Source organism: Anoplopoma fimbria, chromosome 3 (genome assembly GCF_027596085.1).
Source record: "Anoplopoma fimbria isolate UVic2021 breed Golden Eagle Sablefish chromosome 3, Afim_UVic_2022, whole genome shotgun sequence".
Taxonomy (NCBI): Eukaryota; Metazoa; Chordata; class Actinopteri; order Perciformes; family Anoplopomatidae; genus Anoplopoma; species Anoplopoma fimbria.
Genome location: NC_072451.1, coordinates 6,817,836 through 6,962,014, shown reverse-complemented (window position 1 = coordinate 6,962,014; position 144,179 = coordinate 6,817,836). Strand labels below are relative to the sequence as shown.

General features: G+C 39.0%; 9 protein-coding genes and 1 long non-coding RNA gene across 13 annotated transcripts; 6 read left to right on the top strand and 4 right to left on the bottom strand.

Moving 5' to 3' along the window:
* Positions 1 to 12,088: 12,088 nt before the first annotated feature.
* Positions 12,089 to 44,050, top strand: pth1r (parathyroid hormone 1 receptor). The gene is made up of 14 exons (XM_054595995.1): positions 12,089 to 12,108; positions 18,068 to 18,125; positions 19,812 to 19,908; positions 26,503 to 26,613; positions 26,855 to 26,976; positions 35,310 to 35,404; positions 37,498 to 37,684; positions 40,800 to 40,953; positions 41,347 to 41,407; positions 42,326 to 42,392; positions 42,545 to 42,639; positions 43,046 to 43,187; positions 43,560 to 43,601; positions 43,688 to 44,050. The coding sequence occupies exons 1-14, from the start codon at positions 12,089 to 12,091 to the stop codon at positions 44,048 to 44,050; spliced, it is 1,614 nt and encodes a 537-aa protein (XP_054451970.1).
* Positions 44,051 to 47,281: 3,231 nt separating this feature from the next.
* On the bottom strand, positions 47,282 to 57,583 carry tmie (transmembrane inner ear). Its single transcript, XM_054595994.1, has 4 exons — positions 57,473 to 57,583; positions 54,636 to 54,753; positions 53,698 to 53,847; positions 47,282 to 47,577 (listed from the first exon to the last, which is right to left on the bottom strand). The coding sequence occupies exons 1-4, from the start codon at positions 57,581 to 57,583 to the stop codon at positions 47,282 to 47,284; spliced, it is 675 nt and encodes a 224-aa protein (XP_054451969.1).
* Positions 57,584 to 64,840: 7,257 nt separating this feature from the next.
* ccdc13 (coiled-coil domain containing 13) lies at positions 64,841 to 71,752 on the bottom strand. The gene is made up of 14 exons (XM_054596507.1): positions 71,665 to 71,752; positions 70,390 to 70,574; positions 70,025 to 70,179; positions 69,799 to 69,941; positions 69,599 to 69,682; positions 69,387 to 69,503; positions 69,199 to 69,303; positions 68,885 to 69,055; positions 68,614 to 68,790; positions 67,794 to 68,003; positions 67,543 to 67,643; positions 67,243 to 67,305; positions 67,010 to 67,141; positions 64,841 to 65,919 (listed from the first exon to the last, which is right to left on the bottom strand). Exons 2-14 carry the CDS (start codon positions 70,569 to 70,571, stop codon positions 65,808 to 65,810), a joined length of 1,752 nt encoding a protein of 583 aa, XP_054452482.1. The 5' UTR covers positions 70,572 to 70,574; positions 71,665 to 71,752; the 3' UTR covers positions 64,841 to 65,807.
* A 67-nt stretch (positions 71,753 to 71,819) lies between these two features.
* LOC129088819 (uncharacterized) lies at positions 71,820 to 73,697 on the top strand. The gene is made up of 3 exons (XR_008531115.1): positions 71,820 to 71,877; positions 72,505 to 72,592; positions 72,859 to 73,697. It is a non-coding gene; the product is annotated as an uncharacterized LOC129088819 (long non-coding RNA).
* Positions 73,698 to 74,325: 628 nt separating this feature from the next.
* higd1a (HIG1 hypoxia inducible domain family, member 1A) lies at positions 74,326 to 76,363 on the bottom strand. Its single transcript, XM_054596052.1, has 4 exons — positions 75,985 to 76,363; positions 75,566 to 75,640; positions 74,968 to 75,102; positions 74,326 to 74,793 (listed from the first exon to the last, which is right to left on the bottom strand). The coding sequence occupies exons 2-4, from the start codon at positions 75,633 to 75,635 to the stop codon at positions 74,720 to 74,722; spliced, it is 279 nt and encodes a 92-aa protein (XP_054452027.1). The 5' UTR covers positions 75,636 to 75,640; positions 75,985 to 76,363; the 3' UTR covers positions 74,326 to 74,719.
* A 4,609-nt stretch (positions 76,364 to 80,972) lies between these two features.
* Positions 80,973 to 83,261, top strand: LOC129114977 (5-beta-cholestane-3-alpha,7-alpha-diol 12-alpha-hydroxylase-like). The gene has a single exon (XM_054626803.1). It carries the CDS (start codon positions 80,984 to 80,986, stop codon positions 82,517 to 82,519), a length of 1,536 nt encoding a protein of 511 aa, XP_054482778.1. The 5' UTR covers positions 80,973 to 80,983; the 3' UTR covers positions 82,520 to 83,261.
* A 4,665-nt stretch (positions 83,262 to 87,926) lies between these two features.
* gjc2 (gap junction protein gamma 2) lies at positions 87,927 to 98,865 on the top strand. Of its 2 annotated transcripts, none has more exons than XM_054596081.1 (2): positions 87,927 to 88,005; positions 96,557 to 98,865. In XM_054596081.1, the coding sequence occupies exon 2, from the start codon at positions 96,586 to 96,588 to the stop codon at positions 97,837 to 97,839; it is 1,254 nt and encodes a 417-aa protein (XP_054452056.1). In that variant the 5' UTR covers positions 87,927 to 88,005; positions 96,557 to 96,585; the 3' UTR covers positions 97,840 to 98,865. The 2 variants fall into 2 exon arrangements, with proteins under 2 accessions (XP_054452056.1, XP_054452057.1); XM_054596082.1 differs by lacking the exon at positions 87,927 to 88,005 and adding an exon at positions 94,216 to 94,289.
* Positions 98,866 to 101,156: 2,291 nt separating this feature from the next.
* iba57 (iron-sulfur cluster assembly factor IBA57) lies at positions 101,157 to 104,499 on the top strand. The gene is made up of 3 exons (XM_054596083.1): positions 101,157 to 101,590; positions 103,302 to 103,651; positions 103,814 to 104,499. Exons 1-3 carry the CDS (start codon positions 101,268 to 101,270, stop codon positions 104,203 to 104,205), a joined length of 1,065 nt encoding a protein of 354 aa, XP_054452058.1. The 5' UTR covers positions 101,157 to 101,267; the 3' UTR covers positions 104,206 to 104,499.
* Positions 104,500 to 104,552: 53 nt separating this feature from the next.
* On the bottom strand, positions 104,553 to 106,745 carry jmjd4 (jumonji domain containing 4). The gene is made up of 6 exons (XM_054596531.1): positions 106,378 to 106,745; positions 106,067 to 106,232; positions 105,848 to 105,973; positions 105,437 to 105,704; positions 105,156 to 105,302; positions 104,553 to 105,049 (listed from the first exon to the last, which is right to left on the bottom strand). Exons 1-6 carry the CDS (start codon positions 106,628 to 106,630, stop codon positions 104,714 to 104,716), a joined length of 1,296 nt encoding a protein of 431 aa, XP_054452506.1. The 5' UTR covers positions 106,631 to 106,745; the 3' UTR covers positions 104,553 to 104,713.
* Positions 106,746 to 106,859: 114 nt separating this feature from the next.
* Positions 106,860 to 113,647, top strand: snap47 (synaptosome associated protein 47). 3 transcript variants are annotated; one of them, XM_054596154.1, is made up of 5 exons: positions 106,860 to 107,089; positions 107,216 to 107,737; positions 108,405 to 108,913; positions 109,219 to 109,343; positions 111,793 to 113,647. In XM_054596154.1, the coding sequence occupies exons 2-5, from the start codon at positions 107,241 to 107,243 to the stop codon at positions 111,937 to 111,939; spliced, it is 1,278 nt and encodes a 425-aa protein (XP_054452129.1). In that variant the 5' UTR covers positions 106,860 to 107,089; positions 107,216 to 107,240; the 3' UTR covers positions 111,940 to 113,647. The 3 variants fall into 3 exon arrangements, with proteins under 3 accessions (XP_054452129.1, XP_054452130.1, XP_054452131.1); XM_054596155.1 differs by having other exon boundaries at positions 109,215 to 109,343; positions 111,793 to 111,880; XM_054596156.1 differs by lacking the exon at positions 111,793 to 113,647 and adding an exon at positions 109,522 to 109,606 and having other exon boundaries at positions 109,215 to 109,343.
* The last annotated feature ends 30,532 nt before the right edge of the window (positions 113,648 to 144,179 follow it).

The window sequence follows — 144,179 nt, the reverse complement described above, 5'->3', positions numbered from 1 at the left end:
AAAAAAACATAGAATTTAATTTAATTGAGTCCGTATCTTATATCTGTATCATTGCATCCATGCAAATATTCACCAGCAAGTTAAGCTGGTTGGATCCATATGTGTAACCCAACATTTCTATCTGAAGGATACAAGAACAAATACAGAATCTCTCCATTGTGCTGCAGGGACAACCCACAGACAAAGCACTATCTCACAGAGCCTCCTCTCAGTGTGACTTGCTGCCTCACTTACTCAGTTATTACATTTATTAAGCGGAAGTGCTGCTTTCAGGGACCTTTGTGAGCATTTAATTTCTACCTCATGACTTTGTTTTCCTACGTGATGACTTGCATGTGTCTGGATCCTCACTGGATGGACTAGAGCTGTATCTGTATCTGCCCAATATCCAAGCATTATGTCTGCACTGTAAACCCTTTGATGTTTTGTAGTGCACAAGGCAGGTTTGTCTAGTTTTACTAGATGGGGAAAATATTTTCTTGTTGACGACGTTATCCAAGAACTTTTATTTTTTTTTTGTGCAAAAAAACAGAGGCTTGGTTCCTCAGTGTGCCTGAAATTTCTAGATTAAGTAGTTTTAATTCTATTGTGTTTGACCTGAATACTCGAAAACACAAAATGACGATAGTATTCTACAGTTTCATCGAAATGCAACGGGAGAACTGTGCCATAAAATGCAAGAAGGTATATATTTTTAAATAACTCACTTTTACCAAGTTTATCATTTAAAAGCCTTTACAGTTGATGGTCTCAAATAAACACATACTGCCTCTTGGAATAAAGTTTCAGAGTAGTGCTATCCATCTCAAATTACCTTCAAGGGAATTTCATAACAGAGATTAGAGTTCAGGATGATCTCAGGTCAGTCTGTCTCTGGTAATTAGGGGCAGCAGATTACTTCTCACTAATACATGTGAACTGCTGGTGCATTTGTGAAACAGTCTTTAGTATTGAAATTTATTTTTGCATGCCCTGTTAACTGATCTCTAGTATGACTTATGATAGTGTTCTCCACTTTTGTCTGAGTTTATATATGTGTGTCCAAAGGACCATGAAATTAGGCATCTCCTTATTCTCTTTTAATTAGATGTACGCTTTTTCCCCCATAAATGTTCCCTAATAAGAGATGATGCAGTCGACCCTACCCTGTAAGGCCGAGTGATACTTAATTATATTCAGTATTATTCATTATTTTCTCTCTATGTTAACGTTTTGTGGAAAAATGCTCATATTAACTTAATACAGTTCATAGACTCAAATACTTGACAAGATTTTTTTCATTTTTACGATTTTATTGGAAATTAAATTTACTTAATGCTACTAGTGAAGTGAATAATTCTTTGTATGAATAGATTTTTTTCTACGGCTGTTTTAATCTCATGCAGGGTTTTAAAAGGAAATGCTTAATGCTTCGATTTTTTCGATTGCAAAAAGCCTGTCTGACAGCAGCTAATTGACCATTTACCTTTCATGTTTTCATTCATTGACTCAGGGACTTCAAACTTGCTTGTGGCCTTGATTTTGATTACCTCTCTGATCCGACCCCATTAAGACAGAGAGGGACAACAAAGCCCTGCCAGGATCAATTGGCTCACCTGAAAGTGCATTTTCTGTCAAATTGGTGTAATTTATTCCCCCAGCACCAGATAGAACTCCACAAGTGGTCTTTCTGCATTCTAAGGGTTCATTTTGATGATTATTTTTTTGGTTTTTAATTTTTGATGCATGGCCGAGCTTTATATGTTGACCTTTACTGTTCCTAAGTGGGAGAAGAGAAGCAGTAGGAAGTGCGTCAGCAGTGATTTCATATCAAAGTGTGAGATTTACCAGGATGTGTTACGTGCCTTTAAACCCCTTCAAAAGCGTAACGTGCAAATCACAATTTTTGTGGTATTTTCTTTTCTTCCACACAATGAACAGTTCAGGCTTCAACTAAGGAGTCTTTTAAAGAAATCAATTTGTGCTGGGCTTTTATGCTCGGCTTAATCAATCTCCGCTGATCTGTGAGCATCAAAAATACTTTTACCGTATTGACCTTTGTCCCTTCTGCAGTAAGTTGCCCGTTAATTGACCAACCAGAGCCCCCTGCCCCACTGCTCACTAAGACAACGAAACAACTGTTAGTCTTAACACTGTATCATTTCTTATTTTATCCAGTTAGTTCAAGTTGAGCAGCAGAGGATCCATGGAGCGGAATGCTAATTGGTGCTTAGCTCGAGCAAATTTGAGCCATCACATGGCAAGAAGCTACAGTCCAGGCCAAGAAAGGACGAGCCATCTGGTCATGTGAATCCACCAAAATCCACACCAGATAAAACAAACAAACAGACATACAAAATACCCATGACAATCTAGCATGTGGGCTCACAATCAGCATATGAATGCTTTTTAAAGCTATCAATGCTATATTTTAGGAAGGTTAGTGTATCTGTGTCCAGAGGGGATTAAGTACATTCATCTTTATGAACTGGATTTGTTTTGTGACCTTCCCGTACCTTGGGTATTTGTACATTTATTTTATATTGTGATCCGCTTTGCCTCATTGCTTTCTACTGGAATTATTTCCTGATGCTTAACATTACTTTGGTTTGATAGCTGTCACACTGGTCGGCGTCACAGACAAAACAGGCAGTGAGCTTGAAACTAGCCCCAAGATATTTGTGCCATTCGACTCTGATACAAATCTCTCAGGCGGGAACAGGATGAAGCATTTTTCATTATAGCTTTAATTAGGCGTAGAGGTAATGATTTTAAACTCCCACTGTCTTTCCCAAGTGCAGAGCCCAGATACTGACACTGCTAGTATCTGGTTGTTTGATGATTTGGTGGGTTTATTGTGTACGCTTCTGCGCTCTCTTCAAAATGTCTCATAGTTATTACTTTGGCAAAATGAAGGTTAAATAGAATAAAAATTGGATTAAATTAAGGGGCTGGTGGAGGAAGCTAGATATCAGATATCTCTTTGCATGTAGCCCTTTCAATTGTGCTGGATCTCTCTCTATATCCCCATATTAGACTGTTCTTCGTCACAAAATTACCAGACTGCAAAAAACAACTGCATTTGGAGAAAGGATAAAGAGGTTTGATTGGCATCACTGATGCCTGCCTTTACCGATCACTTATGGTATCTCTCACACTGTATTCAACTGTGCAACAAGTGTGTTTGTTGCATGGACCCCGGCCATGAAATCACCCAACATGAGTCACCCTGTGTGCTCGCACCTCCCTGATTTCCAAAAGCAGAGCCTGAGGGGCTATGATCCATCAGTTTGCTATTTCACAGAATAATGTTTGTTTTGACACTACAGTCAACTATGAAGTTACTACATTTAGCTGGCGGCTGTACAGCAATGTGATATAATATAGCATGCTAGTCGAGCTTGGGAATAATTCCATTTAACTGGTTATCGCTCTAGACATTCTGCAAATGTCTGTTGTTTACAAAGAGTTTTCAAAGTGTGAGAGCAGTGAGACTGAACATGACATTTTGCCTGCCAGTTGGTTGTGCTAATCCCAGTTTAGACAGTGGGTTCACATTATTGCGCTGCTGAACTGGATAATTATTGTATTATGTCACTCCTGCCAGTTGCCATCTTTTGGGCCTAGTTCTTACTGTTCTCATTGTTATATCAAGTAGTGGAGTTCTGATTGCAGAATTTTACCATTCCTCCATCTATTTACTATCCTATTAATATTTATTGGAGTAGCCAGTTTAGGAGGGGATTGCAGACATCCCTTTCCCCAGCAACGCTTTCCAGCTCTTTAAGGGGAACCCAGAGGTGTCCCCAGGGCAGACGTGATAGATCCCTCCAGGGTGTTCTGGGTCTACCCCGGGGCCTCTTACCAGTTGGAGATCCCTGGAAAACAGGAGGCATCCAGGAGGCATCCTGATTAGATGCCCGAACCACCTCAGCTGGCCCCTTACTATGCGAAGGAGCAGCGGCTCTGCTCCTTCCCTCCGGATATCTGAGCTTCTGACCCTATCTCTGAGGCTGAGCCCAGTCATCCATACGATGGAAGCTCTTTTTCGATCTCCTTGTTTCGGTCACTTCCCAAAGCTCATGAATATAGGTGAGAGTGGGAACGTAGACGAAATGGAAAATCAACAGCTTTGCCTTGCGGCTTATTTGGCTCTTCCCCACCTTACAATCAGTTCAAAAAATAAATTGCTAGAAAGAAACAACAATTGCACATCATGACATTACTTCCCGTAGGCCACCGCATGTTTTTAAACTCCTAGAACGTGTTACTTGTGATGACATGGTTTATACTACTGGTCTTGGGTTTGTGGTCTTTGTATGATTAAATGTTTTTTCTGTCATACTCGGTGTGGAAAATTACCCGCAAACAATATACATTTATCACGTCCATAGGCTGGATGGGAGTTAACAGTTACATGTATGTATAAGGGGTGACAGCAGGTCAGGAAAGCTTTTAAAGTTGTGTTTGAAGTATAATTATGGATAGTGCTTTAAACCACTTTCAGCTCTGGCGAGACACTTGCACTTACGTTTCGAGTGAAATGTCACATCATCGAGTCACCAAAACACACCAAAAATAACATGTTTACACACTCAGCTTTGGGAGTATCATGTCTTTAATGGACTGTGGAGAAAATAGAAATCAGCAGAAGTATATTAAGCTGGAGGATTGGAGAGGGAGTATTCTGGTGCACAGATGGTATTTATACCCATCTTGGTTAAAATGTAATTTCTCCATCCAAATGAGATTATGTGGTTGGCAGATCTGAGACTGCCTTGTTTGCAATTTAGTTTAACAGCACGTATACTGTGGATTTAAGCAGCACAGGGTTGTAAACTCTGCTTCAACTGCTGTACATCGCTTGTCGCTGTAGATTGTGAGTCACTCGCTGTCGTCACTGGTCAGTTAACATGTTTGCCTAAATTTTCCTGGGATCACCATGGGATTCAGCTCACAGAGGCAACTTGTAGTGGGGAAAATACCCTTCACACACACATATCATTATGCACTGTGTTTCACTGCAGAGCTTTACAGTAGCTGAGAGGATTCCTGAGATAACTGCAGAATAGTCTAATATCTTTTAGAAACGCACACATCTTGTGCCACAGTTATCTCCTTCTTTCTTTATTGACTGACACATTGCTCAGCTTTTAGAGGGCCTGTGAGTCAGACTCATAGCGTGTGTGTTAATAGGAGAGTCTTCAGTTTCACCAGCATGGTAAGGCTATACCATGGCTGTGTTTGACTCAGGAAAGGGCTTGTTTTCTTGACTTACCGTGACCTTTGCTTTTCTTTTTTTTCTTAGCTTTTCCACTTGAAAAACGGTAGAGTATTTGTAACTCAATGCCACTTTCACACCTCACTGAAAAAGTTACACTTCTAACAGATATCATAATAACGTGCCTCTGCCTTATGAACCTCAGCATTTTATAAAGATCTGCTGTTCAGTTTTTCTTAACCTTAACGACTTAAGTCCTATTTGCACGGGACTAGTATTACCAGGAATCTTAATGGATTTAGAAATTGCCGTCCCCCCCCCACGCCTGTGTTTTGTGCATTTGCGTGGGGATAAGTGAAGTCTGCATTGTACGCCTATTTACTGACATTATTGATGTAAAGGCTCTGTGTAACATCAGCTTATAAAAATATTATACTATATGTTATTTATTTTATAGATATTATAATATGATATACGCTTATTTAAGTGTATATAATGAAGTGAATGGGTCTCCATGCTGTGTAGCAAAATGAGCCTGCTGAATTTTCACCCAAAATGCTGTCAGAACTTTCCTTTGTTATTTCCAACGCAGCCTACATAATTCTCCACCAGGATAGAGTCTGAAAAACAGAAGACAACAACAACAACAAACAAAGATGCCGATTTGCCACAAGACCTCTGTGTATGGCGATTTCAATTATTTGACAAATTACGGACATGGCAGTTTCCTAGGTATTAAAATCACAGACGCAATTATCAATTAATAGAAATCACTAGAGGTCCCGAGGTAATACAAGTCCTGTGCAAATAGAGCGTTAATGATGCATTTAAACTGGCTTCTTAGCACCCAGTGATCCTGTGAATGATCTGTCGTCAAAAGCTAACGAGCATCAGTTTGATCAGTGAAGCCAAAGGAGGCAATATTTAATGAGGCCATGGATGCTTTGGTAAACTACATCTGACATTCTGACACTTTCTTTTTCTCATTGTGGACATGTCATGGATGAAATTATTATTTTTCTGAAGACAGGCAGGTTCCGAGATTCAGCTGAATGCCTGAGACATGCCGTATGTGGTGGTTCTTATCTCGGAGAAGTTAAAGGCCCGTCCACGTGTCAAACATTTGACACATTTCAGAGTGTTGCTGCCTATCATCTGTCAGTCATTGATAAGGTGGTCTGACTCTTTTTGTTAAGCATGTCCAATATCAACATTATTTTCAACCATAGATACTCAGTATATCATCACTCAACAATTCTACAAGTCATGGCCACACCGATTGATTTCCAGCGCTATGATGAGTTTGCGTCCTATTTCATCAGTTACCTGCTGTATCAATATTGTGGTGCAGACTTCCTTGCGGGCAGTATGCTTGGAATCTCAGAGTACTTCACTTGAGTTGACATGTGAAAATTCTCAGCTATGTAGATGCCTTTGCCGTTGACCCGTGGTTCTGCTCAGCCCTACCCCCACTGCTTGTGAAGGGATTGAGTTTCAAATATACAGAAGCTCCTGGGCTCATTCTACTCACCTAAATGCAACACAAATCGAGTTTTTATTCAATTCCGAGTCAGTTCCTCAAATTATTAGGAGCAAATCACACATCTGATCCAGTTGTTTACGCAATTTGGAAGCAGCTCAAATCTTGGGCAGAAAATACTCCCCCGGCACATTGCTTATGGCTGAGAGGAGGCCACATTTCTTAAAAGAACCTTTATTAGTTTCATTGCAAAACTCTGGGGCTTATGGGTTTGTAAGTATGCAGTTCACTGCTCCAGATTTTCCAGCAATAAGTAAGAAATCCTCACACTGCAGTGCAGGGAAAGTCTCAACCAATTTAAATTCAGATAACAGTGCGAAGTTTTGATGGACTTTCCTTCGTTAGCTCCATGGCATATAAAAACATGAGCCAATGATAGCACAAACTCTGAAAGGGGTTGTGCTATCATTGGCTCATGTTTTTATATGCCATGGAGATAGATATGAAGTTATCGCAGAAGTGCTGAATATGAACTAACCAGGAATATAATTAATATTTGGGACTGACATTTACAAGTGCAATGCTAATTGTGTATTAAGATCAGGTAGATTATTAATCCTAAATGGTATCGCAAATGTTTTTGCATGAGTTCTTCCTCCAACTTTAGAAGATATTGGTCATCAGTCAAAGTTCACTATGTATTTCCACTGTAGACTGGTGACATGTGTGTTAGGACAAGCTCCAGATAACCCTGTGTCCCTGTTCAGTAGTAAGAAATTAATGAATGTGTGGGTAAGTGAATAAGTTAATTAACAAATTATTAACACAAAATTGAAGTTGATTTTAATTGAGATGTCTTTGTATTTGTTGTGCGTTACTTTTTGCTTATTGTTTGCTAAGTTTGCACATTTTAACAGTTAAAATCAGTTTTTTTAAAGTAAAACATCAAAAGCATGTTAGTGAATTAGTGTCATGCAGCGCATGATGTTTGTCACTCAATTATACTTGAACTCGTTAAAAATGTGCACTAAAAAAAGGCATTGTTTAAAAGGCTGCTTTATGAACTGTGTGGTAACCTAGCAGTGTTTTAATATTGAGTTTCATGATTTATCAAAATGACCATGTGATTCTCATACTGGAACATCCGTTAGAGTTTATGGCTTATTTCTGCAATGATTTTTATTACTGATGTGATGTGGCATGGTAGTTTTTTGAAAGAACTTGACCTTTGTGTGGAATATATTTTATTCAATGCGTTATTATTGATTATTGATTTTTTTCAAGGATAGTTGGGTTCATGAGGGTTTCAGCAAAGAACCTTAAAAGCCCTCCAATAATCTACATTCAGCACGTACAGTAATAAATATTGAAGGCCACTACATCGGCTTGGAGGATTTCCATTCTTTTTATTCCCACAAAGTTTTATAATGTCATGTCGACATTCTACTCGTTCAAATATCTAGACATCTCATACGTACTCAGACATATCATCGATTGCCAATATTAGTTGGGATACTGAGGCACTTAACTACCTTCTACTGTTTAATGCATGTGTCTAAATCTCCTTTAAAACCACATTCACAATGTTTTTATAGCAATAATTAAGTTGTGAACATATTCCAGCTCCACCTTTACACACCGGGGGCGTGACAAAGAATTGACATGAAAAGGGAGCTAGAAAGAAGTGATTTCCAGACCTGCCAACCTCCTCATTTTCAGGCTAGCACACCCGAATGTCAAACCGAACTGTCACCGGTTGAGTTGCATTGCTTGAATGTAGAGAACGAAGAGGATACCTCTGGTTGTGCTGCATTGATTTTTAAAGAAATAAAATTGTGGGGTAATGAAACTTATTTTGGTCTGCTAGGTAGTTTGGTGTGACAAGACAGATGTTGTGTCCTCTTTGGGAAAGCGATTTCAAACATTCATGCATTGGGGAAAGCTCAGAAACCCTGGTACTTTATGATCCTTTGATGTGTCAAGAATCAGTTTGTCAGTTCACCACTGTTTTAAACCATTTAGAGTATATTTTCTACATTTAAACCCAGGAACTTTTTGTCATCAGGCAACAGTACAAACTATCAGCTTCATACATGGTAAAGCATTCATTTTTTTACATTTAGATGGTTTTGTTTTTGTTCCTTTTTAGTGGCTGATGTTCAATGTGGATTCACTTATACTGTGTTGCTGTTGCGTTTAAAGAGAGCTAAATGTGTGATATAAACTTGCGACGTTCTCATCCGTGCACTCTGTTTGCCTTTTGATACAGACTCTGCCTTTTACCCAGTTCAAGCCATTTTCAGTTAAATAAAAACATGGTTCAAAGCCCTCAGTACCAGCGACCTTGTAGCAAGTAGAGAGTGGAAAGCTCATGCTGACAGGCCAATTGCTGGCCTTTCAGTTGGAGCACACCGTGAACAGTGTATAGTTCATGTGTGCAAACATTCTCTTTACTCACTAGACAGTCTGAGCATCTTCATCCCCTGATTTAGCACTAACGTTTGTGTCTTTAATATGTAGTTAATCCTCTCAACGCAGTCATTATATGATGTATATTTGTATCTTTGTAGTTAATCCATTAATGGCTCAGCACATCATCATTTAGTGGCATTATAGAAACAGATTTGTGGAAGAACAGCTTTTTATAGAGTCAGCAGGCCTGTGAGCAGCATTCTACAAGTAATATCAAAACAGGAAAATATATTAGTAAAGGACAAACAAAAGTAAAAGGTTCCCTTTATTTAAAGTGTTGTAGAATGCACAACAATGTCCTCAATGCTATTTTTATTAATCTTCCTTAATAGCTTGTGTTTCAAATGGACTTACTGTATGTCATGTGAATGCTTTTTCCTTGATGTCACGCTGGAAATTATTGTGCATGTTATTTATGTTAACCCTTACAGCATTGCTCTAGGGAAAGACGCGACATGCAAGTTTTAAATATCATTTTGAAGGTCACAATAACGTGGTTGCTATCATGTTTTATTCATTTCTAGGTATAAGAAAAATATGTGGACGAATAAAAATATAAACCTTATGCTTAACAAAATTGGAATACATTTAATTGATTTGATAAACTTCATAAATAATTCTTAATGATAATAAGGTTATCATTTTATTAATTGGAAGTGTAATTCATTTTCTTTGCTGTTCTATTAATTTACAGAGATGAGTTTGACCTTGCTTGATGATTTTGAATAGTCTTTGTGCTAGAAGGGCTACTCTGAAAGGCACCTCAATCAAGGTGACCAACTGCACAAGGTTCACTCACAGCGGCCTCTTCAATAAGCAAATCAAAAGGGTGGAATATAAGTAGACAATGAGAGACACCTTGGGGTGATTAGACAGTGCCTAATTTGTCTGCAATTTAGAGGCTTTATTGGAAAGGCAGTCACAATTAGGGGTTTTGTAAAAACAGTGTCCTTGTCCTTGGTCTTAGCAGGCAGCAGGCTGCTTGGTGCCCCTCCGGTTAAAAGTGGCTAAGAGGCTGATTGCTTGGAGCGTTGCCCTCTAAACGTGTCACCTTTTTGTACTCAGCTCCTTCTTCACTCAAATGTTAAACCACGTCCACAGCACTGATTGCTGTTTGTGCTCTGCTCTCGCTGGTAATGGCCCAAGATGCTTGCTCAAGAAATTATTTTCATCAGTTTCCTAAGGTCAGAAGGACAAGTGTTGTCACGTTGGTTACTGGCTTCAACGGCTGCATGATTGTGCTCAGTGTTACTGGTAAAACTGGTGAAATTCTTTGCATGCAAGCCCCCTCCATGTGTCCTATTGTCTGTGTACCTGTGTTGACCCTTGGACAGGCATTTCCACATTGTTTTCTGGTTCATTGACTTTTACGCTGATCTTTAAGGCCCCTGACTTCAAAGCACAAGATCAACCAGAATGACTGGCTCTCATAGCTGTAGGGCCACAACTAACTGTTACTTTAATTATTGATGAATCTGCATATTATATTCTGTATTATTATTTAATAATTTAGTTCACTAAATGTAAAAGTTTGGGAAACATGCCCGTCACAATTCCCATAAGCCCAAGAAAACATCTTCAAATGCTTACACGATAAGATAATCCTTTATTAGTCCCGCATCGGGGAAATTTGCATAAAAAAATAAAATAAATAAAATAAAAGGGGGACAAAGGAAAACAGCAAAGCTTTATTATTATTATTATTTTTGTAAATGTATGAAGCTGAATCCAATGAATGTTTTCCCATTGGCATAACTTGACTTTTGCTCCTATATATGTGACAATAAGAGTCAAATATCACCATTGTTTACCTTGTTTCCTCTGTTGACTCGAAACTGCTGATGGTGGCTAGATGGAGGTTGACTTGGGAAAGTGTTCCTCTGTAATGACACTTCAGCTTTGTGATACTAAACAAAGTGGAATATCAACAATACTGGAACAAGGTTGTGAAATTGAAGCGGATTTGCTGCTAATTAAAGGCAGAAAAACATTTGATGTGAATGAACAGAGACAAATCTTTGCACAATGAAAACACCACCTGAACCACTAAGTCCACCTGGCCTGGCAGTCAATTCCCTGTCATCATTCATTTATGAAAGCTGTTGTGTAAAAAGAAATTACCTTCGGGAAGCTTTCAGACATTTTCAAGCTTATCCAGGGTTTTTCATGCATCACTGTGTATTTTGGTGAAAGTCTCATTTAAAAATGGATGAGTCCATTAGAAGGTACCTGCTGTCAACCCTAATAAATATTGTAGAGCCCTACTTTCTACAACCTCACCTATTTCATCTTCACTAGTACTCTAGGTCAAGGTGTTTTGTCTGTATGTAATTAGCATAATCCACAAACTTGACACTTCATTCATTATTACAGCTGATACTAACAAATATGAAACCTAAACACCATCTTGGGATGTTATTGCACCAGCTGCAATGACAATTCGTCTGCCCTCGCACACACAGAGAGATGAAGAGAGGAGATGCTGAGGGCAGTCAGAGGTGTGTGTGTGTGCTTACACACAAGAAGTAAATAAAGCACTCATCATGACACATTTTGTTAGAAATAAACATATGTTGGAGAATCCTGTGAGTATTTGATAGGGGAAATGTTATGACATGAGTGTGCTGCCTTCGCGGAGGCGTCACTGTGACCGGAGGATAACTGAGCGCATGCTGCAGGTTCAGTAACCTGCCGCCTTTAAAATAAATAAAATAATTTTCCCCGTTTATTAGTGGATTTAAATGCACCATAGTGCCAGAAATGAAGTGTTTGATGAGTAAAACTTTCTTAATTAAAGCCCTGTCGACGCCTCCCAATCTCCACAGGAAAGCCGTCGCGTTGTTAATGCAGTTAAACAGCATCTCTAGCTCAGAGAAGCTAGCTCTTTTTTTTGTCCAATCATATTGTTGCTTATTTGTAAACAGCCTCTTAGAGCCATGCGTCCCGCCTACATTAGGTAACCCCTCAATGGTTGTATTTAAGACCTTTTTGACGAGAATTGATCATTGGGTGAAAAATATATGATATATCTACCTCAATTTATTTTTAATTTGACTTTTTATGGGAGTTGTCCATAACAATTAAATTGCCCTACTTCAAACTTTGCTCAGACTACACCTTCTTTGAACTCTCTAAAAAGTGAAGCCAAGGCAGGGTATCCTTTACGGCCTGGCTAAAATACAAATAAAGTAAAGTACTCAAAACCGCCTCCTTGGTACTACCGCCACAGCAGGTGACAGACTCACAAGATGAAAACCATACCAGCGTTGCAGCTGTTAATGATACATTTTGAATGTCTATTTCTTCACATATAATGTGTGAATTTCTTTCTAAGGTGGCAAAATGTAATGGTCAGTTTTTGTTTTGGTTGGGTCGATTTCGTCTCATGATGAAAAATGAATATGAATGAATGATGCTTCTGAATTCTAATACAAACACTGGCATCGTTTCATGTTCCATCCTCAGCTGCTGTGATTAAGAGGATTACTACTGAGGTCGCCAAGCTGTGACTGAGAGGGTAATACATGCCTTTAATGCTACGGCGTGTGTCGTGAAACTGCGCAATCTGTTACATCAGAGAAAAAAAATGCTCTTATGGATTATAAATCTACTTTAATATATATATAAAAATATATTTTTAACCTATAATCTATATATAAATGACATTTATAGTAACCTATTGTCCCCCAAGTATGTTAGTTGACACTTTCATGACATCCATTAAGATATTATGATATGTCCAGTGCATTTGATTGTTACATAAGCATGAGTAGGTTTTAAGCTTTTGATGAAAATTAAAATGACTCATTTGCATTGCTTCATTGTAGGAAAGGCTCATACTCTGTATACGATATGTATTAAATCACTTATATAACGCAAAAATTGTCCTTTTCAATTTGGGAGGACAACACGATCACAGCTGTCTGGGCTCCAGGAGATGTAACCTCCCTCTCAGAGCACACACACAATGTTTCCATCAAGGACAAAAGTGCTGTTCTTCAAGCTTACGACCAAAGCAGGGTATAATTAGGAACTAAATGCTGCTTTAAGTCAGAATGTGGTCTGCGAGCATTTCCAAAGGACAACCAGTCTTGTGGTTTGTGGTTTTTATCATCAAATGCAAATTGCACAGTTGAAAAGGAGTGGCACTGACTCATAGAGTTTAGAATATCCAGGAACCTCATCCGCTAAAACATTCATGCGGTGCAATATGTCAAAAGTAACATATTCGTGTTTTTTTCCAGATAGTGGACAGGCCATTAAAAACAAGATTCAGCGGAGTTATAATTTTCTAGACCCCTCTATTTCGTTGAGAAAAAAAAAAACATACAGGAAAGTCCAAAAGCCCCTTGGGATGAAATTTTGAATATATGCCAACAACAAGGAAGTGAATGTTAGCCTATGGTGTAAAGAATGGCAAATGACCAACACAAGTACATAAAACAAACATTTGACTGTATTCCCATAATAGAGGCGCTTTACAGTGACCAGAGTAAATATTATCTGTATATTATTTATCATCCATGTGACGAAGTGTGATCTGGAAGGGAAAGTCTCACTTTATAAGACCATTTACCTAAAAATCTCATCCTCTCTGACGGCTCATTCAACAAAGAGAGGCTTTATTGATTGACTCTGAAGTGAGGGAGAAAATTATTAGGTTTGTGTTTCCAGATATAATAGTATCAGATTTGTAATCAGATACTTTTTTTGTTGATCATCAAAACACTGAGGTATAACAAAGAGTGTATGTATCCTCAGCTCACATGTATAAATCGTTTTTAAACGAATATTCATCCACAAAATGACAATATTTTTGTTTATCAATTGCTCACCCCTTGAAAAAACATTGTTTTAACAACAGCAAAACTTTATCCAAACATCTGTTTACAAATCTTTACTATTTAAAACATTTTGGATTTGCACAGAATCACACGGACAAGTATCGTGCCTATTAAGGTTTTAGCGAAGATGCATGTGTTATGGAAGAAGTGAGCAAACAACTGGTTAATTCAGACTTGGATTATACTGCACGAGTTGTGTTAGAGTGTGTCAACAGATGTTTGGTTTTGCTGTTGTTAAACAAAGTCCCCATGAACTTCAATTCATCAAGACTTAATGTCTTGATGAATTTAAGGTAATACGGAGAAACATTAAATGTTATTTTATCTTTATTACTGTGACATTTTCCAGGTGCATCACACCTAAAGAAAAGTCTGCTGTTGGTTCCAAAACGTATTTTGTTCATGTTGGCTATGAAGATGAAGAGGCTGTCTAAATCTCAACTGTTGTTTTGGCTCTCAGCCAGTGACTGACTGAGCAGAGCCAGCTTTTGGACATTTAGTGGTCCTCTAGTGCCACCATCAAGCTTGCCTTTCAGTTTTTAAATGAACTTATCTCCTGTTCCCATGTTTCCAACAGAAGGAACCTTTTAAATCATTTCTTTAATCCTCATTTCGAGGAGCGCCACAATTTGAACCACTCTACTGAATAAAAAACATAGAAACCAGATGGGTAGATTTGACCAGTCTATTACTTGGTCCGATCTTTCCGCAAATGACCACAATTTAACCTTTTTGTGCATATTTTTTCCATACTTAATAGCTTACTTCCTCCTATAATTCATGCACTATGTAGCAATCAGTAAGAGTGATAAACATTTGGAAATAGTGAAATAAGTATTTCACTTACTGCATTGTTGTGAATCAATCACTTACATTACGATATAGTGTTTCTATATTGGTGTCATGTAATTGTTAAAAAAGAATGTCCTGAAGTATTTTTTTAAGCCATCCACTGGTATTTGTTGATCAGGATGCATTTTCTCTGTGTGGACATTTTAAAGATATGCACCTAGTCAATAACTTCTTGTTACTGGTAGAGAAAGTTCCTTTTAACTTGACTTTTACGGAGAGAAATACACGAGTCTCTGCTTTCATGGTTGTTCGAACGTCTGGTTTGATGTGACTTTTGTTCTTTGGAGTTTTGCTCATTCATGTAGTTGTTTTGTATTTAGACTACTTTGTCATGGTCTAAGATACCGCTGATGAGATCATTGGGCTGTACTTTGACTCGCAATCCATTGTTGATGTACCAAAGCCAATTACACGCCTTTGAACTGCGTTGCGCTTTTGCAGATCATTTAAACTTTTTTGTTACTCTTTACACTTTTTTGGCGTTGTGCTTTCTAATGAAAGTCTACCTCACAAGCTCCAGCATTTCACTCTCATATTCACTGTAGGGCACTTCAGGAAATGACTTTGGTCAACCACAACTTTCTTGAAAAAAAGAAAAAGAAAAAAACGCAAGGCTGTCCACAATCAAGACTGTTGGTAATGTACCGGAAACCAAGTGTCTCCACTCTATGTATGCATGGCGTCTATCCACATGACTCCATTTTTGCATTTAAAAAAAATAATTTTTCTACAAACATATTAAAAAATCCACAAATGGAGACTTAAGACATCTGTGGAACCAGACAAGCTAAACCTTTATAACTAAATATAACCGAGATTTAAGTTACTAAAATAATATAGAAACCAGATGCTGGAATTAGAACTAAAACTGTTAATGTACCTTCATTCAGATGCGTCAGTATTTTGTCCTAGTGGTTTAAAACTGTCTTGACACACCGACCTAAAAACAGTTCTCTCAATATTGGTCTTGTATCCTTTCAGAGAGCCGCAGTTTGTGAAGACAAATAGAAACTTGTGGTTTATTCAAGTGGAGTTTGTATTCTAGCGACCAGTGATGAAAACACACACATATATATATATATATATATATATATATATCGTGTGTATTTTTCTAATTTTTTTGGCACACGTGCAAAAACCATTTCACAAAAAGATTACTGTGTTTTGAATCAAACGCTGTAAATAAGAATGTCCATGTTTCTCCCTGTAAGAGTTGTGTTTACTTAGGAGGTTTGGACTCTGGCCAGTGGAGGAGGAATAGTTTTCAGAAATAATCAGGGGGCACACTTATTACCCAGGATTCTCTTCTTAAAATGGTATATGATACTCTCCTATATCCCTGCGTGCTGGCGTCTGCAGATGAAGAGAGACATTTCCCCAGTTTTTGAGAAAGAAAATACATCGCGAAACTCCATACCTTCATTTTAGTTTAATGTTTCACAAGGGCTCAAACTGAGCTGTAAAGGTTAAGATATTTGTTCTTAATGTGTTGGAAAGGCAGCTACACTTACCAAGATGGTAGGAAAAAAGCCAGCACTAGCAAAAAAGCTAATTTTAACTGAAGTATAATAAAGGGGCTGACATTTCGCTCAACTTTGAAGTGTTTGATTGAAGTGAGAATGACCATAATGACAAATAATAATCAAAATGTAATATAAAGTAGATCCATAACATATATTAAGTGCTTTTTAATTTCCATTCAAACTGTGAAAATTCACCCACCGGTATTACTTTACTATGCATTGATGATAATTACACTTGTCCTTTCAGAGCCGTTAGCATCCAGATTCACTGTTTCTGGTTTCCTGTTGGTTCAGCTTTCACCTAAAGTAACTCCAGACGGTTATTCAGATGAAAATAGAATGAATGTCTCAGCAGCGTTCAGTGGAATATTCTATATTGGCATAGTTAGTACAGCAAACAGGTAGTATCTATCCTTGTTCGCCTGTGGTCAAATGTTGTTCCATCTGTGGTTGTTTACTGTGCAAAACCATAAACGTCTTCATTCTGGAACCTTATTCAGCTCTCAGACTGGACATCCTTATTTCAGGGCTGCAAGTAGTGAAAATATTGATGGAATGAGGTATTATGGTTTTGTGTGCAGCAAATCCAAGACGGCTCGGTATTTACAGTTACATTTTAAGATCAGGAAATTACGCACTTGCATCGGAGACAATGTATACACATCTTTATTCCCAAATGGCTCCTTGCCACAGCAGATTTAGAAGAATTTTAGCTGCTTATTTTAGATTATAAATATGCACCAGACTAGTTACTGTAGTAGAAGTACTGTACAGCCAACTGCAGAATACTGCTTGCTGTACAGTACTTCTACTACAGTAACTAGTCATTCTAGTAGCAGAAAGTTAACTAAGTACATTTACTCAAGTTCTGTGTTCACTGTTAGTTTAAATTAAAGATACTTATATATATTTTGATGTTTCCACATTCTCCAACTTTATACTTCTACTTCACAGAACTTTAATGGGACATATTGTAGTTATTACTTCACTTAATTTATCCAACAGCTTTAACTCGACCAGCCACTAATTAAATTGCTGCATACCAATAATAGGGACCTATTAATATAACATGTAATAATATCACTTCAATAAGGGCTATTCTATTCATCTTTACATTGTTGCATGACTACTTTTCTGTCAGTGAAAGATCAGAATACTTGCTCTGTATTTTTTCGTTTTGAGAAACAGAAAGCAACATACAGTTATTGTCTGTATTAACATCTATGTAGGATTTAACTAAATGTATCAAAGCTTGTTGGATGCCTAAACACAAATATTAGTATTCAATCTTACACTTATAGTATTCAAGTGTTTATTTTTTATTGCCACCCAGAAATACTAGTTTGTCTTTAGTAAACAACATCTGACAAACAAACAAATCATGTTGGACGGATCAAAATCTTATTTAGTTTGGGAGACATGGACAAATTGGTGGCACCACCGATTTTAGTTACAGACAAGGCAAGAGCATCTCCACATGTTTTTGTGTTATACATCATTTTTAGATGAATACATATTTATATAAACCTCTTCACACTCTCTCTCTGTCCCTTTGTTTCTCTAGTCTCTGATTGTTGGGACTAAATTGCCTCTTGACATATTATTTTCCCATCAATATGTAAACCTGACAGCAGAATTTGATTTCTTTACATCCAGACATGTAATTTGTGTCTGCAGCTGACGAATAAAACTGCAGCCAGGGAGTCAGCTGCTCTGAGCAAACGTCTGTCTTTAATTTGTACTGTTTGCTCTGCATCATTGAACCAAATAAAAAAGACTGGGAGTTTTTTTTTAGCTGTACCTCCAGGCTCACTTTATGGCAGAACATGTTAGTTTGTGTTTCATTGTGCGGATACATATTGGTTCGTATTGGTTCAAAGCAGCATGACAAACATTCTATATGACGGCGTAGAAAATCATGATGATTTGCGCCCCGATCTGTGCTTTAGTTTTAACACTGGGTTTGAATTTCTCTGTTTCCATTTCCACTTTTCTTGTCACGCTCTGTTGGAAATTAATGTGGTCATTTTCAATACAGTCACATTTGTCATGCCTAAAAGTGATCCACGGGCAAACAGCGAGTCAGTCAATGTGACCTATTAGAATGGAAAATGTTTCCATAGCTGGAAAACCACACCTGAGGTGCCACTCCACTCTCAAACACAATGTTCAAAAGCTGAAAACATATAGGGTGTAAGCACATGTTGAGAATTAAATGTTTTTGTCCGTGTTATAACTTTGTCATGTCCGATTAGTGACCTCTCAGTGGATATAATTAAAGGAATACAAGCAGGGACTATAACCAGCAAGTGAAACAGAGACTGTTTATTCAAGGGAAATTTTTTTTTTTGCTTCATGACAGTTGAGACATAAATAAATACCACTTTTGTCACTTTGATGGGTGGACTGTCACGATCTAATCTGACCTTCCAGATACAGACTAGGCCGCCTATCATCCAGGCCACCCTGTTGCTTTCCGTCATATTCCGCTTGAGAAAATATCAGCAGTGTGCATTTTCAGGAAAATTTTCACGGACGGAAACTGGATTTAGAACTTGCTGCCTGCAGCTCTATGACCACGGATGCAGAAAGCTGTGGTTAGAGGGTTGTGTAGCAGCTGTGAGGAGGAAATCATGTCTGGAGATAGAACAAGTTGTTAATTCAACATTGAGTCATGGTCAGAAGGTTTAAAAATCTTATTTAAAGGGCGGGTCCCTTATTTATTTATTTATTTATTTATTTATTTATTTATTTATTTATTTATTTATTTATTTATTTATTATCTTTTTTTTATGTCATTCTTCACCACACATTTCCAAATGGTGTTCCTTGTGTATCAAATCCAAACATTCAAAATTTGGTCGAAATATGTATGTTTAAGTATAAAAAAATATATTTTCCCAAGCCCTAAAAAACATGTTCAACGTGAACTGATGTAGGTTTCTGTGTGGTGATGCTGCTACATATATTCTTATCCATAATCTGTGTATTGTATAGATATAATTTTGTAGAAATAAAAAATATGTCATGAATATATATGGTTTCTTGTAGTTAATTACTGTAGTTGTACATTGTTTTAGTTTATCAAAATAAACTGAAATTCAATCCCAGGGTTACCCTTTTAGATGATGAATGAATCCGTATTGATTCAGTGACATCTTGGAGTGCTATTTGGAGCCAGCTGATGCATTTCATGCTCCTTTTTACTCCAAGAGATAGGTCAGAACCTTTGAGTCAGATCCAGATGGGACCGAAAATGTTCAGTTACGAGAACACCCTGTCTTTTAAAAATAGCCTCTGGGTGGCTCAAATATTGACTTACTGTTAATAATGTTGTGTATTGATGCAGCTTGGCATTTACAACATGCACCTCGCGCATCACTGCCAATTACCCTTCAATATTTCCCTTTATTAACTCATTTTCTAATTTGCAGGCATACGCAGATGATGTTTTGACGAAAGACGAACAGATAGGCCTGTTGTTCAGAGCCAAACGGAACTGTGAGGGGAACATCAAGTCAAAGCACAAGATTCCTGGTGAGTAGAGAAACAAAATGCTAATGTCACAGTTAATACACAATGCTAACATGCTAATTTAGCAGGTATAATGTTTACCTTGCTCACCGTCTTAGGTCATTAGCATGAAACACAAAGTTCATATGAATTTCATTAGTTTTGCAGGTATTTGGTCACAAACGAAAACCCTAGACAAATTAAAAAAATAACCTGGTGATGTCGATAGGGGAACAAATAATCTTTAGGCGGACTTCAATGTCTCTTCCCGATTGCATAACAATCCAGTCAATTAATCACAAATGTCGACTTCATAACGGCGCCAGAGGAAAAGTCAACATGTCATGACTAAACATGCAGTAACAGTTAAGATATTTCAGTCTGGACCAAAGTAATGAACCGACTGCAGCAAAGCTGCTCGCATGGTCAAAGAACAAGAATGTGAGAAATTATCTCAGATCTTTAATCCTATTGTAAAATGTCTTTTTTTTTTTACTGCTGATAAGATTTCTTTTTTTTTGCAAGGACATCTTTGGGTCCATCATTTGCTCTTTTAACCTGACTTTGATTTGTGTATTGCCATAGTAGAACGAGAAAGGGGTTACGGAGTTGATGTTTGATTTTGGATAGATAACAGATATAAATCGATTAGCTGTTTGCATTTATTGACCAAAATGCCATGCTTAGCAACACTGAAAGAAGCTAATTGTGTAGGAAGCGAGGGCTCATGTGGTGGCAGGGTCCCACTTCATTATCCTTATTAGGTCTCCAATAGTTTGATTTTCCACTACCTACAATGACTTTATCAGAGTAAGAGAATACCAAAGGAGACCTTGCCATTTATCGCAGCAAAATAGTTTTCTTTTTTCAAAATAGGCTCAGCTGTTGAGGGAGCTTCCCAATGAATTCCAGCTGCAGCGAGAGCATCAATGGGGTGCGCAATAAATCCCTCAGGGGCTAAACAGAGCAGAACCCCATGGCAACAGATTTGAAATACACATAATGCACAAGGCAGGGCAGGCCGATAAGATGTAAGAGGAGTACCAGGGAAAAGCTAGAGTGATGGAGGAAGAAATCAATCAACAAAAAAGGTAAAGTCTGCCTGGAACTGTGGGAGTAAACAACGCAAACCAGCAGCAGAACCACGATGATCGTGAAGAGTTAGAGTGGGAGAGACTGCAAAGACGGCCTTGTTGTTTTGATTGTACGTGATTGTTGATTTGTTTGAATGTAATTGTTGACAATAAGAGCTCATACCAATCAGCTGATGATGTGCACCACCTCGATCCTTCTATAAAAAAAGAGATCAAGACAGATGCGACTGTTCTTGTCTACTTATTGCTGATACCGTACGCTCATATCAAATGGCTCTTTTTGGAGCAGTAGGCCTTTCCGTTGAATGTTGTCTGTAAGTTTATGGTTACATTATAAAACGCTTTCCTGTTTCCTTTGCCCTCCTTGGGGCTTTCTGGAGGCTGGGATTGAATTTGAAGCTGATCCCAGGGTGCATTTGTGAATTTAAAAGCACAATTTTCCAGTAGACCCCAACGTCTTCTGTATCTCGTTGTGGTTACGTTCAGTTTCCCAGTTGATTGTCCAGAGGAGGATTTGAGATTCCACAGCCAAACCAATCGTATTATTTTCTCTTTAACCCCAGTGCATTGTGGTTGCATTGAATTCTTCGACCCTCCAAACCGTACCCACTTGTAAATGAAACACATAATTAAAAATGTTTTCTTCCAGGCTGAGAACACAAACGCTTTTGTTAACAGTTCCCACTAGATACAGTATACTGCCCTGTTTGGTATTTCAAATCTTTCATGGTTTTGATAAATGTCCATAAATCTCAAATTGGATTTTGAAAAATATGACAGAATTGCTACTATTGAGATCTGCAGGCGCCGAACAGCAGCTTGTGTAAGACGTCATGGGGTTATGCAACAACGCTGTGCTTTTTCTCAAAGCGTGTGTAATGAGATGACCATGGATAATAATGCAAAGCAGAGCAGCCCCTCAAACATCAGGCCTCTCTTGGATGAGAGTCTGCTGCCCATCTGACCACCATCACGCTTAATCCATCCTGACACTTCGAAGTGGCAAGTGGCGAGCCTGGTGTCACACTTCACAAGCAACCTCCAAGCACATGTGCAGCTGTCTTCTCGTTTACATAATGTTTGTAGATGGAATTTGAACCTAATTACAGAAATGTCACGCAATCTCGACTAGACTTAGATAAGATGCACATGTGTTAAATGACTGCATTAGTTATCAATAACTTGGCATTTTAGGTTGTGTGCTTATTTGCTTTGTTGTTGAGAGAATTGATGAGAAGATTGATACAGCTCATATGTATTCATCTAAATGTGAAGGTACAGCTTGCAGCTGAATAGCGTAGCTTTTCACAAAGACTGGTAACTGCTAGTCTTTTTCTGAACATAAAAAACGCAAACTACCAACACAGCTCTTATTAACACATTATGTTGTTTGTTCAATCTGTAAAAGAGATGAAGAGTGAAAAATCAACACACTGTGTACTTAAGAGGTGCTATATGGTGGAATATTTCTGGCTAGTTGTTTCTCCCCTGTCATATTTACTGCAAAGACCAAGAGTGGTATTGATCTTCTTATTGGATTACATTGCCAACAGTCGACTAAGACTTATCCAACTGTTGGCAAGAAAGAGAATAAATGTTTTTCCCAAAATTACAAAATATTTCTTTAATTGTAGATGGGTGTCACTGTAATTGCTGCCATATTCCCCTGCAGTGTAGTCAATTAATAATTTTAATTGATAGACTAAATGAAAATAATCAATTCATTAGTCAAGAACAATTATAGTGATTAATTTTTCGTCTTTTTTCAAGATTATTAATACTTTTTATCTCTGTTTTTCAAAAATGTAATCGACAAAATTAACTGTTCGTCTGACAATTCAAGCAATTTAAGACATCACCTTGAATTTGAAATGGGCATTTTTCATTTTATTTTCTGTTTAATTTTTTATAGCAACGGTACTTTTTGTAACTTTCAGAAAATTCTTGTTATAAATGTCAACGATGGCCGTTTAAATGAGCTGCAGTCAGCATGCTGGTGGCAAGCTATCCAATTTACCAGCCAGATCAGCCCCAGCAGTCTGGATGAATTAGCTGGGATATCAACTGAAGACAGTATTTTGCTATGTTAGCTACACACAGTTGTAACTGTAGGGGAGCTGGAGAGAGGCAAGGCACTCAGCAGCGCGCATAAACATTGCATCCTTTGGATCTTTTGGGGAAAAGTGTTAAGGGCGAGTGAGAAAGTCCAGAAGGTCTCAGCTATTTAGTTATTTTATAATCCATTCACACATTGGCAATAGTAAGCAATTAACATATTAAATTGTTACACATGGTACCTCTAAATATTTTAATGATTGATAGAAAAATTGACAGATTCATTTATAGTATAAATAATAATTAGTTGCACTGTAGTGACCTTTAAACTCCTTCATGAGCGTGATTCAGGAATGGCAGACTGGGATTCTGTAAAAAGGCTTGAGGTGTTGTTTTGGGGGTACATTAGCACATCGGAGCTGACCTGCATGCTGGCACACACCGGACGTGACTCATCCTGTATGTGGGGGCTGTTTTCTGACCTCTTTTGGAAGGTTGCACATGTGTATTCAATCACATAACAGTTGAGGGACTTAAGATAAACATATTACCTTAATATAAAAAAAAAATAGACCCCTATGTGGTTGTTTTTGTATGCCTGGATAGGCAAATATGTGGTCATTAAACATGCTTGATTTAAGTTTTTTTTTTTACTTAATGGTACGTGAATTACTTTGACTTCGGTTCATTTGCCCCTGATCTGAATTTAAGCGTCTCATCGTGTTGTTTGTTTGTAATTATGTAATGTGGAAATAATTTAAAATCTGGGTAGATGTTTGTCTGCGATGCAGATTAAAATTTAGGCTTTTAAGATTTGAGATAAAGTTCAAGGAAAGCATTACTTGTGCTTGCTGGTGACCTATGAAAGCGTTTTCCTTGAAGTGGTCATTAGGTCTTGGACAGAATTCCTTTTTTTCTCATTATATTGTGGTGGGACCTTGAATCTGTGGGTTGAGGTAAGCTCAGAGAATAGCAGCTAGTATGCATTTTTAGGACTTTTTGGCATTACATCTGTATTTGACTTGCCTGTGTCCTGCCTGACCACACCCACGGTTTTTGAATTTTTTTTTCTGGCAGTGTAAACTCGTGGTTTTCTGAACTATAATAGGAGATGTGGAGTGATGACTATTTTAAAACGCTAGTGTGAAATGAAGGATTAGCTCTGAGGAGTGAATTGATCGTTCAATTCCAAATTCATAGAGAAAAGATCAGATCCTGTGTGAGGTTATAACCTCAGTTTTGGTTGTATTTCAATATTTGATCTATTTGTTTTTATTTCTCATTTGTGCTTTAAATACACAAAAGTCTCCATTACGTGGCTGAGACAAGGTTTTCATTGAAGGGAAACACTGAGGTTTGCCTGGAGAGGACAGTGGAGGGATGTGGGTTCAATGCCCCAGACCTTGCAGTGTGAAAATAGCTCAGCCTTCAAGCTTGTGGTCTGGGCGAAGAATAACATCAGCAATCATTATAAAAGGTTGCATGTATCAGGAGAAAGTGCAATATGTGTTTTGACATCTGCAGGTCAGAATCAAATGAGTTGGGGGGGAAAGAAAACTGTACGAAAAACCCCAGTGACATCACTAATACCAAAGTCCGCCCATAGTCACATTTATATTTAAATCGTGGTCAAGAAATTTACGGGAAATTATATATATGTGTGTGTGTGTGTGTGTGTGTGTGTGTGTGCTGTGTTTAATTTAAGCCTGTTAGTAGGTGGTCCGATGGTAGTAAAACCTATGGCAAAAGTGAACAGCAATTCTACTTTTACTCAGAGGATGTGTGGTCAGTGTGATTTTCAAAACTAAGCGCTGTTTTTCTCCCACCAGAGATCTGTTGGAATCAGTCAGCTCCACTCAGTCTGCTCTTTAATTTTGCGCTCCATGTGACAGGCAAATAAAAAGCATGTCGTCATTGCTTCAGATGTTTCTCTGTAAGTGTGATTACAGGAATGAGAAAATAATGGCTCCACTGCAAAGAGAGGATAGTTTTAGTTTTATCCATAGCTACTTATTAGTGGTCAAAGTGGGGCAGATGTTTTCAATAATACAACATAAATGCCAAGCCATAACGGGGGCTTTTGCCAGGAATTTGTGGGGAAAGGGACTTTGCTCCCACTATCGAGGGGCTACAGTCCACGGTTTAACTGATAATTAGAGAGCTCTACACTTGGAAATGACTTTTTCCCCCTTTGAACCCGCAGCTCTTTGACTGAACTAAATTGTATTACTGCAAAGTCTCATGTTGTGCATTCTCTATGATTGAAGAGACACAGTCAGCAATATTGTAGGAAAATACTGAGATGATTTCTGAACAACTTTTTGAATGCCAAATGTATAAATGTTCCTTACCAGGTCTCAAAAATGTGAAACTCATTTAAACAGCCAGTCCTGCAATTAAAACAAAACGGTGCAAAGTGTAATTATAGGCTGTAATAATGGTTAATTGCTTTTAAATTGGTTTGCCTGCAAATGCATTTAGAAATACAGATGAAAAGAGATGAGATATTTTACAAGACATATAATAATTATGTTTTATTGTAATTGTTATAACAGCCATTTTATGTCTTTATTAGATAATGACAATAGAGAGATGACAGAAAAGTACATGACATTTATTGCACTTATTGCCATCCTGAGAGAGTGATGCCTCCTCAGTTGTTCACCCTGAGGTTTCTTCCTTTTTTTTTTGAGGGGGGGGTTTCCCTATCCGATGTTATTGTTATCCGACAATGTTGAACATTGATCAAAGTTAACAGTTGTTTATTGAAGCAAAAATGGCAAATATGTTTTATTTCCAGCTTCTCAAATGTGTGTTGTTTTTTTGTTTTTTTTATGGAATATTGTCGGGGTTTGGGCTCTAGGTCAGAAAAAACAAGACATTTGAGAATTGTGTGAAATGTGAATTTTCACAAATGTTTTTGACATTTTATACACTACAACAATTAACCAATTACTTACAGAAAAACTATAATGAAATCAATATTTTTATACCTGCATCCCAAACTAATTCAGGATACAGAGAGGAAGATACCCTATTTAACACAGAGCATGTATTTTGCCACAATAGGCTACTAAGGATACTACAATGCAGCCAGTGTTGCAGAGAATCTTTTTAATGAGATCCAAACTGAAACCAATTTGATAAAACATGAAAACAATATGATGCAATCAACAGTGGAGAAATTGTGGAAATATGCTGCAGCTGACAAACAAGGTATAATGAGCACACTAGATTAAATGTACAACTTGTTATCTGCAACAACACGGTGAAACCATGTTTTCCTTAAACACAAAAAAAAAAAAGGTCTCATTCATGTACCTGGCCTACTTTTTTTAAAGGACAACAGAATCCTTGAAAAAATACAACAACACTGCTCTTGTAAATGCCTACAAGCCATGTAATGCCAAGGGAGAAAAGCACTCTGTGGCTCTATTTTTAAAAGTCAGCACTGCTTTTGTGTCCGCAGATGGTTTCTGCTCACCAGAATGGGATGGCATTGTTTGTTGGCCTGAAGGGTCTCCGGGAAAGCTTGTATCCACTGCCTGTCCAGAGTATATCCATGACTTCAACCATAAAGGTAAGACGGGCCCTGAATACAGACAGCAGTGAGAACGCTGAAGCTCATTTTCAGCTGGTCAAAGAACACCAGGCCTCGGGGGCTAGTGTGTACTTTAGAATCATTACTTGGCCTCTTTTGCAATTTCTACAATTATGCTTGTCCTATTAAGAAGCAAGCTGGGGATGAGTAATTGACTGTGTTGGGGAAACAACTGGCAAAATCATGTAATTAAAAGAAGCCTTTTCTGTTTGATGTCTAGGACTAGCATACCGTAGGTGTGACAACAATGGAACATGGGAGCTGGTTACAGCCAACAAGACTTGGGCCAATTATAATGAATGTGCAAAATTCCTCTACCATTACAACCACAGCCATGAAAAGGTGAGATCCATCTCTTCACCATTTACATGCTCATTGTCACAGCCACAGTGCCTTCCACCGCAATAGCCTTTGTGAACACGTCAGTAAACTGTCATGCTATAGATATTGCAGCCTTTTAGGCAACGTTTGCCCCGTTTTGCAATTACTATCCCTTTTAAATTGTGCAACACGTTGTCGACATGCCTTCTCAGTAATGTACACTGCGAAGAAAAAAAAAATCATATTTAATGAAATGTTGAGATCATGACAGCGAGATGACAGCATGGCAATGTGATTGCTCTGTGATAATATGAGGGTGTAATTAGCTAAATGTAGGTTCAATTATATACACTAAAAGCAGTCACGTTAGTCATATTTGCAAATTGCAAAACTTACCAGAAATCATCCCATTTAGAAAAATCCTTTCCGGTATATGATGGAATCAAAAGTGAGAAGTAGTGTCTCATTGCAATTTGAGGCTTCCAGTATGCTGCGCTATGTAACACACCTTTAAATATACATATTTTTTTTATCTTTCTGTGTTTTTTCCTTTTAAATGTGTCATATTTTTAGGCACTATATAACCAAAAGCATACTGACAGCTGAACATTACACCCATACAGTATGTGGCTGATTTTGAAACCTGGCTGAATGTAAGCGAATCCCTTCAGCCAGGTTTCAAAACCAAAGTAGCACTTCGGTCGGGCACAGATGATTGGTGATAGGACACGGCTCACAGCTGGCGATCCAACTCATCCCACATGTCCTCAAGGTCTTTGATGGTGAGAGGTCAGCGTTTTGCGCAGGCCATTCTAGTTCATTTACACCAAACGCCGGCAGCCATTTCTTTATGGACCACATTCTCACGTTGAGACAGGATAAGCCTTCCACAAAGGCTACAAAAAGGAAAGTGCACTTTTGTAGCAGATTGAAATCCTTGGTACTTGCTGTCACAATTTCCCAAGGTTGATTGGAGGGTTATTCAGACCACCTGTTGTGCAGGTCACCTAATCTAGAATTGAGAGCAGCTTGGTGCATTTCCCCTCTTGGCAAATCAGAGTGTGACGACACAATTTCTGTAGGGCTTAAGAGAGGTGGGGGACCACACGCCCAGGGCAATTTATGGTGATTTTGAGAATCCTGAAACCTGGCTGGAGTGAAAATTAAAAAACTACTTTCGACTAGGTTACCTGCGTCAGGACAGATCTTAGTGATATCTGAGCAGGAGTTTACATAAATAAATCAAAAATAATCAAAATTCAGTAATAAGATGATTCATGAAAAGATAAGATGTTTTTTAAGCTGCTTTTTGAAGAGTGAGTAGGATGATAAGGATCTTAATAAGGGAGGTAGTACATTCCATAATGCAGGGCCTCTATACGACATACTAAATTGATGATGTGATGTGCGGGAAAAGGGTAAAGCTAGGTTGTTATTATTGCTGTGTCTAGTGCGATGTGAATGTACGTTAAATGAGTGAGTAAACAAAGACTGAAAGCTTTCAGGGAGATCTTGGTTTCTGTAAATAAACTTGTGAATGAATAAACATATCTGATAGATATTTAATTTGTGAATTGGCAAAATAGAATAATTCATGAAAAGTGGTGCTGATGGAGCATATCTGTTTGAATGTGAGATGAATCTTAAGAATCGCTTCTGAATGATGCATAATTTTTTGAGATGGTTGGGATATGAGGCCGCCCAGACCAGATTACAGTAGTTCAAATAAGGAAACAAAAAGCTATAATATAACGTTAAATGAGCAGAAGGATGAATTAGAGGACACACTTTTCTTAATATGCCCATCATCTTCGTGGATCTTTTGCAAACCAAGTCTATATGATTTGACCAGTTAAGTCTTTCATCAACTAAGATTCCCAAAAATTTGGAAGCTTTTACTTGCATAATTTCTGATCCATTAATGAAAACTTTAGTTTGTTCTTTGGAGTAAGACTTGTTTATGTTGCAAAAGATCACAAAGTTACATTTCTTCACGTTAAGTGTTAATTTATTCATTTGAAACCATTTGGCAATTGATAATAATTCATCATTTACACAGTTAATCAAATAATTAAAGTCATTATGAGTTGCTATGAGATTAGTGTCATCAGCAAATAATATAGGAAAAAGATGTTTACAAGACATGGCTAAATCGTTTATATAAATCAAAAATAATAAAGGGCCAAGTATTGAACCCTGTGGCACCCCATGTATGATTCTTGACTTGGTAGAAGAATAGCCATTAAGCGACACATATTGTTGTCTGTTAGACAAATAATTTTTAAACCAGTTCAGGGCAATATTCTCCACTCCATATCTATTTAATTTGGAAATCAGAATATTGTGGTTAACGGTATCGAATGCTTTGCTTAAGTCTAAAAAGATCCCAATGGCAAACTTACTAGTATCAATGGCGGATGAAATTAAGTTAGTTAGCTCGAGTAATGCATGCTCTGTTGAATGTTTTTTACGGAATCCATACTGGTGAGCATATAGGATCTTATTTACAGTTAAGTGCTTGGATATTCTTGCATAAACTAATTTCTCCAATAATTTAGAGATGCAAGGCAGGATTGATATAGGTCTATAGTTTCCAAAATCATGAGTATCACCTGTTTTGAAAACAGGGATAACTTTAGCAATTTTTAGATCGAGGGGAATAATTCCAGATTGGAGTGATAAAGAAAGAATATGAGTTATCGGTTTAATTAAATGATCAATGGTTTCTTTGATCAAGATGCTCTTTATGCCATCATGACCTGGGGCTGAATTCTTTAATTCCATTATGATATTATGGACCTCCTGTGAAGTTGGAGGTACAAAGGTATTGAGAGGAGAATATTGCCCCTTAATGAAGTTACAAGGGTTCTCATTTGTGTCCAAGATACTTGATGCCAGATCCGAGCCAACATTAACAAAAAAAGTATTAAAGCCATCAGCTATTTCATTAGGGTTAGAGAGGACACTCTCTTTCCCACGCATCTCTGCAGGTGCAGTTGCTGCTGATTTCTTGCGATTCAACAAATGATTAATGAGGTTCCAGGTTGACTTAATATCGTTTGATGCTTGGGTGAATTTTACTGCATAATATTTTTTTTTTGCTTTCCTTATATCAGCTATAAATTTGTTTTTATATTTCTTATAAGTTTCTATGTTAGAAGGGATGGAGTTTGTAATAGCTTTCCTATAGAGTTTATTTTTTTTACGGGAGCGTTTCTTCAGATCTTCAGTAATCCAAGGTCTCCCTTTTGCAGAATTAATTTTAGACTTATGGTTGCTCATCGGAAAAGATGATTCTAGAGCTGAATTAATAAGGGCTATGAAAAGATGATAAGCTGCATCAACATCACTTAGCCCAAGAACCTCATCCCAAGAGACGTACCTGATGGCAGTTTTGAAAGATAGCAGGTTATTTCTGCTGAATTTACGAAATTGAAATTGGCCACAAGTAGAATTAGTACCTTTAGCATTAAGAGGATCAATAGCATGCACAATCTGAAATACCGGAAGATGATCTGAAATATCACACATCAATAATCCCGAAGTGATTTCATAATCCAGAGAATTAAAAAGAATGTTGTCAATTAAAGATTCTGATGATCTAGTAATACGAGATGGCTTTGTAATTAAAGGATAAAAATTAACAGAGTAAAGTGTGTTCAGAAAGACTGTTGTGGATACTAGATCCTCTTTGAGCAAGTTAATATTGAAATCCCCCAATAATGCACACAATTTATTTTCCTTGTTAATGATTTCTAAAGTAGAATACAATGCGTCATTAAACGTATTTATATCTGAATCGGGTGGCCTATAAATACAACCGACTATAATGCTTTTTTTATTACCTAATGCAATGTCGATAAATACAGTTTCCACAAGGGTCGTATCGAACTCAATACTCAAATCCTTTCTTGTGATGAAATTATAAACATTTGAGACAAACAAAGAAACTCCTCCTCCTGTTCTGTTGTTTCTGCAGGAGTGAGTCGAATTATAGTTCGACAAAGGATAAAGACTCACAAAATCATCATTTAACCATGTTTCAGAAAAAGCTAAAACTGAAAATGAGTGTGACAGTGTTGATAGATATAGTTTCAAACAATCATAGTTTTTAGGCAGACTGCGGATATTCAAATGAAAAGTAGAAAATACATTTTTGACCCCCTCATGAAACATAATATTGAGCTGAGATTCAGTAAAATAATCACACGACAGTTTAGCAGAGTTTGTGGCATTATAAATCATATCAGGATTAAAGAAAGTCTCATAAATTCCATCATTGACCGTATTGAGCTCAAATGGATTGAATGAATGAGAGACTGTTGCGGCGTCTAAAGGGAATGAGACAGAAGAGGACATAGAGTAGGAAGAGATTCATACCTGTGGGGCGGGTATCTTGAGAGACAAGGATAACTTTTTGCCAGACACTGGAGAAGACACGGACCATGTTTAAATAACGTATAATGGATCCTTACGGTGATCACAGTAGTAGGCCAGCTGCAGTGACAGACAAGCCGTCCTTTATGTTTCATACTGCTCCAGATCATTGATCTCCCTTATAACAAGCACCTTTTCTTCCTCCGGTGAGGCTCCATTAAGTCTAACGAAGACTTTACAATTCCTTGTCCACGTAGACTTGATCTTATTTTCTTTCCTGAGTCTGCGGGCTTCTCTTGCAATATCCGCATTTTTTTCGTAAGGTGCTCGTTAAGGTAAACGCCGGTCCCCTTCAGGCCATTTCTTTATGGACCACATTCTCACGTTGAGACAGGATAAGCCTTCCACAAAGGCTACAAAAAGGAAAGTGCACTTTTGTAGCAGATTGAAATCCTTGGTACTTGCTGTCACAATTTCCCAAGGTTGATTGGAGGGTTATTCAGACCACCTGTTGTGCAGGTCACCTAATCTAGAATTGAGAGCAGCTTGGTGCATTTCCCCTCTTGGCAAATCAGAGTGTGACGACACAATTTCTGTAGGGCTTAAGAGAGGTGGGGGACCACACGCCCAGGGCAATTTATGGTGATTTTGAGAATCCTGAAACCTGGCTGGAGTGAAAATTAAAAAACTACTTTCGACTAGGTTACCTGCGTCAGGACAGATCTTAGTGATATCTGAGCAGGAGTTTGTGCTTACATAATGATAACCTAAAGCCTGCTGGTATTTTCATTGAAGCCCGTGCACATTTCCCTATTACTGAGGAGGCATTAGTTTTTCATTGAAGAGCCTTTGTATTATAATTGAAGAGGCTTTTTCCATTATTATTAAGGAGGCTTTATTCCATTGTGAAGAAACTTGTGAGATTCAGTTTCCCAAGTACATATTTCTGTATTGGGAAGTGGTTTTTAGACTTCTTCCTGCTCAGCTGAAACCGTGGAATCAGTTGTAATTATATGCTGCAGCATGATTTCCCCTAACCAGAGTCAAACAATGAATAAAATAACTGCAGAATAATTTTTGTGCGTTTGTGTTTCTGGCTACATTCTTGAATAGTCCAAGGCCAGCCGTGTAAAAAGTAGTGATTTAATTGTATTAGTATTATTTGTGATTTGCTGTTATGATTAAAGAAAACAGCTGTTGCATAATTTCAGTAGCAGAGCTTATATGGCGATGATTCTTGTTTTTATACCTGTCCTATTATTATCTATTTATTCAATAATCAATGGATACTGCTGTGTAGCCGTGGGTGCTGGGCCTACATGTACCAGGGTGCATAGAGGGCAAGCGTTGATTTTGCTACTAAACAAAATGATCAATAAGCAAAATGGTAAAATGCCAACACCTAATCAGAAAAATGCAACTGTACACCTTCTGAAGTCGAGTTTCACTCTGACACTTAACTAAGTCTGGCACTTTGAGACGAGGGACCAAGAAGTGAGGAAATGCTAACTTATTTCCAAAATGTTAGGACTCATCTTGCCTCTGTTGTGAAAGAGATAAGAGAATATACTAATGGTCACGCGTCTGTCAGTGTCTAACCATTCTCCCAGGTCCCTACTCTTTACACTCAACACACTCTTACAGTTTTAATATCTCTAACTTAAACATAACTAATGTGTTTTTGTTGTTGTCTTAAACTCTTTTTTAAAGCAAATTTTCTTAGATGATTAAGCTAATCTGATTCAGAGCATTTCGATTGCCTTAACACAGCTCTCAACATGGTGACAGGTGAGCCGGTGGAGATCAGATAATGGTAGTAACAGCACTAAGAGAGCGAAAAACAACTACAGCAGTGCTGACAGAGCTAACAATGTTTACGTGAGGGGGGAACCAGTGGGTGCTACCCTCCTGCGAAGATGCTGCCGGTCGAGATGGCGATATTGCCTCAGGTAGACATTACTGTCTACATATAGCAAATAGTAGTTTGCTGCTATAAGAATGCTCTGAATGAAGTATAGAGAACCATCTATAGCATAAAATCTAAGCCAAATCAGCATGTGGGAGTCAAACCTACCATCATAAACACCATAAGCTCAGACATCACCATCACAGCATGTGTTGAGAAAATCGTTGTAGACCGAGCATGGCAATCTTTTACAACCAAAAGCCTCATGTGAGCTGTGTGACCTTGATGGCAGTTGTTCCCCCTGTTTCTTGCTCTATCACTGCATGAGGGTTGAGTGTCAGAATATAAAACTTGCAGTGGGTATTTTAAGAAGAGCGAAAAACAGCTAAAATTTGGCTATAAAGGGGGGAAAAATTGCATTTAGCAATTATTTTGTATATATGTGTGTGAGATTTTCTTGTAAAATTGCTCAGTAATGATGCTGACTTGGCTTTTTAAGGAATTTTTATGGTATATTTTTTTTAATTATGGTCTGGAAGCATTTTAATAATCTCTCATATAAAACATTCTATAGCCTTTCAATGGCTGAGGTGTATTATTATATTAAAGGCTAGTGTTAAGCGTTTCTTCAGTTTTTAGTGTTCCTAGTGGCGACAAAATAATTAGCATTCTGCCATTAGGGGACGTAGAGAAATAGAGTAATCAGTCCATCATCGATATAAAACATTGATTTGGATTTTACAATTTTTTTGCCATGAATTCAAACATCAGTTGGCCCACATACATTTTCCTCTTCCCGCCTGAATGTGGTGCGGAGGATGTGGTCATAACCTCATCATGGCGCTCTGCAGTTTCTTTCTGGCTGCAGATGTTTATGTTGATGGGCTCCCAAGGGAGCTGTTTCAGCAGTTGATGACAAATGCATATGCGCGAATGAAAGCCCCATACAGCACAACTGCCACGCCGCAGACCACCACCACAACTTAGACACCCGTATTTTTGGCACAGGGTCCCGATGCTAAATGATAACAGCAGTGGAGTATCTGGTTACATCACAAGGGGCTCTTGGCCCCCTTCAGCATGTTGACGCACAGAAGGTCTGGTTAGTGGCTCTCCTTACAGTGTCCTCTGGCTGCCAGCTCACTGCGGGAAGATCAAACTGCCCCACCCAGCCTTTCTCAGCTCCGCCACCCATGTCAAACCAGGTTTCCATCATTTACTACTGGGTGCTTAAGACGTTTCTGTCGCCAGGTGGCAATGCATTCTTAAACGCACTGAAGTTAACACATTTGGAAGTTCAATTTTGTCGATATAGTGTGAATGTTGTGAAAACATGCTCTTTGTAATAAAATCACTTGCCTTAAGTAATGTGGTCACTAAAATGTGAACTTGCTGTAATAGTATTAAGCACTAAGAAACAAGTAAGTGTGTATGATATAAAAACTATATAATCCCATGTTAGTATTCCAAATTTCTCTCAAACCGAATAAAAACCAAATTATCATGTAACAGTGAGAGATACATATACATTTGTCAAACTGTTTTTTTTTCTTTTGTAAGAAAGGATGATATAGTGAACACTGACTGAATGTTGAAATTTCATTGGTGTGGCTGTGGACTCTTGAATTTATAGTTTATGAGCATACAAATATAGGTAATGTGTTTTTTCCACTGTTGAAGCTCACGACTATCCAATTATATAATATCCCTGGCCATTTCTTCACATAAATATGGAACCCCATAACCTGTACCTAATATTACTGTTTGTGGTTTCTTTTTTTTATAAATCCCAAGTATTTGTGATTTTTTTTTTTGTAGTTATATACACCAACAATATTTACTTTATACAGTGTTTGTAGTTAACACTGATGCTGTTGCAACATTCTATTTTTCAAGACACAAATGAACAGTTTGGGAATGTTCTATATGTTATGTATGTTGTGTTTTTTTTATACAAAAATGCAGTAATCTAACTATAAAAAGCAGATCACAGTCAAGGGAGGATATCCTCTCCATCTCCATCATCGTTTAATCCATTTTGCTATTCTAACACATTGCCCTCTACCAACAGGATGTCTTTCACCGCCTGTATCTCATCTACACAGTCGGGTACTCAATCTCTCTGGGATCCCTCATGGTGGCTGTCGTCATCTTGGGATATTTCCGGTGAGTCTATGCCGTCTCTTGGATTTTTGCAATCGATCCTTTCAACCACAGACGCTCCCAAGATGGGATTTCGATACAGAGTTGGATATAATAATGAAGGTTAAAGCAATTGCAGCAGGGATCACAACGGACCGTAAAGGTTTACTGGCATGGTGGCACAAAAAAAGACCAAATTCTTAGCGTGCTATCAGTACCTAACATACTGTGTAGCAGAATGCAGTTTAATGTCATGATGACCTAATACCTTTATCATGGAATCATGCCATTCTCGGTAGCTGTATAAGCATTTAATGCACAATGTTTTCTGTCACGGCAACAACATAGCATGCAAACTCCATCATAACCAACGTAACCTTTGGCTTTTACTTTGACTTTTAACAGACTATGATATGTCCACCTTTTGAGGAGGCTTCTGCCTTCAGGCTTGCAGTTATGCATGCTCCATTGTCTGACATTTAGATTCTTTGCTGTTTTCATGCTGATTTCATGTTTCGATGACAAACAACCAAAGCTTGGATATTGATTTAGCTCTTCTACCAAGCTCACAAAGATTACAGCTCCCCAGTGAAACAAGAAAAAAGACGTTCTTAAAAGATGTGACGAATTAAGAGTAAAATATTCAGTTTTTGAACAGCTTTGCTTCTCCTACTGAAGGAAATGTAAATTGATGATTAAAGAATTTACCACAGATGCTCCATCAGCCTATATCTTACCTGTCTTACCTTAGTGATAGATAATTAGTAGAAAAAAGGTAAGGAATCCGTAAAACGTATTTCTTCCAGGATTTATGTGGCCTCCACTTCTACATTTGTCTGATAAATAATGGATTCATGGTGGAATAATTACAAAGACTGGTGTGCTTTTGTGTTTTAAAACAACCCAACAGAATGACCACCTAGTCTGAACAATTGACACTACATTTTGCACAAAATTTTTATTTGTTCATACCTATTTATTCCAGTGTCCCAAAAATAGTGCGGAAATATTATTGTCAAAAATGCGCATGCAAACACCTTTTTGATGAAGAGCTTATTTGTTCACCGAAGAAAAAAATTAAAACAAGGTTGAATTCCTTTTATTTCTTTTCACAGCTGATTAATGCAGGGCACATTTGTCATTATTGATAATTTTATTTAGCATGGGGAGTATTAGGAATCGATGTGAAGGCGCTGTTTACCAGTGTACCCAGCAACATGAGTTGCCAAACAGGCAGGCAGTCAGACAGCTTTAGGAACGCTCCCAACTGGCACCAGGAAATCTATGGGCCAAATGAGTTTAATAAGTTATCCCAGGGGCCCATCTGACATTCAGGCTCCGTGCTCCAGAGCACTCCAGCCATGTCTCCCCTTCAACATGTCAGCTTTTAGACATGAGAGCTCGTAAATGTTTTCCAGGGAGAGGAAAAGGGATATTTCACATTAGCAGTTGTGTTCAGAATTTTTCACCAGGGAACTGTACACTAGATTAGTTTTTCCCTTTAAATCAATAGTTCTCTGAGGCTAGCTTGTCAAATATTCAGTTCATTAATGCGGCTTTAGAAAAAAGAGTTGATGCTGAATAGCAGAGGGATAATTATATAAGTATCTATTTACTCAACACTTCAAGTTGACTTTCGAAATGTTTTAATGTTTTCTGAATTATTTCATGGCTTTCTTTTTTTTGGCGGCCACTGATACGGCAACTTGATTCCAGTTCTGGAGCATCACCTCAAAGGCCCACTCAGTAAACGCTCAGACAGGATGTTTTTGAAGAGCATTTGACAGATAAACTCGTGCTTGTCTGGAAGCAAATTTGCTTGCTTTTCTCAACACATGCTTGCAATTTTGTTTTTACAGCTCACTTTGAGCCGAGCAATTCAATATTTGTGCGTTTGCAGCCTCGTAATCTCAAGAATGTGTTTCAGTCAGCTGGCTCTAATTAGGATGAGTATTGTTTGTGTGTTTGTGGGTGTGTGTGTAAGTGTGTGTGTAAGTGTGTAAGTGTGAAGAAACTTACACACATTTACATGGTGTGCCAGCCCACACACACACACAGACCCAATTCTCAAGAGATCTATTTTTTGACCTTATCGCTCTTGTTTGTCTTTTCCCCAGACGATTGCACTGCACCAGGAACTACATCCACATGCACCTATTTGTGTCGTACATGCTAAGAGCCATCAGTATTTTTGTGAAGGATGTTGTGCTCTACTCCGGATCGGCCTTAGAGAACATGGAAAGAGTCACAGTGGAAGACCTCAAGTCCATCACTGAGGCTCCGCCATCCAACAAAACACAATTCGTAAGTACACCAACAGAGCGCACTATGTGCTTGAAGAAATAAAGAGGAAAAACACTCACTGAACTTTGGCTAAAAGAGGATGTATATGCTATTACAACAACAAGTCACATATAGTATTCTTTTTAAGTAACATACAATATTATGCTACTATTATTGAATGTAGCCAATAAAATATTTTCTGTCATAACAGGAATAATCATTGTCTGATTGCATTACAAGCACAGATACATTGACTTGTAATGCAGTTTGGTGTAAAAAGGTTTTGCTTCCAAAGAGGAAGTGGTATTTTTGTAAAGTCTCACTGGCTTTTCCAGAACTGGAGCAAATAAACTGCTTTGTCACCATGCCAAGCTTTTACAAGGCCAGTACTTGGCTTTACCTTTCAGAGTCAAGTTAAAAAAATGGGTTAAGACTGGGTACTTTTCATGCATGCTTTAATATGCAAACAAACAATTTACTTAATATATGTAGTGGACACAGATCCTATGGCTCTCCAAATTGAGTTATACTGGATTAAAACAGCATTGTTAAAGTAGGTAACATATGACACGATGAAGGAAACATTGTAGGATGTTTGTGCTTTTACATACTCAATACTGTTGTGAAAGTGGCAAATACGACCTAGACTCTAATGAAAACACTTTTTAGGCTTTATACTAAAACTACTGTGGATATATCAATAGAAATATAAAGAAAAAAAGACCTTGCTATTTAACCAACTTTTGGTGTTAAAATTTGATTTGTCATTACTTAACTTTCATTAGTAAAACTCATTTAATTTCTTACTTTAACTATTCATCATAAATGTGATCAACCTAAGCATCTGTCTTTTTATGTCTTGGTTTATTACAGCACAGTGTTTTCCACAAGGCTTCACAGACAAGATCTCATTCAGAAGCTTTTTAATTCCGTTTTAATCCAGAATTAAGGAAAAAACTATTCGCCAATGTCCCCACAGCCAAACCCCTGCTGTTGCCCAGCAATGCTGGTTAGGACACAAAGTGATGAGAAAACACAGATGACAATTACTAGACTGGTAATCAGTATGGATGAAAGGAGCTCTGAGAGGAAGTGGCTTCTAATAATCACGGGGTGGCAAAACAGCAGCAGCTCCAACTTGGTTGACTTTAACTGAAACCCAATCGATGGTTGACTAAATCACTATGGGCTTCTGGAACTTCCACACATCCTGTCCAAACAGCAGCAAATAATAGTAATAATACTTATTTTTTGTTGTTGATTTCTTGGTTTTCCTTATTCTTATCAATGGTCTAAGGAAAGAGGGATTGTGCATTTTGAGTTATGTAAATAAAGTTAATATGACTAGAAATTATTTAACCTCTATTCAAACAGAAAAGTACTGAATGTGGTACGTTTAAGGCAGAGTTTTCTGGGAGATTTTTTTACGAACTGGGCATTAATTGATGTATATATATTTTTGACACCAATACTTTCTGCGCTAATTCCTGAGTTCACTATATATTGTGATGGTTATATTCATTTTATTGACAATTATAACATATTTATCATGTAGATGGTTGACACATTTATGTCATTTTGCTATTAAGAATAATCAAAGCCAGTCAAAAACATCCAATTACATTTTTTTTATTGTGTTTCAAACACACAAACTGGCAGCTGAAAACTCTTCTGCTCATATGTGGAACAGTCATAGTTTCAAAACTGCCTGTTGTTCATTAAAAGTGCGATTACTTTTAATTTAACGTGTAAAAATTACAGCAATGTTACTTTCAAACAAGAAGCTTGGAGTAAAGCTTGGACTTACAAATGTGTAGATGATGAATCAAGATACTGTGCTTGAGAGAAAAAGCAGGTTGTGAATAACACGGGCATTAATAACATTTAAAATGTTAATTCTCAAAATAAATGTATTATGTCCATTTACTTTATGTCCTGGCCTCATGTGTGGTATATCTGCGAAAATGCATTTTGATTAACAATAATGCCAGTATCTTTTTCTTACCCTTAGTTTTTGATTCTCAACCATCCCAGCCAGCAAGAAATATTCACCCATGTGACTCCAATTTTGCCAATAGGATTATATACGGCTTGACTTTACAAACTAAATTTGGCCCGATTAGGCAGTATGCTGTGTCTTTACCGGTTCTGAGTCGGTCCTTCATTGGCACGCTACCAGAAATTCAATAAACCCCCTCCCTTCAGAATCTGCTGCTTTATAATGCTAATATTAATGAGTCACAGCTCCCTAAAAACACATCCTTAATCTAGCTCTTGATGACTTCAATAAAATATTCTTCACAAATGTTTCAGAATTACTGTTAATGGTTTTGTTACAAAAGTTTGGATTAAGTAACGAGAGAGCAGGACCATCATTTTTCTTTTATTAAAAAGTTATAGGTTTTTTTTCTGTCTGTAAATATAATATTTCAGTTATTGTTGTTTTTTCTACTGTTTTTTTTTTTTTTTTTTACTTTTTTTTTTTTTTTTCATTTTTCATTTTTTATCTTGTCTTCTTCTACTATGTCTCTTGTGTGCACTTTACTCTACGCTGCTGTAAGCCTGCAAATTTCCCCGCTGCGGGACTAATAAAGGATTATCTTATCTTATCTTAAAAAATATTGAATAAATTTTCCTTTACATCTACACAAGACGTGTACATTTATTGTACAAATCCTTCGAAATTTTGCTAAATGGCTAAAACTTAGGCATGCATGTCAGTATAATAATAGGCCTTACACATGCTTTGTTCACATTTGTCAAGAAAAATGCTTCTTACATCTAACACAATCTGTTCCTCATTTGTATCAATGCACTTTTTAATTAAAGTGTTGTTTCTCTCATTATGTGGTGTCTTTGTGCCGACAGCCTCTAGCAAACAAAATGTTGTATCAGGCAGAACGAGATGGGAGGATGAAGTTCCTGTAGATCCTCTTCAGTCATCGCATTCAATCTGAAGTTTTCCTCTTCCTCTCAATAATATTTTAAAATAGCGCAGGAAGCTAGTGCGAAAATCGGAGAACTTGTTGGTATTCTAGGTCAGCTGCAGCTGGCTGATTTGAGAAACTATATTCTATTTATAAATGTGCATCTGAATTGATAAAGTCTACTCTCCTTGTCTGTTTTCCGTGTATAGATTGGCTGCAAGGTGGTCGTGACCTTGTTCTTGTACTTTCTGGCGACAAACTACTACTGGATCCTGGTGGAGGGTCTGTACCTTCACAGCCTCATCTTCATGACCTTCTTCTCAGACAGAAAGTATCTGTGGGGATTTACTCTGATTGGATGGGGTGAGTTCTGCTTCACTTATGTTCTACTTGACCGTGATTAGATTATGATTAGAGGAATCACCATGCAAATGAAATCATTAAATATGTAAGTTAATTTTTGATGGCCTAATTTGTCAAAAAATCATGGGAGCTGCTGTCAAATCTCTGACATTGTTTTAATACGTAGCTGAGGACAATGGAAAATGACTCGTGTTTTAAAACACTGCATGATTATGGGCTTTACAGTTCCTGCATTGTACACACTGTGCGTATAAATTACGTAAGCACAGCGCATACAATGTGGATGCTGTGCTCCCCGGGCTCTACCCATACGAACAAATTATGGATTAATCGACAGTATTTCCAATAGTGATGGTTATAACTTGAATTTAAAAAAATAAATCTATTTTTCAGGAGTGCCAGCTATGGTTGTGACAGTTTGGGCAACTATGAGAGCCACGTTTGCAGACACAGAGTAAGTGATCTGCATGAGTAATATAAACATTATGCTTGGTAAACTTAAATAGAGATAAAGTAAATTGTATACGTTTGGAGAAGATAACATATATGATCAGATGTGGTATCCTTTAACAAATATGCATATTCACATAAGGATGTAACATTAGCAGCATTTCACACATGACTTGCTGTATAAACAGCCTGAAAACATCAGCGTTCTTCACAGTTCCTGATTGCAAAACATGCAAGGAACCTTGTTCATGAGCTGTAGCAAAGCTTGTGGAAAGGTATGAAAGCTAAAAAGAATTCAAGTGGATTCACCTTCAGAGAAAACTGCCTCTAACCAACTTGGCAGGCCCTCAACCCCCTTCTTACTGGCTCTAACTGTAGTCTCCACATTGGTCCTGCACCACAGTCGAACGTCGAAGACTCTGGAGCTGAGAGCTTATGATTTAGCTGCAATCCATAAGCGGTCCAGTGGAGAGCAGCTACATTCTAAGCTCTTTTTGGGCAAGAAAACAAACCAAGCATGATAGTAACCACAGCTCACGGCATGTACATTCAGCAGTAAGAAGTAAAGGTTGGCGTTTAACTAAAAATCTAATCAATCGACAGCAGATGCCACTAAATACTGACCCACTATCAACACTTATTGCCCACCGATCTGTGAATTCACAGCTGAAGGCCACAGAAATATGAAAAAAAAAGCACAGAGGGGATGAGTTAGTAGCTACAGCCCTGGCTGATGACATGTAAGAGTTTAACATCTTCAAAAAGGCCCCCCAAAAAATAATAATTCTAAATCCTATCGTTTGTGCATCGACGGCAGTGATCATTAGTGTTAAACTGAGGGATCTTGGATCATCACATCTTGAGACTTTATCTTTACTTATCTCATGCTGATCCCTGTTATGTTGTTGTTTATCTACTGCAGGTGTTGGGACTTAAGTGCAGGCAATTTGAAATGGATTTATCAAGTGCCTATCCTAGCGGCTATAGTGGTAAGTACACGCTGACTGCTTGCAGTTTTTCCCCGCTGAGTGTGAAATAACAGTGTTTCACGGCACCTGTGGCATTACAGTAGTTGGATAACACATTATTATGTTTGCACTTGCACTTACTGACATCATTATGTTTCCATTTGTGTCTTCAGGTTAACTTTATGTTATTTCTGAACATCATCAGAGTCTTGGCGACTAAACTGCGAGAAACAAATGCCGGGAGGTGTGACACGAGACAGCAGTACAGGTACAGAGTTACACATATTGTGCAAATGTCTGGTTTTCGTTTCTGAACCTCACTAGACTGGTTGCTCCTCTTCAGTTATCGAATAATCATTTTGGGGTTTGCATCACTGCAGCGTGATAAAACCATGAATGTATTAACTCTGATTGCATTTGCATTATGAGACAAGAAACTTTGATTATTATCACTAACAGTTAGTTAACAAGATATTTTTTTATCTAACAGGGTTCAGTCTATAAAATGTTGAATGAAATTAAAAATCACAATTTCAGAGGTGACGTCTTCAGATTTTTTGCTTTGTCTCAACACTAGACAGGAAGTTGTTTTTTTTAGCTCTGTGATGTGCAGAATGTTTGGCAAACTACTGTGTACTCTTTTTGTTAAGATGAATGAAATGTTTCTGTCACAGAAAACTGTTGAAGTCCACGTTGGTGCTAATGCCGCTCTTTGGGGTCCACTACATCATATTCCATGCCATGCCCTATACAGAGGTGTCTGGAGTTCCCTGGCTGATACAGATGCACTATGAGATGCTGTTCAACTCCTTCCAGGTAAATCTGCTGCATTCCTAGAAATGCCGGAAATGCTAATTTAGCTGAGGCTCCAAATAAATATTAATGTGTCCTTTCCAACTTGAACAAATCTGATGATCTGATCAGGATTTTACAAGCCCGCTGGGTTAATGTGTCTTAATCACAGAAAAGACCTCCAACGTCACAAGAAAACACTGGAGGGGATCAGTTACCTTATGTCCAATAGTTGCTAATTGTTAAAATATTTAATTGTTGTTAGATCTTAATGAAGTTAAAGAGGAATAAAGGAATAGCTGATGATTTAATGTACCGTACTAAATATAAAATTATACAGCTTAAATGTCATGTTGAGTGCACATTTAAAACAAATATTTTCCTACTCTTTTCCAGGGATTCTTGGTTGCAATTATATACTGCTTTTGCAATGGGGAGGTAAGAATTCAGTTTTGCATTTTACACCAAAACTCCTGCATGATATTTAAGCTCTTACATTGCTAAATAAGATATTTTCTTCCCAGGTGCAAGCTGAGATCAAAAAGTCCTGGAGCAGGAGAACTCTGGCCCTTGACTTCAAAAGAAAAGCTCGGAGCGGCAGCAACACTTACAGCTATGGACCAATGGTATCACACACCAGTGTTACCAACGTTACAGCGAGGGGACCACTGGCCCTCCACCTAACCACGAGGCTGGGGCCGGTACCTGTAAACGGCCACAGGAACCTCCCCGGTTACGTGAAGAACGGCTCCGTCTCCGAGAACTCAATGCCCTCATCAGGACAGGAGCTTCACATTCCTGATGAGGAGCATTCGGCTCATACACGGCCCTGCGAGAACGAGAAACCCTCACCTGTGGTGGAGGAGGAGAGGGAGACAGTCATGTGACCTCCAGGACGCCGTGTATAGGGTTGAATACTGGAGGGAAAAAATAAATCACGAAAAACAGTCTCAGGATGGTCTGAAGGGGATGGCTGCATGCATCAATACTGCCAGTTTATTCTCCTGTGAATTAAGCCAGAACATTACCAACAGATGAGACTCAAGGCAAAAAGGGTGTATCACTTTCGTGAGCTGGGCCATCTTTACCTGATGGATGATGACCCTCGCTGTTGTAGCAAAAACACTCTCAACTCCTTCACCAACCACCTGCCACAGTGAATGTGTAAAAGGATGAAACAGACTGCCGTTTTTTTTTTTCTTTTCCACTGCCATAACTGTTGTTATCTTGTTTTCTGTTTACTATTTTTTGGTAAATGTCTTGTGCTCAGCTTTTGTGCATAAATCAAACTGGGGTTAGTTACGGTAGTTGCCAGGAACAGCCTTAATCACCTATGTAAAGCCAGGTGGATTTTGAGTGCTCTTAGTGACACATGGGTGGGCAATTTCTTCAGAAAGATTATGGGTTTAAGTCAGCATGGGTAGACTAAGTGTAGGTTTAGCTTCAGCAAATAATCAATGTTACTGTTTTGAGGCATCTGTTCATGCTTTCTGGCATGGTATCTCATTTTGTTATGCATTGACTTAAATCCACTGCAGTGTAAAAGGGAAGGTACTCAGGTAATTGAAGTCCTCTGTTGTTGCTCATCTATTTTTATACCATAGTAGTTTTAGCATGGTCAACATTTATCTGAGGGTGTTGCTATGTAATAAGGCTGTGCTCTTTTTTTTTTTTTTTTTTTTCAAAATGTTGTACAGTTTCTGCTGTTTAGAAAAACCCAGTATTCACCTCTCTAATTACAACAGATTCCAAACGAGTTCAAACGAATGTTTCATATCCAAATTTTCTGTAGAGAATGATGCAAAAGCTGGAATATTTCTTTGAAGACTGTCTTTGAAGACAGTCTCCCTTTGCGTTAGTTGAGGTAAAGAAGAACTTTATGGAAATATGACAAAAATAGTATCATATGTTCCCACACAGTTTTCAAAGGAAGAGACCCCATTTAAAAACACACTGGGTGCAGGAAACTGTCATATATTCCAGTGGAATGTCAATGAAATGAGGATTCCACAAAAATCTCATATTCAGATGGAGTTCAAAGATTGACCTTTGTGGTGGATATGAAGAAAACCCCAGAAATGAATAACAGTCATTATAACAAATGGTTCAGTGTTATGCTGCTTTTTTATGTGTATATACAAGTCACAATGTTTACAAAGATCAGAAATACATTCTAATTGTGAGCTAATAGTGTTCATGTGTATGAATATGTTATAAAGCTATGATTCAATGTTTTATTTTTTTTCATGTGTTTGTTTACGGAATGTTTGCAATATTTAGTTATGTATATAGTCCAAAACAAAACAGGTAAATATATTTACAGGTGACGGAGGGCATTTAAACTAGCATTTAATGAAGCATTCCTCAAGACATTTTAAACTCTGTAACTTGTGAGATACCGGCATGGATTGCAGGTTGGTTGACATTTTCTTTTATCTGATACCAAAGAGAAAAAGCATGATACCCTGCCAGAGAAGAGGATATTTTGCAGCATTTCTTTGTATTTTCATCCACAAACTTGTTTACAGTAGCCAAAAAGTCTTGAAAGCCGTGAAATCAACCTCTTTCTCCTAACAAAATATATATTTGCTACTGGCTATTGTCGAGATAAAAGTGTTGAAATACAGCACCCACACAGATTGAAGGTTGTTTTTTTTTTGTAGTTTTTTTAAACTCAGTTTCATGTAAAGAACACTGGGGCAAATGAGAAAGCCATTCACAACACTCAGTCGCTTAGCAACAAGGGACCAAGATCATATATATTATAGGCCGTTTTGTTGTTCTACTTGGATTGTTTGACTTAACTTGGTCTCAAGTGCTAAATTAGTCACTGTTTGGTTTGGACCAATGTGTTTGATGGAGTTGCGCTTATGTTAAATCATTAACCCACATTCCTTTATGTTCAACCATTTAATGGTAAGATCTCTTATCCTTCCTGCTATTGTGTTCTTTTGGAGACTTCACACTGACAGAATCAAGCTCCCAATTCCCTGATGCCCAGTTTTTCTTCACCTGACCCCAGATCCGTTAAGATGGTGCTTTTACTCAGTTTTGAAAGGTTTAAGTCTGGTCTGTTCCAGTTTGTACAAGTCAATCCAGCAGATTTATACTGCATCTAAAGGAGCAGATAGCACTAGAGGTAATTCCTATTTTTGCTAAATAAATCAGACAACTTTGCGAATTATTATTATTATTATTATTATTATTATTATTATTATTATTATCATCTAGACTGCATACCTGTAACCTGTTTTTAAAGACTGAAACAACTGAATTTTAAATAAGAGATAAGGACATTGTAGATAATTACTGAGAGATGTTTTTTGGGTGGTATAACATATTGATGGATTGGGTCTTTTAATGGCCTTTATTGGCTATTTATTCCATTTATCACAACTCTGTTCAATTCAATCTGGCTTTCCACTAATTGTCCCTTGGCAAGTACACATTATGTTCCTTTTGTTACAGACTGATATTACTAAAAGGCGGCTGGTGTCAGAACATAAAATATTCCATTAAAAAAATCCTTAAAAATTATATTTGTGCACTTTAATACCCTATAATACAGTATTTTCTCTGATTGTATCATGTTCAATGATTGTGTTTTGGAATCAAGTGTACAAGGCCAATAATCATAGAGCTAATGTTGTAATTTGTTGTTTTCAAATACCTCTCATTGAAGTATAAAATGTGTTTGGTTGTCTTTTATTTATCTCGAAATGTACTCAGTGAAGTCGGCATTGGTCTTCATGCTTTAGATACAGTATGTGAGCAGTGTTTGCTAAGACGTGTCTCGCCTTCTCATCACTCTATAGTGATTTAGGTACGTTGTAGATATAAGTGTAAACTTGGAATAAAATAAGAATATGTTTTCTGGTCTATAATGTTCAGTGAATTGTGAATAAATCTGTAATTTTACTGTACTGATATTCTTGCAACTTTCTTTATTCTTATGTATACAAATGAAACATTTTCTTATACATATATATATATTTTTTTTTGTTTGTTTATTTCAAATATTATATACAAATTTCATTTTAGAAAAAAAGGTGCACAAAAAACTTGCAGTGAAAAATATGAATTGATCTTTTTCGGTCTTTGTCTGTAGAAGGCAGAGTTCACTTTTGAGCTTTCTTGGCTCCCCCTTTAGCCCCCGCTTTGCCTCCTTTATCTCCTTTGCCTCCTTTCTCCCCTTTGTCACCCTTCTCTCCAGATTTCTTCCCTTTCCCTTCACCAGCTTCTTTATTGGATGCTCCTTTTTCACCCTTCTTTGTTGGCGCATCCTTTTCATCTCCTTTCCCTTGTTTGGCACCCTTGCCCTCTTTCTTGCCCTCCTTGGTCTTCTTCTCTCCTTTGTCAGCATCCACTTTACCAGAGACTGTTGTCACCTCCTCTTTCTCTTCTGCCTTTGCAGCTGCAGGAAAAAACAGAAATAAAAAAAGGTTTTAAAATAACAGGCGAAGGCTTCATGGCAGCATCGGGTATCATCAAGGTCCTGCCTGTGCTAATTGGAAGAGAGGATTTAATCCAGCAGGATGCTGGGCTAAGTAGGTTGCATGTAATGATAAAGGCACATCTGCTTCTATCCTTGCCAATAAGCATGGTCTATTTATTAATTTAATTGGGTTTGAGGTTCTTTCTGAATGAGAATTAGAGATCAAAAGGACGTACACAGCTAACAAAGTTAGTGAGGATGAATATTTTCTTAAAGTGACAAGCTTGAGATTGGAAAGTTACATTTAAGAACAATTACATATATATTAACAATATACTCATCTGGACTTAAAGGAGTCATTTGACATTTAGTCGCTTTCTTGTTGTGAGTGAGATGAGTTATTACTCTCATGTCGGTGTGTTAAATATGAAGCTACCTCTAGCAGACGATTAGTTTAGCGTAGTTTAGCATTAAGACATTAAATGGGAAAACAGCTAATCTAGCTCTGTCCTAAAATTATAAAATCTGCCTACCAACGCCTCTAAAGCTTATTGACATGTTCCATCTCATTTGTTGATTTGGTACAGAAGTGTTAAGATGACTAGTTGCAGTATCAAGGGGATTATGTGAGAGAACTAGTGGAGACTTTACAGTGACGACAAGACTTCAGGAGGTAACATTTGGCCCAGAAATAGTGCAGCCCATAACCTCCTGTAAAACCGCAATCAGTGTTTTTTACACAGATTTTGTTACCTTCATACAGAGCACGGCTAGCTTTTCAGTCCTGTTTCCAGTCTTTGTGCTAAGCTAAGTTAACTGGCTACTGGCTGTAGTTACACATTTAACAGACATATGAGAATTGCATTAAGTTTCTTTACATCAAACTTTTTGAAAGAAAGCAATTAAGCATATTCCCAAAATATAAAAACTCTTGCTTTAAGTTCTCCATGACTGACACTATATTTTCTCTGTAGCAATTATCCCTAAGCCTGTCAGATAATGCTCATAGAATTATACATGTGACTTAAAGATAATGTTGAAACAGGTTGCCTGCATGTTGATATACATGTTCAAAAGCTGTTAAACTTTACATGCAAAGCAGACTCTCCAGCTTCTTCTTTTTATTCATCTAAGTGTAATTTCTTTTTTTGTTTGTTTTAGATTTGTTTAGTTTTTTTCATGAATAATAAGTCGTCTTTGGAATAAAAATAAAGGTTTCCAATGCTACCACTGGTTTGCTGAAAAATAAAAAAAACTTTAAAGGCATTTTCAATTCATTTTTGCAGCATTCAAACCCAAGATTTCCCTTAAAACCATTGTTCCACAAGAAAGAAGCACCCTCAAAATAAATTGGACAATAAGCTTACAGACCCCCTCAGGCAAGAGTGAACACAATACTTTGGATATAGATCAACAAGAAACATTGGGATGATTTTACACTTCAGCAAATACTGTTTAAAACTGTAAAAAAAAAAAAAAAAAAAAAAGCAGCACAATCTCAAGTTGGGGCAAAATGTGGCTTTTTAGTTTTTTTTCCTGTAGCAAAGCAAACATTTTCCCAGCACTCTCTACTGCTGCACAGACACTGGATACACAAACGCAGGCCAAGAAACCAAATGACAAACAAACAACACATGTCAAAAGTTGCTGGAGGGGGTCAGAGTAAACCTGAAGTTTTTTTGGCCCTTTGTTTTACTGTGTCGGGTGAATCGAGCTGACTTAAAACAATCAACCGACCATCAGAATGTTTGAGAATAGATTTCTTTGTGTCTTGTGCTTTTATCCCCTCATGCATATCTCTTCCACTCATCGGCTCCTTCATGTTGCCTCGTTTTACTTTTTGTTTATTTCTATAGCCGTCTCATTTAGACAATGCTTATGATGCATCAGTGGGTTAAAGCCTGGTGATGGCTAAATGAAGAGCTGTAATTAAATACAAGAATTAGAAACCCAGACATGTTCCACATTGTTCCAATTTTGGTCAAACTTTGAGCGCTGGTGCATGAGTCCTGTTGTTTACACACTGTGCATGATAGTGGAAAAAGTAAAGGTTAACATGGCCCTCTACAAAAGGACTCTGCCCTCACACCTCCACTAAATGTCAAAAGTTCAGCTCAGATACAACTTGTAGAATTTTTCATAACATTTGAGGGCACATGGCATTGTGACATTTCCAAAGAAATCACAGTTCAACTTGTAAATGTAACCTCAGAAGTGGTGTTTCTGCTAGCAACAAACCGACGTACTGATATCACAAATATTGCCTGTTGTATTCATATAAGTTTTCCCTCCTGAGAAACAAAGCAGGAGTTGTAACCCGACCAAATTCCTATTTCGCAAGTCCGTCACTCATCAGTCGGCGTGCTGTGAACCTCGAACGACCTTTTTCCTCGCTGTCCGTTCAGAGCTGTATAGTGGACAGATGTGTGAGAAATGCGTTTGACTTGTTAACAACAACAGCTGCAGCTGTTTGGTGACACTGAGAACTTTGTCATCAGCTACTTGAAATCAATCACTTTGTACTGTGGAAGCAGCACGTCTGGCGAGAGTTGAAGGCACATTAGGAGGGATTGATCCACAGCTCTGTCTTTTCAGACTCTGTATTTTATTAAATGTTTGTGTGAGTGCTTGTGAGGGAGCTGGAGACAGAGGGATGAAAGGTAGAGACGAAGCCTGTGTTTCTTCCTTATCTTTCTTTCCAGTGTGTAACTTGCAGCAGATATTGGCTGTGAAACTGGAAAGCTTTTCGTTTTCTCATATTTCTCAGATGCTTTTAACAGCTCGATAAGAATGCGGAAGAGAAACTCCCATATTCTCTTTTCTAGAGAATTGGAGAGATTTTTTTCTGCGAACACTTGAACAGATTGTACAAGCTGCTGCTTTGTGAAAAACTCACTCCTTCACACATTACAACAACGAGTGGGCATGCATTTCTAACATTTTATTACTTGCTAAGTTATATTTAGTGACGTTCCAACTGATTGCTCTGAATCTCCTGAGATCTTATTCGGCACAGTTATCATACAAGACAAACTTATTGACAGCTCAATGCTTTCTCTTTCATAATGAATTAAACAAGAACCAATGAATGTATTTGTGCACATGAATGCATTTATAATCGCGAGGTTAGTACTACCCTGAGCCTTCCTCGTAGCACTTATTGCATTCGTATTAGTTTGTTGCACTTATTGTTTTCGTAGTAATTTGCTTCTGCACTGTACTTTTGCTCTGGTTTATGCTCTTAGATGCTTGTTTAAGAAAGGAGATGCACTTATGACTTCTGGTGACTAGTAGTTCTCTTGAATACCTATGTTGAATACACTTATTGTAAGTCGCTTTGGATAAAAGCGTCTGCTAAATGACTGTAATGTAATGCAATGTAATGTATTCTTGCTTTGCATAATCAAGCCCTCATTCAAAAAAAAAGGTTCTATTAGGGATTTCAATTCATTCAAAATTTGTTAAGAAGTTCATCGACACTACATTCACTCTATATTCTCTGTATGCAGTCATTTTGTTTGTCAGATATTATTGCATATTTCATTTCAGTGTCTCCAAAACATGACATAGTCACTGGGGGAAAAGCAGATATTTGCATATTTGCTTTACATTTATACAACCCTCCGCCTTAGTAAATCCAGAAGCAAACTTTACACAATGGTTAGTTTGAAGTTCATATGAGAGTAAATAATAAATATGCTAATCCTCTTTATTTGTTATGGCTGCAGTCAGTGTACCTTCCCTTCAGGCCCTCTCCCAGAGCGGTTTTAGTCATATTTTTATGAAAGAGGGTTTACATATTAGATGAACTCTCAAGACAACACAGGAGATTAAAGAGATATTGATGCTCTCACAGTAGCTGTCACCTGAGCCCTCCAACCCCCTATTGCAGATCTTATTTGGCACAGTTATCATACAAGACAAACTTATTGACAGCTCAATGCTTTCTCTTTCATAATGAATTAAACAAGAACCAATGAATGTATTTGTGCACATGAATGCATTTATAATCGCGAAGTTAGGGACAAGACAGGTGTCAGTCCCTATTTGTCACATTTCTTAACCTGAGGAAGCCACAGCTAACATCTAAGATGGCTTAGATATACACACAAGGCAATGCACCGAATTCCAGAGGGAGCGCAAGAGAGAGAGAAACCAGGAAATTTAATTACAGATGAGATCAGTGTTCTTGACATTAAGGATCATATTGAATTTACACTCACGGGAGATAGTGGAAATGATTTGCTTCGTTCAAAACTAACCTTAGTAGAGCAAACAGGCAGGTAGAAACAGAAACAACTGCTCATTTTTCTGTCGCTCAAAGTTATTTAAAGTCATATGCTTTCGACATTGTCATGCAAATATGCACGAAGCAAATAATTATATCATATTGAAAACCTCTCAAAAAAAAGCAGATAACGTCAAAAATTACAAAAGTGTAAACTACAAAAGGCCAGCTGCACAAAATTAATTAAATATGCAAAAGCATCACAATCTGTTTTTGAAGCCATAATAAAAGTCTTATTTTCTACTGCACATAGTTACTGCTGCACCACAAAACAACATGTGAACAATTGTAGGAATACATTTCAAAAGTAATGTGGTAAGCAGTTGAATGAGAGATGCATTTGTATTTGCTTGAATTTCTCTTGCAGCAATAGCCTTGAGGAAGACCACATAGATGGCTGTTGCATGAAGAGGACTTTTAGGGAGACTACCAGTTTGTACTGTGTATTTTGAAATCACTTAGCCAGGAGGAGAGTCTGAAAGAAGATAAGAGCAGAAAAAAGGAGAGGAAAAAATCAGCCTGTCTCTGGCAAGGTGACGGAGCTGGGTTGCTCCTCGCTGACCCTAACTGCTGAGGGCTGGCTGTTAGCACTTTGAGTTTGGACCTGCTCAGAGACTGTCTCTACTGCAGAAGCACCTGGGGCGGCTGGAAGAAAAACAGTGAGGAAGAGAAGAGAAGAGAAGAGAAGAGAAGAGAAGAGAAGAGAAGAGAAGAGAAGAGAAGAGAAGAGGAAATTTACTACAACAGACCATAAAACAGAGCAGAAGAATTGAAGCAAGTGCAGCAAGTTTTGTGAGGTGAATAGAGGAGACAGTAACAATTCAAGAAATGAAACTGCCCTAGGAAAGATGTGTAAAAATACAGCTGTCCTGGTATCCAGGGCTGACTGGCCATCTGGCAGGCCGGGCACTTTCCCAGTGGACCAACATGCCTTTTGGGCCGACGCAACTGTATATTTTTGTCCGACTGGCCCATAAAACAGGTAAATCTGCTCATTATTTTTGACACTGGGCTGGTGATGATTATAGTGCAACGTGGATATCTGTTTGCATTAGTCCCGCCCCCACATTCTCTATGAATATGTGTTCTCACTCAGCTGAGACGTCGAGTAGAGAGTGAAGAATCTTCTTCAGTGTTTGACAAATATTAGCAAAATCATTGTTGACAAGACCGAGTAAGAATTGCATGGTGGCAGCAACTTGACCATTGCACAGTAAGCATTAAAAATACTTTTTAAAAAGTGTGGCATTTTCCATAAACTCCACACAGACGTTTATTGAGGGGTTAATGAATTAATTAATTTTTTATCTTTATTCACACTATCCGTCATCGTGACACGATTGGTAGGGGAGCTCTAAGACGAGTGGTGTGTGATAGATTGCGATGGGCCAGACTGGGAAAGAATGACCTTAGCCCCATGTCCAACACTGCTGGTAGCCTTAATCATAGAGTGGGACTACAACAGCAAAGAGTGTTGTAAGACCCTGAAAAATAAAGCTCTAGTTCTCCTGCTTTTTAAATGTCGAGGGTTTGTTTTTGTGAAAAGCAATCCCAGACTGGTCTCAGGGGATAAAATGTACTCTATGTGGTTTAGTTCTGTCACAAGACTTCTCATTTTCAAAGATTTAACTCACATTTTTCATTTGGAGCCACCAGCATTTAATGTTACAGTGTGCTGCTTCAGAGTATATTTTTATAACATGAGAAAACAAGCAAACATTTCCAACAAAGAGCTTGTGTATCTCAACTTCCAAATATAACAAAAATAAATATAGTCATATTAAAATGGAAATATATTAATAGGTACTTACATCCTGGGATCTCAGTCAGCTCATTCAGAGGCGGCACTGTCTCTAATGTGTTGGCATATTTTTTGGCTGCCAGTCTTTGCGCGTGCCGTGCCTCTATTTCCTTTTTGGTTCTCGGGATGCGACATTTGAATATACAACATAGGGTGATAACTGAAGAAGGAAGGGGGGAGGAACATGGGTAGTTTATTTGAATAGCACATGACTGTAATTGCAACATAGTATAGGCCAAGACAATTAGGATGGTTTTAAGTGTCACTTACCCAAATTATATATACAGTATATAGTATAACTTTAGTTTTCACTTATCATTTGGAACCATGAACAGACATTCATGGTTCCAAATGATGTGGTGAAACTTTAAATTTCTCAAATTTTGAGACCAACAAAACAAATGGCATTCTTCTCATCTTTAGCACACTAATTATCAGTCATGCTAGCATGGTCATTGTGAGCATATTAGCATGCTGATGTTAACATTCATCTTAAGGCACCGTTGTGCCTCAGTACAGATGCACAGAGCAGTTAGCATGGCTGCAGACTTGTTAAAATACATGTATTGGTGTCGAACCAGAAAACTCAACAGATGTATGTGTCAAAAACTGAGCAAATAAACCAAAACTATCTGCATGGCTTGACATCGGCAGAGGCAAGTGAGAAAATATGTGTTTTCTCACTTTTCCTAATTTGGGTGAACTTTAAGAAAAGTTATCATAACTTTTCTTTGCTTTGTTACAAAATTGATCCATATCAATTTTGACACACTTCTGGAAACACAAATGTGATCTCTGCCTTTCCTGACATAAAATTAGTGTCATTATTGGTAATCACACTGTGCTTGATAATCACACAGTGGGCGCATAATTGCATGCATCCACCTCTTTGGCCTGCGGTTATTTCTCAGGTTTGGGAAGGTGTCAAGAAAGGGATTTCATACTGACCAACTGCTAAAACAAACACGGAAAAGATGGCGATGACCTGCCATAACCGCAGACCCCAGAATACAACAGACTCTGAGGTGATGGGGTCCGGCTTCTTTGGGGGATCTGTGGGCAAAAGCTGTGGGTAAAAAAGAAGAGACACAATTATTATTTCAGTATCTGCGCTTCACAAATAAACCTTCCTTCACAAACGGGTTTTACATCAGAGAAACCTCAAGGAGTGAATAAGATCCTGAAGTAACTCAAGCTTCATCTTCAGGCAATGAAATGTGCCAGAATCTGTGAACGATTTTTCATTCACTTCTCTATCTTTCTGACTTTAAGAAATAAAAAAAGGAATGATAGCCTCTGTTTGAACCTGATATACATAGCACAGTCATATAACAAATAATAAGAATTTGAAGTCATCTAAAAGGCACTTATTCCCTTATTAGTGGTTGTGTCACATAGCCAATAATGTCTTCTTCTTTCAGCTCAATTACATGATATTTTATCATCATACTTTATTGGTATTTATTTAATTTACTATCTATCTAATTATGATGTATGACATTTAACTTAACTGACACTGGCTTTCGAAACAGAAATACTTGAAGTGTTTTGTTTTTCTTCCAAGGCATTGGCAAAATTTTAAATATCAAAAGGTCCAGGTGAAAAGGTCTTTAGCATTTCTTCCAGCAAGAAAACAACAACCCACACGTAATATATTGTTTTTTGTGTCTCTCTCCACCTGAATCTCCCCTTACTCGACACAAAGGGGTGCTTAGGTCTATAATCATGAAACCGTGCCGGCAGATAAGACTTTTGGGGACTTTCCCTTATGGTCACAGATGCCTTTCTGCTGCAAGTTCAGACAATGATGTCCAAAACAAGCTCTTTTTCTTTGGCACTTTAAAAAACCTCTCTCCTGATTTGGGGATTGCGGAACAATAAGTATAAAAACTGTGTGAGTGTGTTTGTGTTAGATTGATGGCTTCACTACTTTTCCGGAGCCAGCAGAGCATCAGTTCCCCGATAGAGGGATTTCTCCCTCCCTACTGTATATTGATTGCTTGATTGGATGATACATGGTTGTTGCTGAAACTCTATACTTTAGTCCATAAACCAACAAGCCATGGATCGGAAAATGGACGCTTATGACATTTGCTGCCTTTATTGATGACACCATCATGTGGTGAAATTGAACAATTTTCTAAGAATAGGCTGAGACGGTGATGTACACACTGCAGGACTGAGGCTCTGAACGAGATATAAAATAATTTCCAGGTTAATGTTGACCAAAATGTATCACAATGAAGGATAGAAGACATTGCATGCACAGTGAAGTATTTTAGTGCCATTCAGGACACCATTTCTTTGAGTTAATGCGAAAGTAAAAGAAGAATCAGCAGATGTGATGATAAGCTTTTCCAACATCTCCTTGTGCTTTCTCTGTTGTGCCATGTGAGTTTCTCAGAACCAGGGCAAACAGACCTGTTGTTTTTGCTGTTTGTCAGACACAATAGGCTTCAGCAAGCCAACGTGCGACATGTGACAGTACAAGCTGTCTTCAGGGCGTCTTTACTGTTTGTCTGCTGAGGAGGACACGAGGGGGGCAAAGAACTTGAACAAAGAAGCTGCAAGAAAAAATTGTCCTGAGTTTACACTCATGTTTGTGCGACTCCCACAGAGGGATTAGCAATGATGGGGATATTTAGCACTGCTCTTAAAGAATTATTTAGAAGAAGAGCGATTATATAATGCTAAGTCCTTTCCTCTGGGGCAATGTCATGGGGCAGGATTAGTGGCTATAAGCCTCAAGTTTTCTTTTGGTGGAACAAACAACACAAACTCAGAAGATTACAGATCTCGAGTTACCTCATGTTAGTCATCATGTACCAAAATTTATGACATATTTTTATTTGTTGGTTGGTTGGTTGGTTAGTTTGATAGTCAATGGCATTATTGAAAATTCATTCTCAAGCAAGTTTTATTACCTCATGTTAGTCATCATGTACCCAAATTTATGACATATTTTTGTTTGTTGGTTAGTTTGATAGTCAATGGCATCATTAAAAATGTATTCTCAAGTAAGTTGTTTTTTTTCCAAGAGGATCCTTTAGGGACTAATCAAGGAAGATTCGTATAGATATAGTATATGGAGGATTAACATCTAAAAATAGGAAAATTAGGTTGCAGGTTTTGGTTATGCCACATGTATTAGTGAAGGAACAATTACAGCTACATTGACTCACAAAAGGATATCATGTACAAAGATATATGCAATTGTACATCATGCCTAGTATTTAGATTATATTTCTTAATGTTTGTAACAAAGTTTTAAAATTTGCTTCTATTTCTTTCTGTAATATACAACCCCAACTACGGATTCATTTTAATATAATAAAGGAATGTTTTGATATTTTTTAATACTCAGTGTACTGTATGGAGAGTAAGATGCCTATTATTCAGGCGCAGAATTATTTTAATAGAAAACATGTATTTCAGCTGTTTTTTCGTAGCCTGATATTCTCTGCAATGTGACCTCCTTCTCGTCAGCCCAAAAGCCCAAAATCAACTTGGCGTACCAGGACTTCGTCATCCTCCTCCTGTTCACACTGATATAAATACATGTGGCTCAGCTATTCATGTAAGATATGATGTATCACATCTCTACATAATGTTCTCTCACGCCTCATTAAGTAATGCAAGAAACCACTCTGGCAACTAAACAACAAGTATGAATTACATAAAGCTACCTTTTTAACAGGCAGAACACCTGCACCCGTCAGCGATAAACCCTCAGGATATACATGAGGGGAACCTGTCGAGGACATGGTGGTGTGTCGGGCTCTTACCTCTGGATCCGGGACCTGGGAGGACACGGAGGACAAGCACTGAGACAGCAGCACGGCTCCCCAGCCCTGCAGTAGGAGCTGAGGTGGACATACAGGCTGATCCCCAACCATTCTTCTCTCCCCCTCTTTCTCCCTGCAGCCACCCTGCCCCCTCTCTCCCTCTTCCTCTGCCTCTTCCTCTCTTCCTCTCTCTGTCTGCCCGCCTTCCCGCGCTGGCGCCGTACAGAGGACAGGACCACAATGGCCCTGGGTGATTAATGGTGACTATGGTGCTGTCGGCTTGCTCTCATATTCAGTTGTCTGCTGCTCTGCTCTGCTATCTTTTGCCTTTCTTCCACAACACTGTAGACCCACCAAAGACACACCGGCAGACACCACTGCAGGCAGCCCAAAACTGCTCCAGTACAGTGCAGGGAGCCAACCCTGCAGTTAGGGTGCATTAATTAATCAATAGACCTGGTGTGGTTTACAGCCAGCTCATCCTGCTGGGGACAGGCAGTTAACCCAGTGTGTTGGGGGATGGGTGGTACAGTTAGCCATGAGGTTGGCCTGCGCAGGACTGTGAAGCAAATGGCTGTGAGCGTCATCAAGTTTATTGCCCCGGAATCTGGAGTGTGAAAAAAGGCTCACAGCCTCGTCACTTCAGTGTGGCAGAATGTGAAGAGGCAAGGTGCTGTGAAATCCAATGTTTCTAATATGCACCCACCTATGGAAAGAGCAAAAAAGTCAAACTTCTTTGGTTGCAGTCATTTGATTTCAACTCACAAATTAGATTCATGATTCAAGGTGTTTTTTGTCTGATAAAATTGAAAAACCAAGCCCAGCGTTCTTTTGCGATACAAATAGCTGGCAGCATTAGCTCCAAAAGTCACTAAATCTAGTGAGGAAGTTGGCAAGTAGGCAACAATGACAGCCCTTCCATTCAGGCCTCCTTACGAAGCCACTCCCCCAAAATGATCACTATGAAGGTAACAACAAACACGGCCATTGTTAGTACTTTCAGCTGTCAAGCTAGCAGTTTGTCGAAGATTCCGTTGACTTGCAATGAGTGCATAAGCAGAGTGTGCTCAGGTACAAATACTAAAAATGTTTTCTTTTGTTTCTCAAACTATTTGATTGACTCATTTCCAGGGATGTAAAGAGAATTTCAAGAAATATAACAAAAATGTTTCTGAAATACATTACCACTCTGCTTATACCCATGATGTTTTTTTTGAATAAAAGAAGCCGCACCACAATAGAGGTAGTGATTCATTGCTAGCTCATGTTTAAATGCAAGGAAAACATATTGGACTATGCTTGTTTATGAAAAATAAAGGTAACACTTTAAAAAGAAAAACACCTCTTAGTCTGTTGAACTGTATTGCTGTATTTTCAAGATACAGGTGGTGCAGTTTTAGCAGCAGAAACAGTCCAGTTTCTGTTTGTGGTTTAAACTATAGACTTTGTCTTGTTTAAACTATGTTTTGCTTGTTAGATCTTAATCTGTAAACCACCCAGTAGAGCAGCCGTCAGATACAACAGTGCAATATTATTTCGCTCTACAAAGTCCAGAGAAATGGAAATACCACAGGGACATGGTATTTCAAGTGATTTACCAATATCCACATCATTGTCAGTAGGGGTTATTTGGCCACATCAGTGCAGTAGAAACAAGCTATAATCATGACAATGACACATTCAATGTGTTTGCAAACAGTTGCTTATACGCACATCCAGCATATACAGAGCTAAATGCTCAACTATGTTCATCAGCTAGTTTCTATCTATGCTGGGCCGATAGCGTATAATGGGTCTGTGGAGTTTTATATTTTTCCACTAAAAACAGAATTCTGCTGCAGCTGGAAACAATGCTTATGTGAGCATTGGGGTGTAAAACCAAAATAATCAGAATCAGGTTTGTTTACCAGGTATGAGTACACATACCACAAATCTAAAAAGAGGGCATCATAGCTGAACAAGAGTAAACATAAACATTTAGATATTTTGTACATAAAAGTAGATGAAAGTAGACGTTGGTGGATGTGTACCGTATATGCATACTTGTATGATTACAGTAATATATATATATATATTTGATATAATATATATTTGACTGTGATATACATGTTACAAAACAAACCCTTCCTATGCATACAATGAACAGACTGATAGGGTGGAGAGCCAGTGTCAGAGGACGCATGCGGTCATGCGTGGTTATGCAAGCTCATCCCATCTCGTGATTGTCCAATTTCCCACCCTACTGCTATAATAGCCAAACATTATACTGACTTAACGATATTGCATAAAGGTTTCAGGTAAACGACTGCAGCCACACAGACTGAAGCACCCTGCAGAGCTATGTTTTTCACATGGATTCAGGCGTAATTGTCGCGTCTCAGGGCAGGTGCAAAAGGCGCATTTATAAGAAATGCAATAGTCAGAGGGCATTTTTTGTCATTATAGTTCCATTTTGCCTCATCTTTTCTAGGAATATTTGCTCCCTATTATAAGACACTATGACTGGCCCAGTATTCACCATATAGACTGGGGCACAATGACTTACATGTACTGGTCAAGGAGCACACACTTCCATACAGTTGCATACTTGAATCTGAGTTCCCTGATGTTGATTTATATGAAACGCTGACCCATCCTAAGGGTTTTTGGTGGTAATGAGAACCCTTGTCCTCAGCCTTAGTTGTAAATAGCTCCCAGTGATTGGCTTTTGTCAGAGGTGTTGGAGGCAATCACTACACCAGCACTATATCAGCTAGATCAGGTTCAAATAATGGAATACAAAAGAGCCTGCCGTGTTGTTCACACATATGCTTGCACAAAGCTTCGGGTTTTACTTTAATGTCGTTAAATCTCCCTGAGAAAAATTCTGCTCCTATCTGTACCCTGGCTTTCTATTTTTGTATATACTGCAATACAGAGTGGTGTCAGGAAACAATTGGTGATCATTTTTTATTTATTTATTTGTAATCAGAGGAGTTTTAAATACAGCAGGGATTCAATTCTGCCCCCACTGATAATTATTATTACATGTCTGTTTTTTAATCATTCAAATGTTTGAGTGAGTGCATCAACTTTTTAACCTTATGTATCATCATGATTCCTACTGTGCGGGAACATGTATGCTGGCTAAGAGAAATCAGCGTACTGCCAATTAAGAAAACACACCCAGTAGATAAAACACAAGAAACAATGAAAAAGATTTCCCCTTTGAATGAAACATTCAGAAAAAACACTGCAAACATTTAAAAAAAAAATAGAACTACATTCACCAATTTGACAACCCATGCAGCAAAATAAATATGCTGCTGACACAGAAAAGACAAGCAAATACAGTCCAACACTATTTTTTTTATTCCATTTGAAAGATGTACTAATGCGTCCATCCAACATACATGGATGCATCTTTAAATCCAAACTAAACAGAATGATCTCTCTTCGTATACCATTACGTATGTGTTGGTCAAGAATGGGTTAAGAGGGACATCTTCAAGCGTCAAACCCAGAAGGTCAAATCACTTGTCTGATTGAAATACAGGGAGTCAAAAGACATCCAGTGGTCCAAATTGTGAGTGTTTGATGTTTTGGTCATATGGCCGTCTGATGAGCTGGATTCTGGTTGATAGAAAAAACACACTTAGAGCTATTGATATCTGGTATCAGTGGGTAGAGGACAATTAAGCTTGTAGAGCTTAGGGCCTAGACATACTAGGTGTATTAAGCAGAATTGCAGACTATCTTTAGTGTCAGGATTTAGTTACATAAGAAATATAGGCAGGAAACGGATAACAGCATTTTCAGGATGAAGCAGCTGACAGAAATAAATAGGAAATAAATAAACTGTATGTACATCCGTGTGTGTGTGCTTGGTTGTATGCTTACTAGCATCTGTCTGTCCACGGCCAATCTCTCATACTATTGGACCCAGATGACCTATTGTTTTTGGTGCTCATTTCTGACCGTATCCTTAAGGACCTCTTGTAGTTCACTTCTCGGAAGAGAAGAGCTTGTTAGCTGTGAGCAGTCAGTGGCCAGCAGAGTCCTGTAGTGTGTTTTCGGCTAACTGAGCTAAAAGCTAACGGGGACTTCTACATCTAACAAAGCTAACCACCAACAGTGCTGAACACACAGCACCTTAGACCAGTGGTAGTTTAGCTGCACAGAGCCAGAACAGCCAGCTGCATAGATTGAAATGAGTGAGGTGTGTGAAAAAAACGCATTTGACACACTTGCGACAATTGTGGTTTGCATTTCATTTAATCAAATATTACAGCAGTGGCCGTTGCAGACACACCTGGCGGAGATCTGCACTCTACTGAGGGAACTTTTTCTATTTTCTTCTTGATCGGGTCTGATAATATATGATTGCATATCACCTTAATTAGTGCTCTGCATGAAGACAGTATGTGAGGCTGTGCAGACATAATGAGCACCCATTAAGTATGAATAATTGCATGAGATTGTTGTGTCAAGACAAAGCTTCATGCTTTAATATTCATAAAGCATGAACAGATATTTCTCTGTCAGCCCCCTGGGGCTTCGAGGGGGCTCAGGTGGCATGTCATTCCCATTTGTCTTCCCCAATTATTTCTGTCTCTCTCTACGGTGAACTATCGGATTAAGGTAAAACTTCCAACAAACAAAAAAACAGCAGCCTGCTCATGCACACATCTCCAGGAGGAAGGAGATTCCACTGGCAGCCATCATATGTGTGCGCAAAATGTCAGCATGTGCTAATGGACTTTTTAAACAACTGTTTTCTTCAACGGACTTGCACTCCCGGTTGGTGAGACATAAAGGATATCCACACCAGTGCTGATGGACACAGCCAGTGATTCATACTTCCAGCTCTGGAATATTTTGGCTACAAATAAATACTTTTCGTCAAAATTAACACAATGCGTGTCTTTTGTCTTTGACAGGGATATTAAATTTAAAACAAAGCTGCCTTTTTTTTTGTTGTTGCCAGGACTGAGATGAGATGTGAGATGGAGTTCTTCTTAAAGAGTTGATTAATTCCGCAAAGCAAGAGTTACTACAATGGTTACTACAGCAATGCTCTTTGCACTGTTACTTACAAAGTCTCTCAGTAGGAAAGATACAGCTAGAATATTCTACTAATTTCACCACCATAATACATCCTTGTACTTTGTGTCTAATGTCTGATTCAAATAGACAATACAGTCTCTACAAGAACAATGCTACTGTATTATTATTGTATTCAGCACATCTAATTAGATCACTTTCAGGAGCAGGAAGACCATGTTTCCTTGCAGTCTAATGATTTAACCACAACTAGGTCATCATAATGGCATTTAAAGTGTACTGTATTGAATAGACACAGCACAGCATTGCTTTGTACAACAGATTAAGCCCACACTATTGCAGAACAATAACCACAATATTGCAGCACCGTGACAGGTCACTCACTGGCTGTCAGGAAAACAAATCAGAAGTGGTTGAAATGCAGTACATGACTAACCACACTGCCATCTAGTGATGCCATTCTGCTGAAATTAACAAAGAGACTAAAAAAGAGGGAACATTGACACTTTACCTCACTTTACCAGGCAGTTTGTCTACTGGCAATCTGCAAGCAAAGTCGAAGTTTGATACCTATTATTGGATATTGTTGTCAGCTAAGATTTTACTCATGCTGTAGACTTTGACCAACATTTCTATTGTAAAAAAAAAAAAGGCTTATTGCCTCTTCGCCACTGTCTCAATAAAGATAACAGCTCATTACTTTATTTCTACTTACTGTAAATGAGCACATTAGGACACCGCTGTTTATTTTCTTTCCATTACATGTAAATGAGAGGCACTGGGAGATGAATGGACTCATAGAGGCACAAACCGTTTTCTGGCCTGAGAAAAGTTCACAGATCCCTCATATACTGATGGCTAACTTTAACCTCTGCGTTCACAGCTCCACTATTTACTTTAGTTTCTGGATGCAGTCAATGGTCTGCAGGAAGCATTGGTCCAGAACGAGGGAATACCTCTGAGGAGAAGGATGGAGAAAGGAGTCATTCAAACCTGGAATGACAAATAGGTGAGGCTGTTTACGTATGCTGTGTTTACATAAGTTTGTGTTTGGTTTGGTGGGTTATTGGGCATTTTGGAATAAATCTACACCTTTCTGCGTAATGCAGCTACATAAAACAATATTAAAATTGTTTGGTGGAGCGTAATTTATTTGAAAGTGATGACACTCTTTAATGACTGAAGTCAACAAGAGCAACGTTGGTTTTTCACTGAAATGACACAGTAAAATGAGCATTGAACGTGCAGCAATGAGCTTGATATAAAATATGATAGCTGGTAATATTGGCCTTCTTCCTAACACCTACCACAAAATAAAAGCTTCAGATTATAACAGTTGGGAAAATATTGCACATGCCCAACAAAAACTGACTTCATTTTTATGTGAGGTTTTGATATGGCAGATTTCAGAAACAACCAAACATTTTATTACATTAAACATTTTCCCTGCAATTGGATGCAATTAGGGACCATGACAAGTATTTGCTCCATCAACACCCTTTCTGACGCACATTGCTACATTCGATATACATATTTGGCAATCCAGCAGAGCATGTCGTCAAATGATAAGTCATCTGTCCCTCCAATGACACATCTCACTCTGCTACATTAAAGGGGGCCTCACCTTCTATCCAGGAGGTATTCAACACAGGCTGTTTTTTGTTACTCTGAGCATAAAGGCTTTCTTCATCACTTCCAAACTCTGATATTTTTGTCTTGTGGCACTTTTTCTCGCTCAGTCCAATGGGGACCTGCCAATCTCCCACAGGGTACTGGAAGAAATAGTGCGGTATTTGAAGCAGCACACTAACTCAGCCATGGTTTTAAATTAAGCGTGATGTGGAGGGGGGGAGGAGGAGAAGAGGGGGGTCTCTGCTAAAATCCTTTTGGCTACATCGGAAGAAAATAACTCGGATGTTAGTATGAATGTGGAGACTCTCACCAGGCTGCGCATTTCCAGACAACCTTTGGATTAAGGAGCTAGGATCACATGTACATACGTGAGACACGCTCAGGGGAGAGTGTGGAGGACTACAGTGGGAGTTTGTGCAGCTTGAGCCCGCATTCATTTTCAACCACTATTCCCACACAGCTGGTTTCAAGTCAGAAGTGATTAGCAGTAATATTTGAAAGGAAGGTTATAGTTTTTCGGGAACTTAACTTTGGTGTTTACTATTTGGCTTGGCCTGTCACACATTTATGTACAACCATCTGGAGCCAAATACAACTCAAAACTCTAAGAAAAGGTCATAGCCATGAATGTAAACAATATAGTCCAAACATTTGGTCAAAATTTGGTTCCCCTTTCATTGATTGGACTGGATGTTTAATTAGCTTACAAAAATATGTTAAAAACAGACATTGTTGCTCTCTATACCTGTAATGCACGTAAGGTTACCAGCGGAGGAAAATACATACATTGATTTAACCAAATGTGACAGTGACATTTATAAAACAGCAAGCAGACACAATCCGCATCAAACATTTCTGTCATCGGTAGGAACACGTGTCCGATGCCATCAGGGTTAAGCTGAAAGCTCCATACTCCAGCAGTTAAACCAAGGTTGCCGAACGCACCACGGAAGAAACACAAACTGTCTTTGAGGGTTCAAATGGGGAAAGAAAGCGAGATCCGTATGATGTCTGTGTGGCAGAAAAGGAGAGCATTTTTTTTTCTTCTGCAGGCTGCTGTTTGTCTCATGTGACAGGAGAAGGTAGGGCTCAGCTGGACGTGAGGTTGAGCAGGAACCAGCCAGTTCTCCTGGTTAGTGTCTAGTCTGCGCTTGTCACAGAGCCTGCAGGAAAACATGCTTGGCTTGTCTCATCACGTCACTGCAGAGCCACAGGTCATGGTGGAGAGACCTCTTCAGCGATGCCCTCGGCACCTATGTATTCCTCCAGCTAAGTGGCCAGCCAGGACACAACCTACACGAGCAACATAAACATCTGTGCAGCCTAAACATGACGTTTGGAATGAGCAATAGACAGCTTGCATCATTATTTCTGTCGTCTGGGGAAAATCAAAATTCTACTTGTGTGTCGTCAAAGCTGGAAACATAATGTTAACAAATGACAACCGATTTGTTGGACAGTGTTTTCAGTTTGTCTATTCGGTTCCCGTTGCTCAGCAACTTCCGCCACCCTGAGGGACACTGCGCAGGGGACAGAGTCGTGATAGCCCGAAGCGAGACAGAGTTGGGAGAGATTGAGTCCGAAAATTGCACAAAAAAAAAAAGATAAATATGAAAACCTGCTTGGCATAGCTGTGCTTCCCTTGCTTCTTGCACAGTCCTTACTTTGGATCAAATGTTGTCTTCTCCAGCTGCTGCTCCGTCACTACCCTGCGGCATTCCTTCTCGTACTTCTGTTCTGCCTCCAAAAACCTCTGGTTCATCTCAGTCCCTCTGGAAGATTCAAGCTCTGACAGTTAGAATTTTGTTGGAAAATAACACCATTCCTCTTGATGCTGACTGTATAGATGGACTAATGAGACTTCAGGTGGACATAGACAAAGGAAGAGATACATTCACTTACTTACTTATTTAATTTTAAAATGTATAAAGTAACCCACAATATATAACTTTTTGCATTATTCATTCATGACGAAATCTAAATTTGCATTTTGTAATGTTATGTGATTGTAGTGAAGAAAAAAAGGTAGAAAAAGACTGTGCTTTAATTTCTGCTACAATTGACGCTTCATTTAGAATTTTAATTTTAATAATGAAATTGCCTGAGGGCTGTCAAAATCACTGTACAACTTGTGGTTTCCGTGCACCACCCAGTCATGATTTGTACTGAATAAATGAATAAAATGAACTCAAAGACCTAGTGGAAACAACCCTGCAATGCTCAGAAAGCAATAACAAGCGTGCCTGGCCTTGAAATGGGTTTTGACAATGGACACTTTAAATTTATGGAATATTTCAGAGGTGCAGCGTTGCAGCATTCCCTCACACCTTATTAGAATGGGCCATTTCGATTACTGTGAAACACAAAAATAACAAAATAACCAAATGAAAATAATATTCACATGAAAAGAATAGCATCTCAAGAGTTCACTGCTCCTCATGTGAACCATTAAACAGACCTGCAAACAACCTCTCAACGACACTGACACTTCTGGAACAACATTGCATTCTGTTATGCTTTTGTTGGCAGAACGGCAGTCGTTTAGGTGGAGAGTCTAGCTTTGGATCCTTTTCACAAGAAATGTGATAATGTTGTGCTGTTATCTAAGTAATATCTGCCTCCATCCTCAGTGAGAAAGGTAGCAGAACAAAAAAGTCCCCTGCTTTTGAGGACTGTCTGTGGAAAGTGCTGCTGGCACAAAGCACAAAACATGTTTTGTTTTGATGTATTTTGTTAGAATCAATAGCAATTGTTTTAAAGTTACAATAAAGTGATGAACTGCATGTCAAAAAACAATGTACCACTGACATTTGAAAATTGAGAGCAATAAAAAAAACAACCAATGTTTTCAGTGTATATTACTTTGTCTGTAGGACGTGAACCATCTCAAGGAGCCGGTCCTTGTCCAAGCAGAGGAGTTTGTATTCATTACACTGGGTCATCAGGGCGCTCACATCAGCTGAACAGTGTGGACATCTTGAAGAACTTGGGCCCCTTGGACACATTAAAAACATGTTTTTTTTTTGCGGACCACAAGTTAATGTGTAACAGTGCATATGGAACTGTACAAATAAAGCAGCTTGATGTGAACTTACTTGAATTCTATACTGCTTCCCACAGCAGGCAGCACCAGTTTATGACCAAACTTAGATATTGAACTGAAAAAAGTTGACATATTAACAGAACTCTGGCAAAACTGAATAACCTGATCACAGAAAGTCCCATAACTGGTGGAGTATTAACTCTAATTTGGCCAGACATGATGCCTTAGAACCAATTCTTACTGTAGCAGTTAGCAGAGGAGATAAGTTTAAGATATAAATACAAGGTGTGTCAATGACTAATTGAATTTAATAGTATTTAATGTGTCCGTGCACGATTACCAGCCTACATACCCTGAAGATGTTATTCTCTTGTTGATGTCTCCCTCTTCAGGGGTGATTCCTGAACTGCAAATCGTTGTCTTGAGGCTGGACTGTCTCTCAGCACCCTCTTCCTGCAACAGCAGCATTGAATATGAATGACTAAAGCATAAGGTGAAAAGTTAAAATGGAAAAAATAACTTTTAGATTAAAATGTTAACGTAAAGTCAAATACAACATAATTTTGTAATTTCTAAGACTTTGCATTTATTTAGTTTTTTCACCTTGACAGAGAGCTGCTGGATCTGCTCCTCTAGCTCTTTGATCCTGGCCTCTCTTTCAGCGCCTATCTGCTTAAGGTTCTGGATGAGAGCGTTGTGCGCCGGAGGCTCACTGCTCAGCTGCTGTCTCGGACTCTGCTGGATCTCCTTGGTCTGCACGTTCTGCTGCTGGCCGATCCGTCTCAGCACCTCCTGCATCTGAGTCTGCTGCTTCTGCAGAACGTAGAAGAGGCACTTATTGCTAAGAGCAATGTAGTCGAGCGTACAGAAGATCTTTCTTTCTGCGGTCTGTGGCTCATTTTGGATTGTAAATGGGATGTGAAATCCCTCATTATTTCTTTTTGTTATTTGGTACGTGTAACAAGAACTGATTTGTGTAGTTGATAAACCATTAAATGTTTAAAACATGTCATACCTTTCATGGAGCATTTGCTGCTCAACAACAAATTGGGCTTTAATCACGTTATGCATTCAACCATTAGCTCACTATCAAAGCTTCAATATTAAATCTATTATGGTTAAATCATATTCTTCCAACTCCAATTTCAGCACTTTGAATGCTTATCTTTGGTCAACAAAACTCCATTCATTTTGGCTCATGAAAAGGCCGCCAAAGCCTTCAGAAAAAAAAATATATTTTGCCAGATGGTCAACCTAAGAATATGTCTGCATTCAGATAAAATATCAAAGAATAACTGAAAAGATGTTGAGTTGCATGCTTTAGACGTCTCTGTAAAACTGACATATACACAATTTGTGTGTGTACACATAATAGAAGATACACCAAGTATATATATATTTTTTCTTTTATCTATTTCCTTACCAGCAGAGCATCAACAAGCTCATCATCATGTTTACCCTTCTCCAGGAGGGTGGAGATCTGGGCCTTCAGAGATTTCATCTCGGTAGACAGAGATTTGTTCCTGGCTCTAGACGCGTCTAGCTTTTTCTTCACGTCCTCGTGGTCTTTCAGGAGGGCCTCATAGTCCACTGAGATCCTCTGTTCAGTTGGTGAAACAAAAAAGCAGGGACCTCGTCAGCAAATTTATTTCGGTCAGTTAATTTTCAAGTATTGTATACACACACACACACACCTCAAATGCCTCCCTTTTCTCCTTCTCGATGGTGCGGATGTAGCTGATGTTCCTGTCTTGTGGAGGGGTTTTCTGAAGGACCCCCATGCCCAGAAACTCTTCCTCTACACTCAGGACGCTCGGCTGTCTTCGCTGAGTGGACAGGTTCAGCTGCTGCTCCAGATCCCGCACCTGTTGCACAATACCCAGTTTTGTTCATGGTGAATTCCGCCGTTTGTTTCATATGTCCGCTATCTCATATTAGTAACTAGGATATTAGGAACTTGTTAACCTTATTTGGAAAGCACTAAATATATATATATATTTTAGCTTACCCTCGTCTGAAGAGCCAATATCTGCTGAGAGCGACCTCTAAAGCTCCCAGGGCAGTTTAGTAATTGCTGGAAGCTGACCTCCTCTCCAATCTCACTGATTAAAACCTACAACGACAGTAGCGGTTCATATTTTGGAATACAGATGTCTGTGATGATTCTCTAGGAAGGAAAAAAGAAAAAGATTCTACCTTCTGAGCTACTTTCAAATCCTGTTTGGCAGACTGAACCTGGTTGCGGTACTCAGTCACTTTCAGCTGGGCAGCAGCTAATTTATCCTGCAGAGATTTCACAGCTGGATTTTCCTGCTTTTGTGAAAAGATGGATAGAGTTGTCAACCTTACAGCTAGTAAGACATAAAAATATAATTTTGGTGAATGTGACTTTTCATATGATTGATTACCTCACAGTCTTCGATCGACCTCTTATTCTGTGACTTTGTATCAACATTTTGCCCAGTTGGAAAGTGCACCAAAGCCACCTGCAGCTATGGAACAACATACATTTAGATTAAAAAGAAATTGAGAACCTCTGTGTGTTGAAATGATGAACATCCATCTACGAATCAAATTAAATGACAAACCTAACGCAACACTTTGTTACCTCTTTCTCGAGCTCTTTGACTCTGTTGCTGTTTTGCTTGGTTTTAATCTTTTCTCGCTCAATTTCAGCAGTTAGCTCTCTATTCTTCTTGGACAGCTCAACAATCTTGGTGGCTGCGATATCACCTGCCAGGCCTGATGTGCCTAAATAGATGAGTGGAAAAGTCATGAGGAAGCTGTGGTATTTCTATTATGTTACTGTGGAGGCAAAGATGTTGTATTTATACCTGCTAAAGCCAGTCGTTCTTCTTCTCTTTTCTTCTTCAGGTGTTTTATTTCAAAATCCTTCTCACTCAGGAGTTTGAAGAGCCGACCATTTTCATCCTTAAGCTCCCTCAGCTGGTCCAGCAAATTCTGATTTTGATTCTTATCCTGTTGCAATCTATAGGGAGGTGATACAAATGAACACTGAATAGAAGAGAGTGATTCATTGCTTGCATTGAGTAATCAGGTCTTAAAACATGATTATTAAAATCATATTTCCAGAGAAGAATTATTATGTTTGCTTATTTATATATTTTGTTTTATTAATAAAGCATAAAAAAACCCAATTCAAGCTGGCAAAATATATTTCCGCCTTCGTAAGACTCACCTGTGTTCGAGATTGTCTGCCTGAATACCTTCATTAGATAGATCCAAATCATCCTGGCCAACATTGACATCAAGCCCATCTGGTTCTTTCTTCTTTTTCCCGTCCAGTTTTCTTTTCTCCTGCTGTTTTTGCAGCGCTTGGAACTGAAGCCGCAAGTCATTCAGTTCATCATCATGCTCCATGATCTGTGATTTATAGCATAAGGAATCCTAATAAAACTTATACAAGTGGAAAATGACAGAGGAAATCAATAGTGTGACAAAAAAAATGTCTGGAAATTTGGTTATAGTCAGATAATGGATACATGGATATAGATTCCCTTGGATTTGCAGGCTGCTTTGCAGTTAAGTAAATGGTAAATGGACTGTACTTGTATAGCGCTTTTCTAGTCTTCCGACCACTCAAAGCGCTTTTACATTACTAATCATTCACCCATTCACACCCATTCATACACTGATGACAGGAGCTACCATGCAAGGTGCCACCTAACCCTAACTAACATTCACACACATACATACAGTGACAGGCTGCACGGTGGTGTAGTGGTTAGCACTGTCGCCTCACAGCAAGAGGGGCCTGGGTTCAATTCCCGGGCTGGACAACCTTCTGTGTGGAGTTTGCATGTTCTCCCCGTGTCAGCGTGGGTTCTCTCCGGGTTCTCCGGCTTCCTCCCACAGTCCAAAGACATGCAGCTTAGGTGCATTGAAGACTCTAAATTGCCCGTAGGTGTGGATGTGAGTGTGAATGGTTGTTTGTCTCTATATGTCAGCCCTGCGACAGACTGGAGACCCTGCCTTCGCCCATTGACACCTGAGATCAGCTCCAGCACCCCTGCGACCCTTAACTGGATAAGCAGGTTACGGAAAATGGATGGATGGACATACAGTGACAGCACTTGTTTGTTTTTTACTGAATTAATAAAATAATTACCGTTTGACTTATATTTCTTCAATCAGACCAAGTCTAAAAACTTCTGCTCTTCTTGGAAGTCCATGACCATCAAGCATAGGTTTATCATGAATGACCCCACTGACCTAAATATGGCAAGTCATGATCCAGCAGATGCAAACTGACTGCTTTGGTGTTGTTAGCAAAAAAAAAAGAAAAGAAAAACAAACTAGAAAGCAAGTGTTGGAGCAATAAGCAAGATAATAATAAATAATAATAAATAATTAGATTTACTGGGAGTAGGAAGCTTTTAGAAGTCTAATCCCAGTCTTCCAACTCTGTACAAAGCAGCATGCATTAAGGTTGTATGAAGAGGAAATATCTCACCAGTCATTAGTCATCCCAGTGCCGCCCTTGTTGACACATTAGAGGCTGTAATCTCACTGCGTCCTTTAGTAACGTGGTGGCAGCTCCCTCACTGATTGCGAGCGACGCTCCTGTGTACATAGCAACGGTACTCCCGAGACGCAAAGCGAAGATCTCGCGAGAGAGCAATTTTGTAGTCTCGGGAACAAATGAGACAGACACCTCAGTTCACAGGTATGGTGAGTTAAATGTTTTTCAATGTTTCAGTTTCTCACAAGGCAGTCATTTATACTGCTGCTGTGTTAGTTGTTTATTTATTCTGATAATAGTTCATGGGAAAAATTAATAAACCACAACCAGCTCTGCTCCCAGCAGACCACATGACACATGACAATAAAAACACTGTGCAATAATAGTTAAAATAGTTTTTTTCTGTCTGTAAATATTATATTTCAGTTATTGTGTTTTCTACTGTTTTTATTGCTTATTTATAATACTTGTTTTTTTTTATTTTTCATTTTTTTTTTTTAAATCTTGTCTTTCTTTACTATGTCTCTTGTGTGCACTTTACTCTCTGCTGCTGTAAGCCTGCAAATTTCCCCGCTGCGGGACTAATAAAGGATTATCTTATTCTTATTCTTATTCTTAAAGCTGCAAATGAGGAGAAAAGGTAGTGATAAACAGCACAGGTGGAGTTCCTCTTGGCTGATTGGAGATTAATGCTTTGGTAAACTCAAAGATACCAAATGAATAAGTGTTTTCCATGATTTCGTGTTTTGGTAACTTGTACATTCAGTTTTGCTGTTTAGTTGTTTTGAATATGTTGACATCATAAATACAGTTTAAAAGTTAAACCCCAAGAAATCACAGCAAATTATATATTTGTTTAAAGCAAATCACCTCGAGGCATAAAAGTGTTTGAAAAAATGCTAAGACCCATTAATTAAGTGTGAGTATAAAAGTATTTATCATATGCAAACATACAATCTGGTCAAACCCTTTATTATTGAGCAGCTTCATACATGACCACAAGAGGGCGACAAAGCAGGAATGAATGCCAAATACACATTACAGCACTTTCATTTTATTTATCAATTTTGAAGACACTATGTATAGGTACATTCAATCCATGTTTAAAAGGCCCATTCATATTATGTCCTTAGTTATAGTCAACACTAAAAACAGAAAAATTAAATACTATTTCTCATTTGATAGTGAATCCCATAGAAGCTTTTCAAGTACATCGTTCATCCTACGGCCCTGGTTCGGAGGTAAGGAACAACCTGACGGATGCTTATTTGGTCTGATTGTGTGTATATTGTATGAGTGACTAAAGCTGAATAGCTGTGTGTCCTTGGGTGTTATTGTGGCTAAACAGGTATGCGATTACCCAACGCTCTCCAATTTCATTATGGGCGGATAGGCAAACACACTGGTGTAACCTGATTAAAAAGCAGTTGGCATTATAAAACTCAGAATGTCCAAAGTCACAATGACACGGCGTTTTACAGCATCTTCCCCACCTTCAGTTGATGTGATGCATTTCCTGTTTAACCCTGATCTTAGGGTGGGACATTACACAAGAAAGTATTCCAAAGCATAAAACACTAACATATCAGAAGGTTTATTTGATGGTAGGGCAGAGATAAAAAAAATGTTTGGAATCTTTGGACACCAACTGTTGCACAATGAAGTTAGCACTAACCCATTTTGAATTAGTTTTAAGTTTTAAGTAGACCAAACAAATTCTACACTGAAAAGGACATTTCTCTAGGAACACCTAACTTAAACAAAACAGTCTTAAACATTACCCTAATCAAATATTTTTTGTAATGTGCTGTCTTTTTTTTGCCATTGAATTGTTATACTGAGAGGTGTTTTCTAACACAGACTAACTGTTAACTATTGCTAGACTGTATACGTTTAAGCTTCGCGTACATAATAAACTGCCATTGCAACTTTCATATTTGTTATGAATAAGCTACAACAGTCCACACATAATTGCAATGCACTTTGGGAAGGTTTCAAAACATACACAACTGAATTTCAAAATTACAAGAAATTTTATTTTCAGAAAAAAAAAAAATACAAATAAACTTTCGAAATGAGCATGTTCTGTATTTGTACACAACATTAAAAACTCTACTTTGTGAATAACTTAACAAGGCATCTGTTTTAAGAACATGACAAGGTAGGCTATATGATATTTTATAGGTTAGTCTATAGGTGTACCTGGGTTTATCTCATGTGTCTCATGAGGACTTGTATTGGACCCCTGTGTATCACAACATAATGATACAAATATGAGAAGAAAAGACTTATTAGTTTGAATAAAGGCTATTAAATGAAATCACAAATGCATTTCTTAAAGAGACCCATGTGGCTTTGTTTCATGATTTGTGTTCCTTTTGCCAATTTCCATGTGATAACTTTAAATATTTGCTTTATGTTATAATCTGATATTGCACATCCTTTGTGTGCTTGCTGTTTGAATTATGTGATCGAGTAGTCCTCGTCTAGACCACATCTCTGGGATGCCCTTTAAAAACAATTGGGCTAAGGTGCAAAACCTTTTCCATTTGGCAAAAATCCCTACATTAGTACATTAAATAATCGCTGGTGTGACACAATAAAATAAATACGAGCGAAAAAAATATCAGCCTACCTGATCTGTATTGGTGGTTATTTTTAAATATAGGCTTAGCCGAGTCAAACTGTTGCTACATTTTCTAGTTTTTGATTTTTCACTCACACTCTGTTCAAATAGGCACCAACAAAACTATCAGTGATGCCACCTGTCAATCAAGTTGTCAAACCCACTGGGCTTACAAAAGCATACCCACAGAGTCTCATCAGAGCTAAAAGAGCTGAGACCTCCTCATCAATACGGAAGCGATAGCTCGCCCCTCTTGTACAGTACCCGGAGGATATCATATGTAATCAATAACATCTCTATTTACAGTAGCGGGCAGCTGCTGATGTGCGCATACACAAATTATGAAACATCTGTAAAAATAAATGTCTAAACACCTTAATATGAGGTAATATTAAGGGACGTAAATTTCAAAGTCCATGTTCACTTGTTTTCCACCGCCTTCTGTTCCTCTCTGGGCTTTACAATATAATCTCTGTACATTGAATACAGGACCCCTAAAAACACAGAAACAGAGGGATAAATTACACAAAAACCCGTACATTGACAAGTTAAAATGGTCATAATGTAACAAACCGAAAAAAAGCATCCTATTAAAAAACAAACAACAAATCAAAGCAGTTGCAATGCAACTAAGATCTGATAAGAAAAATGAAATCCAAGCTACATACCAACAGTCATGGCTCCCACCACGAAGCCTTGGGCGGCTACACGCATGTGGATCAGGTGAACTGACATCTTTGTGTCTCCCCGACTTTTCATTTTCATCAGTCTGTACCCCACAATGGCAAAGAACCCAGCCATCCCTGCAAGGAGCAAAAAGACAGACACATTTACATACATGACTCACTAAAACAAAGTCACAGAGTCACAGCTGAACCTCATACAAGGGAGGCTGTGGCGTAGTGGAGAGCAAGGTAGTTCTCCAATCAGAGGATCGGTGGTTCGATACCCGGCTTCGGCAGTCGATGTGTCCTTGGGCAAGACACTTAACCCCAAGTTGCTCCCGAAGGCTTGCCATCGGTGTGGACTGGATGTTGCATGAATGTTAGTTAGAGTCTGATGGTGGCACCTTGCATGGTAGCCTGTCATCAGTGTGTGAATGGGTGAATGATATGTAATATACTACTGATTGTAAGTCGCTTTGGATAAAAGCGTCTGCTAAATGACTGTAATGTAATGTAATGTAATACAAGTTACTAAAAAGTGACTTTTTTTTTTTTTTTTTTTTTTCCATGATGTAACCATTAGGTCACAATGTGAACTTACCAATTGGGACAAATGGATTCTCCTTTGCTTTTCGGATGAACTTGGATTCATTCTCGTCATAGGAAGACATCTTGACTAAAGAAAAAAAGAAAAGGAAAGTTATGTAAATTATTGGTATAACTTCTATTTTATTCCCCAAAACACAGCTTTTTTTTTAAAAAAAATTATTTTTAGATCTAAATACAACATGAAGTGCATAGAGGTTACCCATGAAGGGCAGCAGTGAGACACGTCGCTTTATAGGCCTTAATAAGATAAACCATTGAGCAATGCCAAGTTATGGCCTGACCTCACTGTTTGGGTCATTTTTATCAGGCTAAATAACAGAAAGCACGCACTTAATATAATACAACACGAGAACAGCTTTAACATCAGATACAAACATTCATTATATCACAGTAGGCTGAGCTGAGTCTTACCTGTTTTAGGATTTGTGTTGCACTTTGAATCAACCCACAGATAAATTATCCAGAGATGTTTTGGGGAGTCTTTAGAGCCGCAGGTCGCATGTAAATTGGGAGGAAGTAGAGAGCCGGCTTCGTTATGTAAGCGTAATCTCACGTAGGTTTGACGTCAGCAGGAGTTATCGCGAGAGTATTGTGTTCAGGTCACCGGAGAAAATGGTAAAATACAAATACCGCGCCTCCATCTATCTCAGTTCAAGTTCTGATGCGCTGTTTTGTGTAAGGCTTTGCATTGCTTAACTTGGCTGGACATCACATAACATGATCTGCGCACTGGCAGCATAACATGGTCGCTTGTTATCGTCAGCGCCGGGGTTTTCGAGCGTTGATCGCAATAAATCCGATGTGTCATGAACGCAGCATGAGTTGTACAATCGCCGAACGAAAAAAAACAAAGATAGTGAAACGACTGTGAGATAGGCGCGTAGTCTGTTCCGCATTGAAACAAAGAAAGCCTCTCATACTGTCAAACTAATCATAAAAATATTATATTTTATTTATTGTCAGAGAAGCTAGAGAAACCAACAACCTATTTCTATAATACCACGGTGTTTACGGTTATGCTCTCTCCTTATGCTATTCTCTTCCGTACTGGTATATAAACGAAGGTGGAGGTAGGAGGAAGTGAATCCTCTTGCTTCACGTGTTGATCTCTGGACTGATGTGACGTTTGTGACAGCACGTTTCAGTAACGTGCTGCATGCATCCTGTTCAGAACATTGTAAAAAAATAAATTTAAAAAAAACCCTAAAATAATCTGTGTCAACTGGGCCACATTTTTAAGTTAATGAACCACTTTTAGATAACTTGAAGTAATACATCTGACATCTAGTATTGTTAGTAACCAATGTTTTATTAGTATTGTAATAAAAATGCACTTAAACATAATATAATTTGATAATAATGATAATATGTTATTACTTATTTTCACCATTTTTTTTATTTTTTTTTAAACAACGAAATAGAACAAATCAGGGAAACAACATACACATTTGGTCAAATTAAACAAAAAATATTATTTTTTGCAATGTGAACCTAACACATACATATGTCATTGACAAAGACAGAAAATAAATAAAATACATAAATAAATAAAATTAAATAAATAAAACATAAAGGGGGCTCAATGTACAATTACAGAGGATGCTTACTGAGTTAATTAAGAACAATCTACTCCAATACATGTTATTGCTGGCCATTCATAACCCAAATTTGTAATAGGGGGGACAGCTCGTTTACAACCTCATCTAGGGCTCCTTGCAATACATAAACTAACCTTTTGTAGGGAGGAATTGATACTAATTTATCATACATCTAACCAAACATGTCAGATTAAAAGGCATACAGCATGAAATTTAGCAATTTCACAGCATGTTATTTATTGTATACAATCAAATGGATATTATCCTGAATTATGGTAGCATAAGTCTGTCTGTATGTATGTTTCCAAAAAAAGTAAATGACAGTATATGATTCAAACTTCAGCATTTGTAGTATCTTGCCCATGAATGTAATTTAATGATAAATAATAATAATGCTTTTCTTCCTTGAATCCTACAACTTCTAGTTTCTTACGGAAATAGTTTAATAAACAACCAAAGTGGTATACTTGAAGTTTATTAAACATATAACTATTTGCTTGGCTATGTAATAATACATAACATACTAACATACTAACAATAAAACCTAAGCCCTGAGCAGACCAAGGCCAACTTAAACAAATGTGGCCATCTCAATTTTGTAAAGCTAAAGCAGCAGAATAAATCTTTACTGTACCTTAATATAAGCAACTTGCCATGTTTTTTTCTTAGAGCTTCTGGTTTGTGTTCCCCCTTGGGAAGTGAGAATTAAAAACAGCTTTGAAGCTCTGGTGAGCCTGTGGCATTTCCTTTATTCAGTTGTGGACTATCAGCCCCACTGATCATGTCCCAGGCCCTGCTGTGCAGGAGGGAGGTCTGCAAATTACCATCACTTATATTCCAGACAACACTCATAATTGAATAAACACATTTTATATTTATTTTCCTGTTGAGTATTACATAGTGTCAAAGCTCATACTGTATTTTCTGCCAAACCAACTTATATGTTTCATAAGTCTTTTCAGACCTGAAGAAGTGATTTTTAAAAATGACCAACTAATAAACCTTTCACTTTGCCTTGTTCACAGCACAGCACAGACAAGGACATGACACTGAAATTCAAAGAACGGTTCCAAAGGAAACTGCCTCAGTCAAAGCCCAGAATCATGCAGTCATGCTGTAAATAAAGAAAACATCTCCACCCAGTGGTGAATTAGCTAACAAGTAGCAAAGTTAGAGTGCTCAGTTTTTTTTTATTTCCTGTAAGCGCCAAAGTAAACTAAAAGTGTTTAGTTTATTCAGTCGCACATTCGTATTTGCATATGCGTGTGTGCTTCTTAGTTTAAGCTCATATTGTGACTGTCCTTTATGAGAAACTGGTGTTTGTTGGCATTTTCAGTGCTACAGAATATTCATCAGGTTACCTCTGCTATAGGGGGCCTGTATGCAGCAATGTTATGATGAATAAAAAGGTCTCCGGTCATCTTAAGCAACCTACAAATGTCGATAATAAAAAGTTATAAGGCCTAAAATATATAAAATATATTAAAGGTTTGTCATATTATCAGAGGCAACCCTATGTGTATGAGTTGCTGTATCAGATTTCATTAATAGACTTTTAAAATAGTTTTAGTGTGTCCATTGCATGTTTTTACGTAACCCCTAGTTGAGCTGTTACCAGGAACTCAACCAGTGAGAAGTTTACAAAAAATAGTTTTACAACTTTAAAGAAACAGTTGAAATGAAAATGATAGTTACTCATCACCTGAGTAATAATAACACCAAGTCAGTGAGTTTCATCTTAGCTAGTTGGACCTGAAAGTATCAGTTTTCCTGTTTGGGGGTTTCTTCTGACCTTTGCTCTCACCTCTAATCATTTTTTGGGCCCAAGGTGAGATTTTGCTTCACTTAACAACCAAATAATTGCTCCACCTTTACCAATGATAGAAGTATATAATGTAGCTTCAAAACAGAATAACTGGGTAGATAAATACATTGCTACAACATGATAGATTATAACTATGATCGGTTCTGTCGTGTGACTGCACTTGTCTATTTTGCTCAGTCTTAGCTGCTCTCTCTTATGCCTGTTTATGTTGTTTAACCCAAAATGTCCACACTGAACTGGATCCATTGATAGAAGAAATATCTTATTCAATTTCTGAGTAAGAATCATTTAGTTCGAACAAACTAGAAAAGCACAGTTTTACTTTCAATATGACTTACATTCCTCTACTTATGAATCACAATCAACATCTGAACCATTTATCCAACATTAGAGAGCTTTTCAAGTCTTTACAAACAGTAATTTAGTATATCTTCTATGAATAAAGTAGGTTTCACACAGTCTGGACTGTATGTCAGTCTCTGTTGTGACTTTTTGTAAAAAAAAGAAAAAAAGAAAAGATTCCAATAAGGCATACATTCCAGCAGGTGGTGCTACATGTCCACTACGGTCTAGGAGCAACACATTATGGACTTCAGATATCAGTCAACTCAGACATTTATGTTCAAATACAATTTGTGAAGTTATCATTTTGCTTCTTTCTGCTTTTCAATAAGTGGCAAATCAGATACTGTAAGTATTGCTCTAAAAGTACTTTATTTAAACAATGTGGAGAAAAGCAGAATAAAGAAATGATGCAGTTATCTTGTTTATACTTTAAATGTAATGTTTATACTTTAAATGTAAAAAAGTAGCTTCTGTTTTACAACTGCGCATACATTTGGAATCTGTCAATGGAGTTTCACTAAAAGGCAAAGGTCAGATTTTATCACGTGTATCATAGATTTTGTACATATTGCTAACATAAAACCCTGTAACTACAGTTCAATAACATTTCCGCCTTTTATATGACCAAATGATTACATTTTATGAAGCCGGGGTCTAATGATCTCGTGAGGTGGCATTGAAATATATCGTCCTTGACTGACGAAACCCAATCTCTTGAACCTGCCTGTGTAAGGGTCATCCAGCTACTTCGATAAGCAAGGCATTTAATCAACCAAATGAACTGTTGCCAGGGTCAGGGTTGTACTCACAATCAATTGGATACGGTATGATTAATTTGATATAACTAAATACAAATATATGTCGGAGAAATTAAACTGTATTTCTTAAAGGGAGCATGTGTAGCATTTGAGGGGATCTATTAGCAGAAATTAGTATAATATCTGAATTTCTGGTTCTAGCGAGAGCCTTTAGCATTTTTACATCACCTAAAGGCCACCTTAGTTTTCTGGTTCTCGTGAAATTGCTTCTGTTTCTAAAGTAGTGTTGTTAAGGATGACACAGGCACCTCGCAGTCTTAGAAAGGAAGGAGTGAGCGACCACTATGCTAGATGAGCACTTTCCCAGCTCTAAGCACAACAAAAGGAACATTGGGGATGTTTTCCTAATCTGTTAGGAATGCACATGATGTGTACCTATTGTCACAACTTTCATTCTGCCCAGACATGTTCTTTTTACTTGTTTTGCTGAACCACATCTGGAGATTTGACTGATTAACAAGATGTATCACTTACTCGTCATGTCTGTTTCATTTTTGTGTCAACAGCTTCTGCTAGAAATAAGACAAAACAAGTTATATTATAACTTGGCCTGTTTGTAAAATACCTATGATTTAATTTTGTTTAATGCAGAAAATAATACACTTGGTTGACTGATGTTACACAGCGGAAGTGTTTTCTCATGTTTCTTGTCTTCTCTTAAACCATTTGACTCTTTTCTGCTTGAATGAAAAAGCATTGCGTAACCAGTTCCTGGAATGCTGCAACTGATCCCACATGTGAAGGGAGGAGCAAAAGTCTCTTTAAGTACCATGCAGGATTTGAGCCTTACCTCCATATCACTGTGTCTGTCAGAGAAATCAGACATGGGACTGCTGCTGCCGATCATTCTTGGCTTTCTTGCCGCTCTGATTGGAGGAATGTACCTTCTCGGTGTGTTTCGACAGCGGCGCTCAGGAGAACCCCCTTTAGATAAGGGGCCTATTCCTTGGCTGGGTCATGTCTTAGAGTTTCGCAGGAACACCCTGAAGTTCTTAGAGAGGATGAAGGAAAAGCACGGCGACGTGTTCACAATACAGCTGGGAGGTTTTTACATTACGTTCCTGCAGGACCCGCTATCGTTTGGGTCGCTTGTTAAGGAGAGTCGAGAAAAGCTGGACTTCAGCAAGTTTGCTGTGCATTTGGTGCGCAAAGTGTTTGGTTATCACGCTACTGAGGGCGAACACAGTATTCTCCAGATTTCAAGCAACAAGCACCTCAAGGGGGATGGCCTGGAGGTAATGACACAAGCCATGATGGGTAATTTGCAGAACCTCATGTTGCACGACATCGGCTCTGCTGCAGATCAAAGCGACTGGATTGAGGACGGACTGTTCATTTACAGCTACAATATTGTTTTCAGGGCCGGCTACTTATCTCTGTATGGCAATGAGCCACACAAGTCAGACGGAAGTGAGGAGAAAGCCAAAGAGAAAGACAGAGCTGAATCAGAAGCCTTATTTTACGAGTTTCGTAAATATGATCAACTCTTTCCCAACCTGGCTTATGGGGTCCTGCCACCGAGGAAAAGGTTGGAGGCAGAGCGGCTGATGGGATTCTTCTGGAACAATCTGTCAGTGCAGAAGATGAAGACCAAAGACAACATCAGCCGCTGGGTTTGGGACATCCAGCAGGCCAAAGAGGAGATGGGAATGAAGGAGTCGATGATAAACAGGTACATGTTTGTGCTTCTGTGGGCCTCTCAGGGCAACACAGGGCCTTCTTCATTCTGGCTGCTCCTCTTCCTCATGAAACACCCCGAGGCCATGAAAGCAGTGAAGGAAGAGGTCGATAAGGTTCTAAAGGAATTCGGACAGGAAGTCAAACGCGGTGGCCCTTTAATCAACTTGACCCGTGACATGCTGATGAAAACACCGGTCCTGGACAGCGCTGTAGAAGAGACCCTCCGCCTCACCGCTGCACCTCTCCTCACCAGAGCAGTGCTTCAGGATATGACGCTGAAGATGGCAGACGGGCGAGAGTACTTCATACGCAAGGGTGACAGAATGGCAGTCTTCCCTTACATTGCCGTTCACATTGACCCAGAGATCCACCCTGATCCGCACTCATTCAAATATGACCGCTTTCTCAATCCAGACAGGAGCAAGAAAACCGATTTTTACAAAGCAGGGAAGAAGGTGAAGTACTACAACATGCCCTGGGGTGCTGGGGTCTCCATGTGCCCCGGGCGCTTCTTTGCCACCAATGAGCTGAAACAGTTTATTTTCCTCATGTTGGTTTATTTTGAGTTTGAGCTGAAGAACCCCGACGAGAAGATACCTGAAATTGACTTCAGGCGATGGGGCTTTGGATCGATGCAGCCCGACAGAGACGTTCAGTTTCGTTACAGACTCAGATATTAAACCAAGCAATCGTTGTGATTTATCTTCTCTATGAGCTCTTATTTGACAGATATGTAGAAAACATGAGATTCCACAATAAAGTGTTATTTTTATGTTCATATCAATGATGTGATGAAAACATTATGGATTTTGGTTATAGCTAAATTGTCAGCCATATTCCAAATAAGAACTACAATCGATCCCTCCAAGTGTACTGTACACAAATGCACTGCTATTATCTATGCTTTGAACATTTTATGATAAATATATCTCACTCTGCATTCTGCTTGTAAATCAGAGAGCATTTCAATCCAATCAAGAATAATTCAGTTATCTTTGACTAAACAAATACTGTATATTGTTATAATATTGTGAATATGACTGCTTCTTTGCACAGCTGTTCCAGCATGAAAAAAAATTCAAAAAAGCAGAGATGCCATTACTTTAATATTGTACATGTATTTCTGTTAGATGGTCTTCATGATGGTAGTTGGGTATCCTTGTTTAACCTTTGTAGCACAAAAAATGCCTCTCTGTTTGTGTAATCTTAAAATCAGAGAGGGACATTGTTATCTAGCTTTACTCTAAGGTGGTTGTGCTACTTAATATGTCGATCAAGTACGCAATCTGTTTTTAAGGTTGCGCATGCATGGAACGTCACTGGACTGGTTTCACTTCAAGGTCATGGTTAAATGGTGCAATAATGCTTGTCTGTTTTTAGATTATTTTTCAAGATGTAATAAAACTATATTTTATCAAATGAGACTGGAGTAGAAACAAAGTACATTGTCCTTGACTGGAAAAACCCTGTAAATACAGAGGTCAATGTAGGGGTTCATTATTAGCATTATTGTTTTACAATGTGAGAGAGAGAGAAGAGAGAGAGAGAGAGAGAGAGAGAGAGAGAGAGAGAGAGAGAGAGAGAGAGAGAATGAATCACTGTGTGTGTAAACTTTCTGTGGAAAGCTTTGTCTCTGACGTTTGAGCATTATATCATATTAAAATCATTTTGGTAGTTATGCATGATTCATGGTGTACTTGTGACAGCAACCTGGTCTCCTACAAAATATGTTCCTTCGCATGCAACAAAAGTGCCTTGTCAAATTCATTTTGAGGGAAACAGATTTTGGTGTAGACAATTTTGGTGTATCACAAATACATTTCTAATTATAGTCCTTGGATGTCTATATAGGGAGGAAGTTTGGGGTGGATGGATCAGTCACTGTTCTTGTCCCTTTTTAAAAAAAATGTACGTCTGTAAGTCAAATAACTAACAGACATACTTAATGTAAGATAAACCATGATGTTTTTACTTGTATATCCGAGTAGTTTTGTTCCCTTCACATAACAAATTAGTTTTTGTTGCATTTTTTCTTATCTTTTTTTCAATTTACAAATTTAATCACGTTTAAAACCGCAAACATAATCCGGGAGAAAAAAGTTTACCTTGTATTTTGCATTGTATTTAAATTCATCTGGGTCTAATTCCTGATAACTTTTTTTTTAATTTTACAGAGAGAGATCGTCTGCTGAGGCCATATTCTCACATTCACTCTCACATTTACAACTATATCTCTGTTGTTATATTAAGAAAAAACATTGCACTACATGTTCCTCTATTGGATGTGATAAATACATGCTTTAAAAAGGCTTTCACAACCCACTTAAATTCAAAATTGCCTAAAATGTTAACATTTGGGAGATTTTTTATCACTATGTTGAATAAAACAACTGCTTTGATGTGGGTCAAAAAAACATGCACTGCCTTTGAAATCCTGTTGGTGGAATGCTCAAACACACAAACAAAACCATGCACACATCTGGTACTAATGCATGCCATGTGGAGGAATGTTGAGAAAAACAACCAAATGGGTTGCTTTGTTTACCCCTTTATCTAGCCTGTTTCTCCGGTATCTGGGACAAGGTAAGTGGCCAGGAACACCCGAAACTATGTGATAAGCCTGCAGTAAATACTACCTTTGGTAATCCTATAATTACTGCCTTTACCGAATTTACAATGTGTAATGTGAGAAAAAATATTAAAAGCAACTCTCAGGTTTCACCTCTCAGGTTTCACCTTTATTTGGTCTTTTGGTGTACTTTTGCCTTGTTTATGTGATATTAAACATGTTTTGGACCAGTTTAATGAATTGTAACATGTTAGAATATTAACAAACAATTGGGAAACAATGTGATTTATTGGGTGTTGCCCAGAGACAACTCATTGATGTGGCCTCTCTGTTTAGACAATATTATTATATTATATATTATTATATCGTACTATATTATTAGTAGTATGTATAACTAGATTATTACTTTTATTTTTACATTACTGTATTGTTAATTATAATTGACTCTATTACATACTGCACACACTAGATAACTGTTCAACTGAACATAATATATATATAAATAATATATATATATTTATCTCTAAGTATTTTTTATATATATATATTACTGGAATTTCTGAATAGAAAATGTGTAAACCCGTCAAATGAAATACCGATGTGTATTTAGTTAATTTTTACCTAAAGGCCGAGATGTCAGTACGTCTACGTATGTAACACACAGTCCCTTATGCAGGTTTAAGGTTTACAGATGTATCAGCAGCCATGATCAGAGCCACTGATGGTGCCAAGCTGATAAGATAGCTACCTGTATGTAGAGGCCTCGCTTATCTTTATGTATATGTTAGAAGCAGCCACGTGGCTATGGGTGTGCCCCATACAGAGGTTTGTATGATATCTTACAAACATTTTGTGCGTTTCCCTATGAATGTTAGCCTTCTGCTGTGGTCCATCAGAGCAGTGTAAATCTAAACGACAGGGAACCATGCTACAGACTCAATGTCTGGCAGAGTCCTACACTCTTACAGATGTTGTGGAACAGATTTTGGAATGTGAAAGCGGATCTGAGAGTGTTCAATGTGTACCGTGGTTGTCCTTGAACATACGAGACCACCCTCCACTCGGGGTGGATGACCTTTCCTGCCGACCTTTCCCCAAGTTACTCTGATTCCTTTTTTTTGTTTTTGAAGAGAGGCTCAGACACCACGTCCTGTCCCATGCCTCTCGCATTAACCTACCTTCAAATGTTGGCAGATAACGATTTGTCTCTTTATCTACAGTTAATGTGCTCTTTGCTGTCTCGCCGTCCTGCCACTCTATTAGAGAGGACGGAAGGACAGCAACTTTACTGCCAAATCCCTTAAGACTTAAAGTCTTAACAGACTCCTTTAGTTGTGGATCAATTATCTTGAGGGTTTCTTTCCTCTGCCTCATCAGAATGAGGCAGAGGAAATGATTCATCAACTGCACGTTTTTTCTTTTGTATGCACGGTAATAATGAAACTGACACAGCAGCTGCTCATTCATTACAGATGGCACTTGTAGAACATGGATAAGTCAAAACAGCGTTTCTCTCGCTGGCTCTGTGACTCAATCACACAAGCCGACCGTGCAGTGGGAGTCTGTCTATCTGCAAGATGTTTCTGAATCCTCCTTGTCTCATACAATTTCATATCTGCTCGACGGCAGAGGAAGTTTCTGGTCTGGCACTATTGCGCACATGTCAAGTGATTCGCCTCTACTCCAACCATCACATAGTAGTTTTTTTGCACAGGGACCATTATTGAACATGATCCATGTCCCACTCTTCTGCAGTGTCAGGGCTGACTTGGTGTTAATCATGGCACAGCCGGTGCCTCCCTTCCTTATTACACATATCATTTATTGTTTGTGAACTGGTCCATGTTGTCCGCTTGTTGACCTCGGTGTCACAGTGGGGCGTAAACTACATCAGCTAACCCAATAGTGATAGCTCTTAGAGGACGACGCCTATACGATATAGAACGTTTCTATGAGTAGAGGCGGAGCCCTTTAAGTTGTGGGCCCCTCTGGCTACACCTAAGCCGGCTGCAGAAATGCTGGTTTTGAATTGGGAGTAAAACAGTGGTTGAGCGACTGTTATATGCAGCAAGTGCGGACATAATTGGGGCCATTCACAAGGGCGTGAAAGAAATCTTGAGTCCTCATGGACTTGGATGAACCCCACTAGTGACAGCTCTTAGAGGGCTACACCTATGCTCATAGAATCTGGAGTTACAATATGTATAATGTTCATAATCTTATTTGAGCAAGTTTACTAAGCACTATTTTGCAAGTTCTGCTGGGGCTGGTGGGAATGTCCTAATGATGGCTCTAGATTAAAAAAAAGTTAATGGATATGGTGGCAATAAAATAAATTTAATAGAAAATCTATTTGTCTGGAACAAAGTGTTTGATTAACAGACAGACCAACATGCATTTGTTTTGCCCCCTGCTTTGTTTTTAATCATGAAATTTGTTTAACTAAGTTTACAGACTACATTTTATGGATATATATATATATATACAGTCAAATTTAAGGAAGTTAACCTTTGATCGATTAAATCATCCCCTCACATTAGAACATGATATTTGGAAATGTTTGCTTAATGCTTAATGCTTAACAAGAGCCAATTCAACCTTGTCAAATTGTGGACTGGTGACCTGGAGAATCTCATGTCGGGACAGTGAACACTGGAGCTCATTGCCAAATGAAATAGAGTGGTCCTGTTGAAATAATGATGAAAACTGTTGTTTTTTATTGTTTTAATGTAATGTGTTGTGCCCATAGTATTTGTAGTTCCTTGTATGAATAAAAGTTCATAAATATCACAAGTACACGTATGTTAAACTTCAACAGCAATACATTTCTGATAAAGAAAAAAGGGAAAAAGGTCGCCAAAAATAAAAATAATATCAGATCTTTGGCATGCCATGGCACATCAGGAATCACCATATTCATCATAATTTCATCACTTGACAAAAATCGCCAGCAGTAACCAGCTGAGGAAAAGCTGTCCACAAGCTTTCTTGGCCTGAAAAATTAGCTTTGAAAATAGCAAAGAAAACCCATTAAAATCTTCTTCTTTTAATTTTTTGTTTTGTTTTGCTTTCTTCAACACATGTATCAGAAGATAGATTTAAGTGGGTAATCAAATGTGTAGAAAACCCCTGATATGCATTGAAGGTTCACTAAATCCCTAAAGATATTGTGGATAGTCTGTGATAACTTTGGTAGTAATCTCACATGTTATGCAGACATGCACACACACTTATGCACACTAATAAAAAGCTAAATCGTGAAAAGCAAGGTTTTGGCGGTCCATATCTACGTCATTGTTCATTTCTGTGTGAATGAATGGAGTTGTAGTAGGAGTCATCCTGAATGAAATAAATAAACAGTCAGTGGTCATGGCAATGGAGGGCGGACAGGCTGGTGAACAATGGAGCCTTTGGCAGGATGCTGGTCTCCTGAGTGTCCTGCCTGTACTTGGTGGTGAGGGGTTTTGAAGAAAAACGACCCATTGTCTCTCTCATCCTGCTTCTGAGCCTGAGCAGTGAAACGATGCCTCTGGATGAACGCCCAAGATGACCTACCATAAAGCATAGAATAAGCTCCTGCTTTATCCGCATGGACAGGTAGGTACAGCCTACATTATTCCTTCTTTTTCACTGTGGTGCTGTGGATTTTGCTGTTCTTAGTATGCAGATGCTGGATTTGTATGCATCAACAAATGTTTAACTTTTTTACAAGCTATCTGAAGTCAACTGGAGAAATAGAAGTCTGTTCATCTTGAAGTGGCAGAAAATAAGTAGGTGTGATTGTTACTTTTTGCCTCAACATCAGCTAAGCAAATTCTATTTAATCTTAATATAGGGTGGTTGAAGATACCCCAATTTGAGAATTAACACCATGCTGAGAGGTTGAATTTGAATGGAATTGTGTCAAGTTTTGTTGTCTCACATGGTGTTGGTGTTCTGTATTTTTTTTTGTTATTTGTATTTTCCTTGAAAATCCGGGTGACTTTATTTGTCATTGACAAATTATCTCAACAAATTAGGCTCAAATTGTTTTTGTTTTGTAACTTTATTTAAACAGAAAGTCCCTTGACATCAAAATCACTTTTTCTTAGGTAGACCTGGCCAAGCTAGCATACCATTACAAGGTTACAAAACTATATATAAAAAAAAAGCATGTCAAAAACAGACATGGGACTATTAAAAGAAAATAAGAAAGTTATAAACAGACAATGAACAACAGATGAATAATACAAAATCCAGTTGAGAAATAACAATTCCTCTATTCAGTTGCACAATTTTTATCAGAGCGTTGAACTCTCCAGGGAGAAAAAATCATTAAGCTGTAGTCTGAAGGTTGTTCCATGACCAATGTCCAAAACAGGAGAAAGCTGCTCTATCAAGTTTCGAGCAAATCCTGGAAGAGCCGCCATCTAGTGTAGCAAAAATACCAACATCTGTTAGTGATAGATTACACAGATATGAAGGGAGCTAAGGCTGTAAATATGTCAATGGTGCTGTGCTGCTTAAGCTTAATGAAGACTAGATCATAATCAGAAACCAGATAATAAAGTACACAGAACAAAAGGTAATTTGAGTGGTACTGTTTTTATGAAGCAATATATATACATAATAAGAATAAAAATAGCCTATTCCAGTAATTCAGAGGTGTGAGAGCAACAGGAAAGCAGTCGCCAACGCTTGAAACAATGAGACCATAGCTCATATAACAACCCTTCCTGTTTTGATGCAGCCTCCATGTGAACTGCTGTAGATGTTGGTAACTCCACCTTAAAGTCTGTGTAAATGATTAATCTGTGACGTTTTTCATCAGGATCTTACAAAGGTTTGTTTTCCACCTAATGTCACTCATTGTCAACTGCATGGGTTAGTGCTCCCATTATCCAGAAGTGACCTTCATAGCTGCTCAGTGGAAACAGGTTCAGCAGGTTATTGACATGATGGAGTGATTTCGAAAGTAGAAAACCTTTGTGAATATTCTCCAGGAGTCTGTGCCATAGTTGAATACATGATTGCCATCTAGAGGATAAAAACATCCACTGACAAAAGTAACGAAAAGAAGATAAGCTACATGAAGGCTTCCAAAGCAAAAATATATCTATATGCATATGTTCGTATTCTATTTAGTGAATGCACACATAATCATTAACCTTGAAGGTGAATATGTCTCCCTATCTGTTACCTATATATGCCAGTAACTGTTGCTCCACAGATTGTCTCCTCTTGTTATCACTGGCTTAACAGCTGAGCTTTAAAAGTCACATATTCACTATTTCACCATACAAGATATGCTCACACAAACAGTTTTGATATGAGCTATTGTTGCGTAAGTGTATGCAAGAGAGAGTGTATATTGCCGTTATTAGTGCAATCCTGCAGCGTTGCTACCAGGAGTTCACTGAATTGGAGAAGGGCAACGGCACTAAGGCATCTGGAAGGAAGGAGTTGCAGTAAACACATCTCTGGTAGTCCAAATGACCCTGACTAGGTCTGCTGCTCCTTTGGGCTTGCCCCAGATCAGCCCATGACATGGCCAGTTAAGACAAGATAATGTCAAAGATTAACACCCTCCAGCTCTGCAAGCAAAGCGTTTTTTATTTTGTTTATTTGGATGGGTAGTTGTGTGTTGAGTTTTACCGCCCTGATGGAAACCTTCATCAGCCAGTGAATTTAAAAAAAAATAACAGGGAATAAAACAATTAAAAAATACTCTGAACTGAATACTTTTTAATGGTTCACTTGAGTGTTCAATTGTAATGTGTTGTGCCTTTTCAGTCTTGTTTTTAAATCTAAATTAGTGTGCTCTGCTCATGATCTACTTCTATATCAGTGGAGTATTTTTTTATCAACATTATCATCACTCGGTTATTTTCATTCAGACATTGCCTCCATTTAATCACTTTTTTTCAACTTTGCTACAATTGGTTTTATTGCCAGCAAGATAACCAATTGTTATATGGCCGTTCTGTGTCATGAAGCTCTTGATATCAGGCCTATTTTCTTTACTACTAGAATGACTGGACTATGTCAGGGCAGTAAAATTAATGGAACTTCCTTCCGGGACACGAAACGGGGCAATTCCAATAGAACATAATCTACTTTCCAGCCTTCTGTATTCAAATATTGCAATATATATCCTCATTTTCTCCAGTGCTTTAAATAGTTTGACATGTATATATTTTTGAATGAGTCCAGACAGAAGTAGTATAGAATGAAGATGAGGTCTTCAACCCATCATGTTACTGACTAAATACCTGACATTTGTTTTTAACCCCTTTACACAATCAGAAATAATAACCAAATACGTTGTTTTTTTGATTGTACAGTAGTGCTGTGGCTCATTTTCAATACAAGTTGTTTTGCTCATGTAGGGAGATGCAGAGCCTTGTCTGAGGGAAGTTGTTGGCATCCACCTCAAGGCTTTTCATCTCAGTCGCTTCAGTGGAGTCCAGCCTTAGTAAAACTGGCACGGGACGCACTCAGCCCGGGGGTAGGGTAGGCTCGGCTGAGAAACTGGGAGAAAAAAGAACAAATGAGATGGGACTGCCACCACTCTCAGGCTGCCTATGGGATAGCCCCCCACAGCCTGGTAAGAGCAGTTTAATGATAGTTGTGGGAGAGATGGGAGAGAGGAGGAGTCCAAACACCAAGTTGCATGTTTTATTTGCTCTGGTGTCTTGTGTCACTCTTTTCTCTGAGGGGGGGGGGGGGGGGGGTCCAAGTCACATGGTGGAGCTTGATCTGTTACATAAACACAGACCTCCACAGCCCCCAGTCTGCTCGCATCAACTTTATTCAGTAAATACATGTGGAGAAAACTCTTGTGATGACATTGGTGGCGGCCAAGGAGAGTTGTCGAGATGTTTCACTCCTCCATGTTGCATCACTTCAACACTCGGCATCGCTGCAAACCCTCACAGCTCCCAGTGACCTCTTAAAGGTGAAACTGTCATGGGAAAAACAAAATCATTCTGTTCAAATTAAAATAATTTAGAAATGCAATGAATTTATGATATGATTCAATACAGCAACCAGCAAATTTGGTGATCATTTTTGATCACTTTTTGTCTTTAAAGTAAGTTTGTCTTCGTATTTAATTGTCAGCTGTCATGTTTGATTTTTTTGAAAGTTGCTCACATCTCACAGATGCTACCACAACTGAAAAAAAAAGATCTGCTCTGTTTTACATTTAACACTAATTATAACCACAACCTAATGAATATTTAACATTCTTGTTTGGCTGTCACATGATGCCAGACCTTGTGACAAGAGCAATGTCAAACAATGTCTTACAGGGGAATACTGTGATATTTTTCCCAGCTCTGGGCAGTCCAATCAATATTTATCAACATGAACTACAGTTTCCCAAAGCTAGAACAGGCTGAATTGTCAGAGGACAAAGGGACGACACATTCAAAACTAGACAGTCATTGGTTTGACTGTATGTGTTTGTGCACTTTTGTTTTTGCTTGAAGTAGCTGTGTGCAATTCAAAAATGTTTAATGCAGTGACAGAGACCAATTCATTGTTAGAAATCAATGGTTTTACATTTCCCTTTTTGCCAAAATTACAATACTTCTCATTATCACAAAATCCTGCTCCCATAAAAAGTGCAGTGAAATGAACTGCCCGCATTTTTCAAATATAACTTTCACTTAATTGTGTAAATTAGAAGCTTGTCAATAAAAACATATTTTAAATGTATACAAAATGTATGACCTATAATAAAATCAATAAGATAAGTGCTACTCATTAATCCTAGCAGGTTCTACAAACTGTTGAGGGACATCAACTCTACTTGACTTTTAGTTCAATGACCACTGAACACCCTTCTTATGGACCATCTGTGTCTTTTTGGATGACGGGAAGATTTTGGATGCAGAGGAATGCACTGCAACTTAAAAACACGTGCTTATCCGTCCCTCAGGGATAGCACATGTCCAAACCCCAAATGCTCTACTCATTCCAGCAGCCTAGCCTGTCTCCTCATCTTCAGTGCTGCACCAGGGGTGCTCGCTACGCCACATCTCCTCAGTCAGACGGAGAGGGGGGCCCTGAAGGCGAGGCCTCGGGAGGATGGCTCCTGCAGGCCCAGATGGCTGGCACTCCGAGCTTTCTTTCCACCACAGACTAATCAGACAGAATGAGATTTAAATGCAAAGACTTTTAATGTGCTTGTTCTACCTTATTCTTGACACGCTCACTGCAGTGGTCTTTTGCTCTGTAACTTATAACAGTCTAATATCCTTACAATATCGGGAAATCAAGAATGTTTCATCATTTAAGTAACCGAGGTGAAAGCGTGATCTGATTAATGGTGTCCTTACTGGTATTGAGCGTTACTCTTGGCTTTATAGCTGTATACAGGTCATAATTAAGGGTTATTGAGGGCCTTTGTGAAAGCAACATTATAATAATATGGTCACTGTGACAATGACCAGACACATTTCATTAATGCAAGCCAGACCCTAACTCGTTTATCTATCCTCTATTAAAAGTAGTTGACTTTAGATCCCTTCCTGAACTTCACAGCAAGGTCTGGCACATACAGTAAAGGGATGGAGACATTCCTTTCCGACTTTAATCTCACATGAATCACATCCTCATCTGTGCTTTGTCGTGTTATTTCCAACCTCAAAAAAAAAAATGTAAGGAAGTGTGTGTTGGTGTGTGTGAGAGAGAGAATTCTATCCACATGCAGTCGCTCTTGCCAACATGTAAAAATATCCTCATGCCTCAAGTAACAATGTGTGGTGTGCTACTGCGCTCGCAGGCCATAGGTGAGAGCTTGAAAGTATAAACATCGAATCGGAAAAGACGTGTAGCAGGAGTGCAGAGCGACCTGTCCACTGCTCCGTTATCTGGCCATCTGCCTGGATGGAGGATCTAAATATTATGACACTTGATATGAGTGAGCGTACATGCTGGTTACATTCTAGCGGATCTTCACTGAGGCAAGGTGGCTTATGTCTCGGTGACACTTCTGTCCTCAAACTCCATGTCTTTGTCCCCCCAAGAGTTTGTTTCTTCATAAGGGACACCCACTGTAAACTGTTATGTAATTGACATAATATAGAGGTTGCCTATCTACATTTACTGTGGTTTATGTGTGTGTTGGTGTGAGTCAAGAGAGAAAGCGAGAGAGAAAGAGGTGTGGATGAATTATCTTTTAGCATCTTTACAAATGTGTATGAAGTGTACCACGACTCTATACGTGACCCTCTTTCTCAGACTGAGCTACTGCTGTTGTTGTATAAATGGTTGGAGGGCACGTAGACATCAACCTGCAAGAATCTGAGATACATTGATGGAGATGGAAAGAGAGAGAGAAGGAGAGGGAGAGAAATAAAGTAAGAGAAACAGAAAGAGAGAGAGAGAGAGAGAGGGAGAGACCTTCATCATCTGTGTTACAAATGTTGCACATGAGCGTTGGGGGGAGGTCGACTGTGTTGCGATTAACACGCTCCCTCAGCTGGGTGCTCTTTTCAATCTGCACTGCGATATCCTCAAGTCTGAACCCTTGGATGAGGGTCACTTGCCAGAGGAGGATTTTTTTCTGCCTCTCTCTTTTTTATACTTCCTTCTTGGGCAGAAGGCTGGTGTAATAGAAACCAGACACAAGCCAGAATGTGAGGCATTCACAGCGGCAAGACCTCACTTCTTCACAGAGTGGGAAAAACGGAATAAATAGAAAGTCTAGTCTGAGAAGTTCCATCATTGTTTTTTGGTTTTGTTTTTTTTAGATTTTGCAATTCTGGAAGTTATCAATAAGACGGAAAAGGTCAGGACATTAGGATGGAAGTGGTATTCTATGGATCAGACAGGATATCTAGAGAGGGCACAGGAGACCTTCAGGATGGGAAATGCATTTGCAACTTTTCAAGGTGGGTTGTTTCAGTTATTTCCCCAAAATAAACTGTATGATAACTTATTTTCAATGATCCTGTCCTATCATTGTAAATGCCCATTTTGTATCAGGGAAATGTGGACTGTTGGTGGATTACTGTGTCTGAATTCACCCCGTTGAAAGATCATTTCATGCCATTGTAGTAGTTTGTCAAAAAGGAATATTCTTCTAAAGCAATTGAACCAATGTTGCAAGAATCTATTCACCAAACACAATACAATATGACTCATGCTTAATAATCTTAAATATATGGGGCTTGCATCTGTTTAAACTATCTAATTTATTAAACCCTATAACACATTTATTTTAAAAAGTGGCACTATATTGTGGAATTTAACTATCATTAAATATTTATATTTTCTGTAACTACAATACGTCTGTAGCCATTACCGTAAGATTCGATAAGCTGTAATTATGAAACATCTAATACCTTAAAAAAGTATGTTTTAACCTATTTAAAAAAATATTATAAATAAAAAATGTCTTTGACTTGAAGTGACTTGCTCTGTATGACATCTCAACTGACTCAAATCAAGCAAAATTGCATGAACCCAAACATGGTCTTTGTTGCATTCACATTGCTGCGTAATCGTCAGTAAAAATCTAATCTTTATTTATTAAACAGGCAAGTCCTACTTTGGTTACAAATGTACTCTCAGTGCAGACCTGGTTACAATGGCGACGCACTAAAAACTTAAGGCAGACAAGGCAGCAAAAATACTCAACACTACGAGCTGTAAAACACGTCAACAGCATGCGGATATCTCAAGATCACTTCAATGTTGGGGTGTGATGTTGATGCTATAAACAACAGATTTGTTTAAACTTATGAATCCACAGTGTAGCGACCCTCCTGTCATGCCATCCCGTGGCAGACATGAGTCGCCCCACTATAGGTGCCATCTGTCTCCATGCGGCTGTACCTCTCCCCAGCGTCAGCAGTGCTGGATCTGGAGGGGAGGCCTCGTGGCAGAGCAACAAGCCTCTCCTGTTCACTCAGATGGCAGGGGAGATGGCACATCCCACGCCAGGGAACACAGTGCCGCAGTCATGAAATCAACATGAACCCGTGCCGCTCTGCCCCATGAATGAAGGGGGACAGAAGCGCCACGCTGTCTCCTCGTAGCAGCCTCAATCACCTCACAGAGTCAGAGCATGATACAGTGAGGTTTCATGTCATCTGTTATGCTGTGTGTGTCACTTGGCATGATGTGTTGCCATGCCGAGTACAGTATGTTTCTGAAGTGGCTCTCTGAGTGGAGCACACTCTTGTACCAGAGTTAGCTTTTTCTTAAATTCAGAGCTCTGTCAGTTCCATTCTGTGTCTTCAGCCTGTCACCCTCTGCAGTGTTCAGCCTGTTCTTTGGTCAAAGCTATAATCAAAATGGTTGTTGTTGCTGGTCGGTTTTTGCATGGCTGCTCTTTTTTTTATCTTGCCTTTTCAACCTTTCATAAACTATTTAAATCTGTTTCAACCTTTCATAAACTATTTAAATCTGTCAGAAGGGGATTTTAGAAATGATGTGTGATGCGTGTTTAGATATGTTGACTGTATGATATCACCCCACTCACTGAATCAACACAAGCCAATGTCTTTGTTTTTGGCTGCAGAATCAGTTGAAAATTATGTCTCGTCTTAATCAAGACGCCTTTGTCTACAGATGATGTTTCACACATTTGCGAAGTCCATATTTCCTACTTATATTGTAGGTTACCACTGAATTATAGCTGAAATGCTTGGTAGATTAAACAATGATTAATTGATTGTCAGAAAAGAAATCGGCAACCATCTTGATAATCAATTAAGCATTTAATAATTCTTTCATCAAAATTGCCAAGAAGTGTTTTGTTCTATCTTCTCCTATGAGTTATTTGCTGGTTCATTGGTCTAATGTGATAGTAAATTGAAAATCTTGTTTTTTTTGGGATTGGTGGTAAAATGTAATAAGATATTTTAAAATGTCCCGTTGGGCTCTGGGACATTTTATGGACGATAAAATAACCTGCCGGTTAATTGATAATGAAAATAACTGTTAGTTACAGCCCTAGTCTGGATTTGCTTTAGTAAGAAAGAAAAAAAAAAAGCATAGGCATTTGATATAAGGTAATATTGTGTTTGATTCCTTGTGCGACATTATCATTTATTAAAACACTGAATATATCTGCAACTCATAGCTTTTCTCAAGCTCCCCCACTTTCTTCAATGGGTCCCTAACAAATCCCTTCTTTATTCTCTCTTTACAGATTCTAGTTGAAAAGCGTGTTAGAGCAACATGAGCTGGAGCTTTCTCACTCGTCTCCTGGAAGAGATCCACAACCACTCCACCTTTGTGGGGAAAGTGTGGCTGACTGTGCTCATCATCTTCCGCATCGTGCTGACAGCGGTTGGAGGCGAATCCATCTACTCGGACGAGCAGACCAAGTTCACCTGCAACACCAAGCAGCCGGGCTGCGACAACGTATGCTACGATGCGTTTGCCCCTCTCTCGCATGTCCGCTTCTGGGTCTTCCAGATCATCATGATCTCTACTCCCTCTATCATGTACATGGGTTACGCCATCCACAAGATAGCCCGGTCTACAGAGGTGGATCGCAGGAAGCAAAACAGGCTCCGCAAAAAGCCTCCTCCTCATACCAGATGGAGAGAAAGCCACCACATGGAAGATGTTTTAGAGGAGGATGAAGATGACGACGCTGAGCCCATGATCTATGAGGACACACTGGAGGTGCAGGAGGCCAAGCCTGAACCAGCGAGCACTGGAAAAGACCCACCAAAGCACGATGGCCGTCGGAGAATAATGCAAGAAGGCCTGATGAGAATCTACGTTCTACAGCTCATGTCGCGAGCTATTTTTGAAATCGCTTTCCTTGCAGGACAGTATCTCCTCTACGGCTTTCGAGTTAGTCCGTCATATGTATGCAACAGAGTTCCCTGTCCACACAGAGTGGACTGTTTCATCTCCAGGCCTACAGAGAAAACCATCTTCCTCCTCATCATGTATGTGGTGAGCTGCCTTTGTCTAGTGCTAAATGTGTGCGAGATGCTTCACCTGGGAATCGGCACTTTTCGGGACACCCTCCGCATGAAGAGGAACCGGGGCCGACAGCCGTCCTATGGCTACCCGTTTTCTCGAAACATCCCAGCCTCTCCTCCGGGGTACAACCTTGTGATGAAGACAGACAAACCTAGCAGGATCCCCAACAGCCTCATCACCCACGAGCAGAACATGGCCAACGTGGCCCAGGAGCAGCAGTGCACCAGCCCAGATGAGAACATCCCGTCTGATTTGGCGAGCCTACACCGGCACCTTCGAGTCGCCCAGGAACAGCTCGATATGGCCTTTCAAACATATCAAACCAAAACCAACCAGCAAACATCCAGAACCAGTAGCCCTGTATCTGGGGGCACTATGACAGAACAAAACCGAGTCAATACAGTCCAAGAGAAACAAGGAGCGAGGCCGAAATCAGCCACAGAGAAGGCTGCAACCATTGTAAAAAACGGAAAGACCTCTGTCTGGATCTAGAGATATATCTAATTTAGTAAATTAACAGTTAAAACTTTTAGGACTCCAGGACTGCACTGTGACACAGCCGGAGGATGTGTATGTGTGTATGTGTGTGTGTTTGCATGTGAGAGAGAAATTTGACTTAGGACAATAACATTTGAGAATTGCAATCACCCGCTGAAGGAGTACAGTTCACAGTTTTGGGGAATTTAAAAGAAAAGACACATGTGGAACTGATCAAATCCAGTATCATGAATCTTCTTTGTTACTGTGTCATTTTGTTCTTCCAATAGCTTCTGGACATGGTTAACGTGTGCTTACTTAGTTATACATCTCTAATTCCAGCTAAAATGTCAAAGTATAAACAGACTGCTTCGAGCTATTTATCTGATCTACCCTTGACTGCCGCTGAACTGGATTAATCTAACTTTGTAAGTGTGATTGTACCCTCAGTCCAAATATGAGCAAAGCAGTGGAAAACACTGTACAAATGCACAATGACTCATTTCTGAAGAATGACGATTATCGGTGGAAAGATGCATGTTTAACATGTTGGGATGTGTTTTCGGATGTAGTATGGATGAGTGCTGCTGGAAGCGGATGAAATGTGACATTTTTGATAAATATAATGAAACAGTGCTGGCTCGTCTGGTGGACATCTGCTCAGTGTGATGATCTTCAGTCATCGCGTGCAAAGCCTTTATCTAATCTATATTTTCCAAAGCATTGCAGTGTCACGTTTCAAGGGGAAGAGGTAAGTGAATAGAAAATCTGATTATTTTCTAAACTAAATACTGATTTTCTGCAAATGGGAGCAGATGATGCATGCTTTAGAACTTGAAACATAAAGTATACACATAGCCTACAGTAGAAAACCCCATCCTTAGCTAAACAATTTGCTCTATATTTATCTTATGTTTAGGCATGTTACGTCTTGAAGATGATCATTTCAATTTGTATGTTTCTAAACATTTGTTTCTGAATACTATTTAATCCTGCCTTCACTGTTGTCATACTTCAAAGTGCCTAAAACTTTTAAAGACTGTTCTTGTATTTCATTCATGAAGAATTAAACTAATTTGAAAACTCTGAGTTCTTGCTTTATAAAAATGAATCCGCCTCTCTGCTTTACCACACTGATAGCAATAGTGTGCCTTTGAAACTGCAAAGGGAAAAGTTTTTATCATTGAAGTCAAAAGTTAGAAGCTTGTAAATAAGTTTATTTGTGACAATAAGTTTGTTGTTATAGCAAGAAAGTCGTACGTGTAACAAGAAAAAAATCCAATCAAATTTTTTTGTAGAATAATAAATGATTCATTTGTACTCACTTATAAAATGTTATTTCATGCTTGGGAGATTCTTCTGTTACTGATCACAGCAAATTTTAAAGTATATGTACTTGTCTTAAGAAAATCGTACTTAGTGATGTAGCAAAGCGTTTGGTGCAGGAGGGCCATATCATTTTTACAACCTATGAACTCACACAGCATTTTATTATCTTAAATATGGGAAAATACTATAAAACTGGGAAAAGTAGCTCTTTTCCAGAATCAGCTGCAGTAATAAAACATATAAAAAAGAAGGTAGGCCAATAATTAAAACAAGAGTTAGGGTGTATGTGTCAAAGGTATGACTTATAGAGACAAACACCCATTAAATATTGGACAAGTAGCACCAGGTGTGAATCAAACAAAGAAACCTAACCTACATTGGAGAAGCTCATTGTATACAACAGCAGACCCCATCAACTAACCACAAAACTCCATCTTAAACATGACTAAATTATCTCCATATTTACAAATTATCACTGCATTGCAAGAGTTACAGGCGCTCTGGGAATGTACTGTATCTAAAGTCGACATCTTCTTATAAATGTAGGTTTCATGGAATATATAAAGTGTCATCCCTCACCTGCTGCAAATCAACAAATTGTAAATAGAGAGAACAATGGGTGTTCGTCCAAGCTTTTTAGAGAAAGATATCATGTCAAAAAACGATTGGATTTTTTTTTACCAAGCATCTGTATCCTGGAAGAAACCATTTGCCGCACTTTCACTTCACTTCATGGAGTTTTATTATCCTTTTTCCATCACTTTTGTGAAAACAGGATTGTATGTTTTAAATCTTTTACCTGCTAATGAGTAACACATTTTGTTCGGTAACTACAGACGCATGTGTGCTCAGTATTTTTGGTATTTTTCCATCTGTAGTGAAGTTTTACTGAGCAGTGAATGTTTATAGAGCCATGGTGGAAACCACATTAAATTGCATAAGCTGCCTGCTGTGAATTCATAATCAGTTGAGTGAAGTACATTTTATTCCTAACACTAATATAGGCGATTTAATATTTCAGTTTAGACATGACCTGTAACTTCAATATTTCATGGTTTGTTATATAGCAATACAATAATTATCAGTTGTGTCGCTGCTGACTTAAACTATCTGAATATAATCCTCAGTTAAAATAACTGCTGAAGGTACATGAATCCATGAATTGGACTTCTATCCATGTGGTAAGTCAAGTTCATCAATAAGATATTTTGCTACCTCTAAAAGGTAAAACTATTTCTTACATTTCTATAATCGTACGCATTTCAAAGATGATATTGGTATCTGCATACTTGGCACAACACCATGTGCTGTGTTTAACAAACGCTTGTGTGATGAACTTGTGTTTAGTTTTTCTACAACACTGCAGATGCAGATGTAATCAGTCTGTCTAGTTAACATATGAATAAGATAATGACATAACAACTTATCTTACAAGAACATATTGCTGAGAATATGCTGATGTCAAAACACAGGTTTTCTTAACAAGAACAAATCCAGCTGGTGTGAGAAAAACTAGACATTTCCTCATGAGCATTATACAAGTGCATCTATTTTGGTCGTTGTCATTCAATATAAAAAATGCATTGAGATATTGCATGCGTTGTTTTGCATAACCTATTTGTATTTGTTTCAGTCGGGGGGGCAAAATGCAGATTTTAACAAGAAAGCCTAAAAATGTCGAATTTCTCCGGATGTTTTTGTTGCATTTATGTAAGCATGTAATGCAACTTTTCTTTTTTTTTTTTTACAGTGTTTTTACCTTTATACTTTTAAATATATGAATTACTTTGGAGTATATCAATACACAACATTTAGGTAAGATGAACACAGGAACATATCCATACAGGATACAACTGTACCAGTCACAAAATGTAAAATATTGCAGATTTCACAAAAACATCAAAGCAAACAAATGCAACATGAGTTAAGTTGAACTTGTGCAAAACGTCACACACATCCAAGGTTGCGTTATTATGGAGCAATGCATTGTGGGATTTCAAAATGGAGCCCTTCCTGTGCTAGTCAGCTGTGATGTCCTGTGTTATGTAGCCGTGCACTGTTGTTTACAGGCGGAATAAGCATTATATTTGAACACTTAATACACACTGTACATTATGGGGGTTTTGTGTTTAGCCCGTGGTGCGTTCACGTCCGTCGGAAAACACACCGCTCGACATTTGTGCGTCTCAGCTCCAGCAGGTGTCCGTGTGAGAAGGTACAGCCAGGACACCGACCAGAGAGATGTGCCGGTCCGACTCGTGTGCTATCACCTTCCCCACAGGACCTTGCTTAAAATCCAGGGACAAGACACCAGCCCGTTCCTGCAGGGGGTCATCACCAATGACATGGGGCTGCTGGAGGAGCCAGGACTCCCAGCTATGTACTCACATATGCTCAATGTACAAGGAAGAACCCTGTATGACATCATGCTGTACAGGTAGAGTATACTTCATTATACTTCATTATACTTCATTATACTTTGCACATACGTTGCACAACCAACTCTGCTCCCAGCAGACCACTTGACAATAATAACATGACAATAAAAACCTGTGCAATACATTACACATTACACTGTGCAATAATAGTTAAAAAAGTTAAAATAGTTGTTTTTTTTTTTTTTTTTCTGTCTGTAAATATAATATTTCAGTTATTGTTGTTTTTTCTTTTATTGCTTATTTATAATACTTGTTTTATTTTATTTTTCATTTTTTATTTTTTATCTTGTCTTTCTTCTACTATGTCTCTTGTGTGCACTTTACTCTATGCTGCTGTAAGCCTGCAAATTTCCCCGCTGCAGGACTAATAAAGGATTATCTTATCTTATCTTCATTATACTTCATTATTGGGGCGGCTGTGGCACATGAGGTAGAGCGCTTGTCCCGTAACCACAAGGTTGGTGGTTCAAACCCCTCTACCGGCAACATGCCGAGGTGTCCTTGAGCAAGACACCTAACCCCAAGTTGCTCCCCGGGCGCTTCATTGCAGCCCACTGCTCCTCCGGGATGGGTTAAATGCAGAGAAATAATTTCCCCATTGTGGGACTAATAAAGGCTTAATTATTATTATTATTATTATTATTATACAGTCTAACCCCCCTGTGCATGTTATTCTGTAAACAGGAGGGTGTGGCTTACTTATCTTATCTTAAGATGCAGTTGCTGATGCTGGTAGTCCAGTAGGAGGCATTTCTGTGTGTGCAGTCTGGTTAAAACTTGAACTAAAGTTAAGCACAAACTTGAGTCCTAAGTTTAAGCTTCCTTGTCCAAGTCACTGTTTAAAGAGCCGAATTTAAGGTCTCTCAGACTTTGAAAATCAGTGCATTTGCAAAAAGACTTACACTCACAGCTGTTGCACTTTTAAATATTGACCTGTTTTATAGTAGATGCAAACAAAAAAAGACACACTTTTCAGCAGGAAATACCCTTCATTAAATACAGGAAGTGAGATGTTATATAAATGCTATTACATCAAGGCTTTAAAACAGTTGATTTAGATTTGCTAGAACAACTATTGTGTGAATACACTTACCTTGCATATAAGGGTTTCTTATTTGCTGCAAAACTGGTCAAACTTAGATGACAAGTAATCCTATACAGATAATTACAGCGTAGTGTCATAAGAGATGTCATACGATAGAAAAGGGCATAATAATCTTGTTTTTTGCTGAATAGATGACAAAACACAGAGCATGACGTATTCTAATCCAGCCTGTTAACATTTGAAGGACACGTTAGCTGACAAGGACATTTGCTTTACTGTTTAATCTGACTCAATACATATGTGACTGATTACAAATATGTGAACTAGATAGACCTCTAATCCAGCTACAGATTCATTTTATTCAATTTATTTAGGTACTTGTCCAAGATTTGCAGCCAGTTGTTGAAATGTAATAAACAATAGTACATTAATAGTTTACAAAGTTAGTTGAAAACTATTTTTTCAACTATACTACGTTTATGTTTATTGCACATATTTTGTTGCTCCTCAAAAGTCTCTGGGGGAAAAAACCCAAAGTTGATAACTCAAGGTTAACAGCAGACTGAGAAAAAATGTATGTTGTAACACTGAATTAACTGATTGTATAGTTTTTATTGTGGATTTTCTGTTTCATGAGGCACCAAATTGTCTGTATTTCTTTCCAGTCTGAAAGAAGCGGAAGGAGGACAGGGTGTTTTCCTGGAGTGTGACAGCACAATTAAGGACTCAATCTTGAGACATTTGAAGATGTACAAGCTCCGCAGAAAGGTCAATATAAACCCCTGTCCAGAGCTCTCTGTATGGGCCGTGCTTTCCAAGCAAAAGGACGCAGGTCAAGAGGCCAGTAAACCTGAGCTCTCCTCCCCAGATAAAGCTCTGGTATGGGAAACCGATCCTCGAACTCAGGAAATGGGCTGGAGATTGGTGTTGGACAGTCAAGTTGACCCCTTGGATGTCATTCCATCATGTCAGAAAGGTGTCACAGCGGAGTATCACAGACACCGCTATGCAATAGGTAAGATTATGCTAGTATTTCAGAATATATACAGTTTGTTAGAGAGAAAAAGAAAGAAAAACAGGACATGAAGTAAGGATTTGTATGCACTTGTATTTGTATGTGCTTTTGACACTTTTTTGACAAGTTTTGTTTACTTCCTTTACTGTCATTGTTGTCTAGGACTTCCTGAGGGAGTGAGGGACCTTCCCCCTGGGGTGGCACTACCGCTAGAGTCAAATCTTGTCTACATGCAGGGTATCAGCTTTAGCAAGGGCTGTTACATCGGCCAGGAGCTCACAGCCAGGACTCATCACACTGGGGTGGTTCGGAAACGCCTGATGCCAGTACGCTTGTCAGCCCCAGTCCAAGACCCAGAGGAAGGAGCTGCGCTGCAAACGCAGTCGGGCAAGCCAGCAGGGAAGCACCGAGCAGGGGTTGGGGAGCTGGGCCTGAGCCTGATCCGCTTGGCTCATGCCAAAGAAGTGTTGACACTCAAATCTTCTGACGACACCACGGTGGCACTTGAGGCTTCTGTGCCAGACTGGTGGCCTAAAGATGTGAACATAAACTGAAGAGGAGGATGTTTTATAGTTCCCTCAAATGTGACACAATCTGACAGACCTCTCACTGACAGAACCCTGAAGTACAGTATGTTACACTGTCATTGCTTAACAGCTGTGTGGCACCAATCCATATTTCTGAGTATTTTGTTATCTTTGCAGTAATCTACTTTTTAGGGGTGATTTTTTTCCCCAACTGTAAAGTATTATTTACCATAGAATTATATTTAAAATATCTATTGCAGCACTATACAACGTGATATACTAACAGTGGTATGGTATTGATGGTTGTTGAATAAATATGCAAAAAAGAAATACAAAAACTCAATGTGAATTGTTTTTAATTTATTTATCCATCCATCTTTCAGTGCAAAACAAATTTCAGACATTCAAAAGCAACATTTGAGATTATAATTAATCTCAAACCAAAGGTGTGGTAACATATGTATCATCATCTTATTGGCACTGTAGAAATTGGCACTGAGACGATGAGAACATTGCTGAGACACCACCCAACATCTTATTCCTGATAAAGGAGATGCTGCCCCCTTGTGGACTGTATGGTGTCCCGAATATGCTGCAACATGGTTTCTGGCTGCAAAGTCAAAGTCGAATGATCCAGCCGCTTAAAGTCTTCATTGCAGAGTAGACATTCAATTACGTAAGCCACTCTCTGTAGGTCGAAGGCAGCATGGTAAGGTCCAAGTGTGGTGAGGGTCTCTGAGAGATGCCGCGGGTAATCAGAGGACTCCCCAGAGGAACAAGCATTCAGGAAAGTCATTCGGTTGTCGGCAATGATTTTCAGGAACGAAGCAAATTCTGCATAATTAATACCAGAGCAGGCCTTCATAATAACCTGAAAAGTAAAACAACAATGACTTTAAATGTGACATTGCAAACATTCACGGCAGCAGCGTGTTTCTAGAAAGCATGCAGGCTGAACAGTCTGGTCTCTGAAGTACCTGGCAGTGCTGATGCCACGAGTCCATCGTGTTTCTCCACTCATCTATCTCCTTTTGAACAGACGATAGCTCGTTCTGAAGGAACTGCCACATGATGTCTACGTTGCAGCCATTCAGCCAGTTATGATTAATAGATATGGTGTCCTCCTGTAACAAGAACATTAAAGAAAGAGAATCCCCATGTCCCAATTAGATAACAGACCATGATGCATGATATGTCATTACAAGTAGATATTTTAAAATCTCAACTGCTTGGATTCTGTTGCCTTCACAGTTCTTACCAGATTATAAACTTGATGATGCCAGCCGCTGGGCACGAAAATGATTTCACCTGCCTCTTGAATAATTTCAAGAGGTTGACAGGCTTCTTCAGAGTGTGGAAAAAGACCTCTGTCTCGAAGATCAGCTGATGTTACATCATAAGGGAGGTTGCCGTGAGTGTCGCGTAAAAACTCCTCCTGACCTGGAGGATACAGGAGCCATTTCTTCCTGCCACAGATGTTTGCAGACCAGCTGTAGGAGCGGAACACATCTGCGTGGAACGGGGTCCTGGAGACGAGAAGGAGCATCTGATTGATAAGATTCTTCACAATTACATTAACACTAAATCTATTCAGACAATTTATTTACCTGACAAATAAAAATAAATATTAATTCCGGGTTTTGCAAACATCATTTTAAGTATTTCATACCATGAGCCCTTAGGTCCCATGTAGACAAATCGGTAGTCATCCACTTCAAGTGTATCCCAGTATTCATTAAGCCAGTCAGAAGAAAAGAAGACTGGTGTGGTGTAAACATTATGCTCTGGAAAGTCCCTGTAGAACCATAATAATACATTCATCATCAGTAGTTACATATAATGCACACTGTGCTGTATGAAACAGATAAAAATCCATATGAATGAATACCTTGCCATGTGCCAGTCTTTAAGATAAAGACATCCTTTAGGTGATGAATGGCCATTCTGGATGTAATCCTTCCAGTATTGTATAAACTCTTTGAAAGGCATTACTTGTTTAGGGTTTGCATTGTACTCCTTTGCATTGCAGTTTGCAACAGGAACAGGAGTCTCATCTGTGACAAAAGCACAAAACACATGACACATGTTACAGTAACATTACACGACACCAGTGATTGCAGCAGCTGCATGATGATGATGATGATGATGATGATGATGATATGATAGTTGGTTATGGTATTAGTAATAAACCAAATTTACCAAACTCCTGCAGCAGTTTCTGGAAATCAGGCTTCCCCTCCTCAGACACCCATTGTCTCCTACACTTCCAGTCCTCTGTAAACCTTCTGGAGAACATACATGGGTGATTGGGAAGCAAGTATTTCTTGAAAAACTTGGAATAGCTCAGCTCTCTGTCGATGTAATCTACGAAATGTGAAGAGCAGAACTGTTCATAGGACAGCCTTGGTATTTTCACCAGGCTGCAGCAGTTGCGGTACGCCTCCCTGTCCATAGTGTTAACAACGAGACCTCAGCTAGTATGTATAGTATTCACATAAATGTATTTAACACGAACACTTTATGTATTTTTTGTTGCTAAATAAAAAAAAGAAACCCCCCCCACCGCCCTAGCTAAAAAATAAATACGCTGCAACAGCCCTTTCTCTCTGGGAATGACACGTTTCTAGCCGGACGGTAAATACAGCTGCGCTCCAGCGTGACGTCACTTCCGTAATCAACATCAGCGGTGAGAGTATTGTGATGCTCAGCCCCAAATGCTTGTCGGGGGTGTTTTTTTTGCGGTGTAATAATTGCACACACGAAGAAGTGGTGATGACGTCATAATGGTGCATTAGTGAGGGTAGGTTAGTTGGATTGAAAAGGTCTGAAGCCAAGGATCCCTCATTACAGTCTGAACACCTCAGCTGAGCTCACATCTGCTGCCAGGATCCCTCATTACAGTCTGGAGAAAGTATGTTCATTATTAGGACAGAGTGATCACTGAGTACAATGTCCTTTGTTGTGTTTTTAAACAGTTAATAGTATGTGTATAGTACGTAACATGCACCCTAATACTTCATCTTATATGTCCTTCTAGGTGAATCAGTGTATCTCCTTCCAAAATGAGCAGGGACGTTCCTATCCACAGCTGGTCCGGCTCCTACTACATCAACAGTGAGAAGCGGTGGGAAAATGGCACTCTGTCCATCACCAGGACCATGGTGCGCTTCGTCTCCAGCCAGAGTAAAGAGAGTCTGGCCGGCTTCCGCCTCTCCAGGATCATGGATATAAAGATGGAGTCGTCCAGTTTTATCTTCAGCACTCTTACGGTGCTTGAAGAGGGCAACGTGAAACACTGGTTTGGTTCCCTTAAGCCCAACAGGGTGGTGGTTTATAATGTGTTAGAGCATTTCTGGAGAGAACGCCTTCTGTCCCCCAACTCAGAAACCCGGGGGGCCGAATGCAAGCCCTCTAAAGGCAGAGAGCTGATCAACCTGGTGGCAGGGTCCCAGAGAAGAATGGAGGACACCGGCGTGGTCCTCAGCAACCAAGGAGAGCAGTTTGACAATATGATGCAGGGGCTGGAGAAGATTGACTCGGATCTGGGCGTGGCTGATAAGTAATTATCTAAATATTTTCCTGATGATATTATGCACTTTTTTTTTATTTGGAAGACTTGTTCATATTTTATTCTAATGATGTTCCATTACATTACAGTACATTACATTACAGTCATTTAGCAGACGCTTTTATCCAAAGCGACTTACAGGAAGTGTATTCAACATAGGTATTCAAGAGAACTACTAGTCACCAGAAGTCATAAGTGCATCTCCTTTCTTAAACAAGCATCTAAGAGCATAAACCAGAGCAAAAGTATAGTGCAGAAGCAAATTACTACGAAAACAATAATTGCAACAAACTAATACAAATATAATAAGTGCTACAAACTAATAGCAATAAACTAAGATGAATACAATAAGTGCAGTAAGTGCAACAGACTAAGATGAATACAATAAGTGCAACAAACTAATATGAATACAGTAAGTGCTGAGTGGAAGGCTCAGGGTAGTACTTCTTGAAGAGGTGAGTTTTCAGCCTGCGCAGCGACTCTGCTGTCCTGACGTCAGTGGGGAGTTCATTCCACCACTGAGGGGCCAGGACAGGAAAAAGCTGTGATCGGGTCGATCGGCCGCAGGGACCTCCAGATACAAAAACAGGCCCCAATATAATAGTGAAACAACTAATACGCCCATGATTTCTCCCTTTCCCTTTTAACTCTGTTGCAGACTTTTGTTGGAGCTGGAGTCTCCCTCCTGGTGGCCTTTTGGTAAACTCCCCTGGAAGACCCAGCAGGAAGCCAAGGCTGAGGATGCTGCACGAGCTGCAGCTGCCGCAGCTTCTGCAGCTGGCAAAGGGTCCGGTAGAAATAAGGTGATCGCAAGCATCCCTGCTGTAGTGACCAAAGGCGGGACCTCTGACTTAAAACCCGGATGCTTGGTGGTGCTGGTCTCCTCGCTGGAGGTGCGAGACACAAACTGCCAACTCATTCACCGCTTTGAACGAAATGAAATCGATGAGATCCGGGTGCACAGTCCGTACGAGATCACTGTTAGACAGCGGTTTATTGGGAAGCCAGATATATGCTACAGGTTCCTGTCTGCCAAGATGCCGGAGGCAATGTCCGTGTTGGATATGCAGTACAAAAAGAAAGTGGAGTTCACTAGTGAATACGCTGCTTTCAAAGCAACTCCAGTTTCATCTCCGAGTGGCACTGAGGGGCCAAACTGGAATGAAGGTAAGGCATGGTTAATATAAATAAGGTCTCCTTCACTTTCCATGTCTAGTATGAAATCGACCACTAAGTGGCAGTAAAGCTCTATGTTTCCACCTCTGTATATTTATAGGTGTGTTGCCACATGTAAAAACATTTCATCCCCATGCTTTTTGGACACGGTTACGGGTGTCTCTCCTTGACAGATATTTTGTTTTGATGAGTCACTTCATCCTGATTGCCTCAGTAACTCTGAGTTTACTGTCTGGTTTCCTCATAAACAACATATGCACTCTGCACTTTTTCACCATCTCCACCCATGGAGTCAGGTTTGCTGCAAAAGTGCCAAGACACAGAGCTCCCACTGGAGGTCCCAGCGGGAGAGCTGTCCCAGTTGCAGGTGCACGTTCTCCAGCCATCTGTCAGTCAGGCTGAGGCCCAGGAACTCAAACAGGTGAGAACTGTGTCAATATATGACTTCATTTTAGATTTTTTCATATTTGTATGATTATGTTTATTATAGTAAACGACCCTATGATTTTAGTGACATGTATTTTAAAAGTTCCACTCCAACCCACAATTAACCATAATGATTTTTATTTTTCATCCTGTATGATTAAAATGTTATTTAGTGGGACCACAAACCAAACTCCATCCTGGATTTAAGAGAAGGGAAGAAACCTGTTCAGTCATTTGGTCAGACTTTACAACTTCTTTCCATTCAGAACCTCTCAACACTGAGAAATGTTACAGACATGGTCTGTGGTGGCAAGACCTTCACAGTGACGCAAATTCAGACCTATGATGAAGGCGATTTTTATTCCAGGTTCTGTTCTTAGAATAAAAATTTAATGTAAAACCTCTTCAGTAAACTACTTTCTTTTTTTCATGTTTAGATACGCATCACATACAGATCATTTAAATTATTAAATTAACGTTTACTTCGTGAGAGGCTCTACAACCTGGCGCAAAGATTATATTACAGTTTACTAGGTATGTAAAATAATGTTACCGATTCCAACGCAGAAGTGACAAAACCATCTTTGCAATGAATGAGCTGTAATCAGACAGACAGAACATTTCTGTGGCCCATACAGATTCATATTTGAAAGTTTAAAAAAAAAAATCTATGATTGATATATTTGCAGATTTTCTTCTTTACTTACTTGTTACATAAACAAGGTAAGGTGTATACAGAATATTGGGGTCAACAAGTACAATGCATTTGCTTGCAGCCTTGTATGACCCACCTTTTGATGCAGTGTTTTCCTTGTGGTTTAGTTTCTTACCAGTCCTCTTTCATGATGCATTATTTTGTCGACCCGCAGCATAACCCTTATCTCGAACGTGGCAATGTTAAGACTTAAGACCTCATTAGTTAATTATTGTTCATAATAACACCGTACAATGTTTCACTGTTGTCTTATAATCTTTTTTCAGACAAATTAATCACAGCAGCGACAGCATTAGCCCAGGCTGGCTTCATAAGTGTTCATAAATGGCGTATTGTCTACAGCTGACAATGGTTCAAACTTCAAAGGCTGCCAATTTGGACTTAGTGCTCTGCTTCTGTACACACCCTACTCTTAATGTAATTCATGCCAAGATTAGAATCTACAGCGGTTCAACTTGTACAGAGGGGCACTCAGTTTGATATCCTGCAGTAAGTGCTTTAGTAAATATTCCCCTTTGTCCCAAACATTTTAAACCAGTATTATTGTTTGAGGATGGAAATTCCTAATTTGATAAAAGCACAAACTGGTTTACTCATTCATAGAATTCATGTGCTGTATTTTTTTCTGATAATTCACAGACCTGAAATGTCACACTCACGCACAAGACTAGCATTTTAGCTCGTGTTTTTTTTCTATCATTTCTAGCCTAAATGTTTAATTTAAGGGCTTTCTACATGACTTAAGTCCTGGAACCATCGTATAAGCAGCAGCTAAAAATATTCATTTTTCTGTGTTTTTCTATGACACACTAAAACTGTGAATGTTAACTCCAATGTGCGTTTCTGTCATGTTCTCCCGGTTGACATAGTAAAGTCGCAGACCTGAGTGAGCAAATACAGTCGTTCCTCGGTGTGTATTGACACACTATCTGTTTTTCAAACTGCTGTCTGGAACTGTTTCTGTGCTCAGTTGCAATGTCCGGCCAGTGAAAACTGACATAATGTCGGTGGGTGTGTGAGCGCATGTGTAGCTTAACATAATATTAAACCACGGTGGTGGGGGTTGGGGGAGTGTTTATTAGATTTAGCTTGGCACATCACTTTGTATTTAAGTTGTTCCATCAACCATAACATACACAGTTGTTGGACCATAGAGATGTAGTCGCAGTATTCCTTAAAACCACTGAGAGCTGAAAACAAACAGTATTGTATGATTTCAATGATCCCAGGAGATAAGCCAGAATTTCTCTCTGAATATCTTCTCAAGCTTAATATACTGCATAATGAGGAACATTATCATATCTGCCACATGAGGAGATGTTATTGCATCCTGGTTTGTGTTGAAAGTTTCTCCTTCATCTGCAGACATTCAGCAGCAGGCCGTTGTCTAAAAAAGAAAACTTCACAATGAAGAAAATGTTCATTCTTACATGCTCTTTCTCTGTTTCACTAACACACTCACTTCCGAACTCACTGACCCCATCCTTAAACATCTTCACATATGTTCCACATGTTCCACCCTGCAACTGCTTTTTTTCTGTAGGTTTCGGTATTTAATCTCCTTTTATTTGTGTCTTGCTCCTCAGTTGTCCATGTTCACTAGGGGCTAGTGTGCTATTCAAACAACGGCTGTGTGTGTGTGTGTGTGTGTGTGTGTGTGTGTGTGTGTGTGTGTGTGTGTGTGTGTCTCTACAAGTATGAACATTTTGGATTGTGTGTGTTTGTGCAGATGCTGATGCAGCTGAAGAACCTTGCCCTGGAGGCAGAGACGGAGCTGGAACGGCAGGATGAGGTTCTGGACGACCTGACCAGCTCCACTGACAGAGCAACCATGCACATAGAGAAGCACACCTGCCGCATGAAAAGACTGCTGTAGCTCTGACGGTCCGGCAGACACATGCGGTCAACATGTTGCTCCTGAGAAAATGCACCGTACGCTTCCTCGTTGCCCTCCAGGATTTGGTAGAAAAGAGAACCGCGGAAAACAGCGGTAAGGACTTGCATTTCAAAAATACTTCATAGGATTTTTGTTCCTTTATAATAACATGGGTTCAAGTATCAGTGATTTCTGGGAAGTGCAGCAAATTTTGCTCAATACTAAAGATGTTCACCAATATCCCTGAAATTTGCAGATTGTGATTAAGATCTTGCGCTTTGTGGAAATATAAATCTATATCTTTGTTTTTTAATTCATTAATTTATTTGAAGTAATCCAAACACGTATGACTGTATTAAATGATCCATCTTTATTAAAGGTAGAGTCCGCACTCTGCCCTCTGAATGTGCTTCCTGAAGTGCTAACTAAATAACTGACCCGATCACCACTTGGTTCGGATTCTGTGGAAAGAAAGGTGTGCTCTGAAAAAATGAACAATAGGTTAAATAACCAAAGTGGGCCCCCTGATTGCCCACCCAGCACTCGATTCAGTTCCTGGTAGTGGTGCTTTGGGTTGGTTTAGCCTGGTGTATCCCTATTGCAATGTTCTTAGTGGGAAGCCTGTGAGGGATCAAATTCTCATCGGTGCACTTGGGACTCCAGCTGATTTTTTGAGGCACCGGGTGGGATTTGGGGGGAATAGCTCGAATCCTCATTGCATCTCATGCTCCTGATGACTTTGTGTGTATCAGAAGAGACAAACAGATGTTTACGCTTTACCCGGGTCCAGTATGAGACACCAATGACGATGACAGTGACGGGCTAAATGGACATTTGAAAGTAACTAGCCCATTTATTCTCTCTGCACAAATTAGTTTATAACAAACTGCATGTTGTTCCATGGCAATGTAGTAAAATGTAAAAGACTGGAGGATTACCTCGTGATGTAAGTTGGGTTCACAGATTTACCAATAACAAGATTTGCAAGTAATATAAAAAAAAGTTTTCCAGTGTCATCGCAGTGATATCTGTGTTTCTGATATACATGTACTGACATTCTCCCTTTTTAGAACCTTTACTGTCCCGGTGACTTGTCTTTCTCAGGTCCTACAGTAGGTGTCACTTATCCATCCCTGTGGCTTAATGTTGCATGTCTCAATATTGCTGCCTTGTATTGCATCAAGTGAAAATGACCCATCCTTACCAATATATAAAATAAGACTGTATATGTGAAACTTAGTTCTGGGAAAACAGAACATAAACACTCTGTTTGTTTTCAAATATTATACACAAAATACTCCATATTAAGGTCCATATCTACTGTTTATGTCTTGCTAAAGATTAATAATATTCTAGCTCTTGACAGACATATTGTATTGTAATTATGTGATTTTATTGTGGTCTGTTATCACTCTTAACTTAGCTGGAATTAAAACTTAAAATGTCTGTACCATGTTTTTAAAAATCATGATTTCTGTGCTGTATAGTGGCTGCTCTTTGCTAAATTTATCCCAACACTTGATAAAACTAAACGATAAGCTCTAAATATAAAGGGAAAAGTACACCTGCATCGCTCTCAAGCAAACAAATTAATAGATAAAGCAACACAACTGTCATTGTAAGTATTGGAATGAATTCTTTTTCATTAATTCAGCTAGGAAGTCGTCACCATTGAAAGTCTGTAATGGCATAATTTGCAATAAAGAAATCTCAGATTATAAGTAAAATCAGTGTTTGTTTATTTGAATTATTTTGTTGTTTAAAAGCTTTTATACACTTTTATTTTATATGATAATGGATCAGATTATGTGTATCAGGCCAATATGTGTATGAGTATTTGTCAGTCGCCACAAGGAAGCCACATCGTACAGCTCCTTTCAGGTCTGGGTTTTAACGTCTTTGAGCTTATTGTTTTGTTTCACTCAGCATTTTTAGCTGCAGCAGCATTTTTTTAATCCAGTTTGTAACTATTTTTCAGTATAATACACATAAACTGTATTGTAAAGAGTATTTTTATCACCTTAACCACCTAAGGGATAAGCAGTTAACGATCTAAAGCGTTAGCAGCAACCAGCATTGTTTAAAATGTGTCCATAATTACAAACTAAAAGATACAAGGCTTAGCCATCTTTGTTCTACAAGATATTGTAAAAAAGTGCTGTTTTCACCATCAGTTTATTACCTATTTCCATCAACAAATGTCATCAAGTATAATTCTCATTGTATATGTTGTCCATTCAGAAAGTATTCAGACCACTTCATTTCATTTTCTTCACATTTTTTTTTATGTTGCAGCCCTATGCTAAAATTGTTTGTATTCATTTTTCCCTTATCAATCTACAATCAATACCCCATGATGACAAAGCAAACACTGGGTTTTATGAATTTATGAGTTTTCAGACCCTTTGCTGCCTCCCATTAATCTTGATCACCTTTGAGACGTTTCTACACCTTGGTTGGAGTCCACCTGTGGCAAATTCAATTGATGGGACATGATTTGGAAAGGCACACGCCCTCTCTATTTAAGGTCTCACAGCTGATTGATCTCATCAGACCAAAAACCAAGCTATGAGATCAAAAGACCTTCATGCTGAGCTCGGAGACAAGATTGTGTCGTGGCAAAGTTCTGGGGAAGGCTGCAAAATATTCTGCTGCATTTAAAGCACAGTGGCCTCCATAATTCCTAATTCAAAGACGTTTGAAACACTCTGTGTGCAGAAGGAAGCCTCTCCTCAGTGAAAGACACATGAAAGCCTTCTTGGAGTTTGCAAGAAAGCACTCTCAGGATTGGGACTAGTCAAAGCTGAAGGAAAGTTAAACAGAGCAAATTACAGAGATATCCTTAATGAAAACCCGTCCGGGGTGCTCGGTGCCTCAGACTTGAAGTTGAAGGTTCACCTTCCAACAGGACAATGCAAAGCACACAGCCAAGATGACAAAGGAGTTTAAGCTTAAGGGCGACTCTGTGAATGTCTTTTAGTGTCCCAGCCAGAACCCGTATTTGAACCCTATGAAACATCTCTGAAGAGAGCGGAAAATGGCTTTCCACTGACTGTCCCCATCCAACCTGAAAGAGCTTGTAATGATCAAAAACTGGCAGAAAAATCACAATATCCATGTGTGCAAAGCTTGCTGTGTCATACCTCAGAGGACTCAAGGCTGTAATCGCTGCCAAAGGTGCTTCAACCTAGTATTGAGTTAAGGGACTGAATTATAAATGCATGTGATCCTTTTTTTCATAATAATAAGTTTGCAAAAACAATATCTAAAAGCCTGTTTTTGCTTTGTCATTATGGGATATTGTGTAGATGGTTGGGAAAATGAATTTGAATTATTTTAGCATAAGGCTACAACATAAAATGTGAAAAGTGAAGAAGTCATGCATTGTCAGGAGCAGTTGGATCACATTAGCTGAGAATAATAGATCTTTCAAATAATGTGATATAAAGTCACCTTTAAACACCAGTTTGAGATTTAAGAGTACTTTGTAAATATTTAAAATGGCACACTGAAGGTTGACTGGACATTGAGCATAGAACCATGGCACAAAATGACCATTAAAGCCAAAGAAACATAATTTATTAACTGAAAAGCAAATTAAGTTTAATTTTGTTGGAAGAAATGAGTCTTCTGAATTCCAGGCTTGATTCCTTAATAAAAAGTAAACAGGCAACGCCCCTCATAGTCGACTCCCATGTGACAAATTGCAACAGAGAATATCAAAACACATGCAAAATAGAAACGGATGTTAATTACTGTTTCAGACGCTTTTTATACACTCTACTACTATTATAACATCCTGTTGGCACCAAGATTGTTGGCATCAGCTGATCACCCATGTTGGAGCGCTTTCTCCAAATCGGGGGTGGGGGGGGACTACTTCATGTCAACAGTGGACCAGATTTGATTTGGCAAGTGGTTGAGCACTCAATTATGAATCAGGAAGACGCCTTACACAAAGGGGTTTGAAAGAAGGCCGACAGCCTCACTCAACAGTCTGCTCCCAGTTAGCATGAACTTATCACTTCTATTAAACAAAGCTCACCATGAAAGATGTGAGACTGAAAGCAGCAGCACATGGTTGCACTAAAGGGATGCCTAGTTATGACATTATGAAAAGTTCTTCCAGCACGGTGGAAAATGTTTTCATCGAGGACTGTTTATTTTTGTTGATTTGAGTGATAAACAATGAGATTCTGGAAGTCCCAAACTCCAGAAGCACACCACATGGTTACGTGAATTCCAACCCCTAAAAAAAGGTTAAGGAAATACAGTACTTTCTGGCGTGGTTTTGAAGCAGCCTTGCAATACGAGGAAGTGGTGGCGGTCGTGTCTGACCACAGATACATGAGATCCGGCTTTGCCTTCCTAACGGATGGGATGGAGACACAAGGGATTTTGCTGGCCTTGACTTCCAAGACTGTTTACTCGATAGTTCTGCGGCGAGCGCTTTCATTCGAGGAGCATGTCTCCATTGATGGCCAATCAATCAACTCTTGCTGGGAAAAAAAAAGCAGCCAGAGTTTGTGGGCTACGAAGGCACATGTGGGTTTCTCTGAGCTCCAAAATATGGAGCCATGTCACATAACACAAATAGGAATATGTTTTTCAATATCGATTTGTAAAATTAAAGCCCTTCACTCTTGTTTCTTGTTTTATATGGCAATGTTGAAATGACTACGTGTGAGTATTGTGCTTTCATTTAGATATAGTGTTTTAGCAATGTATATTTATCATGAAATACACTTATAAATGTATGAGTGATCGTTGATGTTGAGCAGACCTACAACATGTTAACAAGATATTAGAGGAATTTCAAGTCCGGTGCACTACTAGACTACGTCTCAGTCTAAAAGCATGATTTTTTATTTTTTTTGTCCTGGCCGGCCTCTCAATACTGCAGGTGTTGCTTGGTTTCCTTTTGCTGAGGGGGTTTCTAGTTTCAGGAAATAAGGCCTGTTGGTTAATGTTAGAACTGGGAGAAAACGTTCTTGGAAGGAAGGTGCTTGAGTCCAACCAGGGGGTGTATATGTAGTCTGCAACAGAATATGAAACTCAACATCAACATCATCTTCTTGTTCCTAGCGATCAGTGTCTTTTCTATTCTGTTTCGGTCAGAGACAGACATCCCCCTATGGATTTACATTTGACTTTGTTTCCTGTGAATATACATTCTTTGCACATACATTGTTTGGATATGGATCTTTCTTTGGTTTAGTCAAACCATAAATGTGCTACGCATGGCTGATGTTATGGTACTTTCCCAGATGCTGAGCTGCATGATGATATCATGTGCTCTTGCACTTATTGTTATGTTTTCCTTGGTCTTTGAGGTGCAGTTTGGTTTTCTGGCTTTTGTTTCACAAACTTTTTCTCATTCCTGTGCGACAGAGTTAACAGCTAGGCAGCCAAAACAAACTTGACTGTGGTTTTATACAGTAGTATCAGTCTCAAATCAACTCCAGGTGAAATCCCACACTTCAACCTACCTGAACTTTGCTGAAGTGCTTGCCGTTCTAGCCTTTACACACTGTATTACTTGCCACTTTGCTCAGTGTCATTACTTTAAGTGATATGGGAACTGCACGGTTCAGCAAAGAAAACGTATTCTAACCATATTTACATTGTACTGCTGGTAACAACTTAATGATACCATATCACCCCACCCACCAAAAAAACAGGGTTAACTTGTCAAACTTAACTGTTCTGTTAGTCATGAGGGTAAACAATATTCCATAAATAATATTATTCAAATATAATTATTCTTAATGTTTGGTCATTGGGTTCAGTAGAGGGCAGCAGTGAGTCACTGACGGTAAGTTTCAATTCATCAACTACAAAAATTAAGAGCGTTATGACTTTTGCACTTTGAACGGACATTTCTTTGGAGGTCTTGTTTTTTGTTCTTTGGGAAACCTCTTTTTAAAAATGCATCACACTTCTCTGCATAAGGTGAATAAAAACACAACATTCCAGAGTTGCAACATTGGCGAATGTGAAGAGTCCTTTTTGCAATGACTGTATTATGTATTCATTAAAACTCAATCTATACAGCTCCTCAAACAGGTTGTCAGGCCGTGAGCCAGCTCACGCCGCATCAGTACTTTAACAAGCAGGCCCCCCCAGAAACCTGCAGTGAGTCTGTTTTTAGTGGCTCTTACAGCAAATGGAAACACTTAGCTCCCACAATAAATTACCCACCCGACTGATGCCGCACTGCATAGACCCCCAGCTATTCGCACACAAACTTCATATTTTAGCATTAAATCCTATTGGAATCTGCTCTGTTGTAGTGACTTTGGGTCATATGAGCTTACGAGAGGACAGGAACAACATTAATCATGCAAAGGTTGTTGCACTAACGTTCAGCCTGCAGGGCCGGCGGTTTTGATTAAAGTTAAGGATGTGTGTCCCCCTCACCTCCGTGGGCTTGACACTGGGGTCATTTCAGGATAAAAATAGACTTTCTTAGTTACTTATTTTCCCTTGAAAGTAAATAGCCATTAGTGCGGCAGGCCAGTGATCTCAAGGGCAACATTGGTGTTCAGTCTAAACTATTGTTTATACTGCAGCTGGATGATTAAAAGAGACGACGGGGGGTATAGCAGGCCCTGCTGTGAAATAGAGCATCCCCAGCAAAACCAGTAATGATGGTGCTCCTGTGAACACAGTCCAGTGGGGTCAAGTTCAGACACTGTAAAAACACACTTAAAAGCACTTGACTTAAATTTCTGTATTAAATGTCGAGGTGTGTTAGGAAATAAGAGCAGCGTCTAGCACCCTTCCTTAGACGGCCTGTGAAATAATCCTAATTATCATTCCAGCGAACTAATGTGTTTGACCACCTAGTGATGTAATTGCAGCTGACCAAATAGATTGTTGTTGAAATATTGCCCCGCTGTTATAGCTACGTTGTGACAGCGTTGTGTGTTCGCTGAGGGCCGGCGCAACCATAACAAACACAGCTGAATCTGGGGTTTACATTTCAGCAGGATGACGGCGCACGCAGCGTCTGGGGTGGAACTTGGGAAAAGGAGCCGGGCCAGCAGCCTCGTCTGGCTCCCTGCCAGCATGGTAAGAACAGCCTTGACAGTGGGACCTGTGAAATCATTGTTCAGATGCCCCAGTTTATGGATGCAAATGTATGAATGGACAGCCGTGGTTATATCACACGGCAAAGAGCATGTTTGACAAAGTAGGTGAAGTCATGCTAGGAATATGGTTTGCCTGTAATGAGAGTATGGTACATCAAGTTCAGGTTGGAATTATTGTCAAATGCTCTTTGAAGAACTTCCAAAAGGAAGCCGCCAGTCTAATTCCATGGGCTTTGGCTTTTGGAGTCAATACAACCTCAACAGAAAGAATAATTGTAACCATCTTTGGTCTAAGAATGGGTTTAATTTACCAATAAAATTCAAAAAGTCTGGTAATGCTCCCTGTCCAGCAATTCATACGTATCCTCTCCTCTTTAGCGCAACTCAAAACCAACTCATCCTCAAAATTGTGGTTTGTTTTTACTTGACTGACTGTTGAAAGATTTTGCCACTTAAATTCTTTCACTTCGTTGTGATTCTTGGAGCTGGAGTTAAAAACAAAAGGAAAAATTACCCCAAAGGCATGCCTATCGCTCATTCTCTCTGTTCGTCGCTATATCGCTTTCTCTTTTTTGTGGGTTTATTTCCATAACTGCAAGGAATTTTTCGACAACACCTATTTTGTGGAAACTCCTTCCGCAATTCCAAATGGTTAGTCCACGTAACCTCAGGGGAGCAGCCAGCAACTATGTAATTGGAGAAGATTGAGTACACACGGAGAGACCATAGCCTGGTGAGCTATTGAGGAGCTGAAACAAAGATTACCAGATGTTTACCCAGCCCTGCCATATGTGAGGTGCTTACTGAACTTGTGTGCAAAAGTGTGTGAGTGGTAGACAGAAGGAGTGTGAACCTTTGACCCAGTGTCCATTACAGGTACAGAAAAAAAACAGCAATTCCAATTGACCATGAAGCCAGTGCAAAACAATGACGTGTTACCCTGTTTGGTTTTCCTCTAAAAGGAAATCTAGTGTTCCTCAGGATATCACTCAGGAATCCCCTTTTACTGATGGAAACCATGAAGCCGTCAAAACAGGGCTCAGTAATTCTGCTGCCTGGTTTCAATTAAAGCATTGAATATCAAAGACAATCACTCCCATTTTGATGTGCATTTTTTATGTGTTCCCAGTTTATTTTGATGGAAAATTTGTGGGTGGAGCACCAGCTAATTGGTATGGAAAACTTGCACCTGTGGTAGACCAATGTTTTGAGAGTCAGAAACATTGAATATTTGCGCCTTTCTTTTTCTTGTGAGAAGGAGCCCGACTTTATCCCCAAAACAATTCCAGTCTGGAGCTGATGTGAAAGATTGTCGGAACAATGCAGTCACACACTGGTTGCGATTCTTTCCAGCTTTGCACTTCATAGCGCAATCGATCATCATGGGGCAATGAGGGCAGTCACTCACCATGACCATTTAAAAAGACATTCCACTCTTCGCTTACCGGGATGTACTGGCAAAAACAAGCATAAAACAATTTCATACCCAACTCTTAGATTCCAGACACTTCAGATCTTAGTAAATGTAAAATACCATATTGATGGTATTACACTGGTGGTAATACCATCAATATCCATGGTCAGAATTGAGTGTTAACATATATTATGTCATTGTTTTTTGAAGCACACGTCAATCTTTTTGACACATCCTGTGTTATGTCACAGCATTAATGGACTGAAGGCTGTGTGATTTGCACTGCTACACTCACATGATACACTTTACTCAATTCATCTTCTCTCCATCACACCCTTCACAATAAGGTAGACTAACAGTCCAATCGTGTCCATTTAGGATGGCTTTGTCAAGGAAACCATCATGTTTGCACTACGTTTCCTGCTGGTAGCCTCTGGAGACTCTGTTCATCTGCCATTTTTCATAATAGCTGTCAGTCAACCATAAGCTTGAAGCCTTCACAGCTTTGTATCTTGACAATCTTGTACAATCTGCTCAAATGATGAGAATCACTGCAGTATTTTCAGCTTTTTCAGATATCCTTATTAAATCGATGTCTTGGTTTTTTTTTTTGTTTGTTTGTTGTTGGCAATGTAGAAGGAGGAAATTGTATAATTGTCACTCCTCTATCTCTGCCATGCTGAAATTGACAAGATCTACCTGTACACATGCTGTTTGTTTCACGTAATAACTATATTCTGACTGTAATTAAAAGCACATTTAATAAGGACTATTTTCCTCAGAACAACGGCTGCACATTAGTTGCAGGTTCTTGTGTTGGTGCTTTATGTTTCTGTATGTGTGTGTACGAGTTTATGTATGTGTGGGGTGGATATATAAAGACATTCCTTCCATTCTGGTGAAAGAGAGAGGTGGAATCACCGTGTCTATATATATGACAAAGTGCGTCACTCCCCGTTCTCCTCTCCTCCTCTGTGGTTTTAAGGACTCGAGGGAGATCTATAAGTTTCTGCGGCGTTCTGTCATTAGTGGTGAGCTTTAATCTCCAAATTAGAGGGGCAAATCATTAAATATTGCTCAAGTCTGCAAACAGGAACACATATGATGAGAGTTTCCCTTTCAATAAAACAGCTGGCTGACACGTAGTTAACGTGGTGCAGTGGCTGCTAAGTGACTTATGGCCATTCTGATAGGAGCATGTTACTTTTGCAATGCAACTGCATTATTGTAAAAAAACAGCCAGCAAAAACAATACCTGGGATTTACTGCTTCATTATCAATATCAATAAAGGCATTTATGATGATACACATCTGGTCAAAGTGTACATCTGGGTGTAAACTTATATTATGTCAAGGTGGATTCAAAGTAAGCCCATTGTATTAAGTTTGACCACTTAACACATGGGACTGTGTATGACGTCTTATTTAATACATCCTGGGTATAGAATAGTAATATAAAAGTATGTAATAATACTATAGTATATAATAAAATGGTAATCTATAGTCAAACTAGTAAAATCCTGATGAGATGCATCATCAAGTAAAAGTCGGTTCTCATCTGTCTGATTACTATCTAATAACATCCAGACTGTCTGTGCTTTTGTATGTCTTTAAAATACATCTGTTAAAATATAAAATAATTTATTTGCACATATTTTATATAAAGATTTAATATAGCATGCTACAGTAATGGAGCATGGCTTGTAGGAGAAAGCGAGTGAAGAAATCTCATTATTCATTTATGATTTCATAACTCCTAACTATTTATATGAATTATAAGAAAGTAGCACATCAGAAACACAGTATGATCATATTAATGCCAATAAAAATGTACAATCTGTTTTAAAGTCCAGTTTGTTCCTATCACATTGCAGAACATAAACTGGATATCATGTTCTGTGCTTTAATTCATTCTTGAGTGAAAGACCAGCGTTTTGGTGGGTTACTAACTTAGCTAACACCCGTTGTGACAAGATCCTTAACTTGATTCATAGCGGTCTAACATTTCAATATGTATTAGAGCTAGGATTTATTAGTTTGGTGCTTGCAATTTTTTTTCCAGAGACATATGATAGACCTCTGAGAGCTGACCAAAAAGTTAACTTTGTGTTTGTTAGGTCAGTTGCAAAGTTAAGTGAAGCAGCTTGGGCCATCGGGGTCTACAATCCTCGGAGCACAGAAACACATTATCATCCAATGACGACATGAGAACATCTCACCGAGGCGATACCAAAACCAACCACCTAATCGTAATTACATCATGTCTCCCCAACGAGCTGGGCCAACCTAGATGTCACAGTTTTGCGTAAGCAGTAAATTGGACCTGACGATCCTCAGAAAAATGACTTACTCGCACGATATCTGAACTGTTTTGGACGGCTTTGCGATAATATTTCTCTTCATGGCTATAGACCCCTATTAACCCTCTTATATGATTGTTTTCGTTTTATATGCCCACTGCGCGTATTATTAACATTTTTTCTTTCCAGGTGTCGAATAAAGTAATTTAATCTCTTTATTTTGCAACGTCATATTCCGTGACTTTGTTGTGGTTTTTATATGTGCACACCTGCTCTTGATGCATTGTCCTTGAGGACTTTGGGGAGGTTAGAACGGACATCGATTATATGAATTCATGGGACACATTCTGCATTTTTACAGTCCATTAAAAAGGTTTTGAGAACCAGAGACGCAGTAAATGGTTGTTCAACTATGACACCATGTCTGGTTTTATTATTACCCTTATATGTCAGTTCACACATTACTCCGTCATAACTAGTGTCATTGTCTTGCACATCATTTAAAGTTAATGTTGTGCATCAGATTTAATCTGTGAATAGATTTCTCTGCTTGAATCAGAGCCAGCTTCTCTTTCCTTCTCAGCGATCGAGGGGATTCACTCTATTCTGTGCTCTTAAATAACGACCCGTCCTCCGTAGAGTGTTTGGGTTGATCAAGTATCTTTTCTCCGCTTAACCCCTCAAACTGAAGCTACATCTGGGAATATTTCTCTACAGTGACCAGGTCGTAATTTAAGACTTGCAACAGACTGTTGGAGATGGTGACCTCTTGTGATTTGGGCTTACGCTGCAGCTTACACAAGGCCGCCACACCAGAGTGAGGGGGGACCTGGGTTTTACAGGCCCACCCGCAAGGAGAACGCAACTATTTCCTCTCCATAAATCAAAATGGACACGCTCTGTCTGGGGGCTTTCAATAGGAACAGAGTGTGTTCATTTTTAAAATAAAAGCGGCTGAAATTAACAATTTTTTGTGCTGCAGGGAATTTGGCCTTACACACACCGTACATATAGTATGTACTTATTTTTATACAAAATAGTTGTCAGATATTTAATTGAAAGCTTTAGTACACTAAAGAAAACAACAATGGATTCCTTAATATACGTGTAGCAAAGATAAATATCAGCTATAAAGTGGATGTGATAGAAAATATATTTAGAAAGCAAAAATTAATGTCAATGATCTTTAACACGATAAGTGCTGTTTAAAACCTGCACTAATTGATTTATTTTGTCCACTTAAGTGCAGCAAAACAAGCTGTAAACACCAAAACGTTTTTATCCTTATTCACTCACCTTTAGCTCTGTTTTGGTCTCCACCACCTTCTGGAGGAAATGTCTGCCTAATTAGCTGGTTAGGTAATTACTAACCTCGTCTGTCTGCTGTTTTGTGCTGGGCGGGTAATGTGTAGTAGGGTTTCAGAGCTTTTTCGCTGAAAAATGTTGATTAGAGCGCTGAGAGTTAATAAATTTAGGGGCTGTGAAACCAAAACAAGGCGTTAAAAGACATTAAAACATGAGCTAAAATGATGCTAAGATACTCCATAGAGTTCTGAGGAGACAAGTTATCTGTGTGGGTTTGTCACTCGAGCGACCCCTTTTACGTTCAATACAGTCAATTGATCTATTGTTAATATAACATTGATAATAGTTGCTTCAAGATATTTTCAGGATCTCGGGAACGTGTGCATATACATGCATGTGCGTTTCATACACACTGGTTTCAGATCTCTTGTGGTGATCGATGCGCGTAACCTCTTTATAGAATACAGATGTCTCCTAATTAAGTTATTGGAAGTTTTTCACATGTGAACGATGACAGTGTATTTCAGTTACTGTTTACCTTACCTATTAAAGGTTTGATTTGAAAATCAGGAACACACCTTTAATAGCTGAGCTGGACTGACGTCACCACTACTAATACAGCAGCCTTTTTTGGTTATGTCTGGTCCGTTATATTAATTCCACTCCACAAACTTTCCAACTAGGTGCTCATCTGTGCTTTGACATATCAAGATTCCTCCTCCCATCACAAAAAAACAATCACCACCATTTTCCTTGTAATGAGATTCTCTGCAGGGACCAGAGGTTATGGAACACACATACAGACGAGTCATGACATGACTCACCCCACCAAATATCGTCTACAAATATGTGCCGGATGTCAATGACACTATGTCTCGAAATCTAAAAGCATTCACATCCCTGAGAAAATATAAGGGAGTTATTACACATTTCCTTTGAGATACGGAAATTATTAAAACGTGTGTTTTAGACGTGATGTGTTAGTGAATGCCCCTTCAGTGACTAGAAAGGACAGAAAAGAAAAGAATTGAACGAACATTCTCGCCGAAATGAAAATCTATAGACACTTACTGCAACTGGCATTTACAAAATCAATCCCCCGCATTCTCTGTGTGTTGGTTGGCTGATGAAAAAATGTCAGTCGATGGCGGCCCATATTCCCAATGTTAACCCACAGGAGGATGTCCTGGAACAATTCAGCCGAAGCGTCTGGCTGAGACTCCGCAGAGCTGCGTGCGTGGGTAATTGGTCGAGCAGCAGAGGAATGACCTTAAGTTTAGATTCAGGCAGTTAGGAGGCCTTGGAGACGGCCTTGATCCCCAAGCTGTCCCTCACATGCTTATACTTTGAGGCTCTGCTTATACTTTGCCACTGGGGAAGTGCGCATAGACATTATAGAGCCTGTGCAATGACAGCGCAAGGCCTATATGATATAAGTGCTGTAATAATTCCTTCATTAATGAATTCTGAGTACTTACTGAATTGCAGTGGAAAAATACAGTTTTCATTTCTCATAGTGCTGGGCAGGGACTCACTTTACTGGCTCCCCTGGTGTCTGTATGAGCACATTCTCAACACTGATATAGTAGAGAAACGTTGATCACAGAGGAGGGACGCCCAGTCCTCCAACTGAATAATGTTATTATCTGTGTTGAGGAAACTGTTTTGTGTGTATGACCATCAGTGTGAGGTGTTTATAGATGCAACAGACAGGGAAAACTGGCTCCCACTCAACAAAAAGCTTGATGGGAGATCAAACCCTAACCCCAGCGCCCCTCCTCCCATTCGATTCGGTCAATATACAGCACCACTGGTGGCTGTAAGTGCAGGGAGCTCCCCATTGATCAGTAGTGGAACGGAGTCCAAACCCAGCCAGCTGGGGCTGTTAGCTGGGGAAGCCGTGTTCTTTGCAGTGAGGTAATACTTCAGACATCTGCAGCAGGTTCTAATTATGCCAGAACAACTCAGCGTCTGGCTGTGTTTGGCTAGAGGAATAGCCAACACAAGCCATTCTACTCCTCTCCGTGCGTAAGACATAAAGGCCAAGGGGATGCCCTCATACCGCCCAGCTTCGTCATCGGCTGTGTGTGAAATTCTCAAGAGCGAAAAGTTGCCTTATGCTAAAAAATATTCATAAGTGATCTTTAGATTATGTGAAATATGTCCAGTCTTTGTTCTGTATTTTTAATATTTAATGTTCTAGTCGAGTGACTATACTGACATTTAGTTTCCCTGTTAAATGTTAAGTTTAATGAAGATTGAAAGAGGGAGACCTTTTAACCTTTGACTGTGCCACAACACAAGGTGGTGCTACTGTATCTTCTGGTTCTGTTGCTATGCAGTAGCATCCCTGCAACAAGGCCACGTGTTTAAGGTCAGGACTGTTTGATAATCTCTGCACACAAATTGACTTCCCGTTAGTGGGGAATGATTAACAAACATCATCCTGTACCCGGACTACATTGCCTAAGGGATTGATGTTTTCCCAGTAGTTACAGCTACATCATTTCTTTTTTGCGTCGTTGACTCAATTATCTTTGATCCCCACCCACCTCGAACGGGTTCTCTCATAAAAACATAGCATGGAAAATGTTGCATAATTAAAATGATATTTCCTTCCATGAGACAAAATTAAAGGTTAGTCAACAACACCCTGCTTTTAAAATAAGAGTGTAATAAGAGCAGAACTGCACTTTGCAGCGAAACCCTTGATTTAAGTGTGCCGTAAACTGTAAGTTGACAGTGATTAACACAAAAACATCTGCTGCTATGGTAACCGTTCAGCACACTGTGTAACTGAGATGCCTGTGTTATGGTGCAGAAATACCTGGCAATTATGTTTAATATGTTTTAATTGTTCTCTGTGAATTACTGTAATTCTGCTTCATTAAAGAGTTGTAGATTTACAATCAGTCAGTTGAAAATATCCGGTGACATGGTTAACTTTTGCAGGTCTGTCACATTACTGTATGCCCCCTTTGACCTCATCCAGCACAAAGGAGTACATATGAGCAACATGTGCCAGCAACACTTCCACATGCATGTACTTGCTGCAGCTCAACAGTAGCTGCAAATGCAATCTCGAGTTTTGATTACACACACGGCAAAGTGGCTGACTAACCTTAAATCTCATCATTATCGGTGCTACAGGGGGCGAGAGAAATCCCTCTGTAGTCCCTCCACAGAAATAGAGTGGTGACAGTTTAATGGTCTCCGAGTTCAGAGCACCACACCCTTGCCAGTCTATATTAAAGACCCCACTCCCGCCCCAGCACGTGACGTCAGGTGCTTGAACCTACTCTGCAAAGCTTTCTGGGATTGTTAATCTACAGGGGAGTAAAATTCCCTTTTAGCGATGACATTTTTGTGCGTGACTGCAAATGGAAATTTTGCCGCCATCACTGTCAAGGCTCCCTTATGTTAACATTTACTTCTCATTTATTTATGCTAATCAGTATCAACTGGATTTTTTCCTTAAAAAAAGAAATAAAGATTTGCAATTTGATATGTCTTAATGATTCAAAAGTTGGAAAGACACGTACAGGTTTATCATGCTTTTGGAATTCTTTCTCTGCTGTGATGAGAGGCTCATTCCATTGTAATAAGTTCTCTACGCATGCCTCTGTCACCTAAATCGACTCTGATTATTGATTCATTTTCCCCTTCAAGGCTTTTCCAAATAATATGACCACTTTTTCCTGTGCACTCGGTGAGCCATCCTTATGGAGAATTACAACCTAGAGACTTTCTGTCTCTCTAAGTGCCTTATATTCCACAATATAGGGACATGGTTCATACAACTGTTGAAAGTTTGCTGGACCCTTAGCAGCCCCTGTGGCCTTACAAGCCTTTTTTGTGTGAGAAACTCCAGATGGGATCCCACACTTTGAGCTGTCCTAATGACCGGGAGTATCACCAGAACCATAAGTGAAAACCTCTGATGTGACAGAGAAGGAAGGAACATCATTAATAAAGATAATGAAACAGATGGGTGCTCTAATGGGTGGCTGGAGTAAAAGCTGAGAAGTCGGTCAGGGGTGAAAGCATGGGGTGTGCTTGTTGAAACACACTCTGATATGAAACCGGATGCTTACAACTGCATGATTTTGACCTTGAATGACCACAGTAAACACATGTCAGCCAGCTACACCAAAGATGAGTCAATTAATATAAATTTCATTGTCTTGACGGCCACGCGTGACTGGTTTCTATCTCTGATATGACAAGCAGTGGACACAGAGCCGAGGTGTTAGTTTGGCTCAGGCTCTGTTTGAAATGAGAAATGCATCACATTATACGACTGCCTCACTGGACAAAAGGTTCAGGAGCCAAAGAGGTCAGGGGGGCCCAAAGACAGAACATCTGTATGACATGACTTTAACATTTATTGCCGGAAAGTCAAGCATTTCATCAAGTCTTTCTGAAAATGTAAATCTTGACTTTTTGGATGTCACATCAAAGGAAGGAGAGGGGTCCTTGTGGGATGAGGGGCCTTTTTGGAATCTGTGCCCAGAGGCCCATCTACTTGTTATCCATCCAATGCTAGCGTTCTTCTGTGGAGTACTCTGTGAAGTTGTTCACCACTAATAGAGCTATTGAGCCATGTTTTTACCTTTAGCTTGCTCAAGGACATAAATGCATGCACACATGCAATTTACATTCTTGCCACTAAATAAAGCAATGTGCCATTCTCAGCAAGTAAACATCAACGTAAACAATGCAGGTTTCCAAAATGAGCCTTGCAGATGTTTTATGAGGAAGGAAATGCACTCAACATATCCGTTAAAACTCAAGGATACACACAGTGTGCTTTGGTAAGTTATACTGGAAACAAGAAAAACCCATGGGGTGTTTTTTAAGAAATTAAAAATGTATATCTTTTATGTTACACTTTGGATGAAGGCCCTGCTACATTTACACGTTCTACGAAGGTTGGACGAATTGGAAGAAACTAAAATATTAAGTCTTTAGGATCATAGCATAGCATATGGAGCATAGTGTTTGCAGTCAGGGTTGCATTAGCTGATTGGCATCAGCTGAATTAATGTCTCATTAACAGCTGTGTGGTTATCAACTGACTAGTTAAGTCCAATCATATTTATTCAGGTATACAGCATGGCCATTTAAACCAGACACTATTACTCTACTGATACGCTCATGCCAATGGAGAGACTTTTCTGACAAATGTTGTATAACTGATTCATTTGCACACAATGTGAAAAAGATTATCACCCCATTTCATCAGTCAATTCACCTTTATTAGCATTTACTTTTAAGCCATGTCTATGTTTTGAGCCTAGTATACAGTTTGCCTCCACATTTTTAGCCCTGAGGCCAGGAGATAGAGCCCTCTGAGAAGGGAAACAGTGTGTTGATACGCCCAGGGGCAGTGGAAAAAAAGGTCTGTGTGAACTGTCAGCACCAGATAGACGCAGAAGCAGCTAATCTGCTCCCAGGCCACCATTCACTACCATGTGCCACTTGCACTCTCACTGACCGACTTCCTCCATGTGCACACAGACGGAGGTGGAGAGGGTCTGGGTGTACCCGCAGCTGGAAATCCTGAGTATAGATATACATGCATCAGGAGAGGATTACCTAACATCAGATGCAATTGAACACTGGGAAATACACTTCCTGGCGAGGGACCCCCATTTGGAAAACCACTTTGAATGCAGACTTAAGTGTGTGTTGCCTACATATTGAAGACCCAATGGCATGTGAACACACGACTGTCTAATATCATTCTGTACACTGGGGGAAGTGTAGCTTGCATGCAGCTTCTGCTTTAATTAAATATACCAGTTTCCAGACAATGGAAAATGGATCATTTAATCAGCCACTCCTGGCTGAATGAGAACAGCAAATAAAAGATTGTTTGCTCAGTGACTAAGATGTGGAGATTGATTGAAGATGGATAGCTGCGACAGAGAACTCCCCATGATATCATATCCTTTGACTGTAAATCTCCTCCGTGAAACTTTCTTCACGATTCATTAGTGAAGAACAGAGTCTGTAATGTCATAAAGATTGTTTAAATCCTTTGATAACATCATATCATAATAGGATGACCGGTCAATCATTCATATTGTAACAAATGTCAACAAGTCTTAAAGCTGCATGTCTTTGTATGCACCTGCTGCTATTCCACTGGAGGCTAGAGCCTATTTTGCCTTTCAGACAGGTGCAGTCCAAGCATCGTGCTAGACCCTTTGTGGCTGACACAGTGACCTTACGGCCTCAGCTGCCCACAAGGCGGTCTGGGAGCTGGTCTGGAGACAGATCAAAGTGGGAATCATGCCCCACCAACAGAGATAAATACGCACTTCCTCCCTTCCCTTTCACACTGGTTTTTCCCACACTACTCGATCCCCCATGCTGCAGCAAGGCCAGCTCAGAGGAAATGACAGACCACATCAAGAGGCTCGCCGGTGCTTTGACAGGAGTCTTCGCGCCAGCCTTCAGAAGAGGAGGGAGACGCTCTCGCATTTATCAGGGGGCTGCAAGTTATTTGTATGTCTTTTTTTCACAAATGTTGGCAGCACAGCACATCCACATGAAAATGGTTTCGCACATTTTGAACCATGCGTGACCTACATTCACCATATCCACACCAGATGCTATAAAGGAATGCAATTAAACCTGTGCCCATTTTGTCATAGTTTTTGTTAAGCAATCAACCATAATTTGGTCATCGATTGCCCTAATGGTGTTTCATTTATAAGGCTGTTTTTGCTCCGTACATTACCTACAAAACCTAATAACTGAGCCACTCCATGGAGGGTTGCTGGTGTACATAGTGAAAATCTGGTTTGGTGTACTTCCTTGTAATGGGAAATCTCCACTTGTTTGCTTTTCTTTCCCCGATAGTTAGATGAAAAGATTGCTACTATAGATTTTCTCATCTACCTCTCACTAGGGAAGTCTATGAGCACAGTTCCTAAAAGGTTGAATTACTCATTTAAGCTGCACGCTTATTAGCTATGAGATACCTATTTTTAAATGAAACCACAAACTGAGCATTTGTTAAATTGTTAAATGCCACTCACTTTGTAAAATAATTTATAGACTTGACCCCTTCACCAGTTGACTGAAGCTCTTCCTACTGAGTGGCATATCACAGGCAAATACCCTCCAAATGGCTTAGTTTTACTGCCTATTAGGCTGTTGGCTGTTCCTGGTCTTCTCAATGTAGCACACCAGAGTGCATTTAAATAGCATGTAAATCCTACGCGTCTGATCTCATCTGAGCCTCATAGAGTCAACAGGCCCTACTGGAAATACGAATCTCGGCAAACTGGTACTAAAAGAGAAGAAAAAAAACAACCTAGAAAATATGAATAATGATTGATTTTCTTCTTCTCAGGTCTCCGGTCATTTTATTATCCATCCCATTCTTACTTTCTCAAACTGTCCATCACAGACTACTGCACAAACTGTCCATCACAGACTACTGCACAAACTGTCCATCACAGACTACTGCACAGGCCTCTGTCCTTGACGTGAAGAAAACAGTAGTTCAAAAACAAGTTGTTTTTCTGGGTTTGGCCTTGATACTTACCTGTTTCCTCAATCTGCGTCGAGCAACAAAACCTCCTCTCACGTTGAGCAACTGGTGGAATAAATCAGCTCTACTTCTAGCCAATGTTTCTCTAGCATGATCCTTCTGAGACATGTACTTGTCATGGCAAAATATCGCAGCTGCAATGAAAAACCTCTCCTCAAGCAATGAATTATGTTTGGGCATTCCCTGAACAGCGGCTGTTTTTATTTTCTTATGGGGATATGCAAGGCCACCCAAAACAAAATTGTGTAATGTTATATTATTCCACTGCTTTACTACAAACAGGACAACATGCCAGATCCTCCTAATGGGGGCTGTGCTGCTTTTCCAGTTTTCTGCTCTATTTTATGCTTCTCCTCAGGAAATACACTCATGCTCATAAGTTTCTCCACCTGTTTGGAAATATATTTGAGTTGTTGCTGGTCCCTGTGAAGGATCATAAGCAAGGCCCTTAATGAGCAAATAACGTTTGGCGATGCTTCGCGACCTAAATCGGAGTGTATGAATCATTCTGCAGATTCATCTTCAGCAACACCTAATATTGTTTGGGATTCATGTTGACATGTCCAAAGGAACTTGTGGCAGAATGGGCGAAGCTTGCATTGATGTGCCATAGCTGAGTCCAGCTCCATTAAAACCAAACTGAGTGACCGAGTCATTCATTCTTACTGAACATTTTATATTTGTAAACACAGAAACTACACGTCTTATGGCTGGAACACATCTAGGAGGGAATGTGCTCTGTATTGACTAAAAAACTTCTGTCTTTTTAATGTCACGCATAGAAACCAAAACACAACATCATCAATTTGGACATGGATAACTAATGCTATTAATCAAATGTAGCTTTATTTGAGGGAATAAACTTTAAATTGAACAGTTGTGACTCCCAGAACAGTTCCCAACTGACTCAAGTCTAGTCAAGTCCAAGTCCATAGTCCACCTTATAACACATGATACGCTTATTGAGTCATTACAAGATTAGTAAAAGACAGGAGTGCATGATCTCAATGCAGATAGGTATGATTTATTTTGGTTCCTGCACAGAGCAAGAGAAAGCCTTTTAAAAAAACACGGCGAGCTGCACTTCTGACAGCCAGGTTTAAGCCATTTGAGCACAGCGGCTGCCTCCGCTAAGAGATGTGGAGGAATACCAGAAGTATGTCTGGCCAATGAGAAACAGGTGGCTGGACAGAAGTAAACGAGTCGTGAGGACAAGTGTAAATTGCTGTTGGCAATAATTGAAGGACTTTCAGGCTGGGTGGGAGACGTCCAGAGAGACAAGTTATTCAACATAGGACCACGGACTTATAGATTCATTGATGCTGTCGGATTCTCTCTGATCACAGCCCACTGACCTAATGGGTTTTATTGCATGTCACTGTTCATCATCAAAGATCATCAAGAACCTCAGCTACCTCTGCTGTGACAGTCAAGGGAATGTCACAGAAAAGGAGGGCCCGAGCTTTGGAGCAATCTGTTTGTTTATTTTACATTTAGTTCCTTTGTGGCTCTTGTAAAGCCGTTGGCACGGGATGATTCCGCCTGGCAGCCCCCCTCCTCTCCTACCGCACACCTTCCCTCTTGCCATCCGTAATTACCACACTGTTCGAGACCGAGCCTGTCCAAAAGCCACTGCAGGTCTGATTTTTTTTGGCTTGGCTCCTCTCTGACATGCCTGGGAAGGGCAAGGAAAGGAAATGGGTGGACCAGCCGCTCTCCGTTCCCCTCAGAGCAGGCCTGCATGGGGAGAAGCCAGCACAGTGTTTTTCGACTCGGTCGAGCTTGTAAGGGAGCACAGCCCATCTGGTTCTAATAAATCCTCCATGCAGCTTCACAACTGGAATTGCCTGACCTGTTTGGGGACGTGATCACTGTCCAATATAGTCATTTTTTTGCAAAACAACAGGGAAGAGCAGTAGTGAACGTCATCAGACTTGTGGTCCCCGGACATGTTTGTACTCTGAGGAGAACAAAGCTCACACTAAGCAGACCCCAAACTCCTACAGGGCTATAGTGATGGATGTGTGGTGTAATGGTGACCATATTGTAAATATGCATTCCTGCCAACGGTGGGCAGTATATCACTGTTTCTTGCTTCATTACTCCTGGTAATTCATCAAACACAGACTTAAGGGTCACGGTCAGACCAACACAATTTTTTATAATGAGTCTTAAGTGCTCAATTAGCCAATTTGTAATTCCATTGCCATTGCGCAAGTGTTAGGTCAAGGACATCATCGGCATCACACCTGTGATAAGCACGAAGCATAATAACGCTTTCCTTACGTGACCATGCAAGTGCAAATATTCTTCAAACTTTCCTATGATTTGCATTCAACATTGTATTTTATTCCACACATTTAATTAAAAGAACTTCTCCTTGATTGATATCACCTTTACTTCTATTACACCAGATTAGTCAATCTGTTTTGCTGTGTGAATGAATGGTAGTACGGTCACACCAAAACAACACACTACGGCGGCTGTAGCTTGCCAGATCATTAGGTCATGCACCGCTATGTTGGTAATGTCTGCCTCACGATCCCAGGCACATATTTATGACCTGTTGGCTGCGAGAGTCCTGCTGACTCGCGCTTATGAGGTCAAAGCCATCAAAGTGACCTCACCATCAGAGACAACACAACATCTGTCCTCATCTTTCACACCTTCGGTGGCTGGGTTTCCTCAGACCTCCCTGCCTCTCCCTGCACTCACTTCCCTCTAATTAGAAACAGTTTGATTTAGTACTCTGAACACGGTAGACGAAATAACAGGAGTCAAGCCTATTAAGACTTAGCAGGGAAAAATTTACAGCAGCCTGTTTCACGGATCAGCGTAATGCATTTGAAATAACACTCTACATTTAGCGACAGAATCAATCAGAATGGACTTAATCACATGACATGAAAATAGAAGGAACAGTTGTTATCTTCCGACATAAGCTTGTCCACTCTGTCTGCTGGCTGACATTTGACTGCCAAAGCTTGTGTGGAATGTGTGGGACTCAATGGTAGCGCCTATTTCCCCATTTAAAAACACATCTACTGTATTAACAGTAGCAAACTCTGTCCGCACATCACATCTGTCTCCTCAGAAGTGAAATGGCATCTCAAAAGCAAGGCATGTGATGCAAGTGTCAATCAGTTGTGTATTAATAATATTAACAACCATAATGATACAATATCCCACAGGTATTATCCTGTAATTAAAATGGGTAATAATAGGATTTGGGTGGGGGTTTAGGGCAGGAGACCACACATTGGGTAAGCTTGTATCGTACATGCTTAATCTGATTAAATCTTTAAATGTGATTATGAAAAAGAGTGACACAGACTTCACAGGAGTGTTGACATCCACCGGGTTTCGTTTCTTACAGTCCCTCCTGATGAGCAGGGCCATTCATATTATTATACGTCTCCTTTCTGCAGCTTTAAGAGACATTTTTTGGAGGATTTATACTCCAATAAGGGCTGACAGAAAGTTAGTGAGCTGCTGGTATGGATTTGCACATCTGGTACTGGATCATTTGGGTTCAGTAAAACATAGCAAAATGTAATAGGACTTGGGCTTTGAGGCGAGGGAGTCCACCTATATGATTCATCTGTGTCTGATGAGGACAGGCTATTGTTAATAATTTTGGGGATGAATCATACTGGGGTTGATTTTTGGTGTTACCTACACTAATTAATGTGACAAGGGCCTGTTCTGGCAACTTTATGTACGGGTAAACATGACCATTACCTCATGTGAAGAAGTCATGCAGCTTCTTGTCAAACACCCTCTGATCTACAGGGACTTGAAATTAGCTATGAAGTTACGTTTTTTTTTTCCCTCTACGCCAAACTTGTATGATAGCTTTGAGTGTATCGCTGGGATAAATTCACAACAGCTAACACCAGAACTTAACCCTCGATTTTCCATGCATTTTTCTGTGAAGTGCGTGATATGGACCACCCATTGACTTTTAAAGGAGACACCCATCAGCACAACCTGTCAGGCAATGAACAAAGCTTCTCATTCCTTCCCTCTTATCTCTTCATTATCCCTGCACCGAATTCTTTCATGTGGGCGCTTTCTTTCATTTTGTCGATTGCACTATTGGCCTTTGCAGCATGCCTCGGGAGAAAATTCATGCATCTTTCTTTCACTTTGTGTCCTGGAACTCTGCTGTAATAAATTGTCTTAGCACACTGGTAATAACAGAAACATCTGAGGGCCACATGGGATGCAAAAGACCTCTTTGCCTTTTAGACAAAGAAATTAGAATTAATTTTTGCCAGGGATAGCACAATATATTTTGAAAAAAGCAAACTGTAGCAAACCAATATGTGCGTTTTTTTTCTTTCTTTTCTTCCAGGAATGAAACCTTTATCTTGAGAAGGCAACATGAAAAGTATAACACCTGGTATGTATCAGTAAATTGAAGGGAGGAAAGGGAAAGCCATATGTCCACCTTCAGCCTTCAAAGCAGCCAGAATGTGTATCTAAGTGCATTCGAAGATTGAAACAATCCAAAAAGGAAATTTATCACTGAGCTGAAATTTCTGGGCTCTTAAGGATTTAGTTTCATAAACATTGCATGCAGAATGTTTTTCGGCTCTGACCGATGCCATTTGAGCTCAGGCATCTGCGTCTGTCAGGAGTTTTTCTGTGTGTTTGCCAAGGCCATTCATGAGTTTCTGTAATAGTTTTAGTAATGCCATGTTGATCATTCCTGTCTTTACACACAGTAAAACATACAAGATACATATACATATATGTGGCTGTGCATAAAAAATGTTAAAAGCATTTTTAAAAATGTTTTAATTTATTTTCTTGTTGCCAGTTAAGTGAAAAGATGATACCACTCTCATGTTTGCATGACAAATATGAAGCAAGATCAACTAGCATGTTAGCCTAGCTTAGCACAAAGACTGGGGGTATGCTAACATCTTTATTGGGGAGCTTTGGAGAAGCTAATAGGTGGATTTTGTTACCATCAGTCAGCAGCCTGGTCTCCTTAAAATGACATTCCTATACAATGAAACTGCTTCGTCAATTATGTTTTGAGGGAGAGTACATTCCGTCAGATTATGTTTGTATTTGACATAACAATAAATATGTTAAATAAAGCTAAGCTAAGCTAAGCTAACTGACTGTACAGTAGCTTACATTTTCCTATTCACAGATGAGAGTGGTAAAAATCTTTTCGTCTAACTCAGGCAGAATCCATATAAGGGTATTTCCCAAAATGTCCAACTATTTCTTCAACCTTCACATTGTTCACGTGGAATACAATCATGGCACGTTTGGGATAAGGGTTGGATCATAGTGCCTTGATCTGTCCTCCCCATTAGTAAAACAGTCTTGACCATAAAACTTCTCCTTGGCTATCCAGTTTCCTCATCGTGTTCCACCAACTGTGACATGATGTTGATAGGATTTTTAATGGTCTTCCTGTGTCTCATAGTCTGCCTCTATGAATCATGCCCACTGCAGTAGGCTCTCCGGACAGTGAGGTGTCATTTCATAATAAATAACATGTGCACAGTGGTGGGGGGGCGGATGATAAGTGGACAGAGAGAATCATCATTTACTCTGCTGGGAAAAACAAATACATATGGTAGTTAGATAAACTTCAAACAGGGCTCAGACATCCTGAGACCAGAGGGCTGCTTTGCGTGTCTCTTCGGACCACAGAGGAAAGAGAGATTTGGCTGTGTTTAGAAAGCTGAAGTCTCCCCTGATAAGGTATATTTAAGATGTCTACACAGAGATAAAGGTATTTGTTGTGTTTTGCTGCTTTTAATGATGCAGTCTTTTCAAAATCGCTGTAGCAGTACAAATATTTATCATGCTAAATTTACAATCATTTAACATTTTAAATATTTGTGTTTGCACCCATTTTGAGGGCTTGGTTAAGACAGCCTGATCGCACAGAAACACATCAAATGACTATGACTTCTTAACAGCGCATTACGTGTCGGCACCACAGAAACAATGCCAATGGGAATTAAATTAGTATCCTTGTGGTGCACACACAAATGAAATGCATCAACCTGAATATTCATCGCTCAGAGCCAGTGATGTAGTATTGTGTGGTAGGCAAGACCAAACAAACACTGGCCTTTCAACCAGTGTTCTAGAGCGGTGTTTGTGTACCAAAGTGCTGCCAGTAGCTCCTCACAGAACGCTCATCGGCCCGCTCACAAAATTCTTTACTTGAAGCCTGACAAGAAGGATTTCCGTTTTTATTTTTTATGTAAGAGCACTAAGAGTTCAGCATTACTTATGAGTTAAATCACAGTCATATGCTTAACATATCACTGTAGTGTAAAAAATGTCAGTTTGCCTCAGCATCTTCATTTGACAATGATTAAGAAAAGATTTGGATATTAACTTTAACAACAAATCAAGCAAACGTCCATTTACTTGGTCAGTGCCAGCTGCAAGTCCAAATCTTGATATATGAGAGATCAAATGAGTGGTGTTTGAGTCTTAAGTGAGTTATTGACTCTCCCAGAGCATTATACATATTTCCTAGTAAGAAGAATACCCTTAAAAAAAATGTAAATTAGATTTTCGTTGTATAAGTCAGATGGTATATGCAGAGACATAAACAAACAATTAATTGGTAAAACAAACACACAAACATGTTGATGTACAGGCCTCAGACGCTCCCTGTTCACTGTTTTCACTTTAGGTCATCTTGTACCTCCTGCTGCACTACCTTACTGCCTCAAGGTGTCCTTTGGTCCTCCACCCTCACAGGGCCTGCAGCCTGCATGTGTGGCATCCGTCAAGCTAACACCAACAGATAGCATCATTGCAATCCTGACAGGGGCACAGACAGTGAGTGATGGTTTCCCCCTGCATAATATTTGGCCCACAGAGAATGGGAGAGCTTGACACACAGAAAAGGGAGTTTCCCCGTGTTTTCTCCAAGGCACTGCATGTTTGTTTGGTACCTGCACAGTCAAAACAAAACAGAAATGCATCCCATAGTGATAATTGGGCTTTCCAATGACCTCCATGCATGGAAACATGGTGGGAAACAGCATGTCACAGAACGTGGGATACCCACAGAGCCGCCATAGTAACGTGATAAATATCATGCCTGCCATTATGGGAATAAAGCAAATAAAGTGAGTCACTGATTCTCATTTTTCATCACTCTATCCATCCTGCATCAGCAACATTCACGCTAAAGAAAACACGTGGGCCAAGGATCACTGTGTGGGTTTATACTTCAGTTTCAACTTTGGCTTTGCTCTCATAAAAAATTGGTGGGGGAAAATCTGAGCGGAGTGCGGTCACGCCCAGTCAGCGTCAGGTGAGTCATTTTATGTGGCAGTTCAGGTTGCAGTCAGTCCAAACCGCCCGCGTCTTCTTGTGGCCAGCGCAGGTCAAATGCTGGTTTGGGAGAGAAGGGGAAAAAACGTGGTAGACTTAATTCATTCTGGCCTGTGACAGGTGTGTTTTTATGTTTTGTTGAGTTTACCTTAATCCGTCTTTGCTGGACAGGAGGCGAGTCCCTGGTGGCACAGCCAAATGACTGCATCTGTCGCTGTGATGCTTTCAAGGCCTCTTCACCTAACTGTTTTGGACAATCCGATGAAATGTTGTTTTGAGAAAATGAGGTTGATTGAAATCATGTTCTATTTCTCCTCTCATGCCAGTGCAGTTCGAGACAGTACATAATGAATTTTGACTGTTCAACTCCATTGCAATTTTCATAGAAATCATGTTTGACCGTTTTTCTAGTAAAATAGTGTCCGAATTCTGCTTCTATTGTACAGCTAAGGTGAAGGAAACAAACAATACAAATGATAAGAATGTACAGTTACAGAACTTTTTTCCTCGAACTTGTTGACACGTTTCACTCAAAACCACAAATGTCAACCTAATTTCGACGCTTAAGGAAAAGTCAGTGGAACACAAAGTTTCATGCTAATCCATCCAGAAGATGAGATATTTCACTGGATAAGTAAGAACTTTGACCCTCTGATGGCCCTAAAGAAATAGTCATGGAATCATGAAAGTAAGTAGGCTTTAACCTCTGAGGAACATGAATATTTAAACTAAATGGGTTAGCAATCCATCCAATAGTTGTTGGGATATTTCAGGACCGATCAGCATGCCATAAAGCCAGGCTGTAAGCAGGTTAAAAACATTGATTACAACAGATAGTATCCCTGTTAGTTAGCTTTGACTGTCCTGCCCACTTGGTCAACTTTCCCCTTTCCTGTTATGCTATATGCTAGGCATGTTGAAAAGAGAACAACATTTTGATAACAGTTAAAAGTTGTGGCCGAGTGAAGTGTAAAAGGGACACTCGATACCCTGACTCCATTATTATCGTTAGCCAAAAAAGATCAGACTAACGTTCCTTTGTTTATATTATCTCTGTAAGGCTACACCAGAGTAGCTTTTTGTGTTATGTATTTACATATAAACGACATCTAAAAGTCATCAAAATTCCAAGTTCTTGTTGCCTGATGCCTTTAAAAATCGTATACACACTGGCAGCTAAATGGTACCACACATGCAAACGTCCTGTTCCTTTTTTTGTCAAACTTGTCCGGCCTAACAACAGTAACTAAGGAGGGCGGGACTTAGGACGGGTCAATAAGCTTCCATCAGTGTGAAAACGTCAGTTTGTGAATTTCCCACAACTATTAGGAGTGGGAAATATGTAATGTCTCACAATAAGTAGCAGGTCCAATTAGACAGGAATTTTCGTGCGGATTATCAAGTGCTGCTGCTTGAAACCAGGTGACAACCATCAGAGAAGAAACGGGTAGGCGAAGGCTGGCGGGGGTGGGGTTTCCATCCATGTGTTTTTATTTTAAGAGAAATTTATAAAACTCTTTCTTTCAGAATCTAGAGGTCGACCTGCGCCGTGCCTCCCCCCTTCTCACCCTCTCCAATCTTGTTTAAGCCTTTAATCAAATGGACATCTGGATTGCATTGTGTGTTGCAGAGAGAGAGGCCTGATTGCTGTTAAGCAGACCACGCGATGATGTCACTTTTCATTAATAATGATGCTGCCCATAGCACTCGCATTTATCTTCCTGTCTAACGACGCAGAGACTGCAGGCTGAAGACATGACAGTGACTGTGGACACTCGGCTGGCCAGCTGAGAAAACAAGCAGGAGCTGCGTGACAGCTCCTCGGCCCGACTGACTCAAGAAAAACAACAATGAATCCAGGAGAGGGAAGACAATACCTAAATGACCACTAACAGCAAATGTAATGAGGAGATACACTGAATATCCCTTAAGTCACATGACATGTAACTAACAATTGTATCACCATGATTGATGGGTTGTGAAATGGGGAAGAATATTTAACTGTAGCCTGACAGGTGCAAGACAATTTAAATAGAAAATAACCAAGAGTTTTCCACAGTTTCTCTTATCCTCTGACCCATAATCTAACTTTATTTCTATCCTTTCAGTCATGCTCTTTCTGTGCAGTGTCTCCACCAAAAATAAGCTCCCCCACCCATGTCATACGGGTTGTTTTGTTGGATTCTTTAATGATTTTCTCTGAAACAATTATTGCACAATTCGTTGTCAGCAGAATATATTATGAAATCTGGGGGAAGGCTTGTTTTTCTTGAATTTAGGACACCTTTTGGTGTTTTCTTTGGTGTTTGTTACATTTTAGAGTTGACATCACAGGAGTGTTGCCAGTGGTTTGATGAGTCTACGAGCAATCAAATCCAGAGCTGATTTATGGCGGCGTTTCTGAATAAAGACAATTGAAAGGAAAAACACACACATAGGTAAAGTACGATGGCAAGTCCTCCTTATAATGAGTGATGATACACGCATGGAATAAAAGTTAATGTCGTCATGTGGACACAACTGGACAACCCAGCAAAAGTTCATTCCTGACACACAACTACTCAGAGAACTTTTCTCTGCACTCAAGTTTCATTTAGTTTTGACAGTCAGTGTTGGGCTCAGTTTTTGATCATTGTGTCCATAAATTGAATCTGTTACTGTTAAGTCTACACCCTTTCCCAAAGCTGTGTTATGATTGGCTTATAGGCTGTGCAACAGCGTCAATGCAGATTAAAAGCAAAATGAAGAAGAAGGGGGTTGAAGTCACAACAAAGTCTTAGTTCAATTTTATTTGGAAGACAATGTATGTTAATTTTAACCATCTCAACTCCACAACAAATTACAGTTAATTCAGTACCATTAGTGTGCACTTTACTAAAAAGACCGTTTTAGTAATATGAAGTAAGTTGCAGCAGCCTACATTACTAGTATCCCAAGTGATGTGTGGTGGCACATGTTTCTCTGCCAACTCCACTTCCACAAAGGAATTTTTTTTGTGACCCAATTATTTCAATCAGGAGATACAAAGGAGATACACAAATAAAAACTCTGCACTCCATCTGATATGCATTTCTGTATGATGTGGGAGAAAACTGGAGCACCAGGAGTAAATTAAGTCACAAAAGAGATGTATTTCTTGCCAACGGAAAAGTATAATCACAATGTGCTAATCATTATGCTATTTGCTTATTTTTTGGTCTCTTAAGACACCATTCACTCTACCAACAACACTGCCTAATAAAATGACTGACCATGGTGACTTGGAGAACAAAAATAAACTTGATTTATATGAGACCGCAGCATTTCACTTCAACAACAACATATCGTGACACGAAAAAGAAAAGAAAGAAGTCTGGAGATTGAAAGGGGAACAAATGAACAAAATTGTTACTGAAAATATTTTACAAATTAGTCACCTGAGAAATGACAACTTTCAACAGGACATAAAGCAAACCCAATGTTTGCTTTATTTACGATAAAGATAAAAATATTGGTAAATCACTGTGTTGCTATGTCTCTTTGAAACATTTTTATAACACTAACAAAAGCTTTTATTGGAGATAAGAGTGACTTTATAGTTCCTCTTTATTATGAGCCAAATATAAATCATTCAGCTCTTGCATTGCTGAGTTCATTGTTTGAGTTTTTGAACACAGCACATCATTTATGAGTTGGTTCAAGGCTCAGACAAAAAGGACGGAGATTACACACAAAATAAAGGTTTTCATCATTATTAACATCAACAACAAAAATGCAAAGAAAGAAAAAAGGAACGAGCAGCTCAGCAGGTGAACCTCATCTCACTAACGACCCAGCACCACTCTGCAAACTCACTGCTCAAGGGAGGGAAGAACATGCAGCAGAGAAACCAACCAAACCAGGTCACATGTTTACCAATTACATAATTCAGAAGTTTATGAACAACCTGTTTACTTACTTTCTATAGGCTGTGAGGTCTGTGCACTCCCATGTTCCAAAACTGTAGCATATAACCAGCTAATTTATCCAAAATCTAATAATTCTCTTAAGATTTTCTCTGTCTCTTGGTCCAGAACAGTAGGAAAAATGTGTGCTGAACTCAACCAAAAACAGTTGCACATACATAATCATAATTTGGAAATAGTGTTTAGCCTATTTGGAGATGGTAAAATGTTAAATGTCCCCTATTTGGGGATAATTTTGCAGTCCATTGCATGCTCCTTTCCAAACTGAAATGAGCTTTAAATTTATTGGGTTATTTTTTAATACAATATTTATTTTAAGTCATGTTGGAGCAATATTGTTCACATTTCACACTTCTGTATTCTTATTTATTATTTTAACTTGTTTTTATTTACATGCAAAGAATAAACTACAATGTCCCACTGACATAAATACAAAATGTTTACAGCTCAAGGAAATCATTTCATCTTCATAAATATAACTCAATGTGTAGCTACAGCACATATTTAAGTATAGCTATATGTTGTATTGTATTTCAGTTTGTCTGCTAACCTTAGAGTGTAATTGAAAACAGCAGGGGACCTTGTGTTGGGTACTTTTAATATATGACATAAGCTGGTGGTTGCTACAATGGAAAAACTTAATCTTAACTAAATTAAATATTTTAAACGTTTTTGGTGTTTGGAATAAATGTGAAGGTGTAAAGCACTTTTTGTGAATTTAATGAAAGAAATATTTGTGTTGTTGAATGACCACAGCCAAACATAAGACACCTGTAAAATGTTTCGTGATGAGAGGCCATGGGGCATTGTGTCTTAAAACACAGGAGGATAGGATAATGTATTTATCTTACCCTTAGGGGTTTATCCTAAATATTTTCCTGTATATATTATTTTAAATTTCACATCAATGAGAAGGTCTCTATATTTGGACATCTTTTCAGCATTTTTAAGACATTCCTCTGCCATCTGCTTATAATAGTCATTATTTCTGTTTTCACTTTAAATTATGTCTTGCTGTTTTGGTCTGTCTGTGGTGAGACTTGAAAGTTATGTAAATGAAAGCTCAAAAGGATTGTCTTATTTAAAAAAATGTGAATCTGTAGCCATGATGTTGCTTTGTAATTCGGACATGAAACACTTGGGTAGATACGAAGCCAGATATCTATCTTTTTAAAATGTTTTTCATGTAAAAACCGAAATAATTGAAGTGACTGACATCTTTATAAACTCTTTTGATCGTGAACAATGAGGCTTCAACTCTTCAAAGGTTCAACAGAGCATGGA

Bases quoted from the DNA above. Each gene is read 5' to 3' on its own strand.
- pth1r (XM_054595995.1), top strand. From the start codon at position 12,089: ATGCGTCCCGCCTACATTAG. The intron at 26,977-35,309 runs GTGAGATCCATC...CTCTACCAACAG, and splicing joins ACAACCACAGCCATGAAAAG to GATGTCTTTCACCGCCTGTA. The intron at 43,602-43,687 runs GTAAGAATTCAG...TTTTCTTCCCAG, and splicing joins ACTGCTTTTGCAATGGGGAG to GTGCAAGCTGAGATCAAAAA.
- tmie (XM_054595994.1), bottom strand. From the start codon at position 57,583: ATGGTTGGGGATCAGCCTGTATGTCCACCTCAGCTCCTACTGCAGGGC. The intron at 54,754-57,472 runs GTAAGAGCCCGA...TTTTACCCACAG, and splicing joins CCCAGGTCCCGGATCCAGAG to CTTTTGCCCACAGATCCCCC. The intron at 53,848-54,635 runs GTCAGTATGAAA...TTCCTTCTTCAG, and splicing joins CGTGTTTGTTTTAGCAGTTG to TTATCACCCTATGTTGTATA.
- ccdc13 (XM_054596507.1), bottom strand. From the start codon at position 70,571: ATGGAGCATGATGATGAACTGAATGACTTGCGGCTTCAGTTCCAAGCG. The intron at 70,180-70,389 runs GTGAGTCTTACG...ACCTCCCTATAG, and splicing joins GCAGACAATCTCGAACACAG to ATTGCAACAGGATAAGAATC. The intron at 69,056-69,198 runs GTAAGCTAAAAT...ATTGTGCAACAG, and splicing joins TATTGGCTCTTCAGACGAGG to GTGCGGGATCTGGAGCAGCA.
- higd1a (XM_054596052.1), bottom strand. From the start codon at position 75,635: ATGTCTTCCTATGACGAGAATGAATCCAAGTTCATCCGAAAAGCAAAG. The intron at 75,103-75,565 runs GTAAGTTCACAT...TGCTCCTTGCAG, and splicing joins GAATCCATTTGTCCCAATTG to GGATGGCTGGGTTCTTTGCC. The intron at 74,794-74,967 runs GTATGTAGCTTG...CTGTGTTTTTAG, and splicing joins GGTGGGAGCCATGACTGTTG to GGGTCCTGTATTCAATGTAC.
- LOC129114977 (XM_054626803.1), top strand. From the start codon at position 80,984: ATGGGACTGCTGCTGCCGATCATTCTTGGCTTTCTTGCCGCTCTGATT.
- gjc2 (XM_054596081.1), top strand. From the start codon at position 96,586: ATGAGCTGGAGCTTTCTCACTCGTCTCCTGGAAGAGATCCACAACCAC.
- iba57 (XM_054596083.1), top strand. From the start codon at position 101,268: ATGGGGGTTTTGTGTTTAGCCCGTGGTGCGTTCACGTCCGTCGGAAAA. The intron at 101,591-103,301 runs GTAGAGTATACT...ATTTCTTTCCAG, and splicing joins TATGACATCATGCTGTACAG to TCTGAAAGAAGCGGAAGGAG. The intron at 103,652-103,813 runs GTAAGATTATGC...ATTGTTGTCTAG, and splicing joins CAGACACCGCTATGCAATAG to GACTTCCTGAGGGAGTGAGG.
- jmjd4 (XM_054596531.1), bottom strand. From the start codon at position 106,630: ATGGACAGGGAGGCGTACCGCAACTGCTGCAGCCTGGTGAAAATACCA. The intron at 106,233-106,377 runs GTAAATTTGGTT...CTTTTGTCACAG, and splicing joins GAAACTGCTGCAGGAGTTTG to ATGAGACTCCTGTTCCTGTT. The intron at 105,303-105,436 runs GTAAGAACTGTG...TTCTTGTTACAG, and splicing joins ATCATCAAGTTTATAATCTG to GAGGACACCATATCTATTAA.
- snap47 (XM_054596154.1), top strand. From the start codon at position 107,241: ATGAGCAGGGACGTTCCTATCCACAGCTGGTCCGGCTCCTACTACATC. The intron at 108,914-109,218 runs GTAAGGCATGGT...CCATGGAGTCAG, and splicing joins GGGGCCAAACTGGAATGAAG to GTTTGCTGCAAAAGTGCCAA. The intron at 109,344-111,792 runs GTGAGAACTGTG...GTGTTTGTGCAG, and splicing joins AGGCCCAGGAACTCAAACAG to ATGCTGATGCAGCTGAAGAA.